Genomic DNA, 142,017 nt, shown 5'->3' with positions numbered 1-142,017 from the left:
TGTGACCTGAATGAGAGGAAGGAGCCAGCCCTGTGGGTGGAGAAGGAGCTGGATGACTGAGCTGCACTGGACAGTAGGGGACAAGGTGGGGAGTGATGGGAGCCGTGGTCCCAGAGGCATGCAGAAGCTAGGTCCCAGAATGCATTGTGGTCCCGGCAAAGCGGTCTGGGTTTGGACACGTGAGACGGAAGCATTGGAGAGTGAGCAGAGGAGGGGCGTGGCCTGACTTGCGGTCTAAGGCAGGGGGTGAGGAGGAAAGGGGGTGATGGTGATGGTAGATTGTTGTGGGCAAGGTGAATGCCGGGCGACCAGAGCATGTCTGCGTAGCCCAGGCAGGCGATGGAGGCTGGGTCTGGGTAGTGACTGTGGGGATGGAGAAGGGCGGACAGGCCCGGTATTAGTTCTGGAAGCAGAGTTGTGGGGACTTCAGATGAATTAGACACAGAAGCAAGGAGAAGGAGGAATCAAGGGTGACTCTTTGATATGGCTTTAGACCTGGGCAGGTGGGTGTGGGGCCGTGAAGAGGCAGTGAAGCCTTGGGGAGGAGGAGAATTGGGGTGTGGGAGAATAGTGTCAAGATTAGTGCTTTGATCACAATACCTTGGAGACATTTGATGGACATCCAAGTGGAGACATCGAGTCTAGGGAAAGGTAAGCGTTCCAGAAAGAGATTTGGGAGTCATTGGCATGTAGAACGAATTCAAAAGCCTGGACACATAAGGTCACTTCAAGAGAGTGTGTGATAGAGGGAGAGCTCAGAACCAAGTTCTGGTTTCCCATATGTAGAGGTCAGAGAGTTGAAGAAGCAACCAGCCAAGTGACTAGGTACGTGACCTGAAGCTGGCCAGTGAAGGAGAGAACCCAGGGAGAAGCTGGGCACCCAATAGTTCTTCGTGTAACCCTCCCAACAACCCTCGCAGGTGGTTGTGACTGTTAGCACCATTTACAGAGGAGGAAGGAGAGGTTAAATGCACTGCCCAAGGGCATGGAGCCAGTCAGTGAGGAACCAAACCCAGGCAGTCTGTGCTCTTAAGCCAAGTCCCGTTAATGCCACGAAGGGTGACATTTAAAAAAGGATATTGAAGCCGAGACTGGTTTGGCTCGGTGGATAGAGCGTCGGCCTGCGAACTCAAGGGTCCCAGGTTCCATTCTGGTCAAGGGCACATACCTTGGTTGCGGGCACATTCTCAGTGTGGGGTGTGCAAAAGGCAGCTGATCATGTTTCTCTCTCATTGATGTTTCTAACTCTCTGTCCCTCTCCCTTCCTCTCTGTAAAAAAAATCTATAAAATATATATTTTTTAAAAAAGGACATTGAAGATAACACAGTTTCCCACAACAAAGCATTCTGCTTGAATTAAGTCCTGCAGATGCTTAGGCTCCAACATTCGCCTGGAAGTGTGTTCGCTGGGGTCTGTGACGGTCTTTTCCCTGTACCCAGGGGCCCAGACCTTCACTGTGTTATGGCAGAACTGATAGGCCAGCCACTTTCTCCTTTCTGGGCCATCGTGGGAGAGCAGATAAAGCAGGTCTTGTCCCCATTCAGAACGGCTCCTGAATGCAATGGAACAATGAGGAGGGTGAAGAAGCACGTCCTGGCGGCTCAGCTAACCCTGACTGTGAGCAAGATGACCAGCACGGATGGACCCTGCGCCCATGGAGCTCGGGCTGGAGCAGCACTTGAATCTAACACAGGATGTGGGCATCTCTTACAGTGGACCTACCTCCAGGGCCTTCCACGTGTGTGAGGGCCTCCCCTCCTTCCCCAACCTCTGGAAGCCTGGTTCTCCCTTCTTACCAATGGTCCTGTCTCCTTCGGGGTCCACTTCGTGAGCCATGCTCAGCGCCTCTGTGGTGGCGATGTCCACGTTACAGGGCACCACCACCAAGTTGATGGTCTGCTGCCTCTGGATGTACTTCTTGATGAGAGCCTTGATCTGATGCCACAGGATCACACAAAGGAAGAGTAGGTCTCTGATGACTCAGCAGCACAGTAAGACACCTCCCCCCCCCCCAATTATGGTAAAAACCAGTCATCCTAGTGCGGGACCCAGTGTTCACCCTTCCGAGCCCTCGCTTGGCCTATCCCCTTCCTCTGGAATGCCCACCCCACCGGCCCTTATGGAGTTTCTGTTGATTTTCTACTTATTCCTCAGAGCCCATCACTGGTGTAGCTTCTCTCCTGAAAACTCAATTCTTATGGCAGGAGGAAACCTCTCCTTCCTCTCCAGATCTCTCCTGGAAGCCTTCTGCGATTATCATCACTTTACTAGAGGCCTGGTGTACAAATTCGTGCACAGGTGGGGTCTGGCCAGCTTGTCCCAAAGAGGGCCAATCAGGGCTGGGCCAGCAATGGGGAGAGGACACAGGCAGTTGGCCAGCCAGCCCAACCTTGGATAGGTTGTTGTTTTTTTGTGTTTTTTTTTTTTTTTGGGGGGGGGGCGGCAATCGGACTAGTTGGCCACCACAGTGCACATTATAGTGACAGGTTGTTCTGTCATTCTGGTCACTTGGCTTTTATATATATATATATCAGCATGATTTTTTAAAATGTGTTGTACCTTCCCCAGAAGCCCAGAGGTACTAGGAAAGTCCACCCATTGGATGGATGAACCAGCACCCTCCTGGCGGGTGAGAAGTGTGGAATTAGTCACTAACTCAGGAAGGAAAATGAGTGAATTACACTGCTCCTAGAGACAGAGAACAGTGATTTGGATGTTGAGGAAGAAACCAACATTTCACTGCCCAATATTTTTCCCAGAGCAGCAGAGCTAGCAGAGACCCCCCGAGTTTGGCTATGGTTGGGTTTCCTCACTGGCAGTATCCCTCATAAAAGGAGAAAAGGGCAGGCAAGTGACCCTAGTTCCTAGGATAGGAAGGTCTCATCTTCTCCCCCTCACAAACTCTATCCCAGCATACCTTGCACTGGAGACCATCCTATCTCCCTGCTTCCATGTGAGCTGGGTTAGCAAAGTTAGACAGCTAGCTTGGGGATGGGCCTTGCTCAAAGATCAAGCGTGACTCAAGCATCCCAGTAAGACTGTGCGCTCAGGCAGCCTTAAGTGGGCAGGTCTTTGGAAAGAAGCAACAGGCTCAGGGGCTCTTAGTTTGTACTGGTCATTGTTGTCCTTGGCTGTCACCCCTCCCACTGCGCTGCCTCCTTGCTTCTGACCAGAGACCGCAGACCATGTTCTGATTAGTTTAAGTAGCGTTATTTTGCTAAAATTGGCAGATTTCATGTGAAAATCCGAATTTCTGGCGTCTGTTGACTATCTCAAGACAGCTGGCAACACTGGTCCCACATTCTTTATTTTAGGCAGGATGGGAGCTGTCCGATGCACCCCCAGTCCCACCAAGTCAATTTCTCTTGTTTCTATGACCTGCCAGGCTCTACTCTCATCCTCAGTATAAACCCCATGCCCAGGAGGTCTTATTCCAGTCTCCTCCCCAGTCACTCAGAGTGAGAGCTGGGGAGGCACACCACAGCCCTAAGGGTGACCAATAGAGGCCTCAAAGTCTCCCCAACTTCAGCTTGGCCCATTCCCAAGTTCCAGAAAGGCTCACCTGCTGTCCAATGTCCTGGGGCTGATTTCCCACAGCCACCCTGGCGATGCCAGGAAGATCAATGAGGGTCAGATCCGGAACCTCGGGGGAGGTGATCTCCAGATTGATGAGCTCGTGGCTGATGCCAACTCCATTCCCGGCGATGGTGTTCTGGGCTATGGAGGCCAAGAGAAGAGAAACCCAGAGTCCAAATTAGCGACCCTTCTGAGGGAAAGCAGTTGTTCTTGAAGGCAACGGTTGGTATTCACAGTATAGGAGCTTCAGAGTCCCAGGTGGTTGGACACGTTTCACAGAAACCTGCCGAGTGATCTGAGGCCACAGAGGTGGCCGTTCGTGTACCAGTATTCAGGGTCCCCACATGTGCATACACTCTCAGAAATCCTAGAGGAAAACATCCGATTTATTTCCATTGGAATTGTGGATGGGTTCTGTTCTCTATATTTTTAAATATTTTCCATTGGGTTTTCACTGGGTGTGGTAATGGTTCTATCCCCAAATCCTTCAACATCCCTCTCATCAAAAGATGGAGCCTTCAGTGGGGTCAGACAGAGGGACTTATATCATGAGAATAGATAAGGTGGAAGTGACAGTGTGACGAGGTCATTCAAGGCATCATGGCTTGCTCGTACTTTCTCGTGGATGGTTTCACTCTGGGGAAGGCCAATGGCCCCATCATAAAAGGCCACCAAGCAGCAATGGAGAGGCCCACAACAGGGTGGGACCTAGCACCTTTGCCAGCAGCCAGCAAGAAAGTGTGGCCTCCTGTTAATGGCCACGCGAGGGAAGAGTTCACCAGCCCCAGTTGAGTCTTCAGATAGAATTCAGTCCCCAGCCAACACCTGGCTGCGGCCTCACTGAAAACCCTGAGTCAGAACTACCCACTGATGTGTCCAATTCCTGACCCTCACACACTGTGTGAGAGAGTATCTGTTTGTGTTTTAATCTGCTAAATTTTGGAGTAATTTGTTATGCGATAATAGAGAACTAATAGAGGTATTACTTCTATAACCAGAAAAAATATATAAATAAATACAAATCTATACTAATAAAAGGGTACTATGCTAATGAGACCAGATGTCTTCTGGACATCCTTCCAGACCTTCTTCTGGACAAAGCCACAGTGGTGTGGGCTGAGGCAGAGTCAGTTAGGGGTGATCAGGCCAGCAGGGGAGAGCAGTTAGGGTCGATCAGGCAGGTGAGTGGTTAGGATCCAGTGGTCCCGGATTGTGAGAGGGATCCTGAATTTGAGAGGATGCAGGCTAGGCTGAGGCCCCTTCTCCCCACATGAATTTTGTGCACCAGGCCTCTAGTACAAATATAAGTGTGTGTGTGTTCCAGGGCAATATTACAGTGTCTCCTGTTTCTTTATATCTGACTCTTTAACACACACATACATATACACAAACATATACTAACAGATATAAATGCACACACTAACATGTACCCACTAACGCATAAACATGTGACAAATACCACAATGAAATTCCACTGCTAGGTGTGTTCATGGCAGGGGAGACACATACCCCTCCAGTCCAGGACACCTAACACAAAGCCTCTCTTCCTCCTTCTGTCCGTTGGAAACCAGGTGCGAATCTGAGGCCTGTGGTCAGTCTGGAGCTAAGCAGACCCCCAAGAAGGGGGACCCTCAACTGCCAGCCACCCAGGCTCCACTGCAGGGACCGCAGAGAAGCCCCCGGGGGCAGGACCCTTTGGCTAAACAAGATCATGTAAGCAAACGCGGCACATCAATAACGCACGTGCTGCTTATCTTTGTTCATAGACTACTCTGCAGCTACCCTATGGTGCTGTTCCTTGGGGGTAAGAGGGATTGTGGGAAGGGAGGAGGAAAAGAAGGAACTATTCCTGGGAAGTAGAAGGGAGGAAAAATAATCTAAAAATGGATTATTTCCTATATAATCTCTGTAGTATATTTAAAAGATCTCTTTTTGAGAATTATATACAACTTATTATATACTTACCATATATCCCAAACTATGCATGCATAATACACAGTGATTTATGATTATTTTACACTGATCCCTTTAAATCACATAGCTGGTCCTGCTCTGGTCAGGGTTTCTCAAAATGTAAGTGCATGTGACCTGTCAGGGGTCTGGTTAGCACTCAGATTCTGACTCCACAGGTCTGGGCTGTGGCCTGAGATTCTGCAGTTCCCAATAGCCCCAGGTGGTGGCGCTGCTGCAGACCAGGAACCGCACTGAGAAGCCAGGGTATTAGCAGACCTGTAAGCTTCTTGAAATGAGTCAAAGCCCAGGGTGGTCTAGGTGAGGGGGAGGCACGTGGAATCCCTGTGCCAAGGACACAGGCCATTGGTCACCAGCTCAGGGGAAGCATGGAGGCCTAAGGGGAGCCTACAGTTCCTCCCCTTCTCCTGGAGGTTACCTGTGTCCTCCACCCTCCACCTTCCTCCCGCTCAGAATGTGCCTTCGCATCCTCCCTGGGGCAGAAAGTGAGTCCTGGGAGACCCTTCTCCCTCCAGCAGCCTCTCCGGGTGGCCACTGCGTCCACACTGGCAACAGGAAACTCCCCGAACAGGCGATTCTTTTGTGGCCAATTCTGCCTGACAACAGCCGTGGGCCGGGGGAGAAGGTCCATTTTTGATGGACTCCGAAGTTTTAGGTAAAGGTCCCCTGGGAAGGATGGGCGGTTGGGACCGCCAGGGGGCGCTGATGCTGTAGGTTAGGACAGGGCCTCCGGGGGGCCCTGAGGGGGTCTCCGGGGATGGAGGTGAGGGGAGACACGCCGGCCCCTTTCTGAGCAGCACTGCAATGGAATCTGTGGGCAGTCACACACTGACCTGCATCGGGGACAGCCCTCATCTGAGCACCAGGGAAGCAGGGAAGCCACGGCCCCAGTTAACTGCCTGATCCCTTAGGCCCCAAGGCTTAGGGATGGAACCAGGAGCGTGTGAAAAACCAGGAGCCTGTGAAAAACCAGGGCGACGCCTTCGGAAACACTTCCTGCTTTAGTCATCCTTTCAGAGAGGATGTTATCCAGTGTAACATCTGTACAGAGAATCACTCCTTATCTAAGTGTGCGGCTTGGTGGGTATCCCGGCTGAACACACAGGCGTGACCAACACCCCCAGAACACACAGGTGTGACCAACACCCCCAGAACACACAGGTGTGACCAACACCCCCAGAACACACGGGTGTGACCAACACCGGAGAACACGCAGACGTGACTAACACATGGGTGGAGGGCAGACCCTGGCAGCCCTCTGAAGGGCCTCCTGCTCCGGCCAGTCCTTAGCCCCCACTATCCTGGCCAGACCTGCATTCATTCCTTTTGCCCATGTTCGAACTTCACACGTGGTTGAGCAACTGAATTTGTTGATAATACGGCATTTCCGCCACAAGAACAACAGTTTCACGTGGCCCCGCCCGACTATACCAGGTAAATGGAATAGGGGCTCCCTCGCGTCTGGCTGCTTTCACTCAACGTTACTTTGGTGAGAGTCACCCGTGTCGGTGCCTGTCGCTGAGGGACCCCGCGTGTGGGTCAAGCCCGCTGCTGAGGGACATCTGGGCGACCCCAGCGAGCTGCCCCGCAGCAGTGCTGCCTCAGGCATCCTAGACCCTGGCGCTCGGGGCCCATCTGGCCGGGGGGTGCCCAGGGCGAGAGTTCAGGGTGCACACCTCCAGCCTCAGCATACTGACAGTCTTCCCAGTGGCTGCACCAGCTCACACCCCACCAGCCGCAGACGGGGGTCCAGAGGCTCTTCTGCAGATGCCTCGGGCTCGAGAGCCGGCTTCTGACACGCCCTCACCCAGCACCACCCACGGAGCTCAGGCGGGGCAGGGTGCGGTCCTGTGTGGACTCCTCCCAGGGCGGTCCCTGCAGAGATTCTTATTACCCAGAGCTGGTATAATTCCAAGCTGGGAATCTTGCAATGGAGGGTCTGGAGCAGCTTCTGTATGGGGGCGAGCACTAGAATGGGGGCCCGGACCTCTCCACCTGGGAAGGATCCTTCTGTGAACCTCGGGTGCGGGGTTCTCGGAGCTGAGCCCAGGACGTCCTGTGGGGGCCTCCCCTCGGATGCCGAGTTCTTCGTTTGCTAATACAGAGAGCCTGTCCTCCGGGGACGGAGGTGGTCCCTGCAGACCTCATTTCCATCAGCGTCACCATTTCTACCCGGCGGACACCGGAGGGAGAGCAGGCAGGGGAGCCGCCACCAGGGGGCGGCAGGGCTGGAGTCGTGGGCGGCAGTGACGGTCAGGGGCCCCTTCAGGGAGTGCAGTGGGCTCAGGAGCCTTGGAGCCTTTTTATCGCTCTGCCTTTACCTGACATGAATCTCAGGTTTTGGTAAACTGTGTTCAAAGGCCCGGTGTGCGGCTGGCATCTGTGTTGGGGAAGCTGCATGGGGACGTGGCCACCCGTGGCTGCTGGGGTTAGCTTAGAGCAGCGACCTAACACAGCGGCGACCAGACAGCTGGGGGGTAGGGTGGGGTCCTGTGGGGACACTTCCCAGGGTGGAGGAGTTAATTGAGAAGCTAAGAAAGAATAGGAAGTAGGTGGCAGGGACAGTGTGAGAGGCAGGGACACCAACAGGAGGAAGCGCATGGGGAGAAGAGAGGGTGCTCCCTGAGAGGAGGGGAGGGTGCTCCCTGGGAGGAGGGAAGGGTGCTCCCTAGGAAGAAGGAAGGGTGCTCCCTGGGAGGAGAGGATGCTCCCTGGATGGAGGAGAGGGTGCTCCCTGGGAAGAGGGAAGGGTGCTCCCTGGGAGGAGGAGAGGGTGCTCCCTGAGAGGAGGGGAGGGTGCTCCCTGAGAGGAGAGGAGGGGAGGGTGCTCCCTGGGAGGAGGAGAGGGTGCTCCCTGAGAGGAGGGGAGGGTGCTTCCTGGGAGGAGGGAAGGATGCTCCCTAGGAAGAGGGAAGGGTGCTCCCTGGGAGAGGATGCTTCCTGGATGGAGGAGAGGGTGCTCCCTGGGAAGAGGGAAGGATGCTCCCTAGGAAGAGGGAAGGGTGCTCCCTGGGAGAGGATGCTCCCTGGATGGAGGAGAGGGTGCTCCCTGGGAAGAGGGAAGGATGCTCCCTGGGAGGAGAGGATGCTCCCTGGATGGAGGAGAGGGTGCTCCCTGGGAAGAGGGAAGGGTGCTCCCTGGGAGGAGAGGATGCTCCCTGGATGGAGGAGAGGGTGCTCCCTGGGAAGAGAGAAGGATGCTCCCTGGGAGGAGGAGAGGGTGCTCCCTGAGAGGAGGGGAGAGGAGGATGCTCCCTGGATGGAGGAGAGGGTGCTCCCTGAGAGGAGGGGAGGGGAAGGTGCTCCCTGGGAGGAGAGGGTGCTCCCTGGGTGGAGGAGAGATCACTGCTTTGAGGACCTTAAAATTCCTGAAGCCCAGGAAGAGCTGGAGGAGGTGGGACAGTGAGGCGAGCAGCCCCAGCAGCAACCGTAGCCCTGCCTTCCCCTCCCCCCCGCCTCACCTTTGTGTATTTCCCTCTCCACCTGGGAGGGGTCCTGGAGCTGGAGCTCTGTGCCCCGGTAGCTGAGCTTCCCCGCCCACGGGGAGTCTGCCAGCTGCTTCTTCAGCTTTAGCACCAGCGGACACCTGGTTACGATTCCTGAGAGAGAGGTTTCCGTTAACAGCGGGGTCCCAGCGCCCTTCCCGCTCACCGCCCAGGAGCTGCCCGTGTCCCCGAGGCCTCGCCTGAGATGTCTGTCCCTGTGCAGGGCACGACCCAGGCCCCCTCACCACCGGCCCTGGAAACACCCCGGGCACAGCCTCCGACCGCGGCGTCTGGATGGCAGCTCAGGGCAGGGAGAGAGGGAGAGCAATCCACCTGAAGAGATGGGCACCCAATCCTCCCGGGAGGCGGGAGAAGGCAGCGAGAGCCCGGGGGCAGCTGGACACCCCAAAGGAGGGTCCACGGGGCGTCCGGGGCTGGTTTTCGAGGTCCCTGGTGGTGAGGGCAGACCCCTTCTTGACGCAGCTGGAGCCAAAGGCTGGGACTGCCCTGAGCTTGCGGGCTGAGGCCAGTGTGTCAGCAGGTGGTGAGGGAGCCTGTCCCCTGAGGGAGGACCATCTCCTCACCAGCCTGGGCCACATGCCCGCAGCTGGCATGCAGGCTCCCACGCTGGCACCCTCTCCCCAGAACCCAGAGCAGTGGTGTGTGTCCCAGACTCTTAGCCTCAGGCATCAGGTACGGCTACTGGGGACCTCAGAGGACCCCCTGGCCCCCAGGCTCCTGGCGTGCAGACTACTGGTGGGGGCTGTGCCACCCTCTGAGGTCCCCACACCCTCCCCTGTGCTCGGGGTGATGGGGAGGGTGGCAGCCCCAGTGGGGCGACACTGGTGCCTCCTCGCCCCTGGGCCTGTGGGGGTCTGGCGATGGCCGTGCTGGTGGGAGCCCGGAGCCAGGGAGAGGCCCGCTGTGAGGACACTGTCTCTCCTGCTTCCCCCGTTTGCAATCACTTCACTAAGTTGTGCAACAGCTTCCTTTTATTTATTTATTTTTAAGCGAAAAAAACACATGATCCTGACTAATCGCTTCTCTAAACATTGAGTAAATTCCTCAACAGGGACTTCGCCTACACATTTAACTTGATCTAAGCCAGAGACATGCTCCACGCTCCCTGGACCGCGAGGGAGAAACAGCAGGGCCCGGAGCCTGGGCTGACAGGGCCAGCGACAGCCATTGCCACGTGACCGTGGCCTTGGAAACCTAGGGGCAGCTGGGGTGGTCCCTGTCCGCCCCCTCCCCCGCCCAGGCTGCGCCCTCCAGACCTAAGCCGTCCGGGGCCTGCGGGCACGGCCCTCCCGGGGGCCTGTGGGACGCCATCGGTCCCCAGAGATGCTGTGTGGCCCCTCCGTGCTCACCGCTGCCTCTGGGGAGGGCGACGCCCGACAGCGCCTCCAGCACGGAGCTCTTGCCGGAGCTCTGGTCCCCGATGACGGCGATGGCGGGCAGGGCCAGGTCCTGCTCCACGCCCAGCGCCCGCAGGGAGTCGATGAGGTCGATGCAGGGCCGCACCTTCTCCTCGTACTGGCTGTACAGGTTGTTCTCCAGCCCCTGGTGGGGGAGGGGGAGGGGGGGGCAGGCAGGGCAGAGGTCACACCCCCGGCCTCTGGGAAGGCTCTCCCTGGCCGCCGGCGAATTTGGGCATCTGATCCCCTTGGCTGCAGACAGGAGGCCCCTGCGTCCTGCTCCTATGGAGGCTTTGCTTCTGCAGAAGCGGGAATAGTTAGCTGAGGGCGGAGGGGCCTGGCCGAGCGGAGAGAAGGTGCCCAGGCAGGGCAGGAGGGGACTGGGCCCTGGGCCCTGGGGGAGGGTCCGAAATCGTGAGGGTGGCAGGACGCGCCCTTCCAAGTGTTCTCCCCCCACCTCACCTTTGTCCTGGGAGGGCTCCTGGTTTCTCTCGGCATGTGAGGGGCCATCTGAGGGGCCATCTGAGGGGCCATCTGAGGGGGCATCTGAGGGGCCATCTGAGGGGGCATCTGAGGGGCCATCTGAGGGGTCATCTGAGGGTTCAATGTCATTGAGCTGAAGTTCTTGGTGAGGAAGGCCGGGTTGGTCTCTCTCGGTTGGGGAGAACGCGCAAAGATGGGGGAAAACGTCATCTGCCCTTCTGGGGCGCCGAAAGGCTGCTTCGGGAAGAAATTCATCTCTGCCTTTGGAGAGGGCGGGGAGGGGAGTAGGGTGTGCCTCGGCTGCTGCGCAGACTTGTGGCTTTTCGGCATCAGTTGACGGTGAGGGCAGCAGGCAGTGCTTCTCGGCGAGCTCTGCAGAGACACAGACAGGGTGGCCCCAAGTTGCCCAGGCTGCACCTCTCCAGCCCCAGCACGGCCCTCCCTTCCCTCTATACTCAGACTCGGGGAGACCAGGCTCCTCGCATAGGGAGTGGGGTCTCCACGGGCCCCCAGGCTCGGGGAGGAGAGGCAGGGGGCTCCACGTTATCCTGGAAGAGCCAAGGTCCCCTGCCACCGGGAGGCACCTGTGGCTCAGGAGCCAATGGGGGACCGTTAGGTGCGGGGAGATGGAGGCCGCATCCCCAGGCCCCTGGGAGCCGGCGCCTGCCCTCCCACCACTGACGGTCACCCAGGCCCGGTCGGACCCAGGGGAGTCCGGGAAGGTGCTGCGGCCTGCGGCCAGATCCAGGCGGCCCCGCCAGAAACAGCTGTGCTGGAGGGTCGCTCCTTGTGTTTGGACAACAGCTCCACGTGGTGGCTGCTTTCCTGCACTTCCCACTTCAGGAAACAGAAGGCAGGAAGGGCCTGCACTGGTTACGTCAGGACTCAGACACCCCCCGTCCGCCCTGCCCCCCCTCGCCCGCCTCCCCAATGGCCACTCTCGACAAGAACCCTCCCCCACCCACAAGAGAGGGACTGAGTGTCGTGCACTTGTCCCAGCCTTGAGAGCACAGACCAGGGCCAACATCAGGATGTGTTCCCTCCGGGTCTGGAGGCTGGAGTCCAAGACCGAGGTGTGGCAGGGCTGGCTCCGGGTGAGGCCGAGGGTGCCCCTGCTCAGGCCGCTGCCCCGGGCTGCAGGTGGGGGGGTGGGGGGGCTGTGCACTGCCTCCAGGCGGGGTCAGCAGAGTCCCAGCGGCCGGGCACGCTTAATGCTCCTTATGCTCGAGGGCCCCGACAGGTGCTGCTCTGCTCCCTCAGCCACACCGTCCCGGGTCTCCCAGGAGATGCGCAGGGAGGTCAGGCAAGTCAGGCAGCTGGGATGCAGTCCCAGGCGGAAGCCACAGCCCTGGGTGCCAGGGAACCGGGCTTACTGTGATCAGAGGAAACAGGAAAGCCATTCCAACAGTCACCCCCGGGTCCCTCTGCCTTTGGATTGTTTTATTTTATTTTATTATTTTATTTTATTATTTTATTTTATTATTTTATATTATTATTTTATTTTATTTATTATTTTATTTATTATTTTATTTTATTATTTTATTTTATTATTTTATTTTATTTTATTTATTATTTTATATTATATTTTATTTTTATATTTTATTTTATTATTTTATTTTATTATTTTATTTTATTGTTTTATTTTATTTTATTATTTTATTTATTTATTTTTATTTTATTTTATATTATTATTTTATATTATTATTTTATTTTATTATTTTGTTTTATTATTTTATTTTATTTTATTTATTATTTTATTTTATTTTATATTTTATTGTATAATTTATTTTATTTTATATGTTATTTTATTATTTTATTTTATTATTTTATTTTATTTTTTTATTATTTTTACTCTTTTGTGTTTCGAGCTTCCCACAGGCTTCACTGGTCCCCGAGGAGCCGTGGTGGGTCTGAGAGGCCTGAGTCCCAGCACCCTCCAGACGTGCCTGGCCCAGGTTGGCGGAGGCCCCCCCAGTCCGCTAAGTGGAGAGACCTGCCCTGAATTAAAAACATCCCCCCCTGGACTGGGTGTGGGGAGATGGAGGCGTTCAGTCTCTCCGGCAGGCCTGTGGGGCCGTGTGCCTCCTTTCCTAACTAACGGGAATGCGTTTCCCCTGACGACAGAATAAGAACAACAAAGCCCGGCCTGCGGAGCTGTCATCCTCCTTTCCAGGGAGAGGGAGGAAGATGTGAAGGCCTAACCCCGTGGCGGTCGGCAAACCGCAGCTCGCGAGCCACATGCGGCTCTCGGGCCCCTCGAGGGTGGCTCTTCCCCAAAACATCACGGCAGGGGCGCGTCTATGTTGAAGAAATGGCGTTAGAAGAAGTTTCAGTTTAAAAAATGTGGCTCTCAGAAGAAATTTCAGTCCTTGTACTGTTGATAGTTGGCTCAGTGGACCAGTGAGTTCGCCGACCCCGTGCTCCCCTGGGAAGGGCAGGGAGCAGCTAAGGGCCACTCTCCCGTGAGATCTGCCCGAATCGGTGGGCGGGCGGCCTGGGTGACCGAGTGGCCCGCATCTGCTGGCGCGTGATGTGAGGAGGCCCTCCCCCTGCACCTGGAGACAGTTCCCTAACTAGCGCCCAGGACCTGGCAGAGGCCAGCCGCTGGAAGGGACAGGGAGGACTCTACGGTGGCGTCTCAGGAGCAGCCCACCGGCACCGTGGTCCCTCACGTCCAGCCTGCAGAGCTGGGAGACAGACAGACAGGTCTCCATGATGTGAGCCGCTGAGCCATGGCACAGGAGTCCCGGGACACCAACCTTCCAGGGTTTAGACCTAAACTGCTCCCCACCTCCCCTGCCCTAGTCCAATACTTGTATCTATTGTGAAATGATCACTGTAGTGCACCCCCTACCCCACGTCCCGCGTGGTTCAGGGTTCGGGCTCTGGAGGAGGCCGCACGCAAACGAAAGACTAGGAAATACTAACTTGGGAATTGGGGGCCAGTTGGGAGGGAGACCAGCTCCAGAGGAAGGACTCCGCTGGGCTCCATCCTTGCGATCCCTTTTATTCAGGTTTGGGATCCACCCATAGCCCTTAGGCAGGCAATTTCCAGTAACAGCTGGAAGATAGCCCATCAGCCAGGATTTACAGGAGACTAAAAGGCGGAAGTTGCTTCAGCTACTGTTGTCTCAACTAGACAGTGTCTGCAGGGCTCCGTCTGACCTTTCCTTGTCCACACTTCTCTGCTAGGGAAGACTAGGACGGCTTCCCACTGAGGACCGCCGTACCAGGAAGTCTCGTTAACATCCCTCCCATGCACAGCCTTTGCTTTTTCCTTGCGATGAGGATTTGTAAGATCCTCTCTGTGAAGGAAAAGAGCCACATGCTAACCTGACAAGCTCAGGGGAGGCCTGCGTGGCAGTCTTGCAAACTCAGAGACCTAAAATCACCACAAAAGATGGTTTGAAAATTAAATATCTAACTACAAACAGGTTATAGTGGGTAGTCACGTCCCAGATATTTCACCTGACAAAGATCAATTTAGATCTTCTTTCCTGAGCTCATCTGCCTTCCGGCCTCTAAGAAAACATATCTGAGATGTCTGAGTAACTTGTAACTTCCCGTTTTCTGGAGCCCCTGGTGCACAACCAAATGTGGTAGGCGCCAGGACAGATGCCTCAAATTTCTTCGTTATCATGTTAATTGTTCCTGCACTCACCTGAGTACACGTCCATCATTTTACTTTTTATCCAATCCCAGGGGTTTCCCACCGCTTGGCTTTCTCCCGCCTCCTTGCTCCATCACCAATGCATTTCATGTCACCCACCTATGTCCCTCCTTTGATTTCAGTGTATAAACAGAAATGTAACCCGCCATTCTCCGGAGCACTATCTCAACCCATTGGGGTTCTGCTTCCCGGCATATGTCGACAGTTTGGCTCAAACAAACTCACTAAAATTCTTTACAGGTTTCAATGGTGTTGTGTGTTTTTTTCCCGTTAACATCTCTTAGCAACTTCCAAGCCCTCCGTCCAGGATCGTTAACTGTGGGGATGAAGCGGGCAGGCAGCCTGGGGACCGCAGCCAGCCTACATCCTGTCCATTTCTTATCATAAATCACAGGATCGCACTGCACCGCTGCACAAAGCCCCAACCGCGAAGCCACCCCTTCCCGGCCACAGCGCCCTGAAGCGGATTCTGGAAGGGAAGCCTCCAGGGGCTCCCCCAGCCCGGTTTCCAGGGCATCCTTCCCACAAGCCCCGGCCCTCACCTGTGAGCCTTCAGGACTTCGGACGGAGCCTCGTCTGATCTGCCCTCTCTCTTCCAACGCCGCCCTTTATCTGGTGGGGGAGCCACTCCTCTCCTGAGCTTTTCCTGCACCCGCAGCCAGAGAAACGAAACCACAGAAATGACGCTGGAGGCCACAGAAACGAAACTGAAGAATGGAGGGGTTTCCGGGGTGGGGGTGGGGGGGTGTTTCTGATGAATCCCCCCGGGAAGGGGGAGCCTGTGAACTGAGAGGGCCCGGCCCGCGCCCCCGCTCCCCCCCACCCCCCAGGCCCCACTGGCCGGACGCTGGGCTCCAGGGCGGGTCCCTCATCTGCATTGCTAACAAGTTTTCGCGAGGTAGGTCCCGGAGCACCTGCCCGCGGCCAGGCCCCGAGGAAGTGCGTCTGACTGGTTTCTTCTCCTGGATGCAAAAGCCTGCACGTGGGCTCCATCCGGGACCGCGTGGGACCGGACGTGCACTCAGGTACACGCTCTGGCAGCTCCGAGCCGTCCCGCTGGCCTCCCGCCCGAGCCCCAGCGGACAGATGTCCCCTCAGCCACCTTCTCCGGGTGTGGGGGGAAGGGCTCCTATTCAATAAAGAAGGCAGCCGAAACCGGTTTGGCGTCAGCCTGTGGACTGAAGGGTCCCAGGTTCGATTCCGGTCAAGGGCATGTACCTTGGTTGCGGGCACATCCCAAGTAGGGGACATGCAAGAGGCAGCTGATCAATGACTCTCTCGCATCGATGTTTCTGACTCTCTATCCCTCTCCCTTCCTCTCTGTAAAAAATTAATAAAATATATTTTATAAATAAATAAATAAATAAATAAATAAATAGAGAAGGTAGACCGGAGACTGGGCTGGCAGGACACACACAGGCTTTATTGGAGGGAAGGGTACCCCTGCCAGCTGCTTCCACTGAGAGGGCGGAAGAGCGAGCGCCGGGGAACACCTTTAAGGAGAGGGGACGGGGCTTAGGGCTCTCAGCACATGCTGGATAGTGATTAGGGACCTAGGGACTTAGGAATCGGGGGCTTAGGGTATTCGGCAGGTGCTGATGGGTGGTTCAGAGCTCCGGAATGTCTGGCTGCAGGCGGGGTTTACATCTATCCATCAGTTGGAGGAAGGGAGGATCTATCAGTACCCTCATGGGGAACTGCCTGAGCCCCAGCAGACAGATGTCCCCTCGGCCACCTTCTCCGGGTGCGGGGGAAGGGCTCCATACCCACACGGGGAAGTGGGCAGATCGGCAGCACTGCCTGGAGCATGGCGTTGGCTCCCTTTAGGGAAGGCTCCCCTGAGAGTTCGGCTCCTGCTGGACAGGGAAGGGCGGGGCCCAGGCCCGACCCGGGCTCCAGGCCAGGAACTTCATCCCTAACCCTACCCCTAACCCTCACCCTAACCCTCACCCTAACCCTAACTCTGCCCAGAGCCTGCCTGCTGGATCCTGCCCCTCCTCCCAAATGCTTCCCTCTGTGGGGGGTAGGGAGCAGCGCCTCAGTCCGGTGCCCACCCCCGTCATTCTTTGGGAAACGTTGTGATCTAAGAAAAGGCCATGTCCAGCCTCTCTTTGCTCACGCACTTACCTCTTCAGAGCAGGCGCTCAGAGGCTTAGAAACGGCGAGAGCCCTGGCTCAGGCGCCCATGGGAGAGGGCGCGGCTGGCCTGCGGGAGCCAGCACTGTCCTGGCCTCTCCGGGAGGGAAGGACCAGAGACAGGGCAGCTCCGGGAAAGACAGTGTCAAACCCCAAACCCAACCGAGGAAACGGACCGTCAGCGGGCTTCCTCTAAGGGCCCGTGAACTGGCAGCAACCGCCCCGCAGGCTGCCCAGGACAGACGGCTCCACAGACAGAAGGGGCGGGAGGAGGTCATGGGGGGTTGCGGGGGTCCATCAGGCAGACGCCCTCACTGCTGCCCAGGACACCCCAGAACTGCGGTCGGATCGGGTGTGAAGGCTCTGTTGGGTGCTGTGGGCGGAGTGCTAGTGACCCCCTGAGGCTGTGGTTCCTTTTTCTAACAGAAGGCACCTTCGGAGCCCGGCAGAGTGATGCCAGCTTCACAAGCACACCTGGGGACCCTCCCTGCACCCCCAAGCAACCCCCCGCGGGCACCTCCCCCGCCCGGCGGCCTCTCCGGGAGGGACGAGTCCCTGCACACACACATGGCACGCGGGGTCCTTGCCGATACGGGGTGGCCAGCCCGGGGAGGGACACCGCGCCACATGCAGCATCGGTGGCGTGCAGGGCGGGCTGCCCGTGTGGTCACACGCCCCGGCCCTCACAGGGCCTCCGCTTCCCAGTTTGCTCTCAGCGCACGAAGGCCACCCCGCTAAGGTGTCCTGGGTGAACGGGGTGGAGGGGACCTGGAGCCCTGTGGGGTGTGAGAGATCCTAGCGGTGGGTGTGTGCTCCGGCTGGGCACAGTGGCAGAGAGGGCACGTTGGGGTCCACGCTCACTGACCCCTCGCTCTCTGCCCACATGCTCCCGTGGGGTCACCACGGCCATCACGGCTGGCAAGGTCTCCTCAGCCCTCCTGGATGGTGCCCAGCGGAGACTGGCGTGGGGGGTGGCAGTGCCCGTGCCTTTGGCTACAGTGAGACAAGGGCCTACTCGGGTGGCGGTGTCTCGGCTGGTGGCCCCCTTTCCTCAGCCAAGAGCAAGCTCTGCTATCAACGTCGTGGTGCCCACCGTCCAGGGACTTGGTGACAGAAGCACCGAGAGGGGTGGGGAGATGCCTGTCTTCCCAGGCCTGGCCCCTCCCTCTGTGGAAGCAGGTCCCCCCTCCCCACCCCGTGCTCTCCCTGGAACCCGCACCAGGAGGGGTCTGCAGTCCTGGGGGGGGGAGGGGAGGCCTCCCCAACTCTGCCTGCCCTGGGGTGGGGGACTCGGGCTTGCCGCCCATCTAAGTCTCGTTCTCCTGGCAGCACGTTTCCTCTTATAACAGACTTTATTTTTTAGGTCGCTGCAAAACTGAGCAGAAGGCACAGAGATTTCCCTTACAGCCCCTGCCCCCCCCCCCCCCCCCCCGTCAGCAGCCTCGGGACAGGGCGCTCGCCACATCCCACGATCCTCAGTGACTCATCACCATTGCCCAGAGACCCAGTTTGCAAAAACATGTGGCCACCGCCCGCTGGCGTGACTCAGCGGCCGAGTGTCGACCCAGGCAGCAAGACATCACCGGCTCGATTTCCCGTCAGGGCTCAATCCCCAGGAGGGGCGTGTGGGAGGCAGAGGATCAATGTTTCTCATCATCGCCCTATCTCTCTATCCCTTTCCCTTTCTCTCTCTCTGAAAATTAGTCAACATTTTTTTTTTTAAGTGAAAACACGTGGCCACCGTCACAGCATCATCCGGAGAAGTTTCACTGCCCTGAAGGTCGCTGTTGCTTCTTGTCCCCTCCGCCCTGCCCCCGCGCCTGCTCTGTGCAGCACCAGTCTCCCAGGGCCTCAGGCCGTCCATCCGGTGGGTGACTCAGGGGTCCGGGAGCCCAGAGAGCAGATTGTGTCCCACCCCTGACTCCTGCCCAGAGGGCTTCCCAGCAAGGGGCGGGCCCAGGGCGGAACTGGGGGATCACCCTCACCCGGTCAGGGGTCCCCAGACTCTGAAGGCAGAGGCCCCAGCAGGGGTGATGTGGGCGTCATGTCCCGTGGCTGTGTTCAGGAATGTCAGAGGCCACCTGCAGAAAGCAGCAGCGGGAACAGCGTCTGAACCACAGGCCAGCAACGCAGCCGAGAACTCTCAAAGCCGGTCACGTTGTGGAGGCCATCCTCCTGATCACGTGTGTTTAATGGAATACAAGGAACACTGAAGTAAGAGGCGCAAACCTGGCAAAGAAGGGTCGCCAAGCCAAGACCGGCTCTATTGTTTGCTGTGTTCTAAGCTCCAGCTGAGCAGCAGTTGGCCTCGTGCAGAGCTCCCCCTAGTGCCGGGCCCAGGAATGACAGTCCCAGAGCCCAGCGCCCAGGGAGGTGGGAAGCAGGGCCTGCAACTCAGAGCCGGTGCCCACATAGGGGCCAGGGTGTTAGGGGTCGCACCAGGGAGAGGGGCAGTGGCTGCAGAGGCACAGGCGCCCAGGACTGTCGCAGGATGGGACCGGGTGGGCCCAGCCCCGGCAGGAGTCTGGGCAGGCTGGCTGGAAGTGAATTCACAGTGAATTCAGACAACACTGACGAGAAAGTGTGTTCATTTCAACGGGAGAAAATAAAAAGATCCAGCCCCTTCCCCCCCCCCCCCCGCGCCCCTTTATTTTAAATACAGGAATCCTTTGGGCACTTAAGAGTTTATATCGTTGGCCCTGACCGGTTTGGCTCAGTGGATACAGCGTCAGCCTGTGGACTGAAGGGTTCCAGGTTCGATTCCAATCAAGGGCATGTACCTTGGTTGCGGGCACACCCCCAGTGGGGGGTATGCAGGAGGTAGCTGATCCATGCTTCTCTCTCATCGATGTTTCTAACTCTCTCTCCCTCTCCCTTCCCCTCTGTAAAAAATCAATAAAATTTTTTTTAAAAAAATAGAGTTTACAACGTAAAGAAAATGACCTGGTGTCCTGGCTGCTGTGAAAGCGCCAGAATCTGAGTGGCGGAGACAGCCAGAGGACATTTATCCTCTTGCTTTAAGGCCAGAGGTCTAAGACGCAGGCGTGTGCAGGGCCGGGCTCCCTCTGGAGGCTCCAGAGAGACAGTGGCCCACCCGCCCCCAGCGCCTGCTGGCTGTGGCCGTCTTTGGGTTCCCTGGCTGTCTAAGCACCTCCCCACCTCTGCCTTCACCTTCCCGTGGCCTTGCCCCTGTATCTGTGTCTAAGTGTCCCCCTTTACTAAGGAGGCCACTAATGATATTGGCCCAGGGGCCACCCTCCTCTCACTCATCACAATGCAATGACCTTATTTCTGAGTAAAGTCACATTTGAAGGTGTCTGGGGTTAGGATTCTGGGGCGATAAAATGTAATTCACCTGGAGCCTGAGCCAGGGTCCCAGACATTGGTCTGCGGGGAGGGGCCCAGCCACTGAGGGCCCACTGCCCAGGCCCGGCAGCCAGCAGCCCCTTCCTCAACTGTCCCATAAGAGGGTAAGCTCCATGGTCATGGAATCAAGGCTTCCTCTCTGCAGAGCTGACCGCAGGGTCAAGCTTCCATCTGATCATAAAATAACTGCACACGCTCACACGCAGTGGTCACTTCCGCTCCAGGCGAAACCCCTTCCTTAAACAATTTCCATTCATTCCAGTCTTCCTGCTCCTTAATGTTTTCGCTGTATCAATATTGGCAATAAGTAAAAATACTGTGTGCCAAGGTTTCACGCAATTACTCCTGCTCTTCCTGAATGGCCAGAGGAGGAGATCACTACAAACAGTTCCCTCTTCGCTCGACCCAGAAAAACCCACAAACCCCTGCAGACCCAGAGGTCCAGATCCTCACGTTCATTGGGAGAACGCTGATGAAGCTGGCGAGGCCCGTGGCCTGCAAACTGCGGCTCTCGAGCCACATGCGTCTCTTGGGCCCCTTGAGTGTGGCTCTTCCACAAAATGCCACGGCCTGGGAGAGTCTATGTTGAAGAAGTGGCATTGGAAGAAGTTTAAGTTTAAAAAATGTGGCTCTCCAAAGAAATTTCAATCGTTGAGCTGTTGGTATTTGGCTCTGTGGACTAAGGAGTTTGCCGACCACTGGGCCAGGCCATCAGGTGTGCCTATCCGAGAGTCACCGAGTCTCCGAAGGATGTCCCTTTTCGGAAGCAATGGCTGCCATTCTGTCGTGACAACGGTGGGGCTGGTGGGTGTGCCCAGGCCAGACAGTAGGGTGGGACAGGGGACAGTGTCAGGGGCCCAGAAAGGGTGCCGAATGTTTACTGCACGAGCTGGACGTCGCGGAGAGCAGCGCTGCGCCTGAGGGTTAGATGCCATCAAGCACATCCGGGTGAACAGAGCTCCACTCCCAGAGCTCCTGGGCGGACAAGCCCACAGGAGCTCCCCCTGCCGCTGAGAGGATCCCACTGAGAAACAGCAGGTGGTGCCTGCAGCCGAGGAGGTTGCAGAGCAGAAAAAGATGCCCCAGGAGAGATCGAAGAAACAAAAAACGATGGCCCGGGAGTAAATGCAGCATCAAATGAACGCTAAGGAAGGTAAACAAAACAAAACAAAACAAAACAAACCAAACAAACCAAACAAACAAAACAAACAAAACAAACAAAACAAAACAAACCAAACCAAACCAAACAAAACAAAAACAAACAAAACAAACAAAACAAACAAAACAAAACAAACAAAACAAAACAAACAAAACAAACAAAACAAACAAAACAAAACAAACAAAACAAAACAAAACAAACAAAACAAAACAAACAAACAAACCAAACAAACAAACAAAACAAACAAAACAAACAAACAAAACAAACAAACAAACAAAACAAAACACAACACACACGGGCATTGCATTCCTGCCTCGGATATTCACCGCACCCACTGCCACACGGTGGACACGCCCTGGGCTGGGCCTGGCAACAGGTGGGAGGAGGTGGGCTCACACGGAGCCCTGGCAGGAGCTCTGGGCGTGTGCGTCCTGCACTCTGGCTTCTGTGCCTGACAGGACCCCTCCGGCTGGCTGAGTGCTCAGGGCCCAGCCGCAGCTGCCCCGCCGCCCAGGTATAATCTACTGGAGGGAGAGATCAGGGCGGTGTAAGCCATTGAGGTTGGGTGGTTTGCTGTGGCCAGGATGCTGACATCAGGGTGCCATGTGCTACCATGTTTTTAAAAGGGTTGCTGCTGATAAACATGCTCAGACTCATTCTTCTACCCTAATTATTCCATGATAAACTAGGGGCTCAGAGCCAGGCACCAAAGTGCTTTGCTGGGAGCCAGGCTTGGAAAGACGGTTAGAATGAGCGCTGGGCCATGACCTGATGGTCTGAACCCCAAATCGGATGCATCATTGGTTTCTGTAGCTGATGATGCATCTGATCGCTTTTCAGAGCATGTGTATCTCAGATATGCGGGTCTCGATGCGCCTTTTGGAAGGCCCAACATAGACAGTTGTCCTCTGAGGCCAGACCCTCCATGCCCTTGGAGCCCTGGCAGTGACACCCCGCAGGAAGGCAGAGGCTGTGTCCCTGCACCCCCAGTGGTTGAAGGCAGGGGGCGCCCAGGTTTGCTAAGGGAAGAGTAAGCTCATGGAACAGCAGGGAGAGTTCAAGGGCTCAACTGGTGCCGCCCAGGGCAGCTATGCCAGGCCCTCTGACCATTGCTCCTTCTCCGAGGAGATGACTGGTGCCTAAGAGGGTCATGGAATCAAGGCTTTCCCTCTGCAGAGCTGACCACAGGGTCAAACTCTGATCTCATCATAAAATAACTGCACACACTCAACACGCACTGGTCACTTCCCATAACGCTCCCCGTTCCGGGTGAAACCCTTCATTAAACAATTTCCACTCATTCCAGTCTTCCTGCTCCTTATGTTTTTGCTCTATCAATATTGGCAATAAATAAAAATACTGTGTGCCAAGCTTTCATGCAATTAGCAAATATTGGTTGGTTGGCGACAAGACCCATATAATCAAATATTGACTGTTGAGTAAGACTCATGGGCCATTTCCTGATTCATTTGTCTATAGAAACACACACATTTATTAAATCTGCACAGTGTCAGCTTGGCTCCTTCGGTACACAGCCTTCTATCTGAACTTCTGCAGGCCAGCCTGAGACACTGTCCTTTGCATCATCCGTGTGGCTGACCTGGGCAGAGGAAAGAAAAGAATTGTATTTACTTGCTAATCCACAAATATTGAATGTGTCCTCTAAGAGCAAAGTCCTACAACTGAAAAGTTCCATTCTAGGATTAGTCACTTCCTAGAACGGATTTTGCCCCAACCCACTCTGGGTACTTGATTTTTCCTCTCAACGTGCTTCCTAATACAATGTGACCCTGGTGTTAATGAAGCTCCAGAACTTTCTGTAATGATGTAAATGTGCTGTGACCAACCCTGTCCAATAGAGTATCCACTAACCATGCTTGGCTATCAAGTACCTAGGGTGAGTGAGGAACTGAATTCTAAGTTCTATTTAATTTTAATAAGTATGATGCAAATTTAATAAAATGTAATAAATGTAATAAGTGAAATGCAAATTTGGTTCGTAGCTGCTGTATTGAACAGCATAGCTCGAACATTTAGTTTTCATTCTTTGGGGGTAGGACTATATGTTATTACAGAATTCCTAGCTCAGCACATGCGTGTTCCTATTGATGTGGTGTTAATCCTTTATATCTCCTAGAGGCCCAGTGCACAAAGTTTATGCAATGGAAGAGTCCCTAGAGGCTGCTGGCAGGTGGAGCCCATGCCCTCATCACAGCTGGAGATCACCCAGCTTTCCTTTCCTTACACAGATCCGAAAACGCAAGCCCAGAGCGGCGAGGCGGCTTGTTCAGCATCACCTGTGGCCTCCCACCCCCCTCCGCAAACCTGACCCTGGACACTAAGCCCCTCTCCCGAGGTATTAGAATCGAACCCAGGATCTTTTAGTCCAAGGGCGGACACTCTATCCAGTGAGCCACACCAGCTAGAGCTGGTGCTCCGCTACTTTAAATGCTTCGGGGCACAGGCGCGAGGGCCTCTGAGCCCATTAGCAGGAAGCACCATCCCCTTCCCCACACGGAGGCACAGCAGAGAGGCCTGGGTTGGCTCCAGCATGACGCAAAATCAGTCTCAACAGCCCACAGAGAATTTTCTACTCTTTTGTTTTGTTCATCCTCACTGGAGGGTATCTTTCCATTGGTTTTTAGGGAGAGTGGGAGAGAGAGGGAAAGGCAGAGCGAAACATCGATGTGAGAGGGACACATCTATTGGTTGTCTCCTGCACAGGACCTGACCAGGGGAGGAGCCTGCAACCAAGGTACATGCCCTTGAGTGGAATTGAACCTGAGACCCTTTGGTCTGCAGGCCAACATTCTGTCCACTGAGCCAAACTGGCTAACGTGAGAATTTCCTACTAAAAAAAAAAAAAAATAAATAAATAAAAAAATATATATATATACACACACACACACACACACACACACACACACACACACCATATTTTCCGGCGTATAAGACGACCCCCCTAATTTTACAGTTAAAACATAGGTTTAGGCCTATATTCGCTGTATAAGACTACCCCCCACTTCTGAAGCAACACCAGTTCTTTTTTAATAGACCGCCTCTCTGACTCTGGCCAATCTGAGCAGGCTTTTTTCGTTTCAAAAGTCGTCTTATACGCCGGAAAATACGGTGTATATGTGTGTGTGTGTATATATATATATATATATTTTTTAAATATATATATTTAAAAAAAAATATATATATATATATATTTAAAAAAATATATATATATGTTATTGATTTTCTACAGAGAGGAAGGGAGAGGCATAGAGAGTTAGAAACATTGATGAGAGAGAAACTTCCATCAGCTGCCTCCTGCACAACCCCCACTGGGGATGTGCCCACAACCAAGGTACACACCCTTGATTGGAATCGAACCTGGGACTCTTGAGTCCACAGGCTGGCGCTCTATCCACTGAGGCAAACCAGTTGGGGCGAATTTCCTACTTTTAAAGAGATTTAAGAATTGAAACTTCAGTGCTGCTCTAAAGGGAAAGGGTTTTGGTCTCAGCATGGATGGTTTCACCCACGACACAGCCAGCGCCTCCGGAGTGGAAGGTGAGATTTTCCCAGACGGAGGAACAAGGAACCCGGAGAGGAGAGACAGCGCTCAGCCCAGATGCCCACCCCCGCACGGTCCTGGCAGCATGCACTCTCTGCAGGGCCGGGGTTAGAGACAGGGAGCTGTCACTGGCTGGCAACTCTCCAGTCACAGATCCTGCCCCTGTGGGAAGGGACCTTTCAGAACCACTCACCCTGTGGCTGGCACGGTGACGGATGGCCATTAGACTCGGCGTGGTGAGCACGTGGTTCGGTGTACGGAGGCTGCAGCCCTGTATCGTACACCTGAGACTAATGTCACACAGAATACCAGCGAACTGAACTTTCAAACACAAGGACACAGACACTCACCTCCTCTCTCTGGAGTCCCGCGGGAAGTTCAAAGCCCTTCGCTGTGAGAAAGGCCCAGCTGGACCTGAGCCGCAAGCTCCTGATCTCTTCGCTTCCAAGCGCTCCTATGGCCTCCTTCGCGTCCTCCTGCAGGCTAGGGGGCAGAGGAGTGCGGCTGAGTGTCCCCCATGGGGACTCGGGTGTGTCCCCTGTGCTTGTCCCCGCACAGAGGTCTCCAAAGCCCCTCAGCTCCTGGGCCGGGGGTGGGAGGAGGTGGGGAGGAGGCTTGGTAAGCGAGAGGACTGGGCACCCCAGCTGGCTGCGTGTGTCAGGTTTCCTGTCCCCGCTGGGTGACCCCACGCATGCTCACTGGGCGCTGCCGTCCTCCTGGGTCACCATGAGGAGCAGGGACTTCGCGGGCGCGCCCCGGATGAACTGGGCCATGGCTCCGGAGTTACCTGCGGGGTCAATGCAAACCAGTTTCAGGAGCGCCGTCAGCTGAGGCTCCTGCCCTACATGCTGCACCTCCCTGCCCTGTAGGGTGTTTGTAGCCACTGAGCATCCTGACTCCTGGAGCGCCTCCCTGGACCATGCATATGGCCCCGCACAGCTGCTGGGCTTCCGCATGGGGCCGTCGAGGGCAGAGCACGGTCGGACCGGGAAGATGCTACTGAACAAACTCAACACCTGCAGCCACTTCGGTGGCCTGGGCGGCGCGCGCTCTGCAATGAGGAAGGCAGCCCCACCCACGGGTGAGCATCCTAGATCCGAGCAGCTCAGGCAGATGGGCCGGACAGAGACAGGGATGCAGGCCTGGCCTTGGCCGGGGATAGTCCTTGCTAAGGGGGCTGCCTGCGTTTCCCAGGATAAAGGAAGGCCGACCTATGACCCTGCTCGGTACCCCCGGGGCTCCGTGCTGGTAGCTGTGGTACAGTTAGCTGCCGAGTGAACACGCACAACTCCCAGAAGAGGCACCGGCATTTCTCACACCTCTGCATCGGCTTACAGAGACCTGCTCCCAGCCCCCAGGGCTGGCCTACCCTGGCAGGCACCATGCCCAGGACCCAGTGCCCAGCTGGAGAGACGCTGAAGGAGGGTGGGGGTCGAGGGCCTGGGAGGGAGCACAGCAGGCCCCTCGGGCCCCAGGCTCAGGACAGGGTTTCTGATACTGATGGTGTTACTTTAAACGGGTTTGGTTTGAAACTGTCTCTTCCTGTTCTCCAATGAGGGGACGGAGAGAGAAGATTCAGGACAAGAGTGACCAGGGGAAAGGAATTTTCTGGAGAGTGCCTTCACACTGGATTGTATGAACCCAGAGCCTAAGAGGACTTGTGGAGGGACGACGGTTCTAGAACACTCAGCATGAAGTTCGGGCAGTTTTCTTATAATAGAAGACAACTAAGAATGTCCTGCATTTTGCTTGTGGTTTTTACTGGTAGAACTTGACTTCTGTTTCTAACGCACTTAGATTTGTACAGGAGAAGGGTTTGCTTACCTCCTTCATGCACATCAAAATGCCGCGCTGCTACCGCTTTCCCGGTCACGTCTGAGGAGAAAAGGAACAGCTTTTAACAGGAAGCTCCTCAGGACTCGGGGTGCCTCCTGGCACCAGGGTCTCGGTGTGGCCTGTTCCCTCCCCGTCTCTTTCCCGGAGCCCGAAGATGCGCTGCTGCCTGCCCCGTGTTGCTGAGGCGGGCGGGTCAGAGAGGGTGCCTCCGCTGTCCTGGGCTTCCTCCTGGCTGCTTCCCACGAGATTCATCCTACACTTTCCTGTCGCACCTTCCTCTCCCAACAGAGAACCCCACGTTCCCGCCTCAGGGTGTTCTGCTGTGAGCTGCAGGCTCCCCACTCCTCCCCCCCAACCCCCACCCCCCATCATCACGCTGGCTGGGCACCTTCTGTCTTGGGTTCACTGGGCCATGTGCCCAGCTGGCTTCCAGGGACACCCCAAACCCACCACCCTCAGGGTCCCCAGTGGTGATTGCCTCTCCCAGGCCTGAGGGGAGGCCAGGATTGGCTTCCCTTGAGGCCCTCGACCCCAGGAACTGGCGACGCTGCCACCGTCTGCTGGGCCACCGGGAATCTGAGAGCAAAAGCGAGGCCCAGGCCTGCTCCTTGGGTCTCACCCTGCCTCTGCCCATCCTCCTGGTTTTGTTAAAAAAAAAATAAAATAAAAAATAAAAAATAAAATCTATGGCTGAAACCGGTTTGGCTCAGTGGTAGAGTGTCGGTCTGCGGACTGAAAGGTCCCAGATTCCATTCTGGTCAAGGGCATGTACCTTGGTTGCGGGCACATCCCCAGTAGGGGGTGTGCAGGAGGCAGCTGGTCGGTGTTTCTCTCTCATCGATGTATCTGGCTCTCTATCTCTCTCCCTTCCTTTCTGTAAAAAAAATCAATAAAATATATTTTTTAAAAAAATCTATGTTTGGTTTTCTTTGGAACTACAAATCATCTGTCAAGTGAGGCATAAAAATAGTTAAATATGTACTTTAAAAAATGTGTTCAAATATAAACCTAGACTAGGCTGAGTGCAAAAACCATCAAGAACCTAAGGTACCTGGGAAAAATCCCATCACAGAGCCCTTAGGAAAGTTTTAGAGAAAAGATTGAATGACTCACAGTCGACAATGGCGATGTTGATTCCTCTCCCAACATTTCCAACCTTTTTTCCTATGAGCCTGAAACGTACATAAGTGTTAGTCAAAGGACTTCTTTCTTAGCAAGCCCAGGGGAGGCCTGACCCCTCACCCCCATCCTCTGCAAGACAAGATCTTTTCCTGCAGTCACTGCTGCTCCTATTGTCCCCTAACGCCCCTCCTGCCCTCGCTGACATGCACCACAGTCACCCCCACACTCCTCCACACACACCTTCCCCTGACAGTCACCCCCACACTCCTCCATACACACCTTCCCCGAGTTCCTACAGGCTCAGTCCCTCACACGGAATCTCATAATTTAGACAAATATCCAGGGAGAGGACAATTTCAGATTTGTTTAGCAAAGCTCAGATTTGTGTAGCACAGGCTCTTTACAAACTTTCTCCCTCCCCCACTGAGTTCTCAAGCACCTCATGAGCAGTCATTGTTCTGCTTTATTCAGATGAGGTAGAAGGGGTGGGCATAAGAGATGGCTCTAACCCAGGTCTGGTATCAATTTATACACATCCTCCCCCTTAGTGTGATGACGGAGAGTCTCCTCGACTCTTGCGGTCCTTTTATCTGACTCCTAGTGACCTCCTTCAGTAAGCCCCTATATTGCTTCACTTAACCTTTGTTTTTATCTATTTATTTTAAAAATATATTTGTATTGATTTCAGAGAGAAAAGGAGAGGAAAAGAGAGACAGAAACATCAATGATGAGAGAGGATCATGGATCGGCTGCCTCCTGCATGCCCTGCACTAGGGATCGTGCCCGCAACCTGGACATGGGCCCTGACCAGGAATCGAACCATGACCTCCTGCTTTATAGGGTGACTCTCAACCACTGAACCGTGCTGCCTGGGAATCTTTGCTTTCCTGGAGATGGTAGGTCTTTGGAATTTCATGCAGGGATGCGCACATCCTCTGCCAGGTTTTAGAATAAATGGTATATTCGTTTCCTGTAGCCATGCGGAAGCTGCATCCTTTTCCATGTTTGAAATAGTAACTACAGCACTGGAAAATTCTGCCTTTGACGTGTTTAGCTAAACTGCCGTGGAAGCCTTCTAAGCTAAGTCCTTTGGGGAGGAGAAGCTCTTCGACAGTTTCAGAGAATATTCTATAAGAATCGGAAAAGGCTAAAAAAAAAACTTCCATTCTATATAATAAAGAGGTAATATGCAAATTGACCCTCACACCCTCACAAATGGCTACCTATGACCAGGTTGGCAGGGGGGTGGGTTTAATGTGGGACAACTGAACAGCAGGCTGCATGGGGTGGCCAGGGGGGCTGTGAGGGGCAACTAGGCTGGCAGGTGGAGCAGTTAGGAGCAACCAGGCAGGCAGGCAGGTGAGTAATTAGAAGCCAGCGATCCAGGATTGTAAGAGGGATTCCGACTGCCGGTTTAGGCCTGATTGGACATCTCTGAGGGGCCCCAGATTGGCTGAGGGGGATCCCCCTTTCCATGCACAAATTTCATTCACCAGGCCTCTAGTTTATGATAATACTGTATAAAGTTAGGTTATCTGAACCTACTCTCCCAATAAGAAAAAACAAAACAAAACAAAAAAGTTGGGGAGAGGGGCTTAAAAATGACCTGCTTGAATATGTTATATTAATAAAAATTTCTCTGGCCAAGATTTTGGAGAAGACTAAATTACAAGGTGCTGAGCCCAGCCTGTGAAGCTACTTACATCCCAGAAGCATTTGTCGATTCCAGAAAAAGTGCCTAAGAAGGTGGGAGCACTTCTGATAGCCATGTGCACCTGGGGGACAAATGTTGGAAACCAGGGCCCATCAAAGGAAAGGCCCTATTAATCCCCCCATTTCTTATTTGGGTTGGAGTGAAAAAGCGTTCAATCCTGACAGTGAGAGTGAACCAGGAATAAATCAGAACTTGTATAACTGCAGACCACTAGGTGGCCCAAAACATCTCAATCCTTAACACTTAACTCACATTATTCTATTCGGTAATGGTTCCGGTCCCTGACAGAAGTCAACAAAAATTCTTAGAAGAAGAAGAAGATATCATCATCTGCTGCCTCAAATGCTCTGCCTGGCACACTCTCAAATATGACCTGGCACAGGAGGAGAGGAGCCGTCAGAACAAGAGCTGGTGGAAACAGCAGAACGCAATAGATAATGGAGACAGACTCACAGGGCTCCAAATACTAGGATTATCCAACAGACTTTAAGTAACTAAACTTAATATGGCCAAGACGATGATAAATAAAGTTGAAAATTTCAGAAATGGAAACTACAAGACATGATGTGAAGATTATGAAAAGAGTCCAAATGAGTCTTTAAAACTAAAATAACATAACTAAATTGAGTAGCTAATGGAAGAGCTTAACAGCAGAAAGGATTAGTAAACCAGAAAGCCATTCAGAGGAAACCAGCTCTGTTCACATGAATGACAGAGAGATACAAAATGGAAAATACAAAATAGACTGTAGGCTACTGAGATTATAATAATAAAGTCTACTGTTGCATCAAGTGCCTTAGGAGAGGAAAGAATAAATGGGGCAGAAAATGCAGTGACAGAGAATTGGTTAAATGTGATGAAAGACTAATACACATACATTTAAGAAGCTCAGCCATGGCCAGTGTGGCGCAGTTGGTTGGAGCACCATCTTGTGCACCAAAAGTTTGCCAGTTCAACTCCTGGTCAGAGCATGTACCCAGGTTTCAAGTTCCCAGGTCAGAGTAAGTATGAGAGGCAACCTGTGGGAACCCTTAACATGACCCGCGTGATTAGGGCCCACTCAGGGTCCGGTTTCTGGAGGAGGCCACACACTAAAATGAAGAGAGAGACTAGAAAAGATTTAATTTGGGACAAATGGGGGGTCAGGCGGGAGTCAACCTCTAGTGGGAAGACTTTCTAGGCTCTGGCTTTGCTATCCCTTTTATTGAGGCTGCTATGGGATACACCCATTATCCTTAAGCAGCTTTGGGAAACACCCATAGCCCTTAGGCAGGTAATAAGCGGATTATCATATCAGTAAGGATTTAAATGATTACAAGATGGGGAAGTTGCCTCAGTTACTATTGTCTCAATTAGATAATGTGTGGTTGGCTCTGACCTTTCAGAGCTTCAAGGTTGACCAGCCTCTTTCTATTAGTGAGACAATGATTGGTTTCCTGCAGCAACCAATAGATGTTTCTCTCTCACATCGATATTCCTCTCTCTACTTTCCTCCCCCTTCCTCTCTCTCTAAAAATCAATAAAAAAAAATACTAAGAGGTTTTTGTATTAAAGAAGCTCAATAAACCCAAGTAACATGAAGCAACAACAACAGACACAGCAGGGTACAAGTGGTGAAGACCAAAGAGAAGCAAACATTCTCCGAGGCAATCAGAGAAGGAGAAAAGGCAGTTTTACTTCTGCAACATCAACGATTAAACTGTCAGCTGACTTACTAAGAAAAACAACGGAAGCCAGGACACCATGAATTATTTCTGGAATGGGTTGTTAAAGAAATAAGAATTAATAAGCAAACATCTTCCATCAATAAAGATGAAATAAAGATATTTCAGAGGAACATAAACTGAGATAATTCAGCACCAGAAGACCATAAACAGCTTTGGTTCTGCATCTTCTGCTGTAATAAACTTTATCCATAAATATTAGCTGTCCTTGAGTCTTACGAGTACTTCTGGAGTATTGCTAAAACGAAGGGCGATTGTGGGTCCCTGCACCCCCCCAAAATCTCTAGGCACATGTGCACCAAGAGACACGAACAGGGCTATCCATAGCACCATCACTTATAACAGCTCCAAACCAGAAATGACCCAAATGCCATTCAACAGAATGGATAAATGAATTCTAGTATATTCATGCAATGCAATATTACATCGCTATGCCAATCAATGAATAATAGCTTTGCCCTACATCAAGGATAATGCTCAAAAATATAATTTTGAGCAAAGAAGAGACAAAAGTCGGTGGTTTACGGTTACATTTATATAAAATTCAAAATAGCTAAAATGAAACAATAATGTTTTACAGTGGATGCTTAGGCTGTAAAACTATTATTTAGAAAAGCAAGGAAATGGTTGCCATAAAAGACAGAGTGGATGTTACCACGGGCAGTAAGTAAAAGGGGGCTGCACTTGGGAAGGGGTACAGGAGGCTCATGGTATGCTGATGATAGTCCATTTCTTAGCCTGGATGGTGATCACACAGTATTCACTTTATCATAATTTGTTACACAACAACATGCTCACAAGGTTATTAATGCAGTACTATTTATAACTAGAGGCCTGGTGCATGAAATTCATGCACTGGAGGGGGATGGGGTCCTTCAGCCAGGCCTTTTGCAATCTAGGATGGGGAAAGAGCTAAGTCAGCAGTTGGACATCCCCCTTGCAGTCTGGGACCTGTGGCTCCTTACTGCCCACCTAAAAAAAAAATCTAAAAAAAGTAACCTGGCCATTATGGTTGAGCATCAACCTATGAACCTGGAGGTCAGGGCACATGCCTGGGTTTCTTCCTTGATCTCCAGTGTGGGCCATGCAGGAGGCAGCCAGTCAATGACCGTCTCTCATCATGATATTTCTATCTCTTTCCCTCTCCCTTCCTCTCTGAAATCAATAAAAATATATTTTTAAAAATTGCAAAGTAATAGGTAATGAGAACCCAGTGGAAGGTACAGGGGAGATGCTCTGAGTATAAATTTTTTTCTACCTTGTGGCAGGAGCTGGGGTTTCTGCTTCAGGTGAGCTGTGATTTATGAGTCTGTCTGTTCCTCTAGTTTTCAGGGCAGAGATTCGCCCAGTGACCACAGGTCCCTTGTATGCATGAATTCTTACCAATAGCAGAACTCGGGTTGTTGTGTTTGTTGCTTTTTAAATTTGTGCTTTCACTATATGGCTATAGTTTCTTTTGTCTTGTTAAATGTTATACATTAACTGAGGTATAGGCATGTTTAAAAATGCCCTTTTAATAAATGAAAATAGAGAAAATTTTTACACCATCAAAGAGTTAACCATATATATATATATATATCTTATAAATATAATATATATATAAAAGATATATATATCTTATAAATCAACAAAAATGGCCAACGGCAGAAATAAAAATGGGCAAGAGATAGGAAAAGATAGTTCATAACAAAGTAAATACAAAGATGCAGCATAAAGGGACCCTCAATTCACTCATGGCAAGAGCAATAAACCCGAGTTTCGTCTCACACAATGGCAACCGCCAGAGTGTTTGCCCCCATGTCGTGTTTGGACAGACAGCGGCGGACAAACCGTCATGCTCGTCAAGACTAATCTGAGTCCTCTGAGAAGCGGAGAGCAGAACAGGACCAAATGCACAAGGGCCTTCCTTAGGGGGAAAGGCCTCTGAGGGAAGGTGGGGAGGGGCCGGGGGACTGGGGAGAGCCGGTCAGACCACATTGCAAGTCCGTCCGACCGACCGACTGGAAGTGAAGGAAAGAGGGAAGCAGTTGGGTGGACCAGGCTGCCCTGCAGTCTTGCGAGGGTTCAGCAAAGCCAGGGCCCCTGGAACCTGTCTCCCAGGAATGGGCCTGCGTGGGACCCCTGGTGCCGCCAGAACCTCTCCTTCGCCGAACCCTACTCAGGCTCCCAGAGCTCTTTCCCACCGAGGCCTAACTTTTGGACTACCGCGTTTATCTCTGCATTGTCCAGCGTTAGCAAGAATTCCGCTAAGTCAGGTTAACTAGAACCCCCCTGCCTTTGATTTCTGATCGCCTTCCTTATTGATTGGGTTCCTCATCCTCCACTTCCCCCCCCCCCCCCCTCCGGTTTCTGATCTTCCCAGCCCACCTCCAGCAAGGAACCTGTTAGGTTAGTTTAGCCAGAATCCCCTCGACCCCAGATGCTTCTTTCCTCTTAGGGATTTCTATCCACTGACCTCACCCTGCTCCTTGGCTAGGATTCCCACTTACTGTGTTCAGAGTCAAGTCCAACCTCTCTCTTCCACTGCAAGACCCGGCTGCAGAGGTTCCTACAATGGGTGCCATGGCCTACCTTGAATAAAGTCTGCCCTTCCATCATCAACAAGCATCATGAATACTTTTTATATTATATTTTATTTAAATACTAGAGGCCTGGTGCATGGGATTCAAGCACTGGTGGGGGATGTGGTCCGTGGGGATCAGCTACTGGAGGAGCGTTGCTCATCCTGGTTAACCGAGCGGAGTTCCCACTGTGGGAGCACACTGACCACCAGGGAGCAGCTCCTGCGTTGAGCACCTGCCCCCTGGTGGTCAGTCTGCGTCATAGCAACTGGTCGACCTGTCTTTCTGGTCATTCTGCCATTGGGTCACTGAGCTTTTATTATATAGGATTAGTAGCTCATTGCAAGAAAATTCCTGCAATAGGGCTTCCTGCTGCAGTAGCTGCTCCACCTGCTTTCATCCCTTCTCTGCCACCCTGCTTGCCTCTCCGCAGCTTCACTCTCTTCCGCAGGTTTGGCTGCTTTCTACACTGTCTTGATATACAAATTAACCGCCATATTGGTTGGGTTAACTTGCATACTCACCCTGATTGGCCAGTGAGTGTGGCTTGGATGTAGCAAAGATGTGGTCAATGTCCATATTACTCTTATACTAGGTAGGATGTATTATTGATTTCAGAGAGAGGAAGGGAGAGGGAGAGAGAGATAGAAACAACAATGATGTGAGAGAATCATCGATTGCCTGCCTCCTGCACACCACCCACTGGGCACCGAGCCAGCAACCTGGGCATGTGCCCTGACTGGGAATTGAACGGCAATGCTTAATCACCGGAGTGGCCTGTGGAAGCATGGCCTCAAGCAAACATGCTATACATTTCAGAATGCAGCAATGCGGCCTGTGGGCCAATGGACCCCCTCCCACTGGAAACCTGAGAAGTGCATTGCTCCAGGCAATGACCTCAAAATTCGAAGTAGAGGTCATTTCTAACTTAGAAATGTATACCCAGCCAAACTATCACTTCCTTGTGAAGAGGAATGCCTATATTCTAAACACAAAGAATCTTTAAAAATTTTTACCTCTCCTTCTACCCTTTTCTCGGGCTGTTAATAGAGGATGTGCTCCAGCAAAACAAGGGAGGAAACCGAGAAAAGTGAGATTTGTATCCTGGAGATAGGGGCTGCCACCCCAGAGAGTGAGACAAAGAGCACCCCAGAATGGTGGTAGAGAGGGATGCCCGGTGCCAGGTGCCAGTGGCGCCAGCCTCAAGAGCAGCCTGGCCTCCTGCGGGGCAATAGCGATCACCCCACATCAGTACACCAGTGCAAACAGAGTCCTTTTTAAAAGGGGCAATTCGGGCCCAGATACACACACAGAGGGAGATGATGCAGACTCGGGAAAAGACCACCACGCACAGCCCAGGGCAGGGGCTGGAGCAGGGGCGCCCTCGGCCTCACAAGAAACCAACCCTGCCCACTCCTCCATCCTGGACGCCAGCCTGCAGACCAGGAGAGAACATACCCCTGTTGTTTGTGCAGGGGCCTAGGACAGCTCCAGGCCAGCGTTTCCTCAGGGTCTCCGTGGGCAAGGCGGCCACACAGACCTGCGACGCCAAGGTGTGGGCTGGGGAGGGAGGCCGCATGTGCTTCAACCCATGAAGATCATATAACAAAACGGAAGGAAACCAGCGTTCCTTTCCAGTGACTTCGAAGGGCCATGACACGTATTCAGAGAAGGCTGTGGAGTAGGGGTGTCGAACTCAATCAGAGAAGGGGCCAAAATCTAAAATCCAGCCTAAATCGCGGGCCGAATGGTTTACTGAACAGTCATAAACTGTCATTGTGATGGAAACGCAGCGGAGTGCAGTGATGACAGCGCGGTGCGGGCCACATTGCAAGGCCTGGCGGGACGGATTTGGCCTGCGGGCCTTGTGTTTGACACATGTGGAGTATGAACTGAGGCCTGTCTGACCTGCTGCCAAACGAGAGTTCAACGCTGGGACACAGCTCCATCCACATCCTCCCGGGAGCACCGCTGGCATCCTCAGCCCCCCTCCCCCGCCTATGCTCCCTGCCCTTGCCCAGGGTCAAGGTCGTGCCCTTCCCTGCTGGGGGCAGACCGGCTGCCTGGCCCGCCTCAGAGAAGGGAAGGGACCAGGTGGCTATGTTGTCCTTTCTCATGCTGCTACTTACAGCTCGTCCTCGAAGCAGATTTTGGCGTAGCTGTCCGTGCCCCTGCCGCTGAGCAACTGGTAAGCGTAGGTGTTAGGGGGGCACGGGGTCCCGTGGTCGCATTTTTGCCTCTTGGGGACTGGGGCTGCAGGGAACAAGAATGTAACAGGTCTCGTGAGGATTTCCCGGAGGAGCCCACCGCGTGGCCGTGAGCACAGCTGCTCTGCCCCAGGACACCACACCTGCATGGCCCCAGGTCGTAGGCAGAACCAGAAGTGGGGAGGGGGTCACCAAGACGAATGGTGGCCACCAAAAGGAGCTTCAAAGATTCCCCTAAGCACACGAAGTTAACTTAATTTGCTTTTGTCTTAAAATCACAAACACACAAAAGGGAGGGGGTTTTTGCAGGTGTAATGAGTTTCAGAGTTGGGCATCACTGCCCATGGCTGGCCATCCAACTGACATCCTTGGCATGGGATGGAGGGAGAGAGACACCATGGCAACGAGCCCCTGAAACGCCTGGATCAGAGGCAGCTCCTAGGGGAAGCTGTGTCCAGGACAGACTTCTGGTTTTGTGGGAAAACGAGAGAGCAAGCCCTCTGAGGGTGTCTCCCATGCTCTGCTCTAGCTGAGGCTTCCGTGGAGCTGGGCCCCGCCCCAGGCTGTGCGCAGTCAGCCTACTGCTTCCGGGCAAGTCCCTGTGAGAACCTGATCAAACTCAAACAACCCTGTCACAGTGAGTCCTGGAAAGCGTTTGTTTGTCTGCTTTTAGCCATAAAAGATAATTCAATCTGAGAAGGAATGGCTTTTATAAGAAGAGCTTATCGTGACTCAGTGCTCTGTATTTGTGCAAACTGATTTTGAATAACGTGTTCGTGTATTGAAAATATACCAGCATGTTGCCGAAACGGTTTGGCTCAGTGGATAGAGCGTCGGCCTGAGGACTGGAAGGTCCTGGGTTTGATTCCGGTCAAGGGCATGTACCTTGGTTGCCGGAACATCCCCAGTAGGGGGTGTGCAAGAGGCAGCTGGTCGATGATTCTCTCTCATCGATGTTTCTAGCTCTCTATCCCTCTCCCTTCCTCTCTGTAAAAAAATCAAGAAAATATATTTAAAATAAATAAATAAATGAAAGGATGCCACCATATCAAACCTTGAAAAGGAGTAAAGGTTATTCCTTAGTCCTGTCCACGCATCACCGAATGCCATTTCTAATGGCTGTTTGGTCGTTTCACCTCATTATGAGTGTGAGTTGTGTTCCAGACACATTTTTTCACTTAACGCGGCTGCACATCAAGTTGTTTTCCAGTTTGTCTCCCTCACAGCGTGAGTGGCCTTGGAGCCTCTCACGGGGGGAATGGGGTGGGAAGTGGGGTTGGAGAGGAGCAGAAACGGAAGATGTTATCTCCCCCCCCCCCCCGCCTCCTTGTCATAGTCACCCACGTAAAATGGCCAGAGCCCGCTGGCACCTCTGAGCCAGGCTGCAGCGACTGGTGCGCCGTGACCCGGGCGGGCACTGACCTTTGAGGGCGGGCCTCTCCCCGAGGCTCCAGATGCTGTAGATGGCACTGGACAGGGGCGCGTCCGGGATGAGCTCTGCCAGCAGGTACCCGGAGTACCAGGCGCACACGGAGGCGAAGATGAAGAGCACGGCTCTCAGGGTGCCTGCAGGCAGACATGCGGGTGTGGATGCTCAGGACAGCAGCCGCCAGGCAGCCCTGGCCCCTCTTCTCCTAGCCCCCCACCGCCACACCAACCACGCGTGTGTGCAGGGCGCTCCTGGGGGCTGCCTTAATGAGCCTACATGCTGTGATGACTTAGTAGGCTCTGGGGGCCGGCAGTGAGGCAGACAGAAGCAGACAACATGAACAGATATAGATGCTTTCAAGGCCATGCTTTCCTGTTCACTGCTGGTCTGGGTCTAAGAACTTCCCCGAATGCTAAGGTCATTGATTCCTCAAGTGGCCTGGGGAGCCATTCCGCCTGATGTGGGCCCCATCTTGCTCGGCTCAGCGGACGGATGGGGCAGGCATCAGCTCTCTGGGGCTGGTCCTCCGTTCCGCATGCTCTGTCCCACCTGCATGCTGCCAGCCAGCTCTGCCAGTCGTTCTGGTGAATGATGGAGCCTCGATGAGTTGTTGGAACTCCCTAGGTCACATGGGGGCGGCCCCCAGGCTCATGGCTGGCGGCTGAAGAGAGGGCAGCTGGTAGGGGCTGTGCCCTTGACCTGCAGGGTCGGCACTAACTGCTGGCGGTCAGGGTCAAAGCTGCACTGAATTGTAGGACACAGAGTTGCTGTCGGGAGGCTGATGCCTTCCCACCCAGCACCAGAGACAGGTGGCCAGTTCTCCCAGGCCCCCTTTACCAAGTTCACGGCCATCGACAGAAGCAGGCCTCTAATCCGCCGGCACGGCACCGAGGCGCCCTCCTCTCCAGGCGGTGATGACATGCAAACCTGCGTCTGTCACTCTGCCCGAGCTCGGCCCGGACCTCAGCTCCACCGTTTCCTGCACCCGCGGGTCTCCCCTTCCTGTGAGAGCGGCAGGGGTCCCCCCACTGCTGTGTCTGTGGGGTCTGTAGGCGCTTGTGGGCTCACTAGCTCAGGCAGCAGCGAAGCTCATAGAACTGGATGCTTCGGTCTTTTTCCAAGTGCACATGTCAGCATCAATACTTTTTCTTCTCCAAACTACGCAGCCCCCAAGGCAGTAAGAACGTTATGCAGGGAGGGCTTCCTGATGGTAATACCCTGGGCCGTGTGGCTGCTGCCATTTCTAGGGCTTGGGGGCATCTCACTGCTGGAAAGTGATGGATCCTCCCTTCCTCCAGTTGATGGACAGACGTAAACCACACCCGCGGCCAGACATTCCTGAGCTCTGAACCACCATCAGCACCTGCCAAATACCCTAAGCCTCCGATTCCTAAGTCCCTAGGTCCCTAATCATAGGCCTTCCATGGAACCACCCATCAGCGTGTGCTGAGTGCCCTAAGCCCCGTCCCCTATACTTCCCTTAAAAATACATGGACCCCGGCCCTCGCTCGCTCGCTCTTTGGAAGCAGCTGGCAGTGGTATTCTTCTCTTCAATAAAGCCTGTGTCCTGGCATCCTGGTCTCCAGCGCCCTCTGTTTCATCTTTCAGAAAGAGTAGCCACAGAGAGCACAGGAGAGCCCTGGGGATGGCCGTCCCTTCCTGGAATCCTGCTGGCTCAGTGGCAGGCACGGAGACCTGCTGCGGCTGCAAGTGGCCCTCTCTGTCCTCTACTTCAGGACGCGCTCTGGCACAGACCCCAACCCATTGGCCTGCCTCCTGCTCCTCCTCATCCGGGCTCTCTCAACTGGCCATGAGCCCCCACTCTGGTGTAGCCCTGTGGCCTGTCCGGCACCCTCATCGCAGCCATTCGCACACCTTGTGGGTGTGGCACTCCAACGGCCCCTTCCCTCCGGGACTGTGCCCACACGCCCAGAACAGTGCACGGGCCACAGAATATCCCAGAAAGTGCTGTTGGGGCCACACGGGGTGGCTGCTGGAGTCCCGGAGTCAGCCTCAATGGGCAGGTTCAGCGGAAACAGCCGCTGAGCACGTCACAGCTGGACCACTTTGTCCAAGTGTCCTGTTTGAAGATGGCACTCGGCCAGCCAGGGGCCAGTCAGAGGTCGCATGATGTCCTGGAGCGAAGAGCTGCTGTTTGGCTTGGAGGAGCTGAGAGGGAACTCGGTGCCGCCTCTCGGATGTGAGAGAACGGCCACACGGAAGGAAGACAGTGTGTCACCGGCTGAGCCGGGACAGTGGATGCAAGTGACAGGGAGCAAACAGAGGATGAAGGAAAGCCCGCAGGCCTCACCGGCGGAACCTGCAGCCAGGGCTGGCCGCCAGCACGGTGATGAGCCCCCTCCCTGCGCACTTCCCGGGCTCCTAGGAAGGTTGGGGTGTCCGTGGGCTGGGGCAGGGGTGCCAGGATGACCTCAGGGCTGGGGCAGCCTGGTTTCCTGTGGGGAAGCCAAGACCCAGAGGCAGAGCCACCCCATGTGGGAGGGCAGGTCCCGCAGTGAGGATGGGGCACTGGCTGGGGGTGAGCTACCCGCAACCCTGGCACGGGTCTAACTCAGGATGCCAAACGGAGGCAGGCGTAGGAGCCAGGAGGTGGGGGACAAGAGGCACCTGGAGAACCATGGCCCAGGCTGCCCGGGGCCCAGCTGCCCGGGGCTGCACCAGGAGCTCAGTCCCTGCAGGGATGGCCGAGCAGGCGGGACACTGGGCAGGTAAGGGTGGTCTTGGGAAGTCCAGGGAGCCAGCGAAGGGGGGTCCTGGCCCCAGGGGGCTGCCCCGGGGGGAGTGGTCCAGCAGCCGCAGAGACGGGGGGTGGGGGGGGAGGGAGGAGGGGAGAGGAAGTGCACAAAGTCCAGAGCCTCCGGTGACTCCCTGACGAGGACCTGACCTTTGCCGCAGGCAATAAAGCCATCACTGGCTGTCAGACAGGGCTCCCTGGCCGGGCTTCCACCGTGGAGCAAAGGCCAGCCCTGCCCTGCCCTCAGTGGCCACATGGCTCTGAGTTTCTGCAGGTTACTTCCTCCCTCCCCCCCCAGCGCCCCCCCCCCTCCCGCTCCGACAAACACATCGACACCAGGAGTTGCAGCAAAGCTTGCTGTGCCAGAACCCCACAGCTCAGAGTGATCAGGGGGTGGGGGATGAAGAGGGGGCGTTGTAAGAGGCCCTGGGACCAGAATCAGCATTGTCTCCTAACGAAGCAGCAAGATGATGTTCTAAGTACGTGATGGAGAAAGAACCGTAAATCCTTCTAAGATTGCGCCCCCGAGATTCAGCGCCCGAGGGCGGTGTATTCTTCCCCCGGAAAAGACACACGTCTGTTTGTCCCACAATCCACGGCGTTACCTACAACGGCTCTTCAGGGCAAGGCTTTTAGAAAGCAGGACTGGGGAAGGGGGTGCCTCCCAGAGGCTGGGGGAACTTTCCATTCTTTCCACGCCTGCCCAGATACGCTGCCTGCTCCAGGCAGAGTCCGGACTCTTCGGCAATGGGAAGAGAGCAGCAGCAGCAGCAGCGGGCGAAGGCCTGTGCCAGGGGCGGGTGGTACCCAGGCGCAGAGGGCAGAGGCCACGTCAGAAAGACAGGCTTTCAGGGAGAAAACGACCTTGGGAATAATTGCTTTTTTCCTTTCTCCTTCCCAAACACCCCGCCACCTAAGCAGCCTGATAAATGGAAAACATAAAACCAGCCTCTGAACAGCAGTCAGAACCAGGCCAGGGGGTGCCCCCTGCTCGCCGGACCCCGTTCTTACCCACCTTGCCGCGGGCCCTGCATTGGACACGTGGCTGAAGACTCCTGGTCAGCAGAGGGGCCCGAGGTGAAGTCCCGGGGCTGGGGGCGCCCCTCAGGCACCTGCTCTCCCCAGAAGGACCCCACCCCAGCTCCTGCCCACGCTCCCCCAATCCAGCCTACACATCACCCTCACGGGTGCCCCTGCCAGGAATCCCAGTGGGGCCAGAAATTGCCCAGGGCTGCCTGCTCTGAACCCCAGTCTGTTCCCTCTGGGGCACACACTCCCCGCATGCATTCCGGTCCCAGGTCAGAGAGCAGAGGACTGGCCCCACCCTCTGGCTCTTGGGGTGGGGCGGACTGGGAACAGAGGGCCCTGTTCCTCCTCGGTGGTGGCGGTGGCACTCACGGGCAGCCTTCAGGATCATCTTCCAGGAGCTGCTCCTGGCCTCCTGGCTCAGGCGGCTGCCTCCTGGGGACTGGGGACCTCCCACACGCCAGGGCCAGCGCCAGGGCCGGGGTGGAGGACCAGGCAGCCGCCCTGGGACAGGTGGCCGGGAGGGCGGGCAAAGCAGACGCCGCCGGGCCAGGCAGGTGCGGACGGGGGAAGTGCCGGCTGCCTGGCTGCTGCGCCGGGTAGAGCCCAACCAGCTCCCACTGGGCAGCCCCTGAGCACCCTGCTCTCTGCCCAGCACCCGGGGCTGGAGAGAGTGAGCAGGCTGGTTCTGGAGGGGGAGGACTGCTCCCCTAGTGGTCCTGGACCCAGCCCCCGATGTAATGTCTCCGGGGGAAATGGCTGCAAAGGTGAGCGTCATGTGAGCCTTTTAAACTCCCAGACCGAGCTCCCGGGCCCTGGGCCTCGGTGGGGGGCGGCGTGGGGAGGCTCTGCTGCCCAGACCAGCCTCCTGCCCACTGCTTGGCCAGAGCCCTGCAGGGTGCACCACCTCCTGCTTTCTTCTTTACGGTGTGAGTGTGTGGAGGGGGCGGGGGGAGGGGCCTGAGGGAGGAGGGGGTGATTAGAAAGTATGGGGCAAGCCCTAGCCGGTGTGGCTCGGTGGATAGAGTACAGCCTGCGGACTGAAGGGTCCCGGGTTCCATTCTAGTCAAGGGCACATACACAAGTTGTGGGGCTCAGTCCCCAGGAGGCAGCTGATCAATGGTTCCCTCTCATCATTAATGTTTCAATCTCTCTTTCTCCCTCTCCCTTCCTCTCTGAAATCACTAAAAATATATTTTTAAAAAAGAGAGAAAGTATGGGGCCAGGACAATGCCCCAGCCCCATGGTCAGTGTCAGGTCTGCAGGTCCTCTTGCTCATACAGAGCCTGGGTGGGGGTGGGGGTGGGGGGGGGGCACGTGGCGGGCAGGCAGGTGTTTGAAGAAAGCAATTCTTTTCTTCATTTTTTTTTTAAATAGTTTGAGAAGGGTGAGTATTAATTCTTCTTTGAATTTTTGGTAAAATTCTTCTTTGAAGCCATCTGGCCCAGGGCTTTGTTTGGTAGTAGATTTTGCTGTTGTTACTCCTCATCCAAGGATATTTCTCCGTTGGTTTTTAGTGAGAGTGGAAGGAAGAGGAAGAGGGAGAAGGAGAGGAGGAGGGGGAGGGGGAGGGGGAGGAGGAGCCTTCCTTCTACTTATTTTAGGTTTGGTTTGCTCTATTTCTAGTTCCCCTGGTTTGCAAAGTTAGGTAGTTTACTTGAAATTTTCTTGTTTCTGAAGGTAGGCACGCAGAACTACGAACGTCCCTCTTAGTACGGCTTTGGCTGCATTCCATACATTTTGGAAAGCTGTATTTTCATTTCCATTTGCCTTTTTGATCTCTTGTTTGGTTTCTTCTTTGACCCATTGATTGCTTAGTAGCATGTTTAGTCTCCATGTAGATGAGGTTCAAGAACCAACAAAACTGACCTATGGCAACAGAGGATGGAACAGGGAGCTCTTCAGTGGGAAGGAGGAGGGGAGACTTCCTGGTGTCTCTATCTGGGCAGCGAGGACACAAGAAGCCTATGCAAAACAATATTCATTTCCAGAGCAATATTCATCCGGGAACGGCGTACTTTGCTGCATATAAATTAGACTTCATTAAAGAATGTTATTAAAAAAAATTCTGTTTTTGTTTGGGGTGGGTGGGTCATTGCGGTCATGTTTCTCTTGCTACCACACAGTCATGTATTCACTGTCTTTGGATGATGAGTTTTAGAGCCAATAAATAGAAACACCAAAAAATAAAAAAATAGAAAACAAACCCAATAAATTAAAATGACAGAGAGGGACAAGGGTGTGAAGCTTCGGAAGTCTCGGGCCCTGGAAGCACACTTAGAGCTCAGCCTGGCCGGTGTGGCCCGGAGAGCTGCCCGCCAGGTGCCATTCCTGGCCGGGCTGCTGGGAGCTCTGAGGGCTGCGTTCTGCCAGCTGTCTCCGCGTTCTTCAGCCTGTGGTCCCATCTCCACATGGAACTTCCCAATAGCTCTATCCTGCCCTTCCTTCGAGGTCACAGCCCCCAAGCCGCCCCTCCTCTCTGCCGCCCTCTGCCCCCGGGCCCCACAGGCCTCTGGGCACCCCAAACTCGCCAGCAGCCTGTCCGCTCCGGGGAGGTGGTCTCAGCGCCATGGCAAGGTGCCGTGTGGGGTCACAGCTGAGAAGGTCGGTCAAAGGTAGATCCCGCACACACACCCTGAGACCTGGAGGGTTTTTGTTTGTTTGTTTGTTTTTTACTGTTTTGTAGCTTCTATGCACTCCTGTGTCCATTTCTCTCCTTAGGTTCGCATACTGAACCGAACATACCTACGTTCTCATTTTCAGTGTCATGGCCATCAGGCCTAATTTTTTATTTCTTTCATCACTTCCCCCAGGACTTTGCACTCGGTGACCATTCAATTTGTACCCCAGACGGCAGTTCTCACCCTGCGGCCTGGGCACCCTGGGGGTCCGGGGACCCTTCAGGGAGCTGGCCAGTCCCTCCCAACCCTGGGGGCTCCGCCTGTGGGGCGCCCTGCTGCCCCACTGACCCCGCCAGGCCCCACATGCAGCTCTGTCCCTGACCCTGACCCTGACGCTGACCCAGACCTTGATCCCACCCACCCAGACGCTGACCCAGACCCTGATCGCACCCATCCAGATCCCCACCCCGCCCTGCGTCCCCACTGACCCCGCCCGGCCCACGTGCAGCTCTGACCGAGGCCCTGACCCTGACTCTGACGCTGACCCATACCCTGACCCTGATCTAGACCCTGATCCCACCCACCCAGACCCCCGCCACGCCCTGCGCACAGCGCTCACCCAGCCTCTGACCAAGGTCTCTGCGCGCCAGGAGCCTCCGCGCCCACGCCATCCGGCCACGCGATCCGCCTGCCCGGCCGAGGCCGCTGCACCGCCGCCTGCGGTTCCGGCGCACAGGGACCTGCGCCCTCGGGCTGGGGGGGAGGTGGTGGTGGAGGGGGGTGGGGTGGAGGGAGGGAGGGAGAGGGATGAGGATAGAGGGGGGAGGACGGGAGGACTGGGTGAGGCCGCCAACTTACAGGCCGCTCCGCATCGCAGACCCCACTGAGCGGTGCGGTGTTCGCCCCGCCCCCCATGTGTCCAGGGGGCTCTCACTGCCCTCCTGTCCCTCCCCACACCCCGCAGGCCCCTTGGGGGGCATCGCCCCCTCCTGCCGCGGAGACCCCATGGAGGCACCCGCCCAAGGCGCCTGCCTAGACCCTCATCAGACTGCCCACCCCCCCACTGTCCTCCCCCTTCACCTCCCCACCCCCCCATCCACCGCTTTCCTGGGGTGCTGGCTGCTGAAACTGCAGGACCCAACGACACCCCATGAGGGCCCCCAGGAAGTTCCCGAGGCCGGAAGTGCAGGTGAAAAGGCCGCTTTGGGGCTGACTATGAGCTGTCCCCCGGAGGCCCCATTAGTGCTCTGTCTGTGCACTGGCTCTGCCCCCCTCTTCCCCCTCCCTCCCCCCAACCCCCCTGTCTCCAGCAGCTTCCACTCCCTTCAAGTCCGGGCTTTGCTCCCCGCACTGCCATCCTCAGCCCTTTCGTAATCATGTCTCATTAACAATAAACAGAGGAAACGTTAGAGGAGCCTCAGCTCAAATGCTTTGGAGTTAGTTTCCAGATTAACACGCTTCCCCGGTTACCTCTAATCCGTGCCCCACGCCCAGGACTGTGTTTGTTATAAGTGGCATTAATGACTTCTTGGCGTGTCAGTGGCACCTTGGCCTGTGGGTTTCGGGAAGGCAGGGGCTGGAGGGGTGGGGGTTGGGGGGTAGGGCTCTGGGGTGTGGCACTCAAGCATTCAGTCTCTAACTGCAGTGCTCATCGAATCCCAGGGTCACATGACCTTTCGAGTTAGAAGGAGGCTTCTTATGGGGAGTCTGCTCTCCGAACTTTAAAAAAAATATATATATTACTGATTTTTTTACAGAGAGGAAGGGAGAGGGATAGAGAGCTAGAAACATCGATGAGAGAGAAACATCGGTCAGCTGCCTCTTGCACACCTCCTACTGGGGATGTGCCTTCAACCAAGGTACATGCCCTTGCCTGGAATGGAACCCGAGACCTTTTGGTCCTCAGGACAACACTCTATCTACTGAGCCAAACCAGATAGAGCTACTCTCTGCACTCTTAACCTGCTGACGAGGAAGCTGAGAATCCCAGGTCAGGGACTTGTTGATGGGGATGTTTCCACGCCCATGTGTTATGTGTAAGTCTTCTCTTTGTGGAGGCCTGATCTTCAAAAGCCTCCAACTGCATTCAACTGAGAGTAATAATAAGCTGGTGTTTTGGGGACACTTGCTACATAAAACAATGCTTTTGGCTCCTATCAGTAATTGTAAATTCAAGTTCAGGCAGTAAGGATCAGAAAAAGGGGGGCTGATGCTCTGAAAATTAATAATGGAAACCTCAATTAAAGTTGGAATTGCAGCTCTCATCCTCAATTACCCCAAATAGGAAAAGACAAACCTTGCATCTCCAATAGAAAGATGTTTTCTATTTGACTATCCTAGGAGGAGGAAGATTTTTCTCTTTGCCTGGCAACAGCCCAGCCAATGAGAGATTGTCACAACTCAGCCAATGAAAAGCTGAGCTGCCAGTTTTCTCCAATGGACTCTGTTTGTAACAGGCCCTCTCAACTCCCACTTCCCTCTTTATTTTTTAACTATATTCTATTGATTTTACAAAGAGAGGAATTGAGAAGGATAGAGAGTTAGAAACGTTGATGAGAGAGAAACATAGACCAGCTGCCTCTTGCACACCCTCCACTGGGGATGTGCCCGCAACCAATGTACATGCCCCTGACCGGAATCGAACCCAGGACCCTTCAGTCCCAGGCCGGCGCTCTATCCACTGAGCCAAACTGGTTTCGGCCCACTTCCCTCTTTAAAAAGAAGGATCCCCTTCTTTGTTTTCCAGACTTGCCTATGGTTTTGCCATGAGGCCTAATATTCTGAAGTGCGAATCTTTGCTGGTCAAATAACTGTTTTTCTAGGTCAACAACGCCATACCTCTACCGATCTGGTCGTCAAGGCTGACAGCTAAGGTGTGCTTGGTCAGCACAGGGTTTGGCTGGTAAAAGGATTCCTGAGAGAATTAGAAACGCTAAACTCATTTTCATAGCTTGTTCTTGCTCTAATCGTGCAGAACAGAAGTCAGGATACCTGATGAGGAATGCAAACCAAAACTCCTTGGTCACACTGCCTTACAACTCTCATGCCAACACCCTGGCTTATTTGGTTCATTTAAAGCGACACAGTGCTGATTGGAGTGGGAAATAGTTAAACACACCTCTTTTTAGAGATGACAAAAAAAAAAAAAAAAAAAAAAAAAAAAAAAAAGGTAACACCTGTCTGCCTTCTTTCTAAAGAGAGAAACAAGAAGTTTTCACTGACTCAAGTCCGTCTGTTTGTCCAGTAACTTAAGGAAGCAGGTGAATGAATGAACAAACATTTACTTTGGACTGGTTACTTTGATGGCCTCACTATGTACTCACAATCGAGGGAGAAGAGAATTTACACCCATTTTACAGATGAGGCAGCCAAGGATCTGGGAAGGGCAGTGAGTTGCAGGGGGCTGTTTCTCTATTTTCCGTGTCCATCACGGAAAACGACAGGTTCCTGAGTGGAGGAGCTGGGGATTAAGAAAGAAAGAGAGAAAGAAGAGAAGGAGACCAAGAGGCAGAAATAGATTCATCTAGCTGGGTGCTAGGTGGGCGCCATCCTCTCTGATGGAGAGGCAGCGAGCCCCCAAGCCATGCAGCAGGTTTATTTATAGGGTCAAAGGAGCTTATTTGCATTCTTAACTAGGCCCTAGCATTACTGGATTTACATGTCTAGACCCGCTACTGCTGACACCTGGACTAAGGTACTCTGACAGTGCCTCGGGCTCAGCTAACAATTTAAAGAATGTCCATGTGCCTTCTCAGGCGGCCCGCTACAGTGAGCCCCATAGCTGGTCGCACTCAGGATGGGGGCAGCACCTGGGCCCTTCCTTTGTGCTCTTCCAGGGGCATTTGTAACACCGTGTTATGTATGCTGACCTGTACACGTTCTGTCCCAGCCCCGGACCTGTGCGTTACCGGTGGGAAGACCTCTCTACGACTTGATTATCCAGCAACAAAAATGATCCTGGGCCCATAGCCAATCGTCAATGCACGTTGAATGAATGAACGAAGAAACAAACTTGATGGAGAGCAACAGAAGAGAGGGAAGACCCTGTTTGATTTGAATTGACAAATGCCAGGTTCTAATCCGAGCTCTGCCATTTTCCTAGCAAGTCCACTAATTCTTCTGGCCCTTAGTTGTAACATTCACCTGGAACATCACATGATGGCGATGGTTATTAACCTCCATAAGGATGAAATAAAAGCTCCCTGCAGTCGCTGAGGTGTTGGGAGCCCATGATGACTGATGTCATGTGGAATGGGGCTCCTGGAAGGGGAGGAGAGAACCCAGCTAGCTATTCCAGGGCAGAGGCAGAACCCCATGCACCCCCCCACACACACACAAACAAAACTACACACACTCACACACACACACACACACACTCTCACACACACACACACTCACACACTCTCACACACACACACTCACACACGCACTCACACATACACTCACACACACACACACACACACTTACACTCACACACTCACACATACACACACACACACACTCACACACACACACACACACACACTCTCACACACACACACACACACACTCACACACTCTCTCACACACACTCACACACTTACACACGCACTCACACATACACTCACACACTCACACACACACACACACTCACACACTCACACATACACACACACACACACACACACACACACACACACACACACAACACCGCACACACAGAGGGCCCTCAGATCCCCAAGTCCGGACAGAGCAGAGCCACACAAGGTAACTGGTGTCTCTTCTGGCCTCTGCACACACACCTGCCAGCCAGTGTGAGCAGAGATGTGTGGCGTGCACCCATGGGCAATGTAACAAGCCCCCAATACAAAGCCTGTTCCTCCACCCGTGGTTTTCCCGATTTCAGACAATTCTGGTGGGGCCACTGGCTCTCAGCTGAGTGCACATTTGGATCCCAGTCTGCATTGGAAAGTACAGATTTGAAGCCTCATCCCAAGATGCCGATGTCATGATCTAGGAGGGACCCGCAGAACTGATTTTTTAAGAAGAACTCCAGGTAACGCTCATGTACAGACAGAATTAGATGCTACCGAGTTCGGATGTAGGGTTTTCAACCTGGGCACATGGTAGGATGCTTAGCATTGTTCCTGCTCTCTGTCCCCTATATGAGCAGCGACACCTCCCCTGGATCCTTTATGAAGCGAACAAGAAGCTGACACCAAAAACTGTGTCTCCGGGAAGCACCGCTGCTCCCTGCTGAGAACCCCTGGATCTGCTCATCAAGGGTGGGAGGAGCGAGGCCATGACGACACTTGGTCCTCGATGGGTTGTGGGATCCCTTAACACGACCCGTGTGGTTCAGGGCCCACTCAGGGTCCGGTTTCTGGAGGAGGCCGCACACTAAAACCAAAAGAGAGACTGGAAAAGAGTTAATTTGGAAAAATGGGGGTCCAGGTGGGAGTCAACCTAGTGGGAAGACTACCCCCAGGCTCTGGCCTTGCTATCCCTTTTATTGAGGCTATGGGAGACACCCATTATCCTTAAGCAGCTTTGGGAGACACCCATAGCCCTTAGGCAGGTAATAAGCGGATTATCACATCAGTAAGGATTTACGTGATTACAAGATGGAGAAGCTGCCTCAGTTACCATTGTCTCATTAGATAGGGAGTGGTTGGCTCTGACCTTTCAGAGTGTCAAGGTTGACCAGCCTCTTTCCATTAGTGAGACAATGATTGGTTTCCGGCAATGGGTAGTCATGGGACCTGCAGTACCTGGGGGCTTGTTAGAACTGCAGGCCCCCTAACCCATCCCCACCCCCTGTGGGTGCTGTGCTCACAGGATGCCTGGCATTCTCCTGCGCGTTGGAGAGCACTGCCCAGACACCGGTGTCTTCTTTCCCTGCAAACACCTGAGTCAGGTGATCCACTAGCCTTTCACCATCTGCTCCAGGACTACATGAGGTCAGAGCCACCAGGGGTCAAGGCGGGAGAGAGGCACCTGGAAGTCACCTGCGCCTCCCAGGCCAGGACCCCGTGGCGGTGTGGTCCCTTGCAGGAGAGCTCCAGGGGGGCAGGTGGCAGGGAGGGCAGGCAAGAGGTACCTGGGGTGGGCACACCCGAATGAGGGACCTGAATGGCTGGTTGTCCTGAGCAGGAAACTGGGTGAGGGAGTTGCTGCTGTCACAGGGACAAGCTGTTCCTCCTGCCCCTGCGTTGTGGACGCCGTGAGATGACAGTCACGCTGAGCCAGAGCTTCCTGGTGTCTGAGCAAGGCCTGTCCCCCGATGGGGCAAAGGCGAGCAGGAAGCCTGGGCGGACGGAACTGGCCCGGCCGAGCCACCAGGGCGGCACATGTGGGCACACCCTCTGTAGGGTAGTAGGGAATGGAGAGCTGCCCTGCCATCTGGCACCCCACTCTGTCTCCTGGGAGAGCCAGGTCTGGGGCTGCCTCTGATCTCGCCAGGACCAGATGTCAAAGTCAACTCTAAAGGGGAGGGGAGGCCACAGAAGGTCAACGTATGTGTGTGTGTGTGTGTGTGTGTGTGTGTGTGTGTGGTGGGGACTATTATGGAAATGGGCCAAAGTGATGGGAGGAAGCCCTGTGATATTTATCAAAACTAGCACCCCCCCCCCCCTGCCAAAACCAATTTGGCTCAGTGGATAGAGCGTCGGCCTGCAGACTGAAGGGTCCCAGGTTCGATTCCGGTCAAGGGCATGTATCTTGGTTACTGGCATATCTCCAGTGGTGGGTGTGCAGGAAGCAGCTGATGTATGTTTCTCTCTCATAGATGTTTCTAACTCTCTATCCCTCTCCCTTCCCCTCTGTAAAAAGAAAAATTCAATAAAATATAATTTAAAAAAAACTAGCACCCCCCTCTCCATCATCCTCTCCTTATCCCTGCCTGTTGCCCCTCCTCCCTAGCACTGAGCCGTGCCTGGCATTAACTTAGACATTTCGTTCACTATTTTCTGGAGTGTAGCCCTGTCTCGATAGACTAGGTTCCATGAGGACAGGGTTTCCGTCTAGTTCACAGCGGGAATCCCAGAGCCGGCAGGCCCTGGCTCACGGTCAGCACTCTCTAAATATTTGTCCAATGCCTGGACAAATGAATGAGCAAATAGATAAGCGTCAGGGTGTTTTATTTGAAGGGTGTGCTCTCGAGAGGGAGAGCCCTCCGGGTGCCTTTAAAATATTTTATTTTATTGATTTTGGAGAGGAAGGGAGAGGGAGAGAGAGAGAGAAGCATCAATGATGAGAACCATTGATTGGCTGCCTTCATGCCTCACACTGGGGATCCAGCCTGCAACCCAGGCATGTGCCCTGACCAGGACTCAAACCGTGACCTCCTGGTTCATAGGTCAAAGCTCAACCACTGAGCTATGCACGTTGAGTTAGTTTTAAAGGGTGTGAGAAACAAAGGCCTTATTGAGCAAGGGAGTGAGGCTGACCATCAGGAGCCACAAAGAAACCACCAGGCCACGCTATGTATAACCCATTCCCTGGCCTTCTTCCTCCTGGAGGGTTAGGCAAGTTCAAGGCGAGGCTCGAGGTAGGCACATGGACAGTGGGTGGGAGGGGAGCCTGGCAGAGGCAGGGAGGCCTGGTGGTCTTTGGGGAGGGAACAGCCACTCTCCACGAATGAAACCAACGTGCTCCTGCCAAGTGCCCGGTAGAGAAGCGGATCTCAACACACACCCCTAGCATGTTCCTGTCTGGAGTGTGAACATGTTTTAGAGAGACTGTAAAAGGCTTAGACAAATACAGACAAGCAGCCATTCATCCGCTGATCCAGAAAAGAGTTACCGTCCACCCTCTGTATCCAGGGGCACCACATCTGCCAGTTCAACTAACTGCCAATCAGAAAAATCCCCAAACCATTCCAGAAAGCTGACCGCTAAGCAGTACAGTGGACCAACTTTTAACGTAGCATTCACATTGCATTAGGTTTGTAAGTAACCTAGAGGAGATTTACGGCACAGAGAGGGATATTAGTCCATCCTATATAATAAAAGCCTAATATGCTAAGTGTCCTGTTGTCCGTTCAGCCAATCAAAGTGTAATCCTATATAATAACAGGGTAATATGCAAATTGACCCTAATGGCGGAACGACTGGTCGCTATGACACACACTGACCAAAAGGGGGCAGATGCTCAATACAGGAGCTGCCCCCTGGTGGTCAGTGCACTCCCACAGGGAGAGCTCTGCTAGGCCACAAGCCGAGTGCATGAATTTTCGTGCACCAGGCCTCTAGTTTTATATAAGGGACGTCCCTGGACTTTGGTATCTGAGGCACATCCTGGGACTAAGGTCCTTTGGATGCCGGAGGATGACTGCAGTGCCATCCTCCCCAGCCAGACACAGTGAGGGATTCTGGGGGAGTTGTGGGGAGTTGTGGGGACCACGCCCACTGCCTGCTTCCTAGCTGGTGACGACCGTCAGGCTGGGATTTAGGCTGAGCTAATCAACACCATCAGGGGGGATGCTGAGTTTCCATCCATCTTAGAAAGACCTGGAGGGCTGCCATGGGGAGGGGAGGATGGGCTGGGGCCTGAAGGGGGAGAGGCAGTAACCAGGTAGGGTGTTTGCTGAAGGTGGGGTGTGGGAGAGGGAGTAACCTAGACTTTGTTACTTAATGGGGGGCCATGATCCAGCAGCATCACTGGGGGCTGGTCAGAGAGGCCCTGCCCCAGACCTACAGAATCTGAATGCACATCCTGCGGTGATTACTTTGTGTGTTAAAGCAAAAGAAGCCCAACCTAAGGAAAAGAGAGGGAGAGAGAGAGAGAGAGAGAAAGAGAGAGAGAGAGAGAGAGAGAGAGAGAGAGAGAGAGAACAACCCACTGTTCTAGGTCCATCCCTTTCTCCTGAGTGAAGTCAGCGAGACTGGAATGTAGGTTTTCTGTCACCGGGTCAGCGTTTTATCTGTTTCCCTCCGCTGCAGAGACTTCCTCGTTTCAAGCGATTGAAATGCAATCAACAAACAGGACATTGACTCAGAGACTCTCAGCCGAGAACAGGGCTCTCCTTTCAGCGTTTGGCCTTCTGGGTGGTGGCTGAGGATTGGTACTCGAATGTTTCCTGCTCCCCATGCAGAGCTCAGCTCCCCAGGTAAAACACTAATGTTCCTGCCCTGGCCGGGTGGCTCCGTTGGTTGGGTGTTGTCCCAGGCTCCGAAAGGTTGCTGGTTAGATTCCTGGTCGAGGTGCATGCTGGGGTTTCAGGGCTCAATCCCCAGGAGGGGGCATGCAGGAGGCAGCAGATGCATGTTTCACTCTCACATGATGTTTCTGTCTGTCTCTCTCTCTTTCTCTCTCCCACTCTCTAAAAAATCAATAGAAATATTAAAACAAATCAAACATTAATGCTCTTCAGGCAGAGCAAACGTGAAACCCAAGTGAAAAGGCGCAGGGAAGTGAAGCACATCCCATACCATACAGAATGCACAGGAAGAGGGAACCTCACCACCAGCAGGTGCCTCTATTCACAAACCACGTTCCCATCGCCAGGTGACCCGCCTCGCCCCCTGCTGGGCGGGGTGTGAACTTGGACATCACCACAGGACAATCCAAGCTCACTGAGCTGGCAGACCCCGTGTTCCCTGGGACCCAGGGATGCTCTGCTCCAGCCTCTAAGGAAGCTGCGAGGAAGGTCCCAGGAGATAACATCTGAGTGTTTCCTCACCTTATCCAAATTATCCCACAGATCCAAACACCGCCGGGCTGCTGGGATGGTTGGGGGTGTGTGTGGGGGAGATGGCGCTCTGCTCTTGGGCACCTCGGAGCTAGGAGCTAGGACAAGCTGTCCTCCTGTCAGCAGGGCTCGGAACTGGCTGGGGCTCAGAACAGGCTGGTGGGAACCGGTACTGGAGGAACCTGCTGCTCCCCGCTTCACACACTCAGGCCACAAGCACGGAGCGGGCAGACCCAGCCGGCCCGAGGCAGCTGGCACCCCGCAGGAGCCTGGTGGCTTGGGGGTTGTTGTGACCAGTTAGTACATGACTTGCCAGAGGCGGGTCCTGACATCAGGGACGGCTGGAATGCAGGCTCCTGAGAGACTGAGAGGCAGGCGTGTCCCGGGAGGTGGATTAGGGCCACCCCGGCTGGCTGTGGGCCTGGATTGGGGTTTCTCTCTGCAGGGAGCCAGGGGGAGGGTGCAGCTTATGTGTGGGGGGGTGGTGGTGGTGGTGGAGAGCACCGCTCACAGAGAAGGTGGGCTCCAGGCGTGGGAGGCAAAGGGCAAGAAAACCAACGCAGAGTCCAGAAGGCGCATCTTTAGGGCTACCCTGGGGAGGGAGGGGGAGGGGACAGCCAAGCCGTCCAGGAAGCGGAACCAAAGGATAAGGAGCAGGTCAGTGTGGGGAGGAGAGGCGAGGGGAGGGACAGGGTGACTCAGGTTCCTGCCCATCTGTGGTGGGTGGGGTGCCACCCACCGTGACAGAGAATGAGAGCTTAACAGGAGGGTTGAGGAACAGAAAGAAAACAATGGTTGGCGTTTTATAATTCACCTTTCACAGGATTTCCTGATTACAAAAATATAATATTCGGGATGGGGTAAAGGGGGCTTATAGTTGGTATGGAAAGCAATACAACACTTAAGAAATAATGATACAAGAAGAAACCCTGTGTTTTGTGTACTGACTTACAACTGTAAACTTGTTTTGGCCTGACCCTGTGTTTGGGAAATACAGACCTTTTAGAAGAATATTTAAAATCACCTGTAATTCCGTTAGCGAGAGTGGCTTCAGCTTCTGGGTGCATGGCTCCTGGGCTTCAGTCTCACTTTCTGTACATGTGGGCCTGTGTATGTGTGTGGGCATGTATATGTGTATGTATGTGAGAGTGCATGTATGTGTGTGTGGGCATGTAGAGGTGCGTGCATGTGTGTATATAGGCATGTGTGTGGGCGTGTGTATATGCGGGTAGATGTATGTTAAGGTGACCAGACATCCTGCTTTTGGTGGGACAGTCCTGATTTTTAACAATTTGTCCTTTCCAAAAAAAGTTCTTTCCAAAAATTGGGACTGTTTTAAAATGACGAGGGACGTGGGACAAATCGTTAAAAATCGGGACGGTCCCGCCAAAAGTGGGATGTCTGGTCACGTTAGTGTATGTGTGTATGTGAGTATGAGTATGTGTGTGTGTGTGTGTATAGGTGGGTGTGCATTTAAAATTGTTGATCTCACAGCATAGAGAGTTTATTTTTCCTCTTGACATAATATAATACAGTCGTTCCCCATTCTTTCAATTATCAAACATATGTCACGCAGCTGCCGAGGACTCTGCCCGGAGGGTGCCTGGATGATGACCACGCTGCTTCCCTCCTGTGGGAAAGTCAGGTCACTTTCTTCCCACCTTGGCCAGCACGGCAATGAATATGCTCAATAACCCTTTATGTTCCAATAAAAAGGCTTTAAAATATTCAAATAACCTGAGACATTTCTGTAAAAACAAACAAACAAAAAAAAACACCCCAAACAATGACCCCTTACACGGATGCTGAAGCACACAGGATAAAACATCGGAGGCCAGCCGGGACCGGTTTGGCTCAATGGATAGAGCGTTAGCTTGGGGACTGAAGGGCCCCGGGTTCGATTCTGGTCAAGGGCATGTGCCTTGGTTGTGGGCACATCCCCAGTAGGGGGTGTGCAGGAGGCGGCTGATCGATGACTCTCTCTCATCGATATTTCGAACTCTCTATCTCTCTTCCACTCTGTACAAAAATCAATAAAATATATTTAAAAAAAAAAAAACAACAACAAACATCGGAGGCTGAACTTCAGGTCTGAACATGGAGCGCAGCAACTTCCTCCTCCTTCTGGGAGTCACAGAAGAGAAACAAGGGAAATGAAACAAAGCAAACAAACAAATCTCAAGCCGTGAAGCCTGCCCTTTTGGTGAAACTAGGGGGAGAGGTAGGTGTAGGCTGCCCGGCTGAGCGGGCAGACACTGCCAGAGGCGGCAGGGAGAAGGGGGCAGGCAAAGGCTAGCACGGGGCCTCGGGCCCTCCGCCGCCCATCTCAGGAGGCCCCAGAGCACACTGCTTCCTGAGCAGGGGCTCCTCCTGCAGTCCGCTGGGCTCCCTCTCCCAGCAAGAGGGAGGGGCGGAGGGGGAGAGGGCCCGTGGCCCCTCGCACGGGCTCAGAGAGAGGCTGTGAAGTGATGCACACACATGTGCCCAATCCCCAGAACACAGAGGACAGGAAATGTTACCGTGAAACCCGGGAGGTCGGTGGAGCCTACTCCTTGCTCCATCGGAACTGCCTGCAAATAGCTGGCCTGTAGAGGGCTGCCTGAGAAGGCACATGGACATCCTTTAAATTGTCAGCTGAGACCGAGGGCTGAGGGTGTATTCAGTTTCTGACTTACCTTTGTCCAGGTGTCAGCAGGGGTGGGTCTAGATATGTAAATCCAGTAATGCTAGAGCCTAGTTAAGAATGCAAATAGGCTCCTTCGACCCTATAAATAAACCTGCTGCGTGGCTTAGGGGATCGCCTTGCTGCCTCTCCATCAGAGAGGTGGCACTCACCTAGTGTCCAGCTTGATGAATCTATTTCTGCCTCCACGTCTCTTTCTTTCTTAATCCCCAGCTCCTCCACTCAGGAACCTGTCGTTTTCTGTGATGGACACAGAAAACAGAGAAACAGCCCACCACACTGGCCCACAATTCCACTGTGAGGGAGACAGAGATGGGAAAAAGGGTCTCAAGCAGAATTGTTGAGTGAATGCTCTTTTAAAAATGTGGGAAAGAGTAGCAAAACTTACCATGGAATGAAGGCATCGGAGAAAGGCCTTCAGAGAGCAAAAGAAAAACATGCATTTCATCACAACTTTAAGACACACGCATAAAATGGAACTGCCATTTGGCCCAGGGATCCCACTTCCAAGCATATTTCCCAAGAAGCCAGAAGCACCGGTCAGAAAGAACACATGCACCCCTTTGTTCATAGCGGCACGACTTATAATAGCTAAGCTCTGAAACGGCCCAAGTGCCCGTCAGTAGAAAATGGATAAAAGAAAAGCTGTGGTACATCTACACCATGGAATACTATGCAGCTGTAAAAAAGAAGGATCTCTTACCCTTTGAGGCAGCAGGAGGGACCTGGAGAGTATTATGCTAAGTAAAATAAACCAGGCAGAGAGAGAGAGAGAGAGAGAGAGAGAGAGAGAGAGAGAGAGAGAGAGAGAGAGAGATACCATATGATCTCACTCATAGGTGGAACCTAATGAACAAAATAAACTGATGGACAAAATGGGTCCAGAGATATTGAAGCATGGAACAGAAGGAAGAAGAAGGGGGAAGAACTTACATGCATATATACACAGCCCATGGACACATACAATAGTGGGGTGAAGGCCTAGGGAGGGGCTTCGAATGAGAGAGGTGTCATTGGGGGAACAAAGGGGACAGAAAGATAAATTAAAAAGAAATAAACCAAAACATATTGGATTCATTTTTAAAAAATATATTTTATTGATTTTTTACAGAGAGGAAGGGAGAGGGATAGAGAGTTAGTAACATCGATGAGAGAGAAACATTGACCAGCTGCCTCCTGCACACCCCCTACTGGGGATGTGCCTGCAACCAATGTACATGCCCTTGACCAGAATCAAACTTGGGACCTTTCAGTCCGCAGACTGATGCCCTATCCACTGTGCCAAAGCGGTTTCGGCTGGATCCATTTTTCAACAGAGGCCCATAACAAAGAAACACAAAGATTGGGGGAAGATGGCAAAGTAACAGGAGATGAAATTCAAGCTGACCAAACTCCAGAGAGACAGAAAAACAAAAAAATAAGACAAAGTTGTGAGAATAAGCCCTTGTGAAAACATAGCGAAAAATACAGTAGACAGAAGTGAGGCAAGTGAAAAAAATGTATGAAAATAAAGAAATGTGCGTGAAATACTACTATAAAATGATAGACATTGGAGACAAGCAAAGCAGATCTAACACAAGTTCACATAAAGAGAGGGAGGGGCTATCACAACAGATGAGGAGAAATATTGAATTTTCCTGCGCCAGGAAACTTGATCCCAAATGGTTAGCATGAACCCTCTCTCCTAAGCTTTAAAGATAAGAAAATTATATTTTGGGCATCTAGGGAAAAAAAAAAGTCAAGTCATTTAAAGTAAGAGGAGCAACGTAGAGCTGATCCCAGTGTTCCTCAAAGCCATGTTTAAATCAGAAGGTAGTGATGCCATACCTACAAGATGCTAAAGAAATGAGACCCATAGCAAGGCTTTTATATCCAGCCAACGTTTTCTTTCCATATAAAGGATGCAGGTAGTTTTTTTTGTTTTGTTTTGTTTTCGTTTGTTAATCCTCACTCAAGGATATTTTTCCATTGAGTTTTAGAGAGTGGAAGAGAGAGAGAAGGACAGAGAGACACATCGATGTGAGAGAACCCTCCTCCATGAACCCCTACCAGGGCCCGAGGCCAGGAAGGAACCTGAGTGACCTTGACTGGAGTCAAACCCGGGACTCTTTGGTCTGCAGGCCACCGAGATTTTATCCACTGCCCCGAACTGACTGCAGGTAGTTTTAACAAACAAGGTCTCAGAAAGTGTTGTAAGTCCTTTTAGAGGAGACTCCTGGAAGAAAACTCTATCCAATCCAGAGGCAACTGGGGAAACTGGCAAAAATAGAATGCTGAACGCCCAGGAGTAAAGAAATGGTTTTAGTAGCAAAGTGTGCCTGATGGGGCTGTTCCGAGGAGAAATGTCATCCTATACCTAATATGCATAGCTAATGTTTGCTGTTTCATAAATGTTAGCTTCCATCCTTATACATTTGTTACACCTATTTTCTCCAATATCTTCCCCTGTAGCTTTTTGGCATACAGCATTCTTAAATTTAAAAAGTAATTTTTCTTTCAATTTCCAGTGCTAACCCTTATAAAGACAATAGCGTAATGGCTGAGATCAGGGAGCTGGTGATCAGACAAGCTGGTTTATGGATCTGGACTTTGCCACCCACGGGGAGAGCCTGGAGACTTCATGGCACCTCTGTGACTCAGTTTCCTTCCCTGTGGGATAGCCGGGCAGACAGGCCAGGGTTGGCAATGTGTACTGCGGATTACCTCCAAGGTTTACTAGACTTCTAGCCAGGATGTTTTGCAGATTTGTATTTAAAAGGATGGAGGACTGGACAGCTTTCACGAGCTGCTGGGATGTGGTTTAAGGATATGCACACACTTGGTAAAAGCTGCCTTTAAAAGCCACACAGAATGGGGGGAAAGAAATAGCACAAACTTCCCGCCACCAAGTTTCACAACAGCACCACCTAGCGGTAAGCACACAAAATCACACCTGCAATGCCACTCACAACTTAATGGACAGCAAAATATAACAATAAATTAAAAAATAAAAAGGCGAAAATTCACATCAAATGATCTCATTTATTATTAGAAAGCAGATTTCCTATTCTGTTTCTCCAGTAACTATTGCTTTACCTCCTAATGGTTTGAAATGTCTTTTTTTTCTTTTTTTCTTGTCTGGGTATTGTCAAAGTCCAGTTATTGAAAGAAAGTTATTTCTCAAGGACTGGTTAGATCACAGCTTATGGACCGTGTCCATCTCCATTAATCAAGCATCTCTCACTGGCCCGACTCGGTGCAGACCCCTCCAGAGAGTGACCCACTCAGCGGGATCCTCCTGCCTGGCAGCTGAGGGCCAGCACCTGGAGGAGCGGGTGCAGACTGAGGTGTGTTTTTGGAGGGGGAGGGAGCCGGCCTAGAATTTGGAGAACACCATGTCCTTGAAGAGGGTTTTGGGAGGGGGGCACAGGTGACCCCGTGCGGCCACATCCCATCTCAGCACCAGGCTGAGACCCCGCCCCCATCCTTAGGACACTAACTATGCTCACGCTCCAGTCCCAGGATGGTTCTCACACTCCCTCGTACTTTATTTTCCTCCCATTTCCAGAATATTCTATACCTTTAACAATTGAGCTTGGACCCTCCCTCTATTCAATTTTATCTCCGCTCCTTTCTGGGAGCCTACATCCAGTCGTGGACGCATCACCGACGGTCCCTTCAGAGCCACGGCTTGAACTGGGCATTTAAAAAATTCCAAGCCCGTCCTGTTGGAAGTGTTATTTATTCAAATGAACCAAAGTCTTTTATCTCCTTTTCAATGGTTTACCCTTAAACTGGTGGAACATACAAGTACAAAAATACGACCAGTTTAGAAAACGCGCTTTGAAGCGCACCCTCTGGACAGTGTCTGCAGAGCACCCTTTTGAGACGGGAGACACCGCCTCACCCCAGCTCTTGGTCCTCTGCTATTTTAAATCAGCGCCGTGTAGTGGAAGCAGAGGGAAACTCCAAAAGGGAGGTACACAATACTCTTAAGCATTTAAAAAAACACAAGTCACATTTAAGAATTGTGTGTGAAAGGCTGTTGGTCTGGGACATACACAATGCAGTCTGCAAAGTGCAACGCCTGGCGGCTGCTTGCGGCCTTCCTCAGGAAACCGTGCGTGTCTGCTGTGAGTGGCGGAGCACAGGGACTCTACACGTTAAACATATTTAACTGTGCAAGTCACAGCAACGGGGGGACAGACACCATGCCAGATCACACGAATTCAGCTTTCCTTACATGCCACATCGGATCTCTTCTCTCTCTCCTCACAGGTGCTAAGGGCTACCCTGAGAACGTCCGAGCCCTCACTGATGAGAACGTTGCACCTGCAGTGAGGAGAGGGAGGAAAGCGCCAAGTCAATAACACTAGCCACAGAGAACACAGCATTCTGTAAGGAATTGGAATTGAGGGAGTTTATTTCGGGTGATTTTCATTATAAGATCCTTAATGGACTTGGATCCCTTTTTCTGTATCTCAAAAAGAGAAGCATCTAATGTTTTCTGAACTTAGCCTCAGAGGCAAAGTTCACTTCAGAACCGCCAGGCTCCTGTGAAACTTCACTCTGACAGACACAACGAAGGGAGCTGAGACCTGAGTTCTCTTAGCGACTCCCGCCACCGGGGGCCCATCCAGCCGCAGGGAAACACGGCCTGTGCCCGTGGACACCCCTCCTTCTCAAATCCCCTCCTCTGTGCCTCCATCACGAGTCAAAGTACAGACATTCCAACTGAAACGAAGAGCATCCCGTGGGGAATGGTAGCGAGGCTAGGCATGAAGGTACTGGAGGGTTCACGGCCCCCTTTTGTGATACCGTTAAGGTGACAGCTGGGCTCGACAGACTCGGAAGCCATTTCATAGATCTATCATGGGCAACTACACAATCACACGTCTTCAGTGGCAAACACCCTCCGCAGGCTGACCTGGGCGGGATACCCATGTGGAATCTGCAAATGCAGCCTCCGCCCAGTTGGTCTTACACAAATAACGGTCCACCTGCAAAGAGAACGCCCACTCGTCATTACCGCTTCGCAGGCACCCCAAACTCCATCCAGCCAGTACCGAGGGGCCAGGCCGCCCCGGGACAGGGGAGACCAGGTGTCCGCTGTCACTCTCTCCCGGGCTGGGTCTGAGTTCACCGGGAACCTTTCCGTGCCTCTCGGCCCAGCCCGAGCTGACGGGCACTCGTGAAGAGCAAGGAGGCTGTGAAATCACACAGTGCGATGTCGGTCAGAAACACTGGCCATCTGCATGTTAATGCCGGATTATAAGGAACCCCGAAGAAGTCCAGGGCAGAGGAGAAAACACTGCATGGATTGGCTGCAGTGGTGTCCTCACCCACACAGGGCTGGCAAAAGTAGGTCTACAGTTATGAGTCTGCAAAGCACAGAGTTTAGTCTTATATTATTTTTCTAACTAGAGGTCTGGTGCATGAAATTTGTGCACTCAGGTGGAGGGCGGGGAGGTCCCTCAGCCTGGCCTGTGCCCTCTCACAGTGCAGGAGGCCTGCTCCCCACTGTCAGCTGGGCATTCTTAGCACTGCCACAGAAGCTCCTGCCATTGCCGCTGTGCTCACCAGCCGTGAGCCCAGCTCAGGGCTTCTGTCTGAGAGGCACTCCCCCTATGGGAGCTCACTGACCACCAAGGGTCTGCCTCCTGGTGGTCAGTGTGTGTCATAGCGACCGGTCATTCCATTGTTTGCTCTTTTGCAAATTAGCCTTTTATTATATAATATTGTTGTATTATTTCCCATACACACAACTGTAAACCTACTTTTGCCCCGCCTTGTATTTAGTCCCAGTAAGGGAGCTAAGAGGTTCGGCAGACACTCTGATGTCAGCAGCAGGTCTGGCTCTGCTCTCACTTCCACACTCCACGGACGTGGCTGCCAGCCATGGCAGGCTGTCTCTACCCGCCCATGATGGCAATCGCACCAACCCAGGGCCTTGCCCACGGCCAGGACCATGTCTGTGCTCACCAGAGGCACCTGGGGATGCTCATCACCTGGCCCGGGCCACACACAGGGCAAGCGCCCACCTTTCTCACCACCCATGCTTACATGGGGCACAGGACCCCAGCTGAAATATTCCTGATGTGTGGGGCTGGCGGCTGTACAAAATCATTTGCATCTCCGATTGATTCAGCAATGTTAAGGGTAAGAGACATTGGTGGGCTCCTGGAATTAAAGCTACTTTTTCAAAAGAACCAATTCCACTTATATTGTTCCATACTTCTGATTATTTTTAATTTTCCTTCCCCGCCCCCAGCATGCCTTTACCCCTTTGCTGTGTAATCAGTAAACAGTCATGAGTTTGAATGTGACATTCTTATGACCCAGAAGAAACTCGCACAGTAAGGTCTGTTTTGTGCAGTTTTCTTGGCACCAAGCATCTAGTATCTTTCTTGGCAAAACTGTAATTTTTCATTTTATGGTGTTTAGTTTTTTGTTTTCTTTCCCCCCTAAAAATAATAAAGATTCTCTGTGGCAAGTCTTTATTCTGAACAGTTCTGTCATCAATTGTGAAAAGTTTGTGTAAGCGCAAACACCCTGCAGTCCCAGGCAATGATGTGGTTTCCCTGAATGAGGATGAAGTCTGTGAACTAGATTATTGTTGATGAATAATGGCTGGTGGGGGGGGGGGGGGCGGCGGTTTAGGTTTATTCCCAGTGACATCACGGGGCCAGCACTGAGAAGAGAGCCAGGCCTGGCAGTCCCCCACGTGGGCCCCCCCCCCCGGAGAGGGGACATTAACACTCTCCCAGGAACCCATTAAGTAATGAGACACTACCGCCTCAGTTCCCCAGTGAGATCATGCCATCACAGCTGCTTTACAAAACCTGTGACCCGGAGCCCCGCGGAGTGAGGGAGGCATCGCTGGGAGCTCCTTTCATAACTGATCGCCGTTAGGTAACCCCTCACGGATCTCCAACCGGAGCCTCTGCATTTCCCGATGGACCGGGTATAATCCTCCCGGATGGTGGGGAGCAGACTGGCGCAGGAAGTCCGTGCTGGCATACTCAGGGCCCTTCGCGCTGCGCACGTGTTCCGGGTTCAGAAGGTATACAGAGCAGCATGAGAAATGCCGGGGGGCCACCAGCTGTCATTTGGGGTGCTTTCCAGCTCCCCAGGAAAGAGGGGCCTGCTCTATTTCCTAAACAGCTTTGGTTGCTGAAGACAGGATTTCAATTCAGCCTTCCAAATACTTTGTCAGGGTTATAAAGCATTGCTCCCGTAGCATAGCGGTTCCTAACCTTCCCAATGGCGCTATCCGTTAGTACAGCTCCTCACGTTGTGGTGAGCCAGCCCAACCATAAGATTATTTTCGTTGCTACTTCATAACATAATTTTGCTATTGTTAATGAATCATCATGTAAATATCTGTGTTTTCCGATGATCTTAGGCCCGTGGTCAGCAAACTGCAACTCTTTGGCCCCTTGAGTGTGGCTCTTCCACAAAATGCCACGGCCTGGGCCAGGGGTCTTCAAACTACGGCCCGCGGGCCACATGCGGCCCGCAGAGGAGTCTGATCCGGCCCGCCAGGTTTTTTGGGCAGTGAGCGCAGCCGAGGTGTTACAGTAGGAATTAGTAGTTCATATAGTCCGGCCCTCCAGCTCTCTGAGGGACCGTGATCTGGCCCCCACTTTAAAAAGTTTGAGGACCCCTGGTAGGCGAATCTATTTTGAAGAAGTGGCATTAGAAGAAGTGGGTAAAAAGATTTGCTCTCAAAAGAAATTTCAATCGTTATACTGTTGGTATTTGGCTCTGTGGACTAATAAGTTTGCCGACCACTGTCTTAGGCGACCCTGCTAGCGACCGACAGGGTGAGAACCCCTGCTGGAGAGCCTAAGTCCATCGGAAAGCACAGATATTTACATTATGATTCATTAACAGTAGCAACAGTATTACAGTTATGAAGGAGCAACGAGATGTTACGGTTGGGGGTCACCACAATGTGAGGAGCTGTATTAAAGGGTCACAGCCTTTGGAACGTTGATTACCACTGCTGTCAAAGCGTCCATTGCCCATCAGAGAGCTGGCCAGGGTTTGACAACGGCCTGATGCTGAGCTGCAGCTGGCAGAAAAGAGCCATCTCCCAGCTCCTCACGGTGTGTCCCCGGCTCAGACTGACACCCTCCAACGGCTGCCTCCTCCTCTCCGACTCAAAACAAGCTCCTCGGAGGGTTCCCGAGCCAAGTCTCCATTTACGTAACCAGAGGAGGTGGGAGCCGCGAACGGGGTTTTGACTCAGGGTCCAATTCCCAGCAGCAAGCTGTGCCAAGAAAACGCCCCGCATCCCAGGGTCTGTTTCACTCTTGGTGCTAAATTAGGCTTCTGTAATTTAAGCATTCCCATTAAAATGTCACATCCAACGACACCGGAGATGAAAAGGTAGAGACACTCGAGACAAAACGCAGAGAAATGATAGCACAGTCCCTCCCAACGCCCTCGCTCGGAATCGAACCGGCTCTTCTCATGTCCCTGTCTGCTAACGGGCTGTGACAGAAACATCCTGAGCTCAGACGCCTGACAGGGAAATGGCACAGAGGACGCCTGCCCCAACACCTAAGAAACAACATGAACCGGGCCACACCGGCAACTCTCTTCTTATTTCAGGGGGTCAGGCTTTCCGAAGCAAGGGGAAGGTGCCACCGAGGGGCACTGCCCTCCCTTCTAGGCAAACAGGACCACAAAACAGCTGCCAGTGGGAAGGCCAATAAGGCAAGGAGAGGACTAGGCCCCCGGAGATTGCTAACTCTGAGGTAGAGTTTCCTTATATTAACTAGCTGAGAACAGACGTGATGATAACAGTTTCATCCCACCATCCCATCCCAAGAGGGTGTGAACAAAAGGAGCCATGTGCTAGCCTGTCAAAGCTCAGGGGAGACCCGCATGGCAGTCCTGCAAACTCAAATACCTAAAGTCACCACAAAAGATGGTCTGAAAATTAAATATTTAGACTACAAACAGGTTATAGTGGGTAGTTATGTCCTAGGCTGATATTTTCCCTGACAAAGATCAACTTCGATCTTCTTTACTGAGCCCGTTTGCCTTTTTGCCGCTAAGATAACATATCTGTGAGATGTCTGGGTAACTTGTAACTTCCCTTTTTCTGAAGCCCTTGGGCACAACCAAATGTGGTGGGCGCCAGGACGGATGCCTCATATTCCTTCGTTATCATGTTCATTGTTCCTGCACTCACCTGAGTACACGTACATCATTTTACTTTTTATCCAATCCCAGGAGTTTCCCACCGCTTTGCTTTCTCCCGCCTCCTTACTCCATCAGCAATGAATTTCATGTAACCCCCATATGTCCCTCCTTTGATTTCAGTGTATTAAACAGAAATGTAACCCCGCCATTCTTCGGAGAATTATCTCAATTTATTGAGGTTCTGCTTCCCGGCATATGTCGACAGTTTGGCTCAAATAAACTCACTACAATTCTTTATAGGTTTCAATGTTTTTTTTTCTTTGTTTATTTTTTTTCGTTAACAGGGCTCCTTCCTGCCGTGCTTGAACTGCAGCTAGAATAACACGGAAAAGTCATGCTTTTCTGCCCGAGTACCTGTGAGAGCTGGTCTGCGGGGTTACCGTGAAGGTATGCTCGACCTCCCATCCCTTTGGCACTGGAGGTGGCCCTGGGGCCCAGTGAGCAGAGCAGGCGGCTGACAGCCCACAGGTGGCCTATGGGGGACACAAATAACACTCCAGCCAGAGAAGGTCCACCGTTAGCCCTTCCAGTGGGATTTTATTGTACATCCAACTCATCGCAACGGCAATGCAGAGTGAACATTGACCTTGGCACAGACAAGAGAGAAGGGACACTGGCTTTGAGCCCTTCTCCCAGGTACATCGATCACATAAGGCTGATTACATGAGTTACAGGTTTCTGCTTTTCTTTGGCAAAGGCCTCAAATGATAGCAAGAGGGGCTTTCCCCAGATAGAGATACCCCTGCCCCCAACGGGGCACCGAAGACGGAACGCGCCCACGGGAAGAGGCGTGTGGGTCACCCGCTCAACCAAGCGGATGCAGGCGGGTGTGCTGGGGTCCGAGGGGTTCTGCAGATGGAGGCGCGTGGTTTCCAAGCACAGGAGCAGCCAGCAGGTCCCTCCCAGTCCTCGGCATGTCTTGGGTCTTCCTTCCCTCGAGAGCCCGTTGGAAGGGCAGGCATGTGACCGCTTTTTACTTCTCTGAAGGGTCACCATCAACCTACCTGTGTAGGAGGTTTGGGAGAAGGAACCACTAAGCCCATAGACATCATTTCTCTCACTGACACGCCGCCTACTGGCTTTACGATGAGCATAGGAGCCATAGGCCAGCGTGGTGGCAGAAGCGCCTGGTGCCTGTGTGGTTCGGAGCCAGCCTCCTGCACCCACACCTGGGTCAGGACCCCGGGCAGAGTCATTTGTCTTCCACCCCCACGCCAACAATACTACGAGGCCTTGAGTACAAAACGCGGGCTTCCTGCTCCCTCCATCGCGATGGGCAAAGGCCTTCCACCTGCAGAGATGCTGGCGAGGACCAGGGGGTGCTGATCTCCACTCAGGGCCCAGAAAGGCCCAGATGAAGGGCCTGCTGCCCTCTCCGACTCAGAAGGGCCGACGGTCCTATCATCAGGCCCCAGACTGCTTCTCCTGCCATGGTATCGGGACCCTTCTTGGACCCCCCGGGGCTGGTGGGTGCCCGGTGCAGAACTCCCTTACGTGCAATGCAATGGATGAAAAGCTTCTGGAAGCTGGGAAGAGAGAGACACTCTGCACTCCCTTCTGCAGAGACGGGAGTGGAGCGAGGCACGCTGGCCACAGCTTGCTTTTGTTTCGAGGCACATCAGGACGGTGTGGGATGCCAGTCACAAAGAGTCTGAAGCCCGGTTCACTCTGTTTTGGTTTAGAACGAGGTGGTTTTTATTATCATTTTTTTTTTTCTCGGAAGGAGGGCGCTAAGAAATCAAGAATCAAAATACAGCGAATCTGGAAGGCATCTGGGAGCAAGAAGAGAGATTTAAAGAGGAATGAACATGGGGGAGCAGCCTGGCCTGGTGCCCCCGGCTTGCTGCCCCTGGGACTGAATTCTCTGAGTAGCCGAGTTCAAGGTTGCTGGGGTCCAGGCTTTGCGCTTCATTTCCAGCGATGCCGGACCAGGGAGGACTCATCGTTGACGGCCTCGGGGTCCCGGGGCACGCGCCGACACTGGTATGGGAGGAGCAGCAGGATGATTAAGGTGAGAAGGATGATTCCACACACGCTCATGAGCGTATAGGAGACGATCCACAAAACGGGCTCGTTCAAAGGCAGAGTGGGGACACAGTTGCTGGCTATGTCGTCTGTTGAGAAGGGCCCAGAAATTTCAGACACCGGGGTCCCTGCGATTTCTGAGGAGACAGAAGGGGGAAATGCACAGCTATGAGATGAGCAGTCCATCGCTAACATCGGACAAAAGAGACAACCCCGCACTCTATCAAGCCACAGCCTCATGGCACCAGGTCCGACGGCTCAGGGCTCTGGGTGAGCCCTGGGGGAGTCTCAGTGGCAGCGGGTCCATCCCCCAGGACTGGAATGACAGCATGTTTCAAGGTTCATGTGGGCACACAGGGAGGCACCAGGCACTCCCCAGAGGGAGGTGAGAGCTGGGTAGGCTGGTTGGGAGAAAGGAAGAGAGCAGCAGTATCCACAGCCCAAAGCTCAGCTGAACCCGTCTGCATCCTGGGGACCTCCCTGGTGGAGTCACCCGGGTCCACACTCTGGAGGTTCCTAATTCTGCAATGTGACAGCTTTACTTTTAGTGTTTAGCGGAATCTCTACACTGTTTTTTCATAAAGGCTGCACCATATGACCCAGCTATCACACTTCCGAGTAGCTCCCCAAAGAAAAGGAAAACATTAATTCGAAAAGACATATGCACCCCTGCGTTCATTCAGCATTACTTAGGACAGCCATGGCATGGAAGACACCTGGGTGTCCGTTCACAAATGAATTGACCAAGACGTGGTACATGTGTACAGTGGGATATTACTCAGTCATAAAAAACAAACAAACAAACAAACAAACAAACAAAAACATAATCTTGGCATTCATGACAACATGGGTGGATCCAAAGAGTACTACGTTAAGTGACATCAGTCAGACAGAGAAAGACAAATACTGTAATGGTTTCACTTATATGTGGAATTAAAAAAAAAAAAAAAATCCCTGAAAATGAAACAAAACAAAAACCAAACCAAAAAGCTTCCAAGAAGACTAAAAAAACAGATAAAAAATGGTGCTTGCCAGAGGGGACGAGGGCAGAGGGATGGGAGAAAAAGGTAGCGGGGACATCGTTAGTGAATATTGTGATGTTTGCATGGTGACAGGATCGCAAGACGTAACGTGCTGATCGTATTGGTAAGTGTGTAGATGTCAAGTCACAGTATTGTACACCTAAAGCTAATATAATATTGTATGTCAACTACACTTAAAGAACAAAGTACTTTAAAGAGTATATTCAACAACTCAAAAACTCTACAATCAGCCTGACCCACACTCCTCATGGAGTCCATGACCACCTGAGTTGGACTGGCCCACGTGCTCCTTCTCCACCCCACACTGGTCCTTGTCACACACACAGTGTACGGAACACCCAGAATGGAGAGTGGTACATGAGTGCACCATCGAATTCATGAGGAGTGGCCAACAAAGAGAAAGTCGGCTAAAATCAATCTCATGATTTCTGCTGGCCGACACTTAGACGAGGCTCTCACCAGGGAGGCAGCTGCCAATGTCTTTTCACCGTAGGTCGTCTGTCTTTTAAAACATTTATTTGCTTTATAAATAGAGATGCTTTAACACATGCAATTAGGAGGCTGGAACATACTCCGTGCAAAAACCCGAGTCCAGGAAGGCATAAAGGACTTAAAAGGACCTGAAATCACTTCTGTTTCCAGACAAAACAGAGTAGGAGGAACCAGATGTACCCTCCCACCTGAACTAACTCAGAAACTGGACAAAGTACGTGGAAAGAAACTACTGGAGATCTTGGAAGTTGGGTGAGGAGCGACGGTAAGTCCTGAGAGGCAGGAGACAGGAAGCGAGGACAGTCACTCAGTTTACTGACGGGAGAACGTCTCTGGTTGGTGGCTCAGGGAACAGAGACACCGGCAGAAGCCAGCAGAGCTCCCTGTGTTGGGGAGACAGGTAGATGAACCTGGGAGAGTTTGCAGAGAGAGTCAAGGTCAGGGGCAAGCAGGGCCTTGCTATCTGCTCACTCACTGCGGGGGACTGCCTTCCCCTTGCTGCCATGGCCAAGGGCAAGCAGGGCCCTGCTGTCTGCTCACTTGCTGTGGGGAATTTTTTTAAAAAAATATATATTTTATTGATTTTTTACAGAGAGGAAGAGAAAGGGATAGTTAGAAACATCGATGAGAGAGAATCATCGATCACCTGCCTCTTGCACACCCCCTACTGGGGATGTGCCCCAAACCAAAGTACATGCCCTTGACCGGAATCGAACCAGAGACCTTTCAGGCCAACGCTCTATCCACTGAGCCAAACCGGTTTTGGCATGTGGGGAATGTTCTTGCCCCGCCCCTGGCTGCTTGCACACATGCTGGCTCGGACTGCCTGGGTCCCAGGGATGTTCCTGCACCTGAGAGCGTAGCTCTGGAGTGGCAGGGGGTTGTTCTAGGACCCTGGCTGCTCTGGGCCTATGTGCGGGCCTACAGGCTTAGAGCGGCCTGGCTCCTGAGGACGCCTGTCCCTAGGATTCGGGCTGCTTGGTGCCAGTGTGCAAGCAAGCAGCCACCCCTCCCCCAGCCGCTTGGTGCCTGCATATGCAAATTAACCTGCCCTCCCTTTTTTGGTTAATTTTCATAGCCACTTCTGATTGGCTGGTGGGCGTCACGAAGTGACGGTCAATTTGCATCTTTCTTTTTTATTAGTGTAGATACTTGAAATTTGCTAAGAGGTAGATCTTCAATATTCTTACCAACACTACCCCCAAAAAAGAAAGAAAATGGTAACTGTGTGAGGGGATGAATATGTTCGTTAGTTTGATTGTGATGATCATTTTACAATGCATGTATATACCAAAACATTGAGTTGTACACCTTAAGTATATATAACTTTTGTTTTTCACTTATACCTCAATAAAGCTGAAAAAAAAAATCATCACAGCCGACCTGCCCTATAAAATACACTAAAGGAAGCTCTTCAAGCAGAAGATCAGCCATATCAGGTGGAATCCCACATCTACACAAAGAAATGATGAACACCAGAAATGATAACCACGGAGGCCATGTGAACACCTGCATGCTTAACTGTACATAGGTAAGAAGGTAATTGATTTAAAGAAAGAACAAGGACAATGTATTGGGTGGGTTAACATACGCATACGTGACCTGCAGGACAGTGACAGCACAGGAGCAGTGGGGAGAAGTGTAGGTATATGGCTGTGGGTTCTTCTATTGTATGAAGTGGCCGACAGTGATAAAGGTGTTCACTATAAACCCTAAGGCGACCACCAAAGTAACACAACAAAGAGTAACAGCTAGTTAACTAGCAGAAGAGATAAAAAAAGGAACAGAAATAATCCAAAAGAAGGCAGGATGAGGGAAAACAGGTGGAAAGAGAACAGATGAGACAGAGAACACAAATAACAACATGGTAGACTTAAACACAACCACACTGATCATCACATGCGATAGTCTACACTGGGGGTTGGCACACTTTCTCTGCAAGGACCACACAGAAAACATGGTAAGCTTTTTGGGCCAAATAATTTCTATCACATACTCTTTCTGATCCTTTTTACATAAGCCCTTTAAAAATGTAGAAACTATTCTTGGCTCAAAAGCAGGCTACATGCCAGATTTGGCTGGCATGCTGCTGTCTGCCAATCTGTGGTCTAAACACCCCAATAAGAAAGCAGAGGTTGTCAAATGAGATGAAAAGCAATGTTTAATTTCATGATGATATGCTGCCCGCCAGTAACCCATTTTAACTGTAAATACTCAGCTATGTTAAAAGATAAAGGATGGAAAAAGATGTATCACACTAACGCTAATCAAGAGAAACCCAGAGTGGCTATAATAATACCAAACAGAGTAGATTCAGAGCAAAGAGTATGACTGGGGATGGGGATGGTAATTTCATAATAATACAATGTTCAATCGTAAACAGGACATGAATAACACGAAATGTTTATGTACCTAATAAGAGCTTCAAAATATATGGAAAAAGAATGATGAAACTGGAAGGAGAAATGAGCAAATCCACAAAAATAGAGATTTCAACACCCCTTTCTCCATAATAGATAGAGCAAGTAGACAGAAATAAGGACACAGCCTACCTTACCAGCACTACCAACCAGCTTGACCTAATTGACAATTTATAGAATACTCCACCCACGCAGCTGAATATACATTGTTTTCAAGAGCAGATGAAATATTTAACAAGATGGGCCCTATCACAGTGTATAAAACAAGTTTCAATAATCTTACAAAGGCTTGGTTTATACTATGTTCTCTGATCACATCAGAAAGATCTCTGAAAAATCCATTATTACCTGGAAACTAAATAACCCTTTTCTGAAACTAGAAGAATTCTGTAAGGAAGCATAGGACAAAAAGTCCTTGAGTTAGGGAAAAACGTCTTAGTTATAATACCAGAAAGTTCCAACCATAAAGGAAAAAAAAGAATGAGTTTTACTTTATCCAAATTAAGACCTTCTCTTTGAAAAAAAAAATGATATGAAGTGACAGAAAAGACTGGGAGAAAAATACTTGCAAGTTACTTTTCTTATAAAGGATTTCAATTCTGAACATACAGAACTCTGAAAACTCAATAATGAGAAGGCGAAGAATTCAATATAAAAATGGGCAAGATAATTTGAAAAGACACTTCAGCCAAGATGTGTGGATGGCATATACACACGTGAAGAGATGCTCAGGTCATTAAGTCATCAGGGAAATGCAAATTAAAACACAGTGAGATACCACCAAGTAGCTATTAAAATGGAAAAGGCTGACCAGCCCTGGCCGGTGTGGCTCAGTTGGTTGGAGCATTGTCCTCCTTGGGTGAGGACTTAAAAATTTTTAAAATTAATTTTGTAAAAAAGACTGAGCCCTGTCCGGCATGGCTTAGTGGTTAGAGGTTGGCCTACACACAGAGGGTGTCAGGTCTGAGTCCTGGTCAAGAGCAGGTACTGGGATTACAGGTTCCATCCCTGGCCCCAGTTGGGGCATGTGCAGGAGGCAACCAGTCACTGTGTCTCTCTCACATGGATGTTTCTCTCTCTCTCTCTCTCTCTCTCTCTCTCTCTCTCTCTCTCTCTCTCTCTCTCTCTCTCTCCCCCCTCCCCCCCCCCCCCTGCCATTCTCTCTAAAACTCAATGGAAAAAATATCCTTGGTGGAATGCAGAGAAACTGGAACATAACTACGAAAAAACAGTTTGGCAGTTTTTTTGGGAAATGAAACACATTTCTGTCATATGAACTAGCCATTCCACTCCATGGATTTACCCAGGAAGAATGAAAATACATGTCTGAGGACTTCTACACTAATGGAGAACAGTGTGGTGATTGCAGAAATGGTGATGGAAGAAAATGAAATAAAAGAAAACAATAAATAAACAAAAAAGAGAATGGCCAGCTCTTTCTTGTCATGGCATGCAGAAGAAAGTGGGCAGTTTCCAAAGACAGGTTACTCAGTCCGGAGACGGTTTCTAGGAGGGTCTGGTCCTGCAGCAGACGATGGACCCAGGGCCACTTGCTCCACGGGCACATGGAAGCCAGTGCTACTGGGTGCAGCGGTCCCCCCGCCCCAGGAAAGGAGGAAGCGGGGCTGCCCAGTCTCTGCCCTTGGGGCCCTGTGGCTTTGACATCTTTTTCTTTTCTTCTTTTAAAAAAAATATATTTTATTGATTTTTTTTACAGAGAGTAAGGGAGAGGGAGAGTAAGAAACATCGATGAGAGAGAAACATCAATCAGCTGCCTCCTGCACACCCTCAACTGGGATGTGCCTGCAACCAAGGTATATGCCCTTGACCAGAATCGAACCTGGGACCTTTCAGTTTGCAGGCTGACGCTCTATCCACTGAGCCACACCAGTTAGGGCTCTTTAAAAAAAAAAAAAAAAAAAAAAAAAAAAAAAAATATATATATATATATATATATATATATATATATATATATATATATATATATTTTTTTTTATTGATTTTAGAGAGGAAGGGGGGAAAGAGGGAGGGAGGGAGGGAGGGAGAGAGAGAGAGAGAGAGAGAGAAACATCAATGATGAGAATCATTGATCGGCTGCCTCTTGCATGCCCCCTACTGGGGGCGGAGCCCACTGCCTGGGCATGTGCCCTGACTGGGAATCAAACTGTGATATCCTGGTTCACAGGTCAATGCGCATCCACTAGGCCCCACCAGCTGGCCTTGACATCTTTTGATGGAATTGAAGTGGAAGGCAGAGCACAGCTCTGAAACTCTGTTCTTAACAGTGAATGTTCCTATTTTTACACACAAACATGGACCAGATGATCCACTTTCAACCTGCAGCAAAGGAAATTCAGTGACGACTGCCAAGCCCACGATGCCTCCGTGTACAAGCTGCCATCCGCACAGCACCGAGGCTGCATGTCCCCAGCTATAAAAAGAGCCGGGTGGCATTTCAGAAGCTGTGGACACATGAGGAGAGTTGTCAGTGTGAACGCTATTATTTTCTTGGCTGCAGGACGCTTGGCCCGGGGGACACAGGCAGTTGACAGACCTGCTCCAGGGGTGTGAGACTATCTGCTGAAGATTGGGGGGGGGAACGAGAGGGGAAGGAATCCGTGTGCACCATGACTGCCACCTCGTCTACCGGGCTCTGATCTGAGGCTGGAAGAGTGCCTCTCGGTAGGGGTGTGGGGGGGGGGGGGGGCGGAGAAGAGGCAGGGGAGCATAACAGAAGCATCTGGGGGCTTTTTCCCAAAATGCCCACCACCCTCCCACCAACCGGCGCCCTGATCTACCCTGGCTGAGGGTGTGGATGCTAATACTATAAGACACATCAATGGAACAGAAAAAAAAATCCATAAATAAATATGTGTGTCCTAAATATTGACTGGCATTTAATATGAAATCATAGTGGGATTTCAAATTAATAAAGAAAAGGTGGATTATTCAATGTTATAGGCACCATGGGGTAGTCTTCTTGAGAGAAAATAGTTTATGTACATTCTATGCCAAAGTAAATCAAACATGAAAGTCCTTGAATAAATCGCAAAAAATTTTTAGTGAGAAAGACCATTTAACACATGAAACCTAAGAGCCTTCATGCAACAACTGATATATTTAAATATATAAAAGTAAATATTTCTATTAAAATTCATTATACTATAAGTTCAACAATAACTTACCATTGAGATATGAATTAAAGTGTTTGTGTTTTTTTGTTTGTTTGTTTGTTTTTGTTTTTCCCTCTAGACAAATGACTAATTTCTTAACTACATAGAGAACTCCTACAGGTAAATACAAAAGAATCACCACCACCAACAAAAATACACTAAAATCCTAACAGGAAAAAAATGGGGAAAAAATATGAGTGGGTAGTTCACAGAAAAGCAAAAACAAATGCCCTTAGAAGATAAACCCAATGTCACCCATATAAAGTAGAACAAATTAAAGTCACGCTGAGATCATGTTCTACACCTATCAGATCGGCACAGTTCCGGCATGTGATGAGCCCACGCTGGCGAGGCCGCCTGTGGAAACAGGCCACTGGATCCACACCAGAGTGTAGAAGGCCACATGAGAAGGCACATGGACATCCTTTCAATTGTCAGCTGAGCCCGAGGCACTGGCAGAGTCCGTGTCCCGGTTACACCCCCCAAGAGGGCTGGGGTGTTATTCAGTTTCTGACTTACCTTTGTCCAGGTGTCAGCAGGGGCGGGATATGTAAATCCAGTGATGCTAGGGCCTAGTTAAGAATGCAAATAAGCTCCTTTGACCCTATAAATAAACCTGCTGCGTGGCTTGGCTGCTCGCTGCCTCTCCATCAGAGAGAATGGTGCCCACCTAGCACCCAGCTTAATCTATTTTTTTTAAAAAATATATATATATTTTATTGATTTTTTACAGAGAGGAAAGGAGAGAGATAGAGAGCTAGAAACGTCAATGAGAGAGAAACATCGACCAGCCGCCTCTTGCACACCCCCTAATGGGGATGTGCCCGCAACCAACGTACATACCCCTGACCGGAATCGAACCTGGGACCTTTCAGTCCGCAGACCGACTCTCTACCACTTAGCCAAACTGGTTTCGGCTTGATGAATCTATTTCTGCCTCTTGTCTCTTTTTCTTCTTTCTCTCTTTCTTTCTTAATCCCCAGCTCCTCCACTCAGGAACCTGTTTCCTTTTCCGTGATGGAGAAGGACACGGAAAACAGAGCAACAGTCCCCCAACACCAAAGAACGGACAGAGCCAGATACGGAGAAGCATCCCCTCTGCCACAGCCAATGCAACAATGTTCATCAAGGTCACAGGTGAGTCCCCTTTAACCCAGCAAATCCAGTTCAAATCCTCTCACCAAGAGGTATACCCCCGGGTGTGAGCAGACATATACACAAGGCATTCATTGTTTCTAACAACAAGAGATTGGAAATGATCAGTGATTGCTGAAATAGATTAGGGAACATCCACATACTAGTACAGTTGTTCTCAACCCTTCTAATGTCACCACCCTCTACTATAGAGCCTAAGACCATCGGAAAACACAGATATTTACATTACAATTCATGACAGTAGCAAATTTACAGTTATGAAGCAGCAACGAAAATAATTTCATGGTTGGGGTCACCAAAACATGAGAAGCTGTGTTAAAGGGCCGCGGAATTAGGAAGGTTGAGAATCCCTGTACTAGAAGGTCATAAGGCTGAAAAAAATGAGGGCAGCCTTCATGTACTCACAGGATTGTCCTTGAGCAGGGCACTATATGATCCATTGTAGCTTCTGAATATTCCCTAGCCAACTTTTCAAATTAAATTTAAAATGATAATGGAGATAACGGAGATAGAAACCACAAAATATAGAACACTACAAAATTTGAGCTAGTAGGCTTGAAAAAGTGCAAAATAATATTTCTAGAATGAAAAATATAGAGGATGCAATTAAAAACTCACTGAATAGGTTAAACAGACTGAACATGGCTGAAGAAAGAATGGCCAATACATATATTCAAATTTTCCACAATAAAATATTGAGAGGAATCAGAGGGGAGACTACATATCCAGTAAATGATGCTGAGAAAATTAAATATCCTTATAAGAATCAGATTCCTACTTCACATTTTAGAAGAAAAATTTTAGAAAGTATATAGTATCTTTAAAAACAACAATTCTATTTTCTTAGATTAAGGAAGAATTTCTTAAATAAAAGCAGAGTAAAACCATAAGAAAGATTAGTAAATTTTATTTCACTAAATTTAAGAAAAAATGTAAATAAAAGACACCAAGAACAACAACAACAAAACAAAACAAAACAAAAAGGCCAGGAGATCACCATGCAAATAGCCCAGAAAAATTAATCTCAAATGTAGAAAGAATTCATAATATGCCAATAAAAAGGTAAAAAAACAACAACACAGAAACATGCAAAGCTGTTAATAAAAATCACCATCTGAGAAAAAGCTCAAACATTCCATAAATGTATCAAAAATTAAGACATTTCAGATGTAATCAATTAAAATGATACTATTTCACACAGATTGGCAAAAAAGCAAAATTACGATAATACTTTGACGGAATGGAAATTCTGGTGGCCCAGCTTCTTTGAAGACCAATTTGACTGTAGCCAGTAATGCTGACGACTAGCACACCAAATCATTTAGAAATTCAATTTCCAGATCTCACTTGCGTGCACCAGAGGGTCACCAAAGTATTGTTTATACTCACAAATGTTAGAAACCACCCGATGTAAATCAAGGTGGTATTGGGCAAGTGATCTGGGTATACTCCCGCAATGGAATACTCTACAGCACTCAGAATGAACGGCCTAGTACTCACAGGAATGTGGGGACTCTAGGAAAAGTAATGGTGAACAGTAACGCAAGTGGACCAAGGATATCCACCATACAACAGCAGTCGTGTAAATTAAGAAATAACAAGAGACCCAACGACCAACTTGTGTTTTGTTGTAAACACTATTTATAAGTATACTAGAGGCCCGCTACATGAAATTTGTGCACGGGGCGGGGGAAATTTGTGCCCGGCCTTCACCCTCTCCAATCTGGGACCCCTCTGGGGATGTCTGACTGCCTCTCACAATCTGAGACCACTGACTCCTAATCACCTGCCTGCCTGCCTGCCTGCCTGATTGCCCCTAACCACTTCTGCCCGCCTGCCTGATCACCCCTAACTGCTCCCCTGCTGGCCTGACGACCACTAACCTCAGTGACATTACACAAATGCAGTAATTATGAGAATATACACCAGCTTCATGATAAAGGGTGACTCTGGGAGTGCATGAGGTGGGGCTTTAGCTACACTTATTATTTTTTTATTTCTATAACAAATTTTGGAAGATGACAAAAGGATAGCATTTGTTCTATCTGGGTGTTTAGTCAGTACACAGATTTCCTGTAATTTCAAGCATTTTCTTTGTTAATTAAAACACGTGACAGCCCTGGCCGGTATAGCTCAGTTGGTTGAGTGTCGTCCTGTGCACCAAAAGGTCATGGGTTTGATTCCCGGTCAGGGCACGCCCCAGTGGTGCGTTCAATCCCCACGTGGGGCATGTATGGGAGACAACAGATTAACTTTTCTCTCATCGATGTTTCTCTTTCTCCCTTCCTTTCGCTCTCACATCAATAAAAAAAATATTGAGGTAAATAAATAAGATTTAAAAAACGTTATAAACAAACACTTTGGAACAGAACAAAAGGCAGCCCTTCATTCCATGTATTACGGAGCCACAGACCAGGTCTGGCTGCTCGCTGCAGCCCCGAGGGGAGCCATCACTTTAATGGCTAAGCGACTTGCACTAAAGAGGAGACTCATCGGTGTGCATTCCCACCGCTGCTGCAATCGAAGGGCTAAGTGCCCACACCTTAAATATATTTTCAACAAACAGCAGAAACCAGCTCCAATAAAAACACCTCGCCAGGAACTCATGAGGAAACGCGGCCGCCGAGAGAGGCTTCGTGCTAACGGTTCCCGCGGCACTTCCCGTGGAGCAGACGGGATGGCGGGCTCTGAGCCTCCACTAAAGGGGACGACTGACGGCTGTTGCCATAGCAGCCCCGATCTACCTCGGCGGTGTTTAACCAGCGGACGGAAATGGTGGGGAAACTGCTCTGGCTCTTAGATTCCCTGGTTTTACAGAAGCAAAGCGCCCACAGCTGGGAGACACGGTGTCTCAGGCTGTGGGGCCCCAGGGAACACAGGGAGAGAGGACCCCCTCGGTGGAAAGCAAAGGGTTAGTGCTCATCTGAAAGGGTCACCTTGGCTCATGACCAAGATTCAGAAATGACAAGTCTCCAGCCCCCCAGTCTGGTCACAAGTACAAGTTGAAGAAGTCTGCGCTGACGTTTAAGAAGATATATCACAGCCCCGTCATTCATTCATGGATTGGGTGATTTTATTTATGAAGAATGAGAGCTGGCCTAAGAACTCCAGGTGTACTTTTCCCTTCTCCTGTTTCTCTGCTGTTCTCCACATTCCTTTACTTTGTGGGGATCGCAGAATAAGAATATGAAGCACGCTTGCCTACTTTATATCCCAGGACTCCCATTTTGAGGCCATGATATAGGCAGTAAGAAATAATCACTGGAATCTCTCCCTCCTGAACCAATCAGCTGTAACTGGGTTTCCTGCACACCCTCCTCTCCGTGACTCTCCCCCAAACTCTGGTTAATTTTACTTTTCATCTTTGTGTTTTTTAAAATATTTTTCATGAAAGTTTTTAGAAACATCAACGATGAGAGAGAATCATTAATCAGCTGTCCCCTGTACGCCCCCTACTGGGGATCAAGCTCATAACTCGGTATGTGCCCTTATTGGGAATTGAACTGTGACATCCTGGTTCATAAGTCGATATTCAACCACTGAGCCACACCAGCCAGGCAAATGCTAGTTAATTGTAGATCAGAGTGAAGATCTGGTTGGTTAGTATTCCTGCCTGTCCTGCAATTACTATGTCTCAAGTTTAAGGCTTCCTTTCATCAAATTCCTGTTTCCTTTCCTCCACTGCATGGGGATCGTGTATTTCACCATCACCCCGGTTTTCTTCTGTTCCACCTCCTGTCATTAGTTCTTTTTTCTACCTCACATTTGCTTAGTTGTTCTATCCCTGAGCACTTCATTCTGCTCTTGACCCTGACTGATGCCCCAAACGTTTTCAGTCCTCTGACAACCGATGGGAGACCTGACACCCTATGGCCTGGCACACACTTCCTGGGGCACGAGCTTCCTGCATTCCATCTATGACTTGCCTTTTCCTTACCAGCTCGGCTGTTAGTGGGGGGTACCCGTGTGCAGTCGGGATACTCCATCCCAAGCCCACCACCAACTCTGAAGACATTTTCAAGTGTAAGGAGTGTCACCATCCTGTCAACGTGACCGTGCTCTTGTGGTTTCTCCGGAGATCTGGCTAAGCCTCAAGCCAGGCTCCGCAGAACAACGCTGCTCTGTCACCGTCAGGCCTTCTCACAAAGGACTTCTGTCAGAAGAATGGGCTCCTTGGTCTCATTCTTTTGGGCTTTTGAGAAACAGCAGTGACAAGCATTTATTTCTTATTATACAGGGTTTCGTTGAGGAAACAATATACATAGTGTATCTATGAATTTTCTTTTCCACTCCCTTCACTTTCACTGTCAAACACTAACGTTCCACCACCAGGCCCCTTGAAGTATTTTTATTCCTGGGATGAAGTGCCCATGCAGGTTTAATATGAGAGGGAACAGTAATGCCAACACTTCCTAGCCTTTTCCATGTGCCAAGTATGGCACTGGACGTCTTACTTGGGTGGACTTGCTTTTTCCTCTCAGCAAACCCCAGTACATTTTACTAATAAGAATTTGATCATGGCCCTAACTGGTTTAGCTCAGTGGATAGAGCATCAGCCTGCAGACTGAAAGGTCCAAGGTTCTATTCCAGTCAAGGGCATGTACCTTGGTCGCGAGCACATCCCCAGTAGAAGATATGCACGAGGCAGCTGGTCGATGTTTCTTTCTCATCAATGTTTCTAACTCTCTATCCCTCTCCTTTCCGCTCTGTAAAAAATCAATAAAACATATTAAAAAAAAAAAAAAGACTTCGATCACAGGCATGAGTGGATCAACTCAACACAACTGACTTGCAAGAAGTGCTCCCGAGTGAGTGAACTGACACGTTCTGGAGGCAGGTCTCCCTGTCCGACACCAGCATTGCTCACCTGCACAGGGACTTGCCGCGAAGCCCACCCTCTTCCGAGCTCTGTCAAAGATCACGTAGAAGCCCTCCATCACGGTAGCACCAATCACCAGCGCATTCGTGGACGGTGAAATGCCAAATCGGTAGCACTCGTAATTCAGGCCAGCCCTCATCATGGGCTGAATGTAAAGCTGGTGTTTAAGAGAAAAGAGGAAACAAGAAGAAGCACAAATCAGGCAACATCACACAGCTGTCATGGTCACAGGGGGCTCAGAACTCTCTCAGATGCTATGCACACTACAGATCTAGGAGTCAAAATGTGGTGGTGATAAGCATGGTGGTGATAAACACTAGTGAGAGTGACAGGAACATGTGAATGATCTGTAACTGTACACAGGGACAACCATACGCAGACTGCCATCCATTCTATCTATTTAGTCATCCATTCATCAAGTCATCCATCTATCTAGTCATCTGTCCATCTGTTTGCCCGCCCATCCATCCATCCATCCATCCACCCACCTATTCACCCAACCATCTGTCCTTCCACCCATTCAACCATCTGCCCACCAGTTATTTTTTGAGCCTAGATACTGCCCTTGGTACCAGCAATCCAAGGACGAATAACACATGGTTCCTGTCCCAGCCAAGCTTCCCATCTAAGGGGGCGACAGGTGAGTAAATATTGAGTCAGAAGTATTCCAACAGGTCCCTTCTATTGATAACGTTGGCCTGCTAGTTCTCCCCTCATCACAACTCTCTACACCTCATCTCTAAGAGAGGGTCCTCTCTTCCTCTCTCCTCCCAACTCACTGGCTGCTCCCTCCCAGGCATCTGCGCTGGATCTGCTTCCCCTTCCTCACCTGTCAGTATCCGAGAACTGCAGAGCTCTGGCTTCCTTTCCATCTTTCCTCCCAGGTGGCTCATGCAGCCCCATGGCCCTCAGTACACCCCTGCGCTCTATGCCGAGGCTTCCAAATCTTTACATCCAGCCCAGATCTTTGCTGCCATTGCCACACGCTTCTGTCCACCTGCCCACCCACTCATCATCAGTTGGCATCTCAAGTGTAACAGTAAGAAGATAACCCTGAACTTTGGCAATTGCCCCAATCTGCTCATCTGAAGGCTCTCTGTCTCAGTGAAATCCGTGACACAGCCTTGACTCAGGTGCCAGAGCACCAGGTCAGTATCTCTGATCTCCCACCGAGACCGCACACGGCGCCTGCGGCCTTCCTTTGAAATAGAACCTGATCTGATCACTTCTCCTATCTCCATCACCACCACCCTGGTCCAGGTCATGGTTGGCCTCTTCTCTCCTGATCTACAACAAAGGTCCCTAACTGGCTCCAGGATGCACAGGTAGGATGACTTCCTCAGTGCAAGAGGCAAAAACCATCACAATCAGAGAGAAGACACGGCATCAAAAGATAAGAATCTCTGACATGTGTGAGGCCCCTGTCCTGAGGTTTCCAGGAGGCAAGAGTTATTGGGGACATGAATTAAATCTAACAATCAGTGAGCAAATCATATCACATTGGTAACAATTCCTCTGTTGTTGTTTTTTAACGGAAAAGTATTAAAATGTAGGCAGTTAAGAGAGAATGGCTTGGTATGACATGACAAATATATTTTTTTGAAAAAAAACAAACAAAAAAACACAATAAAGCACAAAATAAGTGAGAAGGATTTTGCCCTAAAGGATGAAAGCACTAAGGAAAACCTGGAGGAACAAGTCAATACTCAGATAGGCAATTTTGGGCCTTCTGGGAATGTGAGAGGTAGGGATATTGGAGGGACGAGCAAAGATTGAAAGGAGATCAGAGGGAGGGGCTTCCGTAGGATGACTGATGGAGGTGGAGGAGGCAGACTGGGCCGAGTGGGGGTCTTTGGAATGGTAGGTACAGAAACAGCATTTAAAATCCAAACAGAAAAGGAAGCCAGAAGCTGTGCTGGCGAAAACATAAGTGATCAATCTGACCCTGAGGAAGGTTATCGCCACTGTACTTCCCCTGCAGGGCGGATGGGAGGGAGAGGGGCTGCAGGGTGGAGGGGAGGGAGAGGGGCTGCAGGGCAGAGGGGAAGCACGGACGGACACAGTGGTGGCAGGGCCTGGAGTCACCACCTGCTGGGCATCGAGCAGCTGCTGTGTCCAGGGCGAACCCTGCACTGATTGGTGTGTCTGTCTGCAAACCCCTCTTCAAGGCCAGGCATCATTCTACTCCTCCCTGTGTGCCCAGCGCCTAGGCAACTAGTATGCGCCAGGCATATAGGAAGACCTCAATAAATGTGTGTCAAATGAATGAATGGGGCTAAGCTTTGATCAGTGCTAAATTAAGTGTGTGTGTGGGGGGGAGAGGGGAAGGTGGCTTAGCTGTTACAGAATCAGAAACACACACACACACACACATACACACATCCCTATCTTTGAATGAACTAATCCCACAATGAAATCCAAATAATTATATGAAGTATGATGCAACTGATGATACTGATGTGAACAGAATTCGTATCTTTTACTCTGGTCTGTCTGTTGGGTCCCAGTTGAACTCCCAATAAAAATTCCAGACTGTCAATGTGTCACATGTCGAGAAAGCTGTGGCATTTCTGGATCTCAGAAGAAACTGTCTGCCTTATGCTGAGTACAAATGGGCGAACCAGTGGCACCAAGACTGAAACTATTTACACGTACAGGGTTATGTGAAAAAACAATCAGAATTTGTCTGAGAGCTGGAAATGGATTTTTTAACAGGCCAAAGAGAACTCAGCTGGTGTGTTGCTCGAAAACGGTGTTGGTGACAATCCAGACTCTCCTGCTCTAGCAGCCACCTGCCCAGCTCTGCCTGCTGGGCCTGAAGGTCCCAGGTAGGGACCCCAGGCTAATACTTTGGGGACAAGGAGCCCTGTGATTGCTCTGAATGTTAGGAAAGGGGTGGGGCAGGCAGAGCTGACGTGTTAGATGACACCAGTGCGTCCTTGAGGGGTGTGACCAGCATATGGAACGTGCAGAAAGAATTGAGAGAGAATAGAAGTGTGTGTGTATGTGTGTGTGTTTTCAGCAGGGGATTGCTCACAATTACACATCCATGTCCTTCCCAACAGGCAACGGAAAGCAAACATGATGAGGCCGAATAAAAACTCAAGCAATGGGGAATGTTGATTTTTAAAAACCAAAAATGTGAACATGTCAAAGTCAACCCCCCAAAAAAACTACAGTCTCACAAGTGAGAATAAGACTGGATTGTTGCCGAAACCGGTTTGGCTCAGTGGATAGAGCATCAGACTGCAGACGGAAAGGTCCCAGGTTCGATTCCGGTCAAGGGCATGTACCTTGGCTGTGGGCACATCCCCAGGAGGCAGCTGATCGATGATTCTCTCATCGATGTTTCTAACTCTCTATCCCTCTCTCTTCCTCTCAGTAAAAACTCAATAAAATATATTTAAAAAAAAAGACTGGGTTCTTACTCAGAGATATACACATGGACACCACCTCCCCACCCTGCCTCCTGTGTCCCCACACTCACCCCGTGCTTGATCCTAAGAACACCGACAATCCCCAGGGAACTTTCAGCTTTGATGGCTATTAGCTGCCCGGGACATAATAGGTTTTTCCCTGATTGCCTGCTTTTTTCCTCCTGCTTCTTGCGAGTCCCTGACTCTGCCAACCACCCACACGCCGTTTATTTGCCAGGACACGTCCACCCGTGTCCTCCAGCTAGGCTTTAACTTCAGTCACAAACCGCGCTGATGAAATAACGTCCACATTTGGCTGGCTGGCCGACCAAAATATAATCGTAAAAAGTACATTATTTTAAAGATGCTGAAAACATATTCCAACATCACTCTTTGCAGTGCCGTGCAGCCAAGGTCATGGCCGTCTTCTGAACATGCCACTGCAAGTATTACCATTTCTCCTTTATAGTTAAAGAGGTAGACGCAGACAGGGCGAGTGAGTCAAGGACAGTGTTCTCTGCCAGGCTGTATTTCAGTCTTTTCCCCAATAAGTGCCCCTTTCTGGAATGCTACCCTCTTCCCCTATGTAAAGTTGAAAAATGGAGAAAAGGCAGTATTATCCCTTACTTGTTTCTTCTGAAATTATTCCTCCTTTCCTACCTCCTAGCCACACTCTTTTATCCCAAATCTACCAGATTATATGGCATAGACACAGGGCTTAGCCATTTAACTGTCACAGGGCACTCCCCTCCCATGCAGGGCAGTGTTGTGGAAGGCAGGGTGGTCTTTAAAACTCATGGTTCTCATCTTCAAGGAAAGAATTGAGAGAGAATAGAAGTGTGTGTGTACATGTGTGTTTTCAGAGAACAGAAGCCAAAGGGAAAAAGGCAACGGCATAAAATACACCCCAAAGACATGGCCCCTTGCCAGATGCGTAGCCTGGAAAACTCGCATTATGGGCTTGAAGAGCAAGCTCACAAACGGGTCTTTCTGCTCAGCGGAGGTTCCACAAAGGATGGGTTGTTCTAGTCGGATCTTCGAGGACGGGAAGAATGTAGATGCACAGATGGAGTGGGGACCAGAAGGCCTTTCAGGCGCGGAGTGGTGAGGGGCGGGGAATGGTGAGAGCAAAGGTTAGGAGAGGGAGCAGGCGCAGTGGCCAATCAGTGGAGGATCACGGATGGAGCAGGAAATAGAGGGGAGAGCAAGGAAGGGCCCAGCGAGGGGGTCCTGGAGAGCCACACCAGGGAAAGAGACCATCGGCATTTAAACAGTGGCACTGAAGCCGAAACCAATTTGGCTCAGTGGATAGAGCATCGGCCTGTGGACTGAAAGGTCCCGGGTTGGATTCCGGTCAAGGGCATGTACCTTGGCTGCAGGCACATCCCCAGTTGGGGATGTGCAAGAGGAAGCTGATCAATGATTCTCTCTCATAGATGTTTCTAACTCTATCCCTCCCTCTTCCTCTCTGTAAAAAATCAATAATATATTAAATAAATAAATAAATAGTGGCACTGAAAGCTGTGGTTTAGGAAGCCTGACCTGGAATCGTTGTAAAAGGAAACAGAGTGGTGACATGGATGCCTACAGGGCACCCTGGAGGTTCCCGACGTGATAGAAGGGGGAGTGAGGGACATACTGAGAGTTATGGGAAGAGGCGAGAACATGACTAAGGAAGACGGGAGTTGGCCTATTGAATTAGATGCTTGGGATGAAGAAGGAATCAATGATTTATTGCTTATGGGGGAAATGGTGTCTTAATCTCTGAGAATCTCGTTTTATTCTTTATTTACACATAACTAGGAAAAACCCATCTATTGGTATTGTTGGAGATGTTGCAAAAAATGTCCTCAATTCTTGACCTTTCCTTGTAGCCACCCCCTTGTGATGTGACTTTGCAGACCCTCCCATTGGGAGGTGGTGTCTACTTCTCCACCCGGGAGTCTGGGCTGGCCTGGGCCTTGTGTGGGCAGCACTGTGCAGGAGGTGGTGGCCAGTTCTGGGAATAGATTGCAGGAGTCCCCAAGTTTCTTCTCTCTCAGAAGAAGAAACCGCTGCATGAGTCACCGCTGGATGGTGAGCCAACAAACTGCCCTATCACTCCACTGACCTAGCCACCAGAGTAAACGAGGCCATCCCAGAGCCCAGACCAAGGCCCACCGAGACCAATGCCCACCTAGACCAAGGCCAACTTAGACCAAGACCACCCTAGACTGAGGCCAACCTAGACCTAGACCATCCTAGACTGAGGCCACCCTCGACCCAGCCAACACCAGTTGACAAGACACAGGAGAGCAAGCCCAGGAGATCAACAGACCCACCCAGGCTCCTGAGCAGGAATTAAAGCTCACTGATAAAGCTGCTGCTATTCGTGGTTGTTTGTTACTCGGCAGCACTGTATATCTATGCCTGTGCTAGGTATTGATTATTAGATATTATGCATGGAGGGCTTTACTTTTGTACGCTACGCGTTGAAGAGAGAAAAGCACAAATCCAAGCTCCTACCTGAGGCAGGATAGTGAGGCGGAAGGATCTGCTGGAGTTCTCGTCTCTCAGGTAGATGGAGATTTTCGGGAAGTAAGACCAAGGTGTTTCGGGACTCGCCCAGCATGCCAGCTGGGATCCAGTCCAGAAACCATCCGAGAATTCTGGAATCTAGACAAAGCATGATAACGTGAGAACTAATGACTAGTCTGGCGCGTCAACAGGAAACAGCTCCCAGCTCTTCTTGTCACCCCGCCAGAGGCCCACGGGGATAAACAGGGTTTAATTTGGGCGGCGCACGGGAGCCATCAGTCCTCTGGAGGGAAACGGTGCTGACAAATAACAATTATTAACACACCGTGGCTTGTGGAGCACTCGCCGGCCTGAGGCACCTTTATAAACGCTTTGCAGTCTAATCTAATCCTCAAACACCGCCATCAGCGCAGTAACATTACCCCCTCTACTTCACAGATGAGGAAACCAAAGCACCAGGAGGTGAAGTGGCTTGCCCAAGGTAACACCATAGTTGGCAAGGACCCTTTAAAAGAGAGACCTGATCCTAAATGTGGCCCTGGGGACCTTTCAGGCATCCTCTCTCCTTTGAATTCCCCGCGCCCAGCAAGCTTCCTCCAGGTACAGAGCCCCTTGCGAGCTCTCTGCTCTTCTGGAACATCTTTCTCCTCTCCAGATCTCAGCTCAGATGATGCCTTCTCCAGGAAGCCCTCCCTGATTCCCCCCCACCCCCCATAATGCTGGTCCTCCACCGGGGATGCCCTTGTAGCAGTTAGTTTGACATTTACTGTGATTGGTTCACTTCCGTTTCCTGCACCAGGATCTGAGTCCTCTAAGGACAGAGGCCTGCTATCTGCATCCCCTTATGGTCCTAACAAAGCCCATCAGGGAGACCCTGGACAGACTGTGGGAAATATGAATGGGCTGGAACACAGAACGCCCACCTGTGCCTCTCGTCAGGGGACTGGAAGGACAGTCACCCACTACTAGTTGCTGAATCTTCAGTGAATGACAAGTTCCAGCCATGCCATCTCGCCAGAATCAGCGAAGGCACCAGAGCAGGGCTGCCCTGGGCCTGCTGGCTCCCCAAGGGAGGACCGTGCGGCAGGCTCCTCTGCTACCAGCACATCCCTGCCAGCACAGAGCCCTGCTGGGGGACTATGTGGTGGGGACAGGGCTAGGAGAGTACTGACGGGGAGGAAGGCAGGTGTTTGTCCCTGAGGTAGGAACACCTGGGCTGAGTTAGGGACGAAAGGGCATTGGTGAGGTATAGTGGGAGGGAGGGGGAAGGAGGAGGGAGGAGGGCAGACCATGAAACCTGCCCCACTGGGACGCGGATGACAGTCACGAGGACAGAAAAGCGCATGAGGCAGGCACGAGAGAGCCAGGGCACCATGGTGCATTTATCAGAAACCGTTTCTCAGAGGCCTGGGCTCCACGGCACACAGTGTCACTGCGGCATTCCAGTGGGACCTGCAGGTCACTTGTCTGAGTCCAGCCTCCGGGGGAGGAAGGGGGCGTGGCTGAATTCCAGAGTCACGGACAGGAGGGTGGGACACGGTGATGTGGCCATGGACAGAGCATTTAGGACAGTACAGGGAGGAGAGGGACCTAGGACCCACCCAGAGAGACGGGCAGGAAGAGAGACCCCCAAGAGCGGCCCAGGGCTGGGAAGAGGTGCCCGGAGGAGGGAGTGATGGAAGCTAAGCACACTGCTGTGCAGGACACGTGGGGCAGGTACAGAGGATACCATGGCGGGGCAGGATGAACGCGGGGTGTGTCCTGTGCTACAACCGCACACACCGGCGCCAGCCTCCCTCCCGGTGACAGAGGGAGAAATATCCTGTGTCTCCATCCACGGAAGGCTGCCCCCTGGACTGCCCAGGAGTGACCTGCAAGATCTCTAACACTGGCTTTAACGCAGTGTCTCCTTTGATAGAAGCGAAGTCGATTGGAAATGGGCATCCTAGTCGATTGGAAATAGAGCCTCTTGCCAGACGATGAGGCGGGGCAGTCATTTTGCCGGAAAGGGTGGCTCGGCTGGCCCACGGCCCACAGCTCTAACATCAGCACTAAGAGCAGGTCCAGCCACGGATGGAGAATGAAGCTCAGAGAGGCCAAGGAGCTGGCCTGAAGGGCTCAGCTCAGAACCTGATGCGGGACCGTCTGCCTCCAAAGGAGCCTGGGAAGCTTCCAGGGGCTAAGCCATGTGGGCGGGGGGTGGAGGGGGCTAGAGTCAGAAGTCATCTGGAAGCTGGGCCTCTGCTTGTGTGTTTTAGAGTTGCAGAAGCACGAGGCCTGAGATGCATGGTACCACAGCCGGGAGGGGTGGAGCCCAATCTCTGCCACACACAAGTCCCCACTGGGCTCATTTCAAAATACAGGCCTACCCACCATCCTATCTAATAAAAGACTAATATGCAAACTGACCTTCACATACAAGATGGCTGCCCCTATGTAGACATAAGATGGCTACCACAAGATGGCCAGCAGGGGAAGGCAGTTGTGGGCAATCAGGCCAGCAGGGGAGCACAGTTGGGGGCGACCAGGCCTGCAGGGGAGGGCAGTTAGGGGCAACTGGGCTGGCAGAGGAGCAGTTAGGAGCCAATGAGGCTGTCAGGGGAGTGGTTAGGTGGTGATCAGGCTGGCAGGCAGAAGTGGTTAGGGGCAATCAGGCAGGCAGGCAGGCGAGCGGTTGGGACTCAGCAGTCCTGGATTGTAATAGGGCAGTCGGACATCCCTCTAGGGGTTTCAGATTTGAGAGGGTGCAGGCTGGGCTGAGGGACACACTCCCCCAAAACCCCCATGTACGAATTTCATGCACTGGGCCTCTAGTTCATTTCTAAAGTCCCAAGGCGATAGTCCACGCAGGAGCCAGAGCCCAACGAGCCAGCCTTTCCCTGACCCAAAAGAAAACCAGGCGGGGGCGGCTCCGAGGGCCGGCAGACGGGGAACAAACACGCCTTTGGTGCGCACACAAAGGTCCGCAGAGCGCACACACCCTCCCGGGACAAGCAGCCTTCCCAGGTTGCTCCTCCTGACGCGGGCTCCGGGGTCACAGGATCCGTGGCGATGAGGCAAACACATTTCTTAATTTCCCTCCTGCACCTCGTGGTTTTCTTACAAAGCCAGTCACTGCCCAACTCGTGATCCGATGACCACGGGGTGCCAACACCTGCCGGCTACAGCCTGGCGCTCTCTCCAGAGGCTCTGCTGGCGGTCGGTCACACGCCCAGGGTCCGGGCACTTCCGGGGCCCATGGGGAAGCACTCACAGCTCAGAGCATTACACCTGACAAGCACTGGTAGCTCAGAGCATTACGCCTGACAAGGCCCGTGTGGACTCTGCTGCGGACATGTCCACGAGTGAGGGAAACGGGCAGACGCCTCCGTAATTCGAGCCTCGAGCCTCGTCTGATTTGCCGCCAGCATTCTGAATGTCAGGCTCTAAAGCTTCAGGCCTTCCTTGTCTGATTCAGCGGATATTAGACGGCTCTGGCTGCCGCCTTGATGACCTTTTAGTGCCTCCGTGTTCTTGCTTTTTTATTCCTCCTCTGCAAGCTTTTTGTTTGCCTGCTGCTCTTCCTGTGGCAGTTTTATATCTGTCTGTCTGTCTGTCTGTCTATCATTAATCCTTCCATGAGGAAATTTTTCCCATTGATTATTAGGGAGCGTGGAAGGGAAGGAGGGAGCGAGAGAGAGAAAAACATCAATGTCAGACAGACACATCAATTGGCTGGCTCCCGTGTGCGCCCCAACTGGGGCCGGCAATGAATTTGCAACCCAGGTACGTGCCCTTGACTGGGAGTACCATTCAGTGCACAGGTCAGTGCTCTACCACTGAACCACACCGGCCAGTGCCCCATGGCAGTTTCAGAGTCTTGAAGTTTCTGTTCAGGACAACTACAAGCCCTCTCTCTCTTCCCAGGTTCCCGTCATCACTTGTAATAAAGCAACTGCTCTGCCTTTTCTGATCAAGCATCCTTTGAACTAGGCCTTCCCAGCGGAGTGAGAAATCAGCCGAGTTAGTAGCAGGACAAGGATCTGCGGGAAACACGCATTTCCGGTGACTTTGACAGGGAGTCCCTCATGGACAGATTTTTTTTTTTTTTTTTTAATATATGTTATTGAGTTTTTACAGAGAGGAAGGGAGAGGGATAGTTAGAAACGTCGATGAGAGAGAAACATCGATCAGCTGCCTCCTGCACCCCCCTACTGGGGATGTGCCCGCAACCAAAGTACATGCCCTTGACCAGAATCAAGCCTGGGACCCTTCAGTCTGCAGGCCAATGCTCTATCCACTGAGCCACGCCGGTTAGGGCTGGACCGATCTTATCCTAAAAACACCCCCGCGGCTGGGAGGAACGTGTGCCTTGCATTCACACAGTAGCAGCACTGCAGGGCGGACCCTGGACAGCAGCTCCTCTGTCCCGAGCACCTGGGCGCAGGACGTGACCCCAGAACAACCCCGCTGAGAACGTGGGGGCCCTCAGGGGGCCCGATCCCTTCTCCGGGCACTCTGCTCATCTGTGCCAGAAACCAGACTAACTTCAGTCCCATCTGACCCCAGAGCTGTGCCCTTCCCAATCAATGCCAGCTGGTCCGCTCCGATGCCCCAGACTGGAAAATGGGGGTCACCCTGGGAATACCATCAGCCAGGTCTCCACAAGGCACTTGTCTCTGACCTCGATTTCAGTTGTGTTACTGAACGTGACCACACAGTCATTATTATGTCGGCCAACTGGTCCTTGTCACCGGTGGATCACATTCTTTTACAAGAGAATGAAAATCCCAACGCAGCCCTAACCAGTTTGGCTCAGGGGATAGAGCGTCGGCCTGCAGACTGAAGGGTCCCAGGTTCGATTCCGGTCAAGGGCAGGTACCTTGGTTGCAGGAACATCCCCAGTGGGGAGTGTGCAGGAGGCAGCTGATCAATGTTTCCCTTTCATCGATGTTTCTAACTCTCTATCCCTCTCCCTTCCTCTCTGTAAAAAATCAATAAAATATACTTTAAAAAAAAATCCCAACACAGCTTGAATGAGGCCTGGTAAGGAGTATGATTTCTGGTTTATTTCTTTAGTTTTAAAGGCTACAAACATATTCTTGGCTATTTATTTTAATGTAGTATATTGCCATTTTTATTCTTAGATTAAAAAACTGTTCAGCACCGACTACACCATCATTTCAAATACAAATACGCTGCACCTTCAGATTCCAGTTCTCTCGGGTTAAAATGAAACAATGAGGTGCCAGTTAATGTCAAATAACAAGATGGTGAAATGAGTGAGAAATCGTTAAAAACACACACAGCCCTCAAACCCTCAGAGGGAGGCCAGTGGAACAGAGGGTCACACTGCCCAGCACATGGCCATGACCTGTGTTCTCCCAGGTTCATCCGCCCGCACACTCACCAGAGACGCGCGGGCCACACCGTCGACCACGGCATTGAACACCTTCAGGGGCAGGCGCAGCAGGGTGGTGCCGCTGTCCACGATGGCCTTGTCCGCGTTATACTGAAGGGGGAAGGAAAGGGCGCATGAGTGACACCGCACCAGCCGCCAACCCTGGGCATGGTCATGCACAAGCTGGGGCAGCCACGGCACCTGCTTGGCGGTTACGATGAATTTTATATTCTGGAAATCTGGGATCTTTGAGCTCAACGTTCTCACTTCACAGATGAAGAAACTGAGGCCAGAAACGGGAAGTGGCATGACCAAAATCAGCAGCCCTCCCCACGCAGAGCCTGTCCTTCATGCAGAGGTGCCCAAAGCCTTTACCCAGGAGCCTCCGGGGCAACCAGGGCAGACCCCCGTCCCCTCAGAGGGTGCGATGGCACATTAAATGCCATTTGCACAACCCACACCAGCCAGCCCTCCCTGAGGCTGCCCAGGGAGAAAGAGGACCAGAGCCACCTTCCCTCGGAGCATCACACACCCACACACACACAGCTTGCATTTTACTTCAGGCCCTTGGATTCTGCCACCGGATTCCTTCATGGTGAACAAATGCCCTCTGACCTGGGTGGGATGGACCACCATCCATCCCGTCTCTGTGGGCTTCTCAGGCGGGTGGGTGCATGGGCCTTTGTGGGGGTCTGCGATGGGGCGTACAGGAGGACAGGATGCCAAGGTTGGAGGCACGAGGGAGTGATGTAATGAAATGCTGGGGGTTTTCATAAACCATTCTGAGAATTTCATAGCAGACGAAGGCTCCCTCGAGTCATCATCATCATGATGCCATCACGTGCCGCTAATACGCCAACACGCAGTGAGCGGGGTGAGAGGCTAGCAATGGCTCTGGGCTCTCGGCCCTGCACACCTGCCTCCTTGTAGCTCAGCCAGCCATTCCCATCCTTAGAGCAGAACTTTTCTCTGAGTGAGGATTGTACAGAGGGTGGGGGATGGTTAACTCTGAAGGAAAGATAAAGCTGATGCTTTCTTTTTGGTTTCGTTCAGCTTATTTTTGTCCCCTCTGTCCCTGACACCGATGAAACCTGCAGAATGGCGAAGGTGCAGCACCAGGTGCCTCCCTCACTCACCACGTGGTGCTAATTTTTTCCTATTGAGCCACGTGATGGTAAAAAATCATTAAAAAAATTTTTTTTAGAGAGGGGTCAATTTAAACTTGTCATACAGCTAAAGGCCCTGTTAACTTTTAAGGTCATGAATCTTTGATTTGTCTTATAGTATAATGCACCTTCTGATTTCCCACATTAGGTCCTGCCTGCCACATTAGGACCTCAGGCACACAGGCAGGCAGGCACAGAGAGCGTACAGGGTGGGTACCTCTCTGCAGTCCAGATTAAGGCTCTGGCCTCCGACTTCCAACTTTAGGATTTCGATCTGATAATACCACTCCTCCATAATCGGGGTATACCAGATGTCTCCTTTGTACAGACTCGGTTCGATTCCTCCCAGGACCTAGGATGGAAAACAGTAACCGGGATGAGAGAGAAAACACACAGGCATACGGCACGTGACACAAAGCAGCGTGCCTTTGTAAGTCAAGCCCTCATTGGAGTCGCACTTTCGCTTCAGGCTGATGTTACAATACAAATGTATATGCCTGAAAAGCGAATGTGGGGCCAGGTAGCCACAGGTCAGACAATACTCTGCCCCGTCTGATCAGGATGCTCCGGGGGTTCCCTCACCGACAGGAAGCACACGTAACTCCAGCTTTACCGTACCCAGGCTGTGCCCTCAAAATGCAGTGAGGTAGTCAACCACCCAGCCGGACATGGCTCAGCCCTCAGGACAGAGGATGCCCTCCTACCCCACCGAGTGCACGGAAGCAGAACACAGGGGAGCTTCCGTAATCAAACTTCGTTTTGCAAAATTACATAACCTTGCTCCACAAATCCTAGGCCCCCTCTCCCCTGAAGAGGGGATATCTAGGGGTTAAAAGCAGCTGCATTGCCCTAGTGGGTGTGGCTCAGTGGATAGAGCATCGGATTGTGGACTGAAGAGTCCCAGTTTGATTCTGGTCAAAGGCATATGCCCAGGTTGTGGGCTCCATCTCCTGTAGGGGACACGCAGGATCAACAATTCTCTCATTATTGATGTTTCTCTCTCTCTCTCTGTTTTTCCCTTCCTCTCTGAAATCAATAAACACATTATTTTTTTTCTCAAAGAAAAGAGCAGCGGCACTGATGGCAAATGCAAGTGGCTGAGCTTGTTTCTCACAGCTGGAGAGCAAAGGCGAGGCAGAGCCCACCCTGAGGAAGGCGCCCTCCTCTGCGTTCACCTGTCACCTCCTGCTGGAGACGGCGGGGTGCAGGTTCCGTCAAGGGGACACTCAGGGCTGATGGCCTTGAATGATTCTGTTCCACTAACAAACCATTTAGCTGTGTGTGTGTGTGTGTGTGTGTGTGTGCGTGTGTATGCATGCATGTATGTGTCTGTGTGTGTGTGTGTTGGGGAGGGAGCATATACAGATGTTCTTGTCTCCCCCAAACATATGAAATCACAAGCACCGCCTTTGCGTCCCCTCCCCAGAGTGAGGCCCACCTGCAGACCGCCCCCCTGGTTTTCACCTGCCCCTCCCCGACCCCTCAAAACCAGTTCCCTTCCACAGGAAAACTTTCAAAAAGCTTTAATGGAATTCGGGGAAGCTATGAGAATTATCTTTGGGATGGCAGGACCATTAGGAAAGATAAAAATAACAGCTAACTTTGCTCACTTTTAAAAAGGTCCTGTAATAACTATTATCAAGCTCTTCCAAGGCCTGTGTACGCCTACACGTCTACCATTTCTATCAGGGTCTTTAATAAAATAATACAAACAAACAAAACAGAGCCCCTGTGTTTGTGAGTTTCTTTCGCCTCTGGAGGACGGAAAGATACCCACAAGACTACCTCCGTTGGTACCCGATCCGGCCGCCGGCAGTCCTGCCCCGCACATCTGCATGGAGAAGACGTTGGGGATCCCGGCTTGCCTCACGAGGGAGTCGAAGAAGGTCTCCAGAGAGCTCGACGGCTGCGGAGGGAGGACAGGGACAAGACTTCAGACTCACAGGCCAGGTGAGGAACGCCCAGGGTCCACACCATGGCATGTTCACATGGAACGTTTATCACAGCTACACGGTAAACATGCTTAGGTCTAAGTACTTTTAACAATGAGTCACACCCTCCGGCAGGACATCCTGCCACGGGGGAGTGTTCCTGTGGGCTGCGGGAGTGAGAGTGCTCCTGGAAGCTATTGGGATGCTGTCCCATTCATCATCACCACAGCCGGGTGAGGCGGCGTGGGGAGCTGGGGAAGTGGCTTTCGGGTAGCGGGTGGATTCTCATTGAGGACATTTCGGAGGAAGGAGAGAGCAGGGTCCCGGGGCTGGAGTTGGTCTGCACCTCTTTCAGCCACAGTTGTGTCCATCATGCAACTTAGGGGACCCAGGGGACAGTTTGTCTCAGATCCCAGGCGGTTCAGCTGCCCACTGAACTCCGGTGAGCTGGGACTGAGCAGAAAAGGAGCAATGCTCTGCTCCTCACGCTGGAAAGCTGGATCGTTTATTCCCCGCTGCCAAATTTCACTCTACGCCTTCCTGACATGCAGCCCTCTATGCCGAGGACGCCCCCATTTCCCCAGGACTCAAAGGAGAGAGGGACGATCTACCGACCGCTCTGAGGTGGGGCTGGACCACGGGTGCTGGGGTCACAAAGGAAGGTCATGGGCTTGCGTTTCGATTGTGGCTCTGGCAGCTGGGAGACAGGAGAGCTCGTCACTCTCAGGGTTGGTTTTTGGTGGAAACTAAACTGCGGTAGCATGGATGCTACAGGCATATGCCAACAACCCGTGGTTAACAGAAGGCACGGTCATTTATTATCTGTAAGATAATACACATTATCATCGACAGTTCTGGAGGGAGGATGGAGAGAGCCCCACTAGCAAACATATAATCTTCCCGTTTGTTGAGTTCATTTGCACTGTCTCCCACGCAGCCCCCGTGGAATCTGGGGAGCCTGGGACGGTGTCTGTCTTTGCCGCAGGACTTTGTGTTTGGGTCAGTGAGCGAGACGGAGGCGCCTCTGGACACGGGTGGGGCCGGTGCTGACTCAGGGGTGTTCTGTCACCCATCCTGTCGGAGCAAGGTAACCATGGCACAGGACTGAATCCCTGTTACACCTGCTTTACCCTGGGACTTGGTTTCCTTATCTGTGAAATGGGATGATAATGGGCTCCGAGAGCGGTTCTCAGCTTCAATGGGTGTTATCTCATAAAGGGCTGGGCACGGGGCCTGGCACAGTCAGGGATCTGTTAAGATTCCGTCAGGCCACCGTCAGTGGGACTGCGCCCAGGGTCCCTGCAGAGGTTTCAAAGCACACCGTTCTGCGACCAAGAGAGCCTGATGGAGGGGCGTGCTTGGACCTGGGCATCTGCAGGAGGGAGCCCCCGTAGGTGCCTCCTCAGTGGGAAGCATCTGGGGTCCACCAGGGACCGCCACCCCATGGCCACCACTCACCGTCATCACCCCCCTCCCCCCCCCCGCCCTGCCTGTCCCTGCTCCCTGCACAGCCTCTCCCTGTTTCCTCGGCTGCTGGCGTGTGGGAACAGTGGTTGCTCACCCTGGAATTTCGCAGACGGAAAGATAAAAGGCCACGTGGCATGTCTGGAAACCCCCACGTGGCTGACTCCCAAGGGAAGTTTCACATGCTATTCATTCTAGATCGGTTAGCTCGCCTCCACCGGCTTCCCAATAACCAGCATGAGCATAATCACACCCACGTCTGTCACTTTCAAAGTCACATGAAGACGAAATGTTTGGCCCAGGGTCACGTGGTTGGTGAAAATACACTAAGAAATGAAAGGTACGCAAATCTCCTACTAAGCTGGGCCTACGGTACCGAGAAAAGAGGGGGGTCCGGGGCCGGGCTGGGCCTCACAGACAGAGAAACAGGGCAGCTGGGGCTCTGCCTGCCCTGGGCGAGGCGGACCTTTGATCCTCAGTGCACGCATCTCAGTAGTGGGGTAACTTGCTCTAATCCGTTTGAGTCAGTGGACTGAAGGGTCCCGGGTTCGAATCTGGTCAATTCAGGTCAAGGGCATGTACCTTGGTTGCGGGCACATCCCCAGTAGGGGGTGTGCAGGAGGCAGCTGATCGACGTTTCCCTTTCATTGATGTTTCTAACTTTCTACCCCTCTCCCTTCCTCTCTGTAAAAAATCAATAAAATATATTAAAAAAAAAAAAAAAAAGGGTGGGGAGTAACTTGACCTCACACAGTCAGCCTCTTGGGGAGCTGTGGGAACTGACATCATTGGTATTCTCAGCCGCGTGTCTCAGGGGGCTGGTTTTTCTCCTTGAGAAACCACAGGGCTGGGGATTCCCCCCTCCCCTTTCCCCTCCCCCACCCCTGCACCATCTGCCAGTAAACTTGAGCTGGAACAAGTGTCCTTTGGAGGCGAGAGCAGGCCTTCCCTCCGGGTACCTCAGGGACGCTGGGGCTCTGTGGTCACAGGCCTGCCGCCCCTGCTGCTCCTGCCACTCCTGCCAGGCGCCTTTGGTTTCCCTCTTTGCTCTGCTCCAAGCCTGACCCTGAGCAAGGAGGGGTGGTGCCTGGGACAGGCCGGAGGATGCCCTCCTGCCTTGCTTGGGTGTCTGCAGACGTGCCCAGAGGTGCTCAGTGTCCCAGCCACCTGCCCCTGGCAGCCTTTCCCTGTGGAAATACCCGTGCCCCCACCCCCACCCCACCCCGCCTCTGCCAGCCGCCTCCCTCTCCTGCCCGCCAGGCCAGCAGTGCTTCCTGCACAGCAAACACTGGAGACCCTGCACCTGCTTGTGAGGGGCTGATGCTGCCGAGAACAAGGTTCCCCCATCTTCCTCAGTGGGGGACTACTTCCAGTGGCCGGGGGTCCCAAGGCAGGCTCTCAGGTGTCCCGGCTCCGGCCACAGGTGTCCCTCAAAGGCCCCTGGGTCCACCCCCCGTGTCTCCTGCAGGGCCCATCTGCATCCGAGTGGATGGATGTAACACATGTGTTTTCTCTGGACCCTACGCTAATAAAACCTCCTCCACAAAACCTACAGAGTGATCCAGCTTCTCAACATTTCCAAACTATACGAGTCAAATAGATAAAAACACCAGACAAACAGCAAGTAATGGCACCAGGGTATCTTGCAGGAAGGTTCCAAACTTGTGCCATGTCCCTTTCATTGTAAAAATGCCCAGACATCTCATGAACGGTGTGGCCAGCGGTCCGTTCGGCCCCGTGATCCCGTCTGACCGTCTCCGACGGCCCGGACCCGCTCCCCAGCCCCTCGGACGAGGGGTTTGCGGGTCCTCCTCCCGTCGCTCCGTTCCCCTTGGCCTCCCACGGTGCTCACCTTGGCCAGGGCCCCGTAGGCGAGCCCGAGGATGCCGTTCCACTGGATCCCCGGCAGGAAGAAACTCTCCGACTCGAAGATGGTGGCGATGTTGACGAGGAAGGAAGCGTTGAGGCCCTTGGTGATGGTGACCAGGTCCTCCCCCACGGCGCCCGTCCAGCTGCCCTGCGTGTACTTCACGGTGACATCAAAGCCCTTGGGGTGGTACGTGCTGGACCTGGATGGAGGAGAGCAGGGCCTGGGTGTCCCTGTCCCACGGGCGGCTGGCTGTGGGGGCAGACGGCTGTCCCAAACCTGGTCAGTCAGCTGCAAGCGTTTCCCACCGGTGCACATCGAACCCGGTTCCATCTCCCCCCACACGCATGGCCACTATGTGTGGGTGGCAGCGTGTGGCAGGAAATAGCGAGTTCACACGTGGTCTCTATGCATACAGCTCTCATGCCCCCGTACAGGCCCATAGGTCCGCTGCTCACTTGACTGTGCCAGCCTGGGAAGGCACCACTGCGGGTGGGCACCTGCCTGGCCATCTGGCTGGGTGGGGACCTTGCCCTGGGCTTGGTGACACAGGGAGCAGCGCCACCAGCAGCCCAGGGCTCAGATTCACACAACCAGTGTCATGAGTCAAGACGAAGCCATTCCCGCCAACGCCACAGGCCTACCCCCTCAGGCCCCACACTCCCCCCTGATGCCCCGGGTTCCGTCAGGGCTCCTCCCTCATGCCCCGAAGTGGATCATCCTCACAGCAGAATGTGGGGGATAAAGCAATGGCATGCCTGACACAATTCACGGGGCACCCCCTCCTGCCCCATACGCACAGAGCCCCAAGCGTAGGTTACTCAAACACAGTAACTGAACAAGGTGAGATCATGGGCGGGAAAAATGACACAGAGGCAGACAGTAGGCAAGCGAACAAAGAGAACGCCAGTGATGGGAGCTATCCAGGGGACAGAGCTACAGCAAGCATGTCAAACTCAAGGCTACCATGGGCCAGATATACAAGGTTTAGGTTTATGTATGTAAAAAACACAAAAGCTTCAATTTTCATAGAGATGTAGGTTTACTTCGACAGAGACATGCTGAACACAAAGGGCTGAAATTAATGAGTCACTGTTAATGAAAAATAATAGAACATTTTAATAAAAATTAATATTTTTTCTTGAACATTAACTTATCAGACACTGAATAACTGCACAAATTAATAAGTGTAACACAAATAAACCTATTTTTCTTGTTCTCCGAAAGTGAAATATTTCCAAACAAGTCAGTCCAAGACTAATGCCATGTCCATCGGCTGCTAAAATATTCTCTGCTGGTATTAGTGGAGAGAAATGGTGCGTCTGCACACAAGGTGCTAAGGGAAATGAATGCAACACGATGATAGGAATCCGTCATTAATACACATTGTAGTTCGTTATTAACAATTATGTATAACAGGATATTGTAAAAATTAAGTTACAAAATTTGTATGAAAATGTTTCTTACATACTCCAGAAATGACTGAGGGAACGTGCAGAGTCTGGTCAGGGAGAGGTGGGCGCCTGGGGATTGGTGACATGCCGAGCTTTAGAGACAACAGAAATTCAGGTGTGCTTGACAGGCAGCCGGGCTACATTCATTTACACCGAATTGAATAAAAACAGCGAAATTATTCAGTCCCTTTCGACAATCTGGGGTCATCCCTCAAGTTGAAAACCACACAATTGCTAACAGAAGATGCTGATTATTTTGAGATGCTCGGAGGAGGTGATCTAGCACAGGTTGGCACCCCCTCTTTGTAAAGGGCCAGGAAATAAATGTTTACGCTCCTGTGGGTCACATGACCTCCATTTCAGCTCCTTAGCTCCACAAGGATAATGAGCAAGCAGCCTCTGACAACACGTGAGCAAATGCGCCTGGCTGTGTTCCAATAAAACTTTATTTACAAAGCAGACAGGCGGTCCCAGGTAGCCTGTGGGCCCTAGTTTTGCCAGCTCCTGAGCTTGAAGATCAGCTCTCTCCTCCAAACAGTGGAAAAGCACCATCGCTTTCTTTTGAGAAATGGTTTTCTTTTCACTGTGTCCAGGCTCTTTGGTAGCGCCAAGAGCCTGAACATCTACCGTGTTTCCCCGAAAATAAGACATCCTCCGAAAATAAGACCTAGCACGTGGAAAGATAAGACATCCCCTGAAAATAAGACCTAGCGCAACTTTGGGAGAAAACATTAATATAAGACACTGTCTTATTTTCGGGGAAACAGGGTACCTAGTATGTCTTCTACAGTTTTCCCACCAGCTGCCAGTGCCCTCGTGGGGGTGAGGGGGCGGGGGACCATCTGGATATTTCCTTGTCGTTTGCAGAGAGATAAGAGGCCACTGGAGCTACACTGCTCGGGCTCAAATACCAGTGAAGCCCTGGGTCGGGCCATTTAACCTCTCTGTGCCTCAGTTTCCTGGACTCAGAATGGGGAGAATATAGCACCACCCCTCATGGGGTTAATTCTGAGGATGAAAGAGTGAATATGTAAAGCATTTGGGACAAGAGTCTGGAACACGGCAGGTATACAACAAAAATAGTTGCTGTTATTATAATTATCTAATCACTTGCTACCTTTACCCAATGTATGAATTACTACAAAATGTAAGCTCCCCTCTCCCCCCCAAAAAAGTCTTCTGCAGAGCTGCTCTTCCTGAATATCCAAACTGTCTCATCTAAGGTGTAGCCACCCCCACTGGAAGGGGACAGTGTGTGGGGAAGGCTGGTTCAGGTGGCCAGGAAGGTGGAGGAGCCTTTCAGGATTGCACACAGCACAGTTGTCCAGAGCTGGTGTGGCTCAGTGGATAGAGCATTGACCCATAGATTGAAGGGTCTCCAGGTTCTATTACGGTCAAGAGCCCGTGCCCGGGGTACAGGCCCGACCCCCAGTGGAGGGTGTGCAGGAGGCAGCCAATCAATGATTCTCCCTCATCATTGATGTTTCTATCACTCTCTCCCTCTCCCTTCCTCTCTGAAATCAATACAAATATATATTTTTAAAAAGGTACAGTTATGTTTCAGACCAGCACTCCCCAGGAGACCTTGCTGTGAGAAATAGTCTCTGGATGCCATCCCATTCAGCAGCCATGGGGGGCTACGGAGCACTTAAAAAGTGATGATGGGCCCTAGCCAGTTTGGCTCAGTGGGTAGAGCGTTGACCTGTAAACTAAAAGGTCCCAGGTTCAATTCCAGTCAAGGGAATGTACCTTGGTTGCAGGCACATCCCCAGTGGGAGGTGTGCAGGAGGCAGCTGATGGATGTTTCTCTCTCATCCATGTTTCTAACTCTCTATCCCTCCTCCTTCCTCTCTGTAAAAAAAAAAAAAAATCAATAAAAAAATAAAAATAAATAAAAAGTGATAATGGTGGGATGGAACACTGATCATTTACTTAATGTTAATTAACGAGCCACGCGTGGCTAACGGCTGCCCTTGCGGAGAGCACGGCTCTGAAGGGAGAAAGCACTCCTCAGTCACATCCCCTGGGACCCGCAGGCCCAGCCAAAGGCCTGGAGACGAACCGCAAGCAGCTCTGCGGGTTAGCGCGCAGCTTCCAGCACTAAATTAACAAACAGGTGCGTTCCTCCCCCTTCACGGTCTAACGTCCTGCCTCTTGGCGCTGAAAAGCCTTGGCTCTCGACTGCTCCGCACGTTAATCAGCCAAACGGAGAGGGAGCCCAGATCGGCTTCTCCTCGGCAGCATCTCAGCGTGCCCAGAAACAGCGGCCAATCAAGGATGCGGGAGCCAGGAAAAGGTCCACGCACCGCAGTCAAACCGCTTTGCACCAAATTCAGGAGCCGCTCTCCTCTGCTGAGGGTGCTCGGCGGACTTGGGATTGAAAAGGGAAATCAATGGGACAGAGGAGAAGAGAGCCCAGCACCTGTTGTTATTGCAAAAGAAACCACAACCGTTTCAGAAGACACGAGAGAGAAGGAGGAGGGCAGAACTCCAGGGCTCCCCTGGGTCACGCCACCCAGGAGGGTCCTGCAGGCCTCTGCCCACTCCGTTCTGTGCACACTTCAGACTTACCTTCAGGGTGGCTGGCCTGGCCCGGGGACCAGATCCCCTCTGACTCTCCCACGGGCCTGGAAGTGACTGGAACAGAGGCCGCAGAGCCCAAAGGCTCTAGGCCGGCCTGACCTGGTGGCTCATCAACATTCTCAACAATGGCCCATGGGTGGTGGCTCCAATAGGGCCAGTCCCCCCTGGACACCCAAACAACGGGCAGGCTCCATACATTACCTAAAGCCAGGCACTTGGAAGTAATGTGTGGCTCAGGGCTTGAGCGTCCACCCATGAACCGAGAGGTCGCCGGTTCAATTCCCAGTCAGGGCACATGCATAGGTTGCCAGCTCCATCCCCAGGAGGCAGCTGATTGAGGATTCTCTCTCATCATTGATATCTCTCTCTCTCTCTCTTTCATTAATGTATCTCTCTCTCTCTCCACACACACACACTCTCTCTCTCTCTCTCTAAAATAAATAAAAACATATTTTGGGGGAAAAAAGAATTGGGCAAAAATGTCTGTCACTGTCACATGGACAGAGGAGGCATCTGGTTTGGGGGGTCCAGCTCGCCTCCTTCAGGTTACCAGGTACTTCGCGCATATTCTAATTCCCGTGCCATGCTGATGATCTGAGGGCTCCACCCCAGGTGGATTGTGGGAGGAAGAGAAACACTAATAGAAATATACTTAATTTCCTGAATAGAGCAGCAGGTCAGACATGATCAGTCTATTGAATCTCTCAAGACCACGGCTGGAGGCTGTCAGATTGGCTGGAAAAGAAGCACATCTTAAAAAGCACACCGCCTTCCCTTGGCTGCGGAGCAGTTCGTGGGACACTGGCCGCCCCGGGCAGCGGAACGAGACACACCGATGACTCACGATGACTCACGGCAGCCTGACATCCCATCTCCCAAATCAAAGAGACCTTGTCAAAGAGCCCCAGGCCCAGGCCCCAATTACTGGGGAAACGCTTCAGGAAGCACGAAACCTCAGTCCCCAGTGTCTGGGGGACTTGAATTGGAGGCCGACAAACCCAACCGAGCCTCATTCTAACCGAGGGAGATCAGAGGGCCGAGCCAGCAGAGGCATCACGGCGCAGGCGCCGCCCTCGGAGCAGAAGCCCTGGGAGAGCTGGGGAAGGCAGCGAGAACCTTCTCCTGGCTCCACCGAGAGCAGCGGGGTAAGGTGTGCCTCAGACAAACACATCACACGTCCTTTACACAGAGGCTGCGTTATATTCGTCGTTCGTAGCTTCACAATAATAAATCTGTGCTCCTGTAAGTCTATGGAAGCCTGGGAGACGGAGGGCAGGAGTGGGAGGAAGGTAAGGTGAAGCTGAACGTGGGGCAGCTGGCGACAAGAAGTGCCTGCAGGTCAGCGATGAGCCGCCTGGATCTGGCTCGGCTAAGAAAAACCGTGGCCTTGTTGAAGAATGTTCTCATTACAGGAAAGGTGGGCTGAGGGACAGAGGCCAATGTGAGTGACGTTCTAAGGTACTAGAGTGGGCCCTGAATCACGCGGGTCGGGTTAAGGGTTCCCATATCAACCCTTAACACGATCCGCGTGATTAGGGTTCCCACAACTAGGAAGATCTCAGGCCCTCACCAGTTTAGCGCAGTGGAGTGTTGGGTCGGCCGGTGGACTGAGAGGTCCTGGGTTCGATTCCAGTCAAGGGCATGTACCTCGGTTGCAGGCTACTTCCTGGCCTGAGTGCTGGCCGGGGTTTCTGCGGCAGGCAACCCATTGATGTGTTTCTCTCACATCCATATTCCTCTCTGTCTCTCCCTCTCCCACACTCTCAATGGAAAAATATCCTGGGGTGAGGATTAAAAAAAGAAAGAAAAATCTCACTAATTTACTCCTTGCGAGTCAATCCAGCTGTGGTTTGAATGCAGAAGTGCCCATGGGACGAATGCACACGTAGTTTCTTGGGGGGGGCGCCACCAAGACTCTGCGCCAACGAGGAAAATCCCGCCTTCTCCCCAGGCCGCTCTGGGGCCGGGTCTGTCTCAGCCAGCTTCCTGCCAGCCTGCTCTGGGCCCCGAGTGCCCGCGGTGAGCTCACAGCCTGCCCGGCAGCATGCGTCTCCAGCTGCTGTCCCCCCGGATGTTTACGTTTAGAGGTCCTGACTCCTTCGATGTAAATGCCCCCTTCTCTCCCCAACGGGACATCAGGGCCACCAGAGCTGCGTATGCAGGGAGATGACATCACCTCTGCATCGCTTCAGGGCACACAAAGCAACTCCGTACAAACTACGGGACAACACAGAGGCAGGTTCCCCACAGCCCAGGCCCCACGCAGTCTCCTGCCCACCTCCGGGGCCTCTCCCAGCTCCAGTTCCCGCCATGTTAGGACCAGAGAGGCCACAGCCAACGCCCAGGACCATGTGCTCTCTGCACTCGGGTGTCACTACAAAGATGCTGACTTGCACTTTTCTGAATCGAATCACAAGCGTGTACAGAGACGATTAGAATGTCCTAATTCCTATGGCAAACTGCGGCTCACGAGCCACATGCGGCTCTTTGGCCCCTTGAGTGTGGCTCTTCCACAAAATACCACGACCTGGGCGAGTCTATTTCAAAGAAGTAGCGTTAGAAGAAGTTTAAGTTTAAAACATTCGGCTCTCCAAAGAAATGTCAATCGCTGTCCTGTTGATATTTGGCTCTGTTGACTAATGAGTTTGCCGACCCCTGTCCTATGGATTCCCCCGGAATGAACACAGATGCATTCACACATACACTGCACACACACTACACACAGAGATACTCTCACAAACATATACACATACACACAACTATGTACTAGTGCAAACATATACCTTCCTTAAGATGAAACAGACGTTGGCTGTTTCACTCCGGGGTACTTTGAGGAACTGGTGTGGTCCCCCAAGCCCAGCCAGACCCATCACTCACCTCTGGCTGTCAAAGTAGGAGTCTATGTTCGGATGCGGGGCGCCGGCCACGGCAAAGTTGCTGCTCCCGGTGTCCACGAGAATCTGCAGCTTTGGTTTTTAAAGGGAAGAGAGAGAGAGGCCATCAGGTTACTTGAAAGAGACCATACTCTTGAATGATTCTTCTAAAAATTAACTACTCATCATTTATTACTTGGAAAAACTTAAATCGATTAGACCGTTTTTAGAAAGCTGCTATTAAACGGACAGGTGAACCCAGCCCAAGAAGCAGCTGGCAGCAGGGAGGGGAAACGGTTTTGCCTCGCAGATCCACAGCAAGCCTTACAGAGAACAGATTCCGAGAGATAGCGGGGCTGTCCTTCCTAAGCCACTGGCACGAACAAGGAAGACCCTCTCACCCCGGGCTGTCGCCAGGTCTGTCACCGGGCTGGGCCCAGCGACTCCCGCCTTTCCCGTCTCACTTGGAAATCCCGATCCATCGGGGCCTCTCTCATCCCTGCTGCTAGCACCTGGGAACTCTGGTCACAGGCCTCATTTTTTTGTTTCAACGAGGTATAATTTACAGCTAATACAAATGCAAGATCTTTGATTTTCCACTGATACATTTAGATTAAGGTGACCGGATGTCCCACTTTTGGCGGGACAGTCCCGATTTTTAACAAATTTGTCCCGCGTCCCGGGACAAATTATTAAAAATCAGGGTGGGACAAACTGTTAAAAATCGGGACTGTCCCACCAAAAACGGGGCATCTGGTCATCTTAATTTAGATGTGGTGTCCCTGCAAACCAAGATACAGACATTTCTCCTCTTTCCACAAGGTCCCTGGATGCCCCTTCCCAGTCAGTCTCTCCTGTTCTGCAATTCCCATCACTTCCTACGTCATTCAGAATTTGGATTGAGGCCTCCACACTGGGCATAATGGACGAAATCTTTGGCCATGGGTGACTGGCTCAGAGTCCAACCCCCCCTCACCCCCCTCCCCCGGCCCCCCGCTCCCCCTCTTCCCCACCCAGGGAGGGGAGGCTGGAAGCTCCAATCCTCTTCTTCCAGGTACTTCCCCATCCTCAGGGGCTTTCCAGAGGCTGGCTCCTGAAGTACTGGGTGTGGCTCAGAGGGCTTGTCAGGACTAACAAAAGGCCTTTTATCACTCTGGTCACTTGGGAACTTGCTAGGGTTTCAGGAGCTCTGCCAGGAACTGAGATGAAGACCAAGTATATGTTTCTTCTAACACATCACAATGTCACACGTGATCCGTGAGCGAACAGCAAGGGTCCGACCTGATCCGCCATCGGAATGAAATTTGCAACAGCGGACACCCGGTGCAAGCAACGTGAGCTAACGCAGAGTGTCCCCCAAAATGTATGCTCACTTTAACAGCTGATAGGTATTTTATTTAATAAACCTGGCTTTGAGAAGACTGAAAGGCCAATTCCAATGTAACCCTGAAGTTTGGGCGGGAGGGAGCGGGGAGGGGGGTAGCAATCTGGATCTGTGCCAGTCACCTAAGGTACATCGTTGGTGACCTATAATTAAGTCACTGCCCCTTTCTCCACAATCCAGTCATACAAGACCTGTTACCTAAATGCTCCCATTTTACAGATGCCAAAACCATGAACAACACACAACCCCCGAGGGGGTTATCAGCGCTGGTGCCAGGCCAGGCCCTTAGAGAGGGTCGCAAGGCCCCTATCCCAACCCACCGGGCTTTTTGCAGTGCCCACGAAAGGTCCGGAAGGCCCCGTCCATATTTTGACAAAGAAGCCAAAGGGGATAAAATAAGGGCTTCCACCATATTGGTTTGCTCAGACTTTGGAGGTGACTCCTCGGAGACCGCCGGTGTAACAAAGCTGTGTGATTCCATTCCTCTAAGGCGTTGCTTGGGTTTCTTTGGTCTTCTATAGCACCTTATCATGACTCAGTGTGTGTGTTCCCATTTTGGCGGGACACCCTACATATGTAGCTCCCAGGGCCCCGAGTCTAAGGCCTGGGTTCACATGTTTCCTGGAGGCCAGGTGAGCTTTGCAAGTTGCCCAGGTGGAGGCAGCAGGGAGGAAGGGGGATAAAGCCAGCATCCCTTCATGAGGCCCATCGGGGAACTTCAGGCCTTTCAGAGAAGGGAGTGCAGTGAGAAGTTATCCTTCTCAGCCATTCAAAGTCCCAGAGAACAAGATATGGATTCCGGAACCAACATCCCTCCTCTCCCAGCCGTGTCTACAGCCGCTCCCCGAGTCCTGCTGGCAGCCACACAGCCCACAGCCCAGCAGGACTCCGGTTCCCAGGCTGGCATCCACACCCCCGCCCCCAGCGCCTGCGCACAGGCGTGGCCAACGTGGACACAAGACTACTGTCCTGTGCACAATGGCCCCAGTGACGGGGACCGTCTTGGCAGGCATCGCACCCTTCTTTCCTGGGTGTGTAATTCCACCCACAGCCTCTGCCTCATGTCAGAACCCCGTCCTGCACACACCCCTGTCCTCACCACCCTGCCATGCCACACGCTGTCCCTGCTTCACAGAGGCGGGGGCCACACACGCGGAGACAGCCCCCCCAAACACAGGCTGTGCCACGTCACACCGATGACTCCAGCTGCCTGGGCATTCTGTCCCGCCGCCCCGGCCAGCTCAGCAGAAGCCGGCTTCCAGAAATATCCACAGCCATGCACGGCTCGGCAATATTGGTCACCGCCTCGGCCGCTCCTACAGTGTGATTCAAGGAGACACATCACCCCGATAATTGAGGCAGCCGCCCTATCAGGCGAGGGATGGACATCCAGGGAGCAGTAAACATGTGGGGGCGAGGGGGTACGGAGGGGAGGGTTGCTTCTGATAATGTTTCTGCGCAGTAAACCAGCCAACCCTTTTCCTGCCCGATGGTGCTGGGAACGGACATTTCTCAGGTTGATTTCTCCCCGGGGCCAGGGCAAGCAGTGTCAACTGAAAAGGAAAAAAAGGAAAGATTGCCACTTGCCCTATAATTGTGTGCCATCCACTGTAAAGGGACGAAGGGTCGGAATGGGAGGCTTGGGGTGCAGGTTTCGTCTGGACACCACACCCCTCTCCACAGGCCACCAACGTCACCTGCTGCTTCCTTTATCCCGGGAATTCCCCAAACCATCTCCTGCCTCCTCAGGTTCAATGCCACCCACACACATGACAATCTCACCCCTGAGCGCACCAGTCAGCCCCACAGGGACGCTGAGAATACACGTGGCCTCAGATTCGTGGCATGCTTTGTGCACACGGCTGCACGCCGCCTCCCACGGCCCCTAGCCCCTCCTGGCGATGCCGGGGCACTAACCACGCAGAGAGCCACGTGCCGACTGCCGCAATAGGTAAAGGGAAGAACTGGTTATGGACCCGGTGAGCGATCAGCAGCCCTGGACTTCTCAGATACCACTGTCTCTTCTGCTGCAGGTGAATAGGAAAATTAGCAGATAATCTAAATAATGACCCGTTTAACGCAACGGTTCCCAATCACATCAGCGGCCCGTCTCCCGGCGGCTGCTGCCAGAGGCCCACGCAGCGTCCTTCCCGGCCCAGCCACGCCGGCTGTCGGCCTACAGTGACTCCAGGGGTTGTCGGCGCCCCACTTGCTAATAGGGTCCTTTCCGCGCCTCGGCTCTAGGAACGAACCTCATTTCCTTCCACACCGCTTGTGAAAGAGAGCAAAAATGATTGCCACGCGCCATTTCTCCACAATCTAGATAGAAATTAAGGTTGTTTCTATAAAGAGGGGGTGGGGGGGGGGAAACCATTTCCAAACACTTAACACAACCAGATGTTGAGGAACTTCGCTCGGAAGAACTGGTTTGTGCCGTGTACTCAGGCTCTGCACGCGTGTGCACACACACACGTGTACTCAGGCTCTACACGTGTGTGCACAATACATGTGTGTACTCAGGCTCTGCACATGTATGCATACATGCACACGTGTACTCAGGCTCTGCACGTGTGTGCACACATACACACGTGTACTCAGGCTTTGCACGTGTGTGCACACATACACACGTGTACTCAGGCTTTGCACGTGTGTGCACACATACATGCCGGTGCTTCTGCCATCGCACCACAGGACCGGCTAGGAAAACCCACATCCAGAGTCCTGCAGACGGATTCCTCGGCTCCTTGGAAAACCACGGCTGCCCTGCCAAGGGCACAGTGGGGAGGGGAGGGCCGGGCCCAGCTGCCCGCTTCCAGGCAGGGCCCCAGCTTTCCAAGGAGTGCATGGCGCTTGGCAGGGAGAGACGGGTTGCGGAGGGTGAGGTGGAGAGAGCAGGATCTGGGGTGTGGGAAGGTGGGTGTGGGGTCCCCGTTGGAAGAGCCGAAAAGTCACGCCCGGATCAGAAGCCTCTGGACACGGGAGCTGCCACCGCCCCTGTTGCCGAAACCTGTTCCCGGGTGGCAGGGCGGTGACAGAGGGAGGGGTGCTCCCCGAGTCCTGAACCTTCCAAAGCACCCCTCCCCGACGGGAAGCGGAGAGGGGAAGGTGGCGAGATGTTAGCAGGTGCCCAGAGCTGGCGGATACGGTCCGCTCCTGCGGGTGCTGCCTTAAGTCCACTTCCACCTGCGGCCCCAGGACGCAGCCTGCACTGGTCCAGGGGGAAGGGGGCACGCGGGGAAACCTCTGTTGACCGAGGGCAAGCTGATCTTCTCTTCCCCAAGAGACAACTAAAAACACCCCAAACCCTTCCCATCTTGTCAGGGGTTTTAGAAAATGGCATTTCAGCCAAAAATCAGCTCTCTCTGCGCGTTTCCCGAAGGAGCGGAAACAGACCCTTTTCCCAGGGGCAGTGTCTGACCGCAGGCTGTTCTGCAGGCCCCTCTGGCTTGAGCTGGGCCTGGCGATAGGAAAGGCTGTTAGGTCTGAACTTCCCCTTAAACACACGGATTTCACTTCATCTTATTTCCCAGCATCCCATAGTGTCCGCTCCTCGTCCATGTTTGAAAAAGAACAATGAAAGGAAGATGACGTGCACACACTGGCAGCAGCGGGCACGATGTTCAAGTTGCTCTTCCAGTCAAACCTCAGTCCTCAGATGCCTCCCAGCTCCAGCAACCTGCTTCACAGCCCGGGAACCGTTCCCACCCATACCTGCAGGACCAGTCCGTGCCTCTCAGGGGACAGACAGAGGAGAGAATGCACAGGGGCGGGTCAGTTCACCGCTACACCTTGGGTTGTTGACAGGAAATGGTGCTGTGAATATTGGCCTGGTTTTTGTTGTTGTTTTTTGTTTTTCTCTTGGAAGTCTGGAATGGATGAACTCCATTTACGTGATTTCTAATGGGGAAAACGATGTGGGTGGTTTCAAACAAATTGCTTCTGGAACAGCCTTGGGAACCTAATTAGGATGGAGAACCCCTGGCCCACGCCCCACTGTTTGCTGCCTCCTCACTATTATTCCAGAAACTAAGATTTCTTTTCATCGAGGTCAAAGACACGGACCATACCGTTTGCCATCGGACCCAGATTTGAGAGGACAATTAAGGGGCTCTACATCCAGCATTCACATTGTCCTGCAGCCACCACCACCATCCACCGGCGGAACTCCTTTCTCTTGTAAAACTGAATCTGTCCCGTGGAACAAGTCTCATCCCTCCTGTGTGCCTGGCACCCACCAGCAGTCTGCTTTCTGACTCGGTGAACTTGACCTCTCTATGTCCCTAGTGAGTGACGGGCGTATCTGGCTGAGCTTAATGTCCTCAAGGTTCGTCCATGCAGGTGTCAGAATGCCCTCCCTTTGGAAGGTTGAATAATAATCTATTATATGTAGAGGCCACATTTAAAAATCCACTCATCCAGCCCTAACCGGTTTGGCTCAGTGGATAGAGCGTCAGCCTGCGGACTGAAGGATACCAGGTTTGATTCCGATCAAGGGCATGTACCTTGGTTGCAGGCACATCTCCAGTAATGGGTGTGCAGGAGGCAGCTGGCCGATGTTTCTCTCTCATCGATGTTTCTAGCTTTCTATCCCTTTCCCTTCCTCTCCGTAAAAAAATTAATAAAATATATTGGAAAAATAAGTAAATAAAAATCCATTCATCCACCCATGGACACTGGCTCTCTCAGTTTGGAGGTGGTGAATAAAGCTGCTTTGAACACAGGTGGACAAATAACTCTTCAAAATCCCATCTCAAGGTTTGACAGGAACAGCCCCCCCGCCCTCCAATAAATATTTAGTGAGCGGCTACCACGTCCTTGGGCCACGGGGAGGAAGAAGATAAGGTGTCTCTGACAGAATCCACCACCTAATTAATGATCAGACCAGCTCCTCTGCATAAGGTTTTCTGTCTGTTGAATTGACTGAAGGATGGTGAGGCTTAAAGCGCAGGTAACTAGAGGTCGCTCATTGAGGTTTACCCATGATTTAAAAGTTTAATTTTCCAGCCCTTTCCCTCAACACACTTAAAACCCCCCCACACAACGTGTTTATGATATTTGCCAAGGCAGGATCGCCAGTTTTAAAACTGTGTATAACGACAACCAAAAAAGCAAGTTTCCCGACAGGGAGAAGAACTGCCCATCGCACGCTCCGTTACTCTGCGCCGCGCGTACAGGTGGCTGCGTCGTGGCTGCGCCGTGTTTACAACTCACCCACCACCGGGACCTGCTAGGTCAGCCTCCCAGAGTTCCTTCTATGAAAATGCACTTGTGCCTCTGACCAACATGAGGGGCTTTGAAAGCGGAAACGATGACGTCAGTCCCAAGGTCAAAGGCACAAACACCTCCCTCCCAGCTCCCCGGATGCCTGTACTGAGCGTGTGCACGGAAGTGATGGGTAAGCCGTGGTTCCCCGTGTGCGGCTCCGTGTGGAGGGCCGTGGCCCGCTGCCCAACAGGCACCTTCTGGAAATCTACGACGTCACCCCACCTCCCGCTCTGTGCCTGCTGGTCCGGCCACCCACACACTTGGACTTGGACTTTGGAAAGGCCACTGGCTTCCGTTTGGCCGCCCTGTGCGAATTCCAGGGCAGTCACTTCAGAAACAGGCTATTTCTATGTGGTTTGTAAAAGGCTTTGGCGTTTCTCCCCTGCCGAACCCACGAGAAAAAAGCAAGTATTTTAAAAGGCACGTAGCAATTCCAGACATAATCTCCGCGGAGACGGTGGAAAGCCCTTCCAAGTCGGTGCCTCTCAGAAAAGACCTTCAATCCCCACGTTCGGAGGGTGGCCAGCTATCTGAAAGGATGCCAGCCCAGAGGAGAAATCACAGATGCATCTTTCTTTTGCGTCCAGACCAGTGAAATGCAGTGTTCTCCTAACTGGATATAGAACAGTCACAGGGAAATCTTCCAGAACATTCTAGGGATGAGAGACACTAAGACTAGGCAAAAACAACAACAACAACAACACATGACATCTTAACCTTGGCAAAGTCTTCCTGCCCCTTCCCATCACACACCTTATCACTGTTCATACATGTCACCTAGACATGAGCCAGGCATGACACGCACAGTAAACACGGGTTGCAGCCACACCTGTCCATGGAGCACAAAGACCTGGGAAAATAGTTTTTAGTGAAACTTGTATGACATGATTTCACGAGTCCCTAAAACACTGAAAGCAACAGAAAAGCCAACATGGGGCAAAGGCGGGGTTTGCAGAAAGGTTGTGCAGCCTTCCAATACACCGCCCGGCCAATCAGAGCCTCTACCTGAAGACCCAACTGATGTCTTAAAACACATATGTCAAACACAAGGCCCGCGGGCCAAATCCGTCCCGCCAGGCCTTGCAATGTGGCCCGCACCGCACTGTCATCACTGCACTCCGCTGCGTTTCCATCAAAATGACAGTTTATGACTGTTCAGTAAACCATTCGGCCCGCGATTTAGGATGGATTTTAGATTTTGGCCCCTTCTCTGATTGAGTTCGACACCCCTATCTTAAAACAATCAAGTTTTAGTCACTAATTCTTTTTTATTAGAAAATATACTTTTTAGTGATTTCAGAGAGGAAGAGAAAGGAGATGGAAACATCAATGATGATAGAGAATCATTGATCAGCTGCCTCCTGTACGCCCCCTAATGGGAAACAACCCTGCAACCTGGGCATATGCCTCAACAGGGAATTGAACTGTGACCTCCTGCTTCATAGGTTGACGCTCAACCACTGAGCCACACTAGCAAGGCCACTGACAATGATTCTAAACCAGTGGTTCCCCACCTTCCTACGGCCACGACCCTTTCACACAGCTCCTCCTGTTGTGGTGACCCCCAACCATAAAATTATTTTTGTTGCTACTTCATAACTGTAATTTTGCTACTGTTATGAATAGTCATGTAAATATCTGTGTTTTCCGATGGTCCCAGGCGACCCTGCTAGCGGTTCTCAACCTGTGGGTAGTCACCTGAGAACCTCTAGCAGGGTCGCCTAAGGCCATCGGAAAACACAGATATTTACACTACGATTCATAACAGTAGCAAAATTACAGTTACGAGGTAGCCACGAAAATCATGTTATGGCTGGGGGTCACCACACCACGAGGAGCTGTGAGAAAGGGACCTGGCATGAGGACGGTCGGGAACCACTGTAAACCTAACCGCTGCTGGGCTTGCTGCTTTGGGAAGTCCTGATTGCTCTTGGCAACTGCCCACATTAACTCAAACATCTCCTCCACGGCCAATACAGATTTCCCTCAGCAGCAGTCGTGCATGTGAGGGGTAGGGATGGGCACAGGTGTGAGGCCAGGGAAAGAAGCGCCTCTCAAAATGAGAAGTCACGGTGCTCAAAGCTGACACGAGACTGGAAAAACTGCCTGTGACCACCAGCCAAGCTGGAGAAACCTAAGGACGTATAGCACGCTGAGTAGGATGTACAGAAGGATTTAGCCTCAGCGTTGGGGAATACAGGTATACCTCATTGTATTGCACTTCACTTTATTGTACTTTGCAGATAATGTGGTTTTTTTGTTTTTGTTTTGTTTTGTTTTGTTTTGTTTACAAATTGATGGTTAGTGACAACCCTAGGTCAAGCAAGTCTATTGATACCAAAAAGATTATGACTTGCTGAAAGCTCATATGGTTATTAGCATTTTTAAGCAATCAAATATTTTTATAATTATTGAAGAAGATGAAGAAGAAGAAGAAGGAGGAGGAGGAGGAGGAGGAGGAGGAGGAGGAGGAGGAGGAGAAGAAGAAAAAGAAGAAGAGGAGGAGGAGGAGGAAGAGGAGGCGGCGGCGGCGGCGATGAGGGGAGTGCAGAGCTTGGAAAAAACCTCTGCCCTCCATTTCCTAAAGTTCCATTCCTAGGAGGGGTCTCAGCCTCACCACAGGGCTGACCATGCCCCCTCCCTGCACAGCCACCCTTCTGGTCCGGACGAAGCGCAGACGTGCGCAGGCTGCTCTGTCTACGTGTCCCTCCCAGAGGGGCCGCCGGGGAGGGAGGGCGATCGATGAAGTGCCCAGATGGCGAGGAGACGGAAGAGTCGACGCCGAAAGCCTCATGTGCTTAAGGGCCGGCTTCACACAAAACATCTCCATCCTCTCCCTTTCAAGAGCTCAGAGAGGCCGGGGGCGAGACCGTCTGGGCCCCGGAGAAGCAGCCATAAAGAAGCCGTCATTTTCTGGGTCACCTGAATGTCACGATTCCGCCCCAAGTGGCTGCGCCTTGACTCGTGGAAAACAAGCTTAACTCCGTTCAAAGTGTGTCTCCGCCGGCTGCCTCCGGCGCGATAAGAGCAGGTGCTTGGTGCTTCTGTTCTATTCGCACGCGTTTATTGAAGAACAAAAGGCTTAATAAGACAAATCGTCTCTATGATCCAGAAAATAAGCCCAGGAGATGTCCTAGCCTGGGCTCAGCTCTGTCCCAGGGGCCCCGTCCCCATTCCTGCCAACATAAAATGGTCCGACAGGGATCATGGACTGGGGGTGGGGGGGACCTAGGCCGCCCACTCCCTGGGACCCAGTGGGGGCAGGGGCATGTGGACCAGGGGCTGGGACGCCAGCAGGCTGTATTAGCTTGCTCATACAGACCTGGGCAGAACAGAAATTCCTTCCGCACAGGCCTGAACGATTTGGCTCAGTGGATAGAGGGCCGACCCGCAGACTGAAAGGTCCCAGGTTCGATTCCGGTCAAGGGCATCTGCCTTGGTTGCGGGCACATCCCCAGTAGGGCGTGTGCAGGAGGCAGCTGATAGATGTTTTTCTCTCATCCATGTTTCTAACTCTCTATCCTTCTCCCTTCCTCTCTGTAACAAAATCAATAAAATATATTCAAAAAAAAAGAAAAGAAAAGAAATTCCTTTTGCACAGTCTGAGGGCTGAAGCAGAAATGCCAGCAGGTCATTTTCTCCTGGGGCCCCTTGCTGCCTCTCCATGTGGCCACTCCTCTGTGCCACCCCCCCCCCCCCCCCCGTCGTCATCTGTTAAGGGGCACCAGTCACATAGGACGAGGGCCCACGTTGCAGCCTCGTCTGAAGTTAATGACAGCCTAAAGGCCTCTCTCTCAATGCAGACATGGTAAGGTGCTGGTGGTTAGGAGCTCAACTTACAACTGCGAGGGAGGGGGACACAATTCAGGCCGCAGGGGGGTGCGGGACAGCACACCCAGGGATGAGGCCCTGAGCCCCAGCAGGTCACACGGCTGCAATCCAACCCCTCGGGCCTGTCAACACCTCGGAGATGGTGGTGAAGGCCGACTGGACTGTGACCTTGGGTCTCTGTTCCCCTGACCTTCTACAGCTCAGTATATTCACTGCAAACCTACAACAGCAAACCGTGGCCTGAAAGAAAGATCTGGACGGACTCATACACTAAACCGTGTTATGGTCTCACTTCGTCATCACCATCCCTGGTAGGCAGTGCCCAGCAGGAGGGGGCTGCCACCCAGGGTTCCCGGGAGGCGGTGTGATGGAGGGCTGCCCTGGGGCTGTGGGCAGGGGCAGGGGCAGGGGCTGGGGTAGAGATGGGCACAAGTGTGATGAAGGGATGCCCCCGGGGCTGTGGGGTACGGGGTAGGGGTCGGGATGGCCCAACACATGGATAATCGGAGGTCTGAACAGAGAGAAAAGACATTTTACTAGAAAATTTCTCAGAACTCAATGTCATGAGCTTCTAAACTGAAAAGACTCAGCAACTGCCACAATAAAATCTATAGTAATAAAAGCACAGTATGCTAATTAGACCAGACGTCTTTCTGGATGACCTTCTGGACCAATCCTGGGCTGCAAGGGAAGCCCAGGTCCCAGGTGCCAGAGGGAAGCTGGTGCCGGCAGCAGGGGAAGGAGGGCCTACTCTTGCACAAATTCCGTGCACCGGGCCTCTAGTAATAATAATAATAATAATAATAATAATAATAATAAAATAAAAACTAAAAAACATATTAGGCCATCCTAAGATATTCTCATGAAATTTTGGAATACCAGGTCTAATAATAGCACATATACAATATCTCCTACATCTCAGTATCTCATATACAGTTAGCATACAAAGAATCAAAAATCCCAATTTCATTGGGCTTCTCAATAGCATTGATGTGGAAGATAACGTGAAAACGGTGTCAGGACTTTGAGAAATGTGTGGAGACACTCTCTGGCCAGTGAAGACAGGATGGCTGGGCTCTGTATCTCCCGTCACTCACAGGAGGGGTCTGAGGTGGTGCAGCCTCCAGGAACCACAGGAAGTGGGAAGGAGCGCCCCCTGCAGCATGGACCCTGCTAAGCACCAGCACCTAGAAGAGTTCTGGTGAAGCTGGGCGGGAACAGGAGGCCGCATTAAGGTGTCGCAGGTCTCTGTCTTCCCTGAGGCCTGAACACAAATATTGGGATTTTTCTCTGGCCAGCCCCACGGGTCAGAAACCCAGCACAGTGAGGTCTGTGTTGAGAGAGACAAGAGAGGAGCAGGCCAAGGGAGTTGTCAGCGGGACGTGGAGGAGAGGCGAGAACCGTCCTCGGGTACACACGGGCCCCACCTTCTGTAAACAGCCCAGCGCCTGGCACACAGCCTCTCCTGTTTGGGCAGAGTGAGCAGGAAGAGGGGCAATTGGAAGTTGACTGCCTGTGTCCCTCAGGGTTAACATCCTGAATGTACTATTTGCTTTACTGATTGAAGCATGATGAAAAATATTTCATGTGTATTTTGGAAATGTGTATGTACTTAAGAATTGATGTTATATAAAACGTCCACAAGCTGTTCGGTAAGCAATCCTTATGCATACAAAACACTTATGGCTTCATTGAACTTTTGGGATCAGGAACTTGGAGGATCAGGTGACCACCTGGAGGATTGGTCAGCCACGGGCACTAGCCATTCAGAAGTCCCAGGTTCAGAGCACTCCGCCATCACAGGAGGGTCTGTGGTTGTCTTTAACCTCAAACCATCTCCTCCCACCCCAACCATGTTGTCTTGCTCGGTGCCTGCGTACCCCATCTTTCTCTTTTAGAAAAGAGTTCAAAGTGCACGTGGCCACGAGGGGCCCGGCCAGACCGGCACAGAGGCGTGGGGAGCTTTAGGAAGGTTCTATGGAGAGCTTTAAAGCTGTTTGCGGTTCCTCGGTTGCAATGATGTTCTCAAAAGCACTCCGTGGTAGAAGGCATTCGCTTTTTTATTCCTCGAATGTTAGGCTCTCTTCTGCTCTCACAGCCCAAACTATGCCTCCTTAGAAAGGTCGTCTTTAGCGACCCTCTCTCTAGAGCAGTCTTGTTTGTTTGTTTAAATCCATAGCATTCCCAGCTTATATTGCCTTCATAGCCTGTGTCTAAAATTCTGTTTACCGTCTTACCGTCTGCCTTCCCAACAAACACACAGTTCCACAGAAGCAAGGAACACCTTTGTCTAGTGGACTGCTGCCTCCCAGGGCTTAGAATGGGACCTGGATTCAGTCGGTGCTTTGAAAATATGCTGAAGAAATGAAAGCATGCTCATTCCTTGAGTCTGGTTCAAAATTCTGACCATTGGCCAGCCCTGGGGGAAAGCTCTAGCCCTTGAGAGCACTGGGCAGCCCAGAACCGAAGCCACCACATTTCCTGCTGGCTTTAGCAAAACTAACCGCTGTCCGCTGAGGGAGGAGGCCCCAACAAAGGTGTAACTGGCACCATTTGTAACAACGTCCCATTTGTCCTGCTCCTCACCCAGCAAACACTTTTTAGAGCCCAAGCACTCTGCTAAGGCACCAATCCACAAACACCGACACATCTGCAAAGAGGTGTACTACCCACAGCGAGGGAATAGGGGCAGGAGGAAGTCCCAGGAACGTGGAGATCCCTGCAGGAGAGACATGGGATGTCTGCTGGACCTAACAGCTGAAGAAGTGGTGCTTGTATCTGCAGGTCTTTCTTTCCTTTTGGTTTCCCTAGTAATTCACGTTTATTGAATTACAGATTATTGCTCGGGAGACTAGAAATTTGAAAGGCTGCCATCCGCACGGAGACTGAACGGCCCGGTCGCCGAGTGCTTCCCCAGAACAAAGCTCACTCCGGGTTCCACCTGCCAACTTGAGGAAGCTTCGGGAACACAGTCTGCCTGAGGGAGAGACTTTCCAACGGGCAGAGGAGGCAGTTAACCAAACAACCGCGTTTGGGAGGAGAAGACACACACCCATTTCGCACAGAAAACCAGGAGCAGAGGAGCACCTGGTGCCCTTCGTAGCTTCCAAATAGTGTCCAAGGGCTGGGCCGGCAGCTTACAGGGAGCACAATAAAATGCAGACTCCCGGGCCCAGGGGCAGCAGGTCTCCCCCAGGAAGTCTGTTAGAAATGTGAATTTCTAACCGGCTCCAGAAGGCTCTGCCAACACCATCCACCTCCCCTCTCCCTGGCCTCTATTCACTGAGCAAGTCCTGCACCTGAACAGAACCTGGGGCTTAGCTTAGCTGCATTATAGCGGATGCAAATCAGCGCCACGGAAAGCGCTCACCAATAACACGCACTGTGACGGCGGCGTGTTCGAGCTCACAGCATCTCAGCCCCTCCAGTCAACCCGCCTGATTTACAGGAGAGGAAACCGAGGCTCCGAGAGGCTGAACTTGTGCTCCACACCCAGCGCCTGGCAAGCTGCAGACCTGGGATCAGCACCTGGAACGCCTGATCCCCAAATGACAGCACAAACCACTGGGTAGCTTGTCCAACTGGGAAAAGCCTATGAATCGATCGGCCCGGGAGCAGCTGACGTGGTGGGGAGGGGCTTCTGGCATCCTCGCCCACCTTCTCAGCAAGCAGCTTCTGTTCTAGCAACCGGTCCCCACCTTGCCAAGGGCCCGGCCAGAGTATCCTGCCCTCTCTGCTCTCAGGAAAAGGTTTCCACTCACGACCTTCCACCTTCCCTCCCCAGGGCACCAGCTGCAGGGGCTGCCCGTGGGCTGGCATCAGGCAGGGGCTGGCGTGGGTGGGGAGTGGAAGTGCCTGCCTGCCCGCTGCCAATAGGCCACGCATCGGCCGGCGTGGGGGAAGCTGGAGATGTGTGGTGGGACCAGCAAGCTGTCCCTAGGCCAGGGGTGGGCAAACGCATCAGTCAGCAGAGCCAACTATCAACAGTACAACGATTGACATTTCTCTTGAGAGCCACATTTTTTAAACTTAAACTGTATAGGTAGGTACATTGTTAGTAACTTAATCAGGGTACTCCTAAGCTGGCCTTTGCTAAAAACTCAAGGGGCCAAAGAGCCACATGTGGCTCTCGAGCCACAGTTTGCTGACCACTGCCCTAGGAGACCAGGTATGAATCTCCCCCTCTGTTTAGTATGGGATGGAAGTGGGCTTCCCGCCGGTGTCCCGGAACGAGGGAGCTGGCCCTGGGAGCCGGGCCTCCCTCTCCAGACAGCCCCCATCCTCCTCCCGCCGTGGCAGCCGGAGACCGACCGAGCACTTCCAGCCGCGGGTATGCGAGGTGCCGTGTCATAAACATCCGCAAACATCCGGCCTGGGACCTGCGCTGCAGAGCAGGCACTAACTCAGCCCCGAACCGACGAGGGCTGAGCCCTTAACGTGGCCATTTCAGCACTGGAGAGTATTTCCCATCTTTGAGAATTCCAAGAGCAAAACAGCAACCCTTTATTTTATTTTATTTTTTTATTGAGTGGCAATAGGCAAAGCCTCAAATGGTCCGTCTGGGCCGGGAGAGGGCAAAGGGGAGCCAAACGACACGCAGGCCAACTGTGCATCACACACAAACTCTTTCTAGCCAGGGACAGCAGCCTGCAGTGTGGGACTCACACCCTCTCTCACAAACCCGAGCCCCAACCTCACAAATAGGGACGCACCAAGGCACGGGGCCACGGTGAGCCAGCCTCCCAGGTGTGTGGGGCTCCCAGGTGGTATCTGTTGTCACTAGCGTGCAATGAGCCCCAGCGCCAAGGTCAAGTCCAGCTGGACAAGCGGAACAGCGTTGTGAGGAGGAAGCTGTGGCAGACGACCTTGGACCAGAGGCCCATTGTTCGCAGTGCGAGGGGCCCTTAGGTGGAAGGACGGCACTTTGCTCACCATCACGGGGACTCAGTGCCCACTCCTGCTGCCCTCTTCCTGCGGCCGGGGCGAGAGTCAGCAGCCACCAGCCCCGCCCTCAGCCCAGGGGTTCACTGAATCCAGGGCCCACGGGTGGGACCTGCTCCATCCTGTATCTGAGATAAAATAAATCCCAGGGCACGCTGCCAGGCGCCATGGGCAAGAGAAATGCCCCTCTGAGGTCCCGTGCAACGGGCACCACCACGGGAGCAATCCCTGCTGGGACAGCGGGCCTCAGTTTCCCTTTCAGTCGTTAGTTAGAAGGATGGGCAATCACTCTGGGGGGAACAGGAAGCCCTGAGCCGGTGGAGCCCAGGTCCCTGCAGCAAAGGAAGCCAGACAGAAGTTAAGAAAGCGCTGGGGATGATGGGAGGATGAACTGGAGGAGAAAGGTGTGTCTTTCACATCAAATGTATCTGATTTGAACGGGGGACAGATGCCTCCCAGTCTCCCCACTGCGGAATATGAGCGTCCAAGCCTTTCTTCATCTGTGAGGTTGGAAACATGAGAACCTGTTTGTCACAGGCATGCAGATGCCAGGGGCCTGGCAGAGGGGGCTTCCCACGTTACAGCATAACCCCAGCAACTCCAGGATGAGAGCGCTACGATGGGAGATTCTTTAACCTGTAAGCAGCGACTCTCTGGTGAGGAGACGGACATAGGATTACAGGAAAGAATCTAAAATCTGCCTTTCCGGCGTGCCTCCGTGGCTGAGCGTCAACCTGTGAACCAGGAGGTCACGGTTCGATTCCTGGTTTCGGGCTCAGTCCCCAGTGTGGGGTGTGCAGGAGGCAGCCGATCAATGATTCTCTCTCATCATCGATGCTTCTACCTCCCTCTCCCCTCCTCTCTGAAATAAATAAAAACATATTTTTTTAAAAAATCTAAAATTGGCCCTCGTTCTGCCACCTGACAGTCCCCCAGGGCACGATCTTGTCACAGGCTGCATGCGACGACCTTCAATAAAAACAACATGTGAATTCCAAGTCAAAGTCATTGGCAATTAAAAGACGGGTTAGAAAGAAAGAAAAATAATCCATGGAACAATAAACTCAGAACAAGCTTGTGCGTTACACTGTGTCTCCCCAAAAATCAGGTTGGAGTTCTAAACCCCGTACCTGTCTACAGATGCCATTAAACTAAGACAAAGTCAGAATGGGTTGGGGTGGGCCCCAGCGCACTGACTGAGACACACACACACACAGCGGGGAGAGTGTCATGTGAGGAGGGAGGCGAGTGAAGAGCCAAAGAAAGCCAGGCCCTTTGGCAGCCACAGGGAGGGGCTGGGAGAGGCAGGAAGGGCCTCCCCTGAGCCCGGAAGGGAGCAGGCCCCACCCACACCCTGATTTTGAATTTCTGGCCTCGGGAACTTGGAAAACACGTTTATGTTAAGTCACCTCATTTGTGGTAATTTATTGCAGCAGCCTCGGGAAAAGAAAAACTCAGAAGGAGAAAAGGAGGACACAGGGAGGTTGGTCACCTGCCTGTGACCTTGTGTGCAATGCTACCAGCGTCGGGGCCCCGAGACCCTTCCCACTACACCCACCTCCCACAGCGAAGGAAAACAGACAGAAGTCAAGAAAGTGCAGGGTATGGTGGGAGGAAGAACTTGAGGAGGAAGGTGTGTCTGAGGGTGGTTGGTTATTTAAAAAAATATTTGTATTGACTTCAGAGAGGAAGGAAGAGGGGAAGAGAGAGACAGGCACATCAATGATGAGAGAGAATCATCAACCGGCTGCCTCCTGCACGCCCCACACTGGGGAACCAGCCCACAATCCAGGCATGTGCCCTGGCTGGGACTTGAACCGTGACCTTCTGGTTCATAGGTCGATGCTCAACCACTGGGCCATGCCAGCTGGGCAAGGTGGTTATTTAACAAGCCCACGTGCACAGCAGGAGCAGTGGTGCGGGGCTTGGACTGTGGATGGGGCTGCTCCCCAGGCTCTGCCACTCGCCATGTGGCCTTGGACGAAGTAGCCGACCTCCCCAGCTGACAAGGAAGTCACATGACTGCATATCCTTCAAGGGCTGCTGGGAGGATTAGATGAGGCGCCCTGTGCATGGTGCCAGCACGCCATCCGCCTGAAATAGAGGTTGGCAGCCCACGGGAAGGTGGCGAACGGCTCCCCAGACCGTGCCACCCCGGGGACTGTGCCGATGTCTTGCGTGGGTCTTTGCAATCCTTCCTCGCAGGGCTGTCGATGCTGAATTCTGTCTCCAGCTCAGAAGCCGCAGAGACCCTCGCTCTGACGTTCTCGTTCTTTTAACCCCAGTAATCTTTTCCTTTTCCCCCCATTGTTTGCCTCCTCGGTTTGTTCTATCACTTCTCCTCTCGCTGGCCACCGCCTTCCTGTTTCCCGGCCTTGCTGGCAGGGAGCTCAGTGCAACCTGGGGACACTGGACAGCTCCCTCCTCAACGGCAGAGGCTCGGTTCGCATTTTCAGCTCCAACCCTTCCCAAAAATTGCGGACTAAGTAATAATCAAGCCAGTGCACCATGATTAAAATGCGAGTCCCCGAAATAATTTGGCTTCTTTTCTCACATTCAGATGTGTAACTATGAGAATCATTTGGCTGCCTGTCTTATCCGTCTGAGCGGAGATGACAGACGACTTTCAACAGAAACCCCTGAAGACTTTTCAAAGCCATTACCAGGTATAGCGATGCAGAGCTTTAGCACTTTCCGTAGGATTCACCGTGTTAGCATGAAAGTCCTTTTTTTTTTTTTATCATAGAAATTGCTGCAATTATAATCACTTTAGGACACTGTTATTATTATTAATAAGACCACACTGCCCGGTTCAAGCAGAGGCGGGTTCTGTACCATCAGAAGTCACATAATGGCCACAAACAGCCAGCTCTCATCTCCATGCCAACGCGGTCGGTCCCGCTCTCCCCGGGGCTTCTGGGCAGATCCCTTGAAGAGTGTGAGGCAGAACAAGGAGCCCCAGTTCCTGATGAAAGCATTCGGGAACCAGCCCATGCCCAACAGCTGGTTTTTCTGGGGGTACAGGCGGGCGGGGAGCTCTTGTTCCTGTGGAATCTTCTCTCCCATTCCAACTGCTCACTGTGCCGGGAAGAAGAGGAGAGTCGGGGGAGTGGGAGAGTCCGGGTTCGGTTTCCTGTTAAGCCCTTAACACCCTGGGAGGTAGGATCCAGGGATCTTTGAAGCCAAAATGCTGAGAAAGAAGCCACGAGGCAGGAAGGCCAGGGAGCAGGTTCTGCCTGGTGGTTCAGAACCTGGGTTCTGGAATCCGGGTCCTGGTTCAATTTCTGCTTCTGCTTCCTTGTCCTGTGGCCCCGGGCAAGTCCTTCAGCCCCTTCAAGCCCCAGTCTGCCCACCCCTTCAGCAGGGATGAGGACTGTGAGGTAGTTCTGAGACTCCCCTGGGACAGAGGGCCCACACACTCTCTCTCACACACACACTCACACACACACACTCCCACACACACACACACCATTGCACCGTGCTGGCCAGGAGGGAGCCCTTCACATCATCACCAAGCCCTCCACACCCTTGGGGACCCCTGGACCGCTGGGGCTGGACCCCGCCCGGCATATGACTATTACTTAATTCTCCAAAAACTCTTGGCTGTTTACTGCCTGAATCTACAATCCCATTTTTCTCTCCACCTAAGCAAGTTTTCTGCTTCAGAGAACCTGCAGGGAATGTAAATCATGCGTCTGGGCCATGAAGCGAGCAGGAAGGCTCACTCTGGGTTCAGAAGTCCCCCCAAGGCCGGCTGCAGCATGGCTAACCTGCCTCGAACACCTGCCGGGGGCCAGACCCCGCAGGGGAGCCTGGGAAAAAGCAATCCGATGCACCTGCCACCGCCCCCGGAGCGTTCACAGGCGGCATTCGCAAGGATCACACACGTGGATCTGCCGTAAAGCAGCTTATTACTGAATCAGGCCAGGAGAGAGGCACGGAGTACTTCATTTCCTGTCGACTGTAAAAGTTATACGCAGATTGTAAAAAACAGCCTTCCCTGGAAACATGCTACCGTTTCTCTGAGAAATAACCTTGAACAAACTTCTTCCTTGGCCGAGGTGAAGATATGATGAGCATTAGGTACTCAATGCATTCCTGTAACTTAAACGTTCTCATTTTAAAGCAAAGATTATTGATTAATAAAGACAAGCTATTACTTATGGAATATTGTTTATGTTTTTGGGAGCCCAAGAGAAATATTTTTATTTTAAGTTTTATTTTTTTTATTTTTATTGATTTCATAGAGGAAGAGAGAGGGAGATAGAGATCGAAACATCAATGATGAGAGAGAAGCATTGATCAGCTGCCTCTTGCACATCCCACATTTGGGATCGAACCCGCAACCTGGGCATGTGCCCTGACTGGGAATCAAACTGTGGCCCATTCGATGCTCAACCACGCCAGCCAGGTGAGAAATGTTTTTTAGTTCTTTCTTGGGCTTTTTCCTTCCCCTCTTCTCTGGAGGGAGATGGGCATCAGGACCCATTTACCACAGCCCCTGAAACCTGCTTGACTTCAGTAGAGAGAATTCCCACCTATTCGAAAACAAACACGGGTTCTTCAGCAAGCCTCCCTTTCCCAATGGAGAGGCATTTAGGCCTGTTCCCCAAGGTTACCCTTAGGCCACACAGCGGTCCCACCCTCAGTACCGCGTGAGATCTTGTGAGACAGAAACCTTCAATGCTCTCACCACCCGGCACATGTTTTCACGTGGTCTCACCAGCACCAGCATCTTGTGGTCCCTTAAGCCTCCTCAGCTGACTCCCTCCCACTCCCTGAACTGCATCCCTCCAGCCTACAGCCCCCAGCCTCCAACCTCAGCACCCAGCCCCCAGCCCCCAGCTTCCAGCCCCCAACCTCCAACCTCAGCCTCAAGCCCCCAGCCTCCAGCCCCCAGCCTCCAACCTCCAGCCCCAGCTCCCAGCTTCCAGCCTCCAGCCTCCAGGCCCCAGCCTCTAGCCTCCAGCCCCAGCCCCAGCCCCCAGCCTCCAGCCCCCAGCCCCCAGCCCCCAGCTTCCAGCCTTCAGCCCCCAGCCTCCAGCCCCCAGCCTCCAGCCCCAGCCTCAGCCTCCAGCCACCAGCCACCAGCCACCAGCCACCAGCCTCCAGGCCCCAGCCTCTAGCCTCCAGCCCCAGCCTCCAGCCTCCAGCCACCCTGGAGACAACACTCAAATGAGAGGAACTAGAATCAAAGTTTTGAGCAGAATCCATTTTTGAAGGTTTTTTAAAAAGACGAATTAAACGAGTCTGGAAGTTACTCAGTTTCTTTAAAAAAAAAAAAGAATTAGCATGGCATGCCGCTTCTCAAGAAAGTCTTGAATAATTTAATTAGAATTACACCAAAGTCATGAGTCTGTTCTATTTATGGAGGTAGCACGGCTGAATTAAAAAACCCAAATGACAATGTTAGAAGTAAACATAAAGTATCTTCAGACAATGTAACATCCCGATAAGGAACATCTGACTTCCAATCACCCTTCGATTAGGAAGGAAGGGGAGGGCCTATGCGATTCCTGGGATGTTGTTTTTCTTAAGATGACCCGGCCTGGGGACATTTATTTCTTGCTCCAAAAAGTGCTGAGAAGTGAAAATCCTTGGGAGAAGGAGGAAAGGAAAGCTGTTCGATGTTACTTTGTCACCGGGAGACCACTGGGTCCCGAAAGCCTAGCTCAGCTCGGCGGGTCTGCTCTCCCAGCAGCTGTGATGCATTAACACTTGGCGCCTCGTGTGCAGACCCGGGCTCCAAGCGGAGGGGCTGGGCGGCCGGAGGAGACGGGAGGGAGCAGGGGAGTTCCAGGAGGGAGCCGGAGAGCCGGCTCCGGGGGAGGGAAGCGGCCGGAGGGCACCCTGATCGCCCTGCAGACAGCGCGCCCCAGGACCCCGGCTCCCCGCGGGGCGCACGCACAGCCCCCTCCCAGCTCAGGGCGTCCCGGGCCGGCCACCTGCCGCCTGGGCGAGGAGACGCGGGGAGAGGTGTGTGTGTGTACATAGTAACAGAGTGTGTGTGTGTGTGTGTGTGTGTGTGTGTGTGTGTGTGTGTGTACATAGTAACACAGAGTGTGTGTGTGTGTGTGTGTGTACATAGTAACAGAGTGCTCCCCCCAATAGAGGCATCTACCCCCTGCACGGCTCCGGGTGGGACGGGGGCGCAGCCGCCAGGAGGAAGGTCCTCGGATGGAAGTTCCGGGGCTCCCCCCCCCCCCCGCCGCCCCGGCCACAGGGAGCGGGAGGGAACAAGTTCAGGAAACAAACACGTGCTCGCGCCCCTGGCCGCGCCCCGCAGGGCTGCCCGGCTCCGGCCCAGATGAGCCCCCCGCGCCCCCCACCTGCACCCCCGACCCCAGGCGGCCGCGGGGTCCCCAGCCGCCTGCTCCCGCGGCTGCAGCCCGAGGACTGCAGGGTCGGGGGGATGTCGGTCCGGGGACCGGCCAGCGCCCCCAGACCTACCTTCTGCGGGGGGGTCCCGATCAGCACCTCCAGGTAGTAGCCGCGGCCCGAGTCCCCCCGCAGGTTGTCCACCATGGCCAGGAAGCTGGCCGCGCCCCCGGCCGGCTCCGGCTCCGGCTCCAGAGCCAGGGCGAGCCCGTCGGCGGCGGGGGGCCCGGGCCCGGGGGCGGGCGCGGCCACGCGGAGGGGCAGCGTGAGGGGCGCGGCGGGCAGCGCCGGGGCGGCGGGCAGCAGCCACGGGGCCAGCAGCGGCCACAGCAGCGCCCGGGCCAGCGCGCCCATGCCGGCGGCGGGGCCCGGGGGCGCGCCCGGCCGGCCTGTGCGGTCCCGTCCGGTCCGCCGGCGGCTGCGGCTCCGCGTGCGGCTCCGCTCGGCGGCGCGGGCTGCGGGGAGGGCTGGGCGCGCCGGGAGGAGGGGGGGAGGAGGAGGGAAGGAGGCCGGGGAGGAGGAGGAGCAGGCGCCGAGCCCGCGCCGCCAAGTTGAGCAACTTGGTCGCCGCTGCCCCCTCTGGCGGGCGGTGTCTGCCCCGCCAGGGCCGGGCCCTCCCCGCGGCCAAGGTCGCGGCGCGGGGTGCGCTGGGGTCCGCCCCGCCGCCCTCCCGGGCCCGGGCCGCGCCTCTCCCCGGGGTCCCGAACTTCCCCGGCGGCCGCGGCCAGCGGATGTGACGAGGCTCCTCGGATTCCAGGGGGAAAGTTTCGGGAACCCTTAAAGGGGAAGCGAGGGCCTGAGCTGGAACCCCCGGGACCCCGCGCGCCAGGGCGCCCCGCCGGGGTCCTGGGGGAAGAGGAGGCGCAGGGGCAGGGCTGCAGGGGGAGTCGGGTCCGAGAGGAGAGCAGGGAGTCGGAAAGGAAGAGCCGTGAGCACTGCGGAGCCAGCGAGTCTGCGCCTCCCCTCGCCAAGTGCATTGGGGCCGCCCCCAGTCCATCGGGGTCTGGCCGCTTCCCGGGGCTCCTCCCTGCGCCCACCCTGCCCAGGCCCCCGCTGCCCCAGACCCCCGCCCCTGCCCATCCCCTCCCTCCGCCCCTCTGCGGTCCCAGAGGTTTCGAAGCGGCCAGATCGAGGTCTGGGGGGACGCGATAGCTTCGGAGACTTCTCCGTGGAAATCCTGGGCCCCGGGATGGGGGGGAGGAGGGGGGAGAGGAGAGGGGAGGGGTGGAGGGCTTGGCTGCTCTCTCTGCAGCCAGAGCCTAGGTCTTCCCCTGGCGCCCACCATTTCCCGCTGAGGGAGGGCGCATCTGAACCTGGCCTTGACCCTGGACTTGGCCGCCCCGTGCTCCTCAGCGATGCAGATTTGCTGTTGCTGCTGGGAGCCGCCTGCTCAGCGCCTGCAGGACGCCCCGCGTGCACCTGGCAAGCTGCTGACACCATCGCACCTTCCAAATCCGGGGCGCCGGTCCCTTTGCACCCCCCCTACCACCCTCCCCCGTCCCCCCTCCCACATACACACACACACACACACACACACACACACACACACACACCCACACCCGCCCCCAGCCGCTCCAGGCGGCGGATTCTCTCATTAACACCTGCTTGGCTGTAGACCCTGGCACCGCAGAAATGTGTTTAGTAATCCAAGCAATGAGGATTATTTGATTTTAGCGACTAAACGCAGGAAGGACAGTTACACAAGCTGTCCATCGATTTCTGCAGAAACAAGGAGCAGAAAAAGCTTTCTACCTCCAAAGGCTGAACTGTTCGTGTTTTAAAGGAAAACAAGTCCATCCTTACACACCAGGGTGGCTGGCGCCCAGCGTCCCTCCTCGCTGCCATTTCCAGCGACTTCTACTCAAGATTTGATTTTATGCGCGTCTGCTCCATGTTAGAATCAGCTGTGGCTCTTCCAGGCAGCTTCGCTGCATTGCTTTTTAGATGACTTTAAATCTACATCCCTTTCTCCCCCCCCCCCCCCCCAAATACATCCCAACTTTAATAAACGCCCAGGCACGCGAAGAGAGGCCTGGCTGGGTCCCCTGATAAAACAGAAATTGCCATTCTCCATAAATCTGCATACTTATTCCGGGCGATCACATTCACATGTGCATTTCACAATCAAGGTTGTGGGGGAGGTTTAATTTTTAAAAAGTGGTTATGCGCCTTCATGTCGGGTCTTGGGGGGGGGTCTGAAAGGCCCATCAGACAGCTCTCAGGAGAAGGTAACCTTATGAGAAGCCACTGGAATGCATTAAGGACGTTGACACAGGGGCTACGCCATGGGTACGTTCAGCACCGGAGACATTTGCTCTCTCTAATTAAAGACCACAAGGGAATTTTTAAAAAATCCAGTCTCATTAAGGCCTGTCCTTCACGAAACTCCTGGCTCCATCTCGTGTGTGCGAGAGCTTTCAGTCTGAAGAGCGCTCCTTCCTGTTCGCAGATACGCTGGTGCCTTGGAGATCTGGCGCCTGCAGCCCTGATGGATGGCAGAGCTGTCTCCTCAGGAAATGCTGCCCCGCCTCTTGGTGGACTCCCAGCGTTCCGGATCCCCTGGTGCTGCCTGGCGGGGCGTGGGGAGCAATGACTTTCTTTCCAGGTGTTTTAATGGCAGTCACGTGTGGCCATCCTCTTGGTGGGTAACATGGGTTTTCCTTCCTGTCATTCCGGAAGCACTTCTCCAAGAAGGAAGTCCCCTCCTATAGTATTGGGGAGCCATGGAGGGAAAGGGAGGAGAAGTGAACCCCTCCCTCACTCCCTGATAGCACCCCCCAACACACACACACATCTTCAGCTGGCCTATCCCCCTCACTGCTCCTATGGGTTTCCCCTCCCCTCTCCTCCTCCCCCACTTTCTTCCTCTCCCCCCCTCCCCCCTGTGCCCGCCTTTGTGGCAGCCACCCCTTCCTTGGTCCGCTCAGGGAAACCAGAGCCTGGGGTGAGATGGGCCCTCCCTCCTTGCGAAGAGCCGGTGTGGTCACTAAACACATCCCCAAAGGTGATCAAGGGTCTGGCTCCAGCCCATGGAGCTAACCAGGCGTTTCTTCCCGAAATCGGAGCTGCTTGGCCAAAGGGACTGTTCTCACTGCTTGTTGGTGTTCACTGGCTCTGGCTACTGTGACCAAAAGCTTTGGCTGCCGTCCTAATGGTCCTAACGGGTTTGGCTCAGGGGATAGAGTATCAGCCTGCAGACTGAAGGGACCCAGGTTCGATTCCGTCAAGGGCATGTACCTTGGTTGCAGGCACATCCCCAGTGTGGGGTGTGCAGGAAGCAGCTGATCGATGTTTCTTTCTCATCCGATGTTTCTAACTCTCTATCCCTCTCCCTTCCTCTCTGTAAAAAATCAACAAAAAATATATATTTTTAAAAGCTTTGACTCCCTGTTGCACCAGCCCTCCTCAAACCCTGGGTTCTCAGGGCCCCTTTATACTCTCAAGAACTGAGGACCCCAAAGAGCTGTTGTTCATGGGGATGGCATCTATCAATAGTTACCAAATTAGGAAATAAAACGGAGATATTTTAACCATTTGTAACCACTCATTTAATAATAAACCCATTAAACAGCAATATAAGTAACGTTTTAATTAAAACTATTCTTTAAACACCAGTGAGAAGAATGACTTTTTTTTTTTTTTAACAGTTTTTGCAAACCTCTATCTGGTGTTAGCAGAAGGCAGCTTTCTCCTATGTCTTGCATTCAGTCTGTTAAGAAACTTTTGGAAAATTCTACCCAACTTGCAGGAGAGAATGAGTATAGAAGATGGAAGTAACATTTTAGTATTATCATAAAAACTAGAGGCCCAGTGCATGAAATTCATGCCTGGGTGGGATCCTTAGGCCTGGCTGGTGATCAGGGTTGATGGGGGCCCGAAGACCTGGTGAGATTGGGAGACGAGGCGACAGTCACTGGATGGGGTGCAGAAGGAATGGATCCTGGACGATGATGCCACCCTTGGCACCCCGCCACCATGGGGTTCCCTGTCTCTCCCTTACCCCCCCCCCCCGCCTCCCTTCCCTCACCATCACCAGGGGAAGGATGGAGCCTGCTGGCTGGGGGACGGAGCACAGGAGGTATGTCAGGGGGAAGGGTCACGGGAGGTTGGCCACTGGCCCCAATAAGGGACCTGGCCCTCAGTCCCCCTGGGAAAGGAGCTGCACCCACCCCCGGTTTCCTGTCCCAGCCCAGGGCCCAGCCCCGTGGGGTGATCGGGGCCTGTGGGACTGGGGGAAGGACCGTAGGAGGTTGGCCAGCTGCAGTGTGCATCATAGCGACCGGTTATTCTGGTCGTTTTAGTTGCTTGGCTTTTAGATGGATGGATAGGTAGATAGATAGATAGATGATAGATAGACTCTTGACCCTCCCCCTTTCCTGCCCAAGTGGATCAGATTGAAAAAAACCTGCTTCAGGAAGGGAGCCTTAGCATACTCACCTCTGCACTGGACTTGACAGGAAGACTACAAGCAGAGCCGTGGCCCACCCCACACCAGTGGCCCATGGTTTCTGGGTTTCCCGGCAGGAATTTTCCTGCCACGTGTGCTCTGCTCTTCCCCAACCACCTGTAAACTCGTTTCACTTCTGAAATCTAAGACCCTGCTCCCTCCCACCATTTCTCCTCTGTCCTAAATGTCATCGCTATTCAACATGGCTTCCATGCCTTTGGAGTTTTCATGCTGATGTGAAACAGGCCAGGAGACCCTCCTGACGGCATCCCTGTATCCATACTGCTCCGGTCCAGACCTGGCCATTGAGGATGTATATTTGGGATTTGGGGGTGCTGATCTGCATGCCATCCTTCCTGTTTACTCCATTCCAGAGCTTGGTTCTGTTATAGGCAGTTAGACAGACATGAGCAGAGCCAGTATGATGGGCCGAGGGCAGACAGCCCTGGGTGCTTCACAAGGGGGGAAACTGGGAAACAAGGACCTCACCCCAGGGGGGCCTTTCCTCCCCTGGCACGTTTACGTGGGTTAGACCCCAGGCCTTTCCTCCCTAAAGACAGCACCCAGGCATCAGTTGTCTGTCAGCTCCAGGCCCCGAAAAGCAGCAAAGCCAGACCAGTGACACCATGGCTGCCCCAGGACCAGCTGCAATGACAAAGGACCCCCTGCCCTGGTGCTGACCAATCAGTGGAGACCTCGACCCCGAAAGAGCACATCTGGGAAGCTGATGAATATTCTAGTGAAACCCTCCCCTGAGACCCCCCCTAAGATTCCCACCTGCAAGAGAGAGAGAGCCATACTCTCAATACAAAGGACCCCGTGAGCACTCTTCCTCAGAGGAGCACACCTGTGCCATTCCTTCCCCTTTCTTCCCTCCAAGGGGCCCCAGGAGCCTTGGCACCAGGGGAGCGGTGGGCAGCAGCAGCTCGTCCCAGGCTAACCCCCGCACCTGTCTCCGAGGCCCCCTTTGTTTTCTGGCTTTCCAGTGAGGCAGAGCACCCCGGCCCAGGCTCTCCTGCTGCTGCTACTACGCCCTTCCTTGTTTCACTGTCCCCAGTGTGGTGTTGCTGTGGCCAATGAATTCTTGCTGCTTTGCTGCACGTTGTCTCTGGATTAGAAACATTTCCTTCAAGAATACAGGAAATGTCAGTGAGGTCCCGCCGTCTCACTGGTAACAGTGCCAACATCCTCTCTTCCTGCTGTGACCTCGCTCTCCTGTCTTCCCGGTGCTCCCCTGGGGAAGACACGGGTGAGGAGGCTGGGAGACAAGGGTGAGGAGCCCACGGAGCAGGGGGATGCCTCTTCCCGTATCCCGTATTCCTCTGGAGTTCACAGTTCTCTTGTGCATCGTCATGATTAATCAATATTAATGGCAATGCAGGCAGTGGCAAGGCCAGAAGTGGGCCGCTGGCCACAGACCCATTCCTCTGGCTGCACAGGCATCGTCTGCAAAGTGCTGGTGTGTGCTGGTCGCAGTCCAGAAGTCTCCGGCGCTTCCCTTTCCTGCCGGACATCTGTTGGAAGTCTGATTCCGGCGCATGCCTACAGAAGCACCTGCCTTGAGGGGGACCATGTGAGGACGGAGCCATCCTTTGTGTGGACTTACCTGTTTGTCAGAGGAGGAAGAAGCAAAAGAATGAAGGAGGGAGGGAATGGAGGAGAAAAATAAGGAAGAAAAAGCAAGCCAGGCTGCACTGGGGACAGGAGGAAGCTGCATCGTCACCACCCCTCCCAGGCCACCCCAGGCTCAGTGGGGTTTCAGAACTCCTGTGGGGCCCAGTTCCATCAGGTCAGCTCCATCCCCCAGAGAGAGAAGCAACATGCCCCGAAACCACCTCCCATCAAGCTTGGGGCACAGAGCCCGCCCGAGCTCAGGCTCAGCTGAGTCGCCCTGGTGGGGTATCCCGTTGGGGGTCAGGGTAGGGGAAAGCAAGGGACCTCAAGAGACAGATATTCAGGCAGGGTTCTTGCTGTGCATAAATCAGCCAGCATGATGGCCCTTGACCTCCGATTGTCCCTGGGGCTGCCTGCTTGAGGTGAGGGACAGTCTCCAGTCCGGCAAGACCCTGAGCAGGGACCCAGGGGGCGAGGGCAGTGAGGACGGTGCTGCAGCACCTTTGGGTGCCATAATAAAGAAGGTGGGGGAGGGCCCCAGGCAGTAATGGAGGGCCCACGCATGCCTGGCCCCTGCTGTGTGTGAACTTTTCTGGCCTTCCTCCTGACCCTCAGAGACACCCCCCTAAATCCCACCAGCAGAGAGAAGCTGGCAGTGTGAGTGGACAAGCCTGGAGCCCACACGGGAAAACTCATCAAAAACCACAGGAATTCCTCACAATGACCTCAGCCTTTGCCTGCGGATTAGAGGGCCCAGGGCCACCCATCTGGCTCAAATGTGCAACCAGCCCCTCTGAGCTGCTTCTTAGCCAGCCCTCCTGGCCCCCTATCCCCGCCCCATCCCCAGAGCAAGCATGTCCGCTGACCCTTCCCCCTGCCCATTTCCATTCTCTACTCTCTCCCAAAGACTCTCATGAGGCTGGTTGCAGAGAGAGCCACACTGGCTAACAAATCCATCAGTCTTAGCTTTAAAAATTTATATATATTATTGATTTCAAAGTGGAGAGAGAGAGAGAGAGAGAGAGAGAGAGAGAGAGAGAGAGAGAGAGAGAGAGAAACATCAATGATGAGAGAGAATCATTGATCGGCTGCCTCCTGAACACCACTACTGGGGATTGAACCTACAACCCAGGCATATGACTTTGGCCAGAATCAAACCTGAGACCCTTTGGTCTGAAGACTGATGCTCTATCCACTGAGCCAAACCAACTAGGGCCATCAGTCTTAGCTTTGACCTACACATTTGACACGGGGCCACAAGATGTGGAAAACTAATATCATTCTAGTATGCATTCCCTGAGGAAAATTTTAGGAGCTATTAAAGGAAGGAAACGGGAGCTTTTGCTGTTAAAACATGAGCACTTGGGCCTCAAAAAAGATGTCTTGGAGATGAAACATAATTTTTGAGGATGAAAGAAAAGCAGTAGAGGTTGTAGGTGGTGGGATAGAGCTGAGTTCTGGCACGGTGGATTGAGCCCAGTGCAGTTCAAGGAAAGGCTGGCCACCCCAGAGCGAAAGGCAAACAGGCAGGGACTACAAGGGACTATTTGTGAAGAAGGGGAATCAAGAGGTCCTTTTTGTTTTCATATCACAGGTTCCAGGAAGGGAGAACGGAAATGGTGGCGGTGAAGCAATGATCAAAGAAACAAGATGTTTTCCTTGAGCTGAAGTCAAAAATGCTCCCCACCCAGCTGGCATGGCTCAGTGGTTGAGTGTCGACCCATGAACCAGGAGGTCACTGGTTCGAGTCCCGGTCAGGGCATATGCCCAGGTTGTGGGCTCAATCCTCAGTGTGGGGCATGCAAGAGGCAGCCTATCAATGACTCTCTTTCATCATTAATGTTTCTAACTCTCTCTCCCTCTCCCTTCCTCTCTAAAATCAATAAAAACATATTTAAAAAAAAATGCTCCCCCAATGCTGGGTGGAAGGGTTTCAAAAAGCACTTAGGGATTCCAAGGATAAAGAGGAAAAAAATTAAATATGAGTCGTCTGGAGGGAGGTGGTATCCCTAGAAGAAGACATAGAGTCAGCAGGACAGTGGGGCCACATGAAAACCTCATCTTTCCTGTGAACAGAGAGAGGAAAGCATGGTGCACAGAGACATGCCATTTCTCATGAAGACCTGACTCATGAAATACTCCAACCAATTGGAAAAGAGAATCAGAAGGAATTCAAGGAAAGGAAGGTGCCCTTTATAACACAGAGATCAATCTATACTAATAAAAGGGCAATATGCTAATTAGACTGGATCGACCAGACATCTTCCGGACATACAAATTCCTTCTGGACAAAGCCACAATGGTGGGGGGCCAAGGCAGAGTTGGTTAGGGGCAATCAGGCCAACAGGGATCAAGCAGTCAGGGGTGAGATCAGGCTAGCAGGAGAGGGCAGTTAGGGAGCAATCAGGCTGGCAGGGAAGGCTAGTTGGGGGTGATCAGGCCAGTAGGGGAGGGCAGTTAGGTGGCGATCAGGTTGGCAGGCAAAGGCAGTTAGGGGCAATCAGGCAGGCAGGCAGGCAGGCAGATGAGCAGTTAGGAGCCAGCAGTCCCTGATTGTGAGAGGGATGTCTGACTGCCAGTTTAGGCCCAATCCCTGTGGACCAATTGGTCATGCCCTGAGGGGTCCTGGATTGGAGAGGGAGCAGGCTGGACTGAGGGACACCCCCACCCCCGTGCACAAATTTCATGTACCAGGCCTCTAGTGATATGAATAAAACTCAGAACTGAATTTGAACAGCTGTTGATAATGTGACTGAGAGACTTCATACAATTTTTTAAAAAGGTTGTTTACAAATATTTTTGAAAAATACATTTTATTGATTTTTAGAGGGGGAGAGGGATAGAAAGATGGAAACATCGATGAGAGAGGACCATGGATTGGCTGCCTTCTGCATAACCCCCACTGGGGATCATGCCTGCAACTCAGTCATGTGTCCTGACCGGGAGGTAATCGAACCTGTGATCTCTTGGTTCCTGGGTCAATGCTCCACTGCTGAGCCACCCCGGCTGAACTAAGAAAAGATTCTTGAAACAGCAGATGTGATGCAAAAAAAAATAAGCCCACAGACCCCAGGAGAACCAAACTTCCAGATTATTTCACTGAGTTCAGGCTGGAGAGGTGGGAATGAGGGGAAGGGGTCAGTCTGGGGGAGAGTGACTGCGTCAGCATGATGGAGTGGGAAAGGGTAATTCAGAGAGGGAGGGGAGACACCCCCATCCCATCACAAGGACTGAATCCTGACCCAGGATTCACCTGCTGTTCTGCCTCTTCACACGGCCTCAGCCTCCTCGTCTGTAAAATGGGAGATACAGTGCATTTCATTGGGTATTGTGAAATTAACTCATAACATACGGCAATCACCTCACAGAGAGCCAGCACATTTTAACTGCTTACTAGTTACTACCTATTACTTTACTTAATAATAATAATTATTATTAATGATGATAGGAAAATATAGGTTCAAGCATATTTATTTTTATTTTTATTTTTAATTTAAAAAGCTGAGGACTTCGGTTAGGCCATCATGGAAACTTACCAGAAACCCTTTCAATGTTCCACGCTGGGTTTGACATAGTGGCCTTCCCTGCCTGGTGACAAACCTGTGTCCCCTGGGGTGCTGTGGAGTTAGAGACTCTCCTGAGGACCCGGATGGGGGGGAGGGTGGGCGGGGGTGCCCTGTGCCGGAGCCAGGGCGCAGGTGCAGCCTGGCCGACCACAGCTGGGTGGAGTTGGGTTTGGAGGCCAAAGTTTGCTTGCTTTTCCTATTGGCTTTGGGTGTCTTCACTTCAGGTGGGTGGAGGCCAAGTCCACGCCAACAAGAAAGTACCTGGCAAGGACCGTCACCGGTGCCCGCCTGTGTACACAGTGGGATGGCGACGGTTAGTTTCCGACCGCAGGCCTGGGAGGTGACGCACAAGCCAGCACCTCACGCAAGGTGCTGAGTGGCCCCTCCCACAGGCCCGGGGTCCAGCTGCTTTTCTCTGGGCAGTCAGTCCTCCCTCAGGGGTCCCTGGGGCCAGTGGGGGTGTTGGTGGGGGCAGGGCAGACACAGCAATGTCAGGAGTGGACTTGGGGGCATTGGGGGGGAGGGTTGGGAGAGAAGGACTTCTGGTAGAAATTTATCTTCTGGGGAAGTATGTGTAAAGTTGGACAGTTATAATGAGAACTCTTATCAGGGTCACTATTCACCAGCCGCCATATGCCAGGCTCTTACACACTGTATCTCGTTTAATCCTTGCACCCAGCGGGCAGTGGGCGTGATCATTCCAGTTTACATGAGAGGCACCAGACACCCCTCGAAGTCAAGGCCCTTGCCCATAGTAAGGGGAGGAGAGGCTGGACCCAGCACTGGAGAAGCTGATCCGCCATGTAACTTCAGGGTGGTTTGGAGGGCAACGGATTTATGTAGGCTTTTCCTTGATCAATATCCTCAGATTGCTTTCTTTTATTTGGTTTTGAAAGAAAACGCTCCGGTGGATCCGTAGTCTGTAAGGGTTCAGAAGAGCAATGCCCCGGCCCCGAGGGATGGAAGCATCCTTGGCTTCGCAGCTGGAAGGCTGGCCGTGTCTGTGCAGGTGGCGACCAGAGGTGTCCTTGCCTCGCGCTCTGCGTGGGAACATGATGGCCGCAGTGCTTTCATTGTTCTAACTCTCCATGCTAACCTTGGGCCGGCCACATAGTCCTGGAAGCTCAAAGCTAAATAAATAAGCTCATATCCTTGACTCCCTGTTGTCACCACATTGGACATTGAACTTGATGGGGTCCCTTGATGGAAACCAAGTGTGAACCCTGGGGATGAGCCTTCACAACCCGGGAAGGACAACCAAGGGTATGAAAGAGTCTGGCTCTGAGCCCCAGGATGGAGTTGGTGAGTTTTCACTTTCATCTGACCTGAGTCCTCATCAGCATTTGTCCAGGGCTGACCATTCCCCTTCATTCTCTCCACCCCCACCCCTATTTCTCTCGCCCCCTCTCTGGGATTTCCTCTATTCTCTGGTGTTCCTGTTCTCCCCTCCTCAACCCCTTAAGTTGGAGGAACCAGGTGCAGTCCCTGGTCCCCTCCTGTGCCCGGGGGGCCTCCCCCTGAACCATGGCTTGAAATATTGTGTCAGTTTAGAGGTGCTGCTCAGCTCCCCCTCAACTCCCAGCCCCACAACTCCAGCCTCTGCCTCCTGGATAGTCCACTGGGGTGTAGACACCCCAAGTTCAACGGGACCCACTGGAACTTCTGCTCCCCTCACTCTCTCCCTGCCAGTCTCCTCCACTCATCCTTCCAGTTGTTCAAACCATGAATTCAAGAGAAACTGGATGCTTATTGCCCTCACGCTCCACATCCAACCACCAGGAATCAGACGGCTCTCCCTTCTAATTTACCTGAAACTGACAGCCTGTTTCTCATTCTTCTGCCACCATCTGGTCCAACCTGCCATCTCCCACCTGCCTTGGCCACCTAGCGGGTCGCCTCACTTCCTGCGAGCTTTGCTCAGAGGCTACCCCTGTATGTTGGCAATCACACCCACGCTGCCCAGGTGCTCTCTGACCCTCTCTACTATTTCATCCTCTAACCAGACTCCCTCCCTCTCTCCCTCCTTTTCTTCCCTCTTTTCTTCCCTTCTTTACTTCCCTTTCTTTCCCTCCACAGTGCTTATCACTTAATTTCAAACCATATAAATGAATCAGACAAATGACTCACGCATTCTGGCCACTGTTCTATCTCCCCGCATAGCTCCTTCCCATGGCCACACAGACTCCAGGGGGGCAGCAGCTGTACCTGTTTTCTTACCACATCCCAGATGCCTGCACAAGCTTCATGCTCTAGGTGCATATTTGTGAAAGAAGGAAGGAAGGAAGGAAGGAAGGAAGGAAGGAAGGAAGGAAGGAAGGAAGGAAGGAAGGAAGGGAGGAATCACAGGGGCCCCATGATTGCTCACAGGGCATCTCTTCTTCCCTAGAGCTCAGCCCGTCCTCCAGGCCGGAAGCCCTTAAACATGCTCTTGGCGGCTGTGGCTCCTGCCACTGCACATGCTCTGAGGTCTACGCAGCCCTCGGCCACTTGAGAGCCCAGCGCCATTGCTCTGGGGAGCAAAGGCTACACTGCTTCCAAGTTGGGTTCGGGCCCTACAGGCCCGGTGGCCCGCTCTTCGTCTCCCGGTGGCAGGGACACACCGGGCAGTGAGAAGTCTGCGAGGGGAGGCTGGAGGGACCAGCTGAGGACATGGAGAGCTTGTATGTTTCTCAGATGTTCACAAGGAAACCCTAGGAAGTCAAGCTTTCATGAGCAATAGTGGCATAGGCTTCTAAGTCAATCTCAGGTGAGTGGGCATGAGGACTTGTAAGTTTTGGCAAAGTTCAATGATAGGAGTTTTCTTCATTTTGCCAGTGAGATGTAGGAGGTTATGGAAGTCCCCTTGGCACACTCCTATGCAGCCAGGGCACAGGGCTGCTGGACACTCTTCTGAGGCAGGATTCTTCTAAGGCCGTTTATTCCTTATATTCTATGCGCATTCCCTACTTGGCACCTTTGTGCTAAAGTGCCTTTGACCAAAGTCATGTTCTTCGGAGTTTATGTGAGCAGACCAGTTACTGCTGCCCTCCCCCGGTCCTGCCCTGGCCTCACAGCCCCGGCTCCGGTCTGGCTGCTGGAAGGAACTGGGCCTTTCTGACAACAGCTGGGACAGGCTCCGTCCTGCCGGCTGTTCGAGAAGCACTGCCCAGTCCCAGTGCTCGACCAGCCCAGCCTGCAGCCTCCTCTGCCTCCTCCATGTCACATGCACATGCACACAGGTACCACAGACACACACCACACACATCATAACACACACCATAACACCTGACCTGAGTCCTCACCAGCATTTGCTCCAGGGCTGAAATGAATACCATACCACAGCATACACATGCACAAATAACACACATATGCACACCATGGATACATACCACACATACCTACATAATACATATACCACAGACACACACCTCACACAGGTGAATAACACATACCACATACCCTGCAGCACACACACAATGTGCACAACACACAAACACTACGCCATTCACACACCATACACACCACAGACACATACCACACACACCACACACACGTGCTAGACACACACTAGTGCACACACATCACACTATAGACACACAACACAACCCACAAACACTCACACCCGGAGGAGCAGATGGTCTGTGGACGATTGTAAGCCATCGGCCACTTGGCATCTGCTCTCGGTGAGCTGGTGTGGGTCCCACCTGGCCCTGCCCAGCCCTGGACGTGAGGCCCGCGTCTTTGGAATGAACACAAAGCAATTCTCCCAGAGGCATCAGCAGAGATGGGACCCTCTCTGGGCACTTGGACTCGTGGTTTGGGACACGGGAGGGGGGAGGGTCGCTATTCTCAGGGGGCGGGGATGGTTACCTACAAGTTGTGCCATGTGCCCTGCAGAGGGAGGGGGTTCAGTCCCTACCCCCACTGATATGTCACTCCCAGACACCCCTTTACACAATAGCAGCTCCACCCTCAGTGTGCATGAGACGCCTTGTGTGCGGAGAAAATGAGCCGTGTCTGCTCACCCAAGATGAACCTATCACCAGAGGATTTTGTGAACTTTGATCCACACTTTACCTGCCGATTTTCTCTCCCGTCCCAATCGCTTAATTGACGCAGGCTCTGAAGAGCAGCCAGTCTGGCTGTGGTCGCCCAGCAACGGCACCTTCTCTTCGCCAGACCGATCGGTCTCCAGGGCTGGAGGTATCAGCAAGGACATTTGTTTTCTTCAGTTTTATTTTGGATTGGTTTCAGGGGGACAGCCTGGTGCTTAGACAGTTATGTCCTTTATATGGCACACCCCTCGGTATTCAGCCCTCTTGTCTGCAGTCCACCTCCGGAGCAGCAAACGGGGCTAGCAATCGCTCACGTGACTCTGGGCCAGTTTCTGAGCAGGTGCATCTTGGGAAATTCCATGTGTGGCAAATGGTCACCTTACCCCACGGCCCCTCCTTCCACGGGCAGCTCTGGCACGCAGGGGATCGATAGAAAACTATGCTATGGCCGTGGTATCAGATCAGTTTGAGTAAGTCCAGTTCCTGATGGATTCTCCCTCCCCTGGAAGCAAACTCTTTTCTTGCCTAGAATATTTGGGGAGTGGGGGTGTTAATGAAAGGGTTTTCTTATGTTTCCAGTCTTTGTTTTCAGGGAACTGCCGGGAGGGGGGATGTCCAGGCAAGTGGGTCAATTCCCAGAAGCAAGTGGCCCAGGCGTGTGAATCTGAAGAAGAGAGTTGAGTTGAAAGCGTATTCCACCTGTCTGACTAAGCTGCTTGTTTTCTTTCCTCCCCAAACAGTGACACACCCAGTTCCTCCCCGACAGGTGTGCACAGGGCCTCCTGGGCCACCTGAGCCTGCAGGAGCCCAGCTTCCAGCCCTGCCCAGGGTGGAGCCCACTGGGGCCTGACAGCCTCTGGCCACCATTCCGGGCAGGCCGCAGGAATGAGGACCCTCAGCTGGCCTGTCCACACCCGCTCCCGGAGGCCTCCTCTGCTCCTGGCCATGGGGAGGCACCAGTGTCACGGTGCTGATTAGATTCACCATCCATTGGTCTTTGGCTGTGAGAAGCTATAGCCTTCCTGCTCAGCACCACCACTGGGGAGAAGGAGGGAGCTTTCCGTAGACAGCCCCCCTGGGAGCCCGTGCTGCCCTCATCCCCAGGAATACGTCCAAAAGCCATCGGCTGCTGGGGCACGTGTCCACTGTCCCAGCAACCCTCTCGGGTGCCACCTGCTTCACCATCCTCTCCTGGCGGGCGCTCTAGAGTGTAAAGGTGACACTCCAACCAGCAGAGTCGGATCCTCAGTGTCAAAACCCTCTGTGAGAAGGATGATGAGTTGGGGCAGCGGTGTTATCAAAGATCAGGAAGGAAGGCGGGAACGTCCCTGGTGTCAGGACGTTGACC

At 52.5% G+C, this 142,017-nt stretch overlaps 3 protein-coding genes across 6 annotated transcripts in view; all 3 read right to left on the bottom strand.

The window, feature by feature from the left end:
- The window catches only part of MX2 (MX dynamin like GTPase 2), a 29,262-nt gene extending 13,985 nt beyond the window's left edge, over positions 1 to 15,277 (bottom strand). The window contains exons 1-7 of the mRNA XM_036445306.2: positions 15,147 to 15,277; positions 11,046 to 11,306; positions 10,914 to 10,949; positions 10,404 to 10,596; positions 9,010 to 9,147; positions 3,564 to 3,718; positions 1,798 to 1,936 (exon numbers count right to left, since the gene is read on the bottom strand). Coding sequence (XP_036301199.1) covers positions 1,798 to 1,936; positions 3,564 to 3,718; positions 9,010 to 9,147; positions 10,404 to 10,596; positions 10,914 to 10,949; positions 11,046 to 11,264 — 880 coding nt within the window. The 5' untranslated portion in view covers positions 11,265 to 11,306; positions 15,147 to 15,277. The remainder of the gene's footprint in view (positions 1 to 1,797; positions 1,937 to 3,563; positions 3,719 to 9,009; positions 9,148 to 10,403; positions 10,597 to 10,913; positions 10,950 to 11,045; positions 11,307 to 15,146) is intronic.
- A 7,456-nt stretch (positions 15,278 to 22,733) lies between these two features.
- On the bottom strand, positions 22,734 to 41,712 carry FAM3B (FAM3 metabolism regulating signaling molecule B). Its single transcript, XM_036448567.2, has 8 exons — positions 41,574 to 41,712; positions 37,414 to 37,557; positions 35,914 to 36,037; positions 27,777 to 27,835; positions 26,652 to 26,702; positions 25,527 to 25,614; positions 25,178 to 25,310; positions 22,734 to 22,865 (listed from the first exon to the last, which is right to left on the bottom strand). The coding sequence occupies exons 1-8, from the start codon at positions 41,590 to 41,592 to the stop codon at positions 22,776 to 22,778; spliced, it is 708 nt and encodes a 235-aa protein (XP_036304460.2). The 5' UTR covers positions 41,593 to 41,712; the 3' UTR covers positions 22,734 to 22,775.
- Positions 41,713 to 65,883: 24,171 nt separating this feature from the next.
- On the bottom strand, positions 65,884 to 127,723 carry BACE2 (beta-secretase 2). Of its 4 annotated transcripts, XM_045585256.1 has the most exons (10): positions 127,081 to 127,717; positions 105,214 to 105,302; positions 98,285 to 98,501; positions 94,815 to 94,943; positions 93,255 to 93,389; positions 91,881 to 91,982; positions 86,480 to 86,629; positions 80,547 to 80,715; positions 73,670 to 73,813; positions 65,884 to 67,533 (listed from the first exon to the last, which is right to left on the bottom strand). In XM_045585256.1, the coding sequence occupies exons 1-10, from the start codon at positions 127,360 to 127,362 to the stop codon at positions 67,280 to 67,282; spliced, it is 1,671 nt and encodes a 556-aa protein (XP_045441212.1). In that variant the 5' UTR covers positions 127,363 to 127,717; the 3' UTR covers positions 65,884 to 67,279. The 4 variants fall into 4 exon arrangements, with proteins under 4 accessions (XP_045441212.1, XP_045441213.1, XP_045441214.1 ...); XM_045585257.1 differs by lacking the exon at positions 91,881 to 91,982 and having other exon boundaries at positions 127,081 to 127,723; XM_045585258.1 differs by lacking the exon at positions 94,815 to 94,943 and having other exon boundaries at positions 127,081 to 127,722.
- Between the last annotated feature and the right edge of the window lie 14,294 nt (positions 127,724 to 142,017).

The sequence above is a fragment of the Pipistrellus kuhlii genome, unplaced genomic scaffold (assembly GCF_014108245.1).
Source record: "Pipistrellus kuhlii isolate mPipKuh1 unplaced genomic scaffold, mPipKuh1.p scaffold_m20_p_2, whole genome shotgun sequence".
NCBI lineage: Eukaryota > Metazoa > Chordata > Mammalia > Chiroptera > Vespertilionidae > Pipistrellus > Pipistrellus kuhlii.
Note: the sequence above shows the minus strand (reverse complement) of the source record. Positions and strands in the feature narration are given on the sequence as shown.

What these genes read in the sequence shown, in the direction of transcription:
- FAM3B (XM_036448567.2), bottom strand. An exon ending in ATCTGCTTCGAGGACGAGCT is followed by an intron (nt 27,836 to 35,913) that starts GTAAGTAGCAGC and finishes TGTACGTTTCAG; the next exon opens with GCTCATAGGAAAAAAGGTTG. An exon ending in CAGGAGGACGGCAGCGCCCA is followed by an intron (nt 25,311 to 25,526) that starts GTGAGCATGCGT and finishes TCTGCCCCCTAG; the next exon opens with CCTGCAGGAGGACGCGAAGG.
- BACE2 (XM_045585256.1), bottom strand. Translation starts at nt 127,362, where the DNA reads ATGGGCGCGCTGGCCCGGGCGCTGCTGTGGCCGCTGCTGGCCCCGTGG. An exon ending in TCCTACTTTGACAGCCAGAG is followed by an intron (nt 98,502 to 105,213) that starts GTGAGTGATGGG and finishes TCCTCCATCCAG; the next exon opens with GTCCAGCACGTACCACCCCA. An exon ending in TTAATCTGGACTGCAGAGAG is followed by an intron (nt 91,983 to 93,254) that starts GTACCCACCCTG and finishes TTCCCCCTTCAG; the next exon opens with TATAACGCGGACAAGGCCAT.